Source organism: Pecten maximus, chromosome 5, assembly GCF_902652985.1.
Source record: "Pecten maximus chromosome 5, xPecMax1.1, whole genome shotgun sequence".
In the NCBI taxonomy this organism is placed as follows: Eukaryota; Metazoa; Mollusca; class Bivalvia; order Pectinida; family Pectinidae; genus Pecten; species Pecten maximus.
The window spans coordinates 721,339-865,517 of record NC_047019.1 but is presented as its reverse complement, the minus strand read 5'-3'; the positions used below and the strand labels follow the sequence as shown (position 1 = coordinate 865,517).

At 35.9% G+C, this 144,179-nt stretch overlaps 5 protein-coding genes across 9 annotated transcripts in view; 3 read left to right on the top strand and 2 right to left on the bottom strand.

Moving 5' to 3' along the window:
* LOC117326789 (RNA-binding protein 28-like) overlaps positions 1–35,878 on the bottom strand; it is a 37,310-nt gene extending 1,432 nt beyond the window's left edge. Inside the window, exons 1-19 of one of the 2 annotated variants that reach the window (XM_033883513.1) lie at positions 35,723–35,878; positions 35,244–35,289; positions 32,724–32,929; positions 29,573–29,690; positions 26,650–26,783; positions 26,003–26,103; positions 24,283–24,358; positions 20,537–20,629; positions 18,744–18,992; positions 17,553–17,708; positions 17,194–17,251; positions 15,176–15,285; positions 6,128–6,201; positions 4,946–5,081; positions 3,851–3,915; positions 1,642–1,797; positions 1,094–1,243; positions 623–697; positions 1–313 (exon numbers count right to left, since the gene is read on the bottom strand). The exon at positions 1–313 is cut by the window's left edge and continues 53 nt beyond it. In XM_033883513.1, the coding sequence (XP_033739404.1) occupies positions 1–313; positions 623–697; positions 1,094–1,243; positions 1,642–1,797; positions 3,851–3,915; positions 4,946–5,081; positions 6,128–6,201; positions 15,176–15,285; positions 17,194–17,251; positions 17,553–17,708; positions 18,744–18,992; positions 20,537–20,629; positions 24,283–24,358; positions 26,003–26,103; positions 26,650–26,783; positions 29,573–29,690; positions 32,724–32,929; positions 35,244–35,289; positions 35,723–35,864 (2,458 nt within the window). In that variant the 5' untranslated portion in view covers positions 35,865–35,878. The remainder of the gene's footprint in view (positions 314–622; positions 698–1,093; positions 1,244–1,641; positions 1,798–3,850; positions 3,916–4,945; positions 5,082–6,127; positions 6,202–15,175; positions 15,286–17,193; positions 17,252–17,552; positions 17,709–18,743; positions 18,993–20,536; positions 20,630–24,282; positions 24,359–26,002; positions 26,104–26,649; positions 26,784–29,572; positions 29,691–32,723; positions 32,930–35,243; positions 35,290–35,722) is intronic. The other variant, XM_033883514.1, reaches the window with a different exon arrangement.
* A 6,847-nt stretch (positions 35,879–42,725) lies between these two features.
* LOC117326692 lies at positions 42,726–49,310 on the top strand. The gene is made up of 10 exons (XM_033883414.1): positions 42,726–42,839; positions 43,370–43,410; positions 43,559–43,625; positions 43,974–44,011; positions 44,760–44,832; positions 45,145–45,176; positions 46,788–46,866; positions 48,611–48,642; positions 48,933–48,975; positions 49,195–49,310. The coding sequence occupies exons 1-10, from the start codon at positions 42,803–42,805 to the stop codon at positions 49,308–49,310; spliced, it is 558 nt and encodes a 185-aa protein (XP_033739305.1). The 5' UTR covers positions 42,726–42,802.
* LOC117326788 lies at positions 49,207–52,997 on the top strand. The gene is made up of 4 exons (XM_033883512.1): positions 49,207–50,040; positions 50,355–50,507; positions 50,717–50,759; positions 51,282–52,997. The coding sequence occupies exons 1-4, from the start codon at positions 49,545–49,547 to the stop codon at positions 51,349–51,351; spliced, it is 762 nt and encodes a 253-aa protein (XP_033739403.1). The 5' UTR covers positions 49,207–49,544; the 3' UTR covers positions 51,352–52,997.
* A 26,443-nt stretch (positions 52,998–79,440) lies between these two features.
* On the bottom strand, positions 79,441–92,510 carry LOC117326786 (importin subunit alpha-1-like). The gene is made up of 11 exons (XM_033883509.1): positions 92,405–92,510; positions 91,941–92,200; positions 90,968–91,099; positions 90,076–90,263; positions 88,233–88,405; positions 87,064–87,147; positions 86,315–86,524; positions 84,449–84,735; positions 83,294–83,476; positions 82,883–83,032; positions 79,441–80,809 (listed from the first exon to the last, which is right to left on the bottom strand). The coding sequence occupies exons 2-11, from the start codon at positions 92,004–92,006 to the stop codon at positions 80,714–80,716; spliced, it is 1,569 nt and encodes a 522-aa protein (XP_033739400.1). The 5' UTR covers positions 92,007–92,200; positions 92,405–92,510; the 3' UTR covers positions 79,441–80,713.
* A 311-nt stretch (positions 92,511–92,821) lies between these two features.
* On the top strand, positions 92,822–142,104 carry LOC117326784 (FGFR1 oncogene partner-like). 4 transcript variants are annotated; one of them, XM_033883506.1, is made up of 17 exons: positions 92,822–92,906; positions 98,227–98,280; positions 98,635–98,689; positions 98,995–99,083; positions 99,257–99,409; positions 99,863–99,901; positions 110,201–110,257; positions 110,656–110,726; positions 113,466–113,527; positions 125,668–125,789; positions 126,259–126,437; positions 130,902–130,982; positions 135,235–135,365; positions 136,042–136,110; positions 137,765–137,807; positions 138,071–138,221; positions 140,588–142,104. In XM_033883506.1, exons 1-17 carry the CDS (start codon positions 92,826–92,828, stop codon positions 140,663–140,665), a joined length of 1,515 nt encoding a protein of 504 aa, XP_033739397.1. In that variant the 5' UTR covers positions 92,822–92,825; the 3' UTR covers positions 140,666–142,104. The 4 variants fall into 4 exon arrangements, with proteins under 4 accessions (XP_033739397.1, XP_033739396.1, XP_033739398.1 ...); XM_033883505.1 differs by lacking the exon at positions 92,822–92,906 and adding an exon at positions 95,461–95,550; XM_033883507.1 differs by lacking the exons at positions 92,822–92,906; positions 99,863–99,901 and adding an exon at positions 95,461–95,550.
* The last annotated feature ends 2,075 nt before the right edge of the window (positions 142,105–144,179 follow it).

Below are 144,179 nucleotides of genomic sequence, written 5' to 3'. Positions count from 1 at the left end.
TCACTGCCTCCCCACGTTGTTGTTTCTGTCTTTGTTTCTTTGCTTTCTTTTTCTCCTTTTTCTCCATCTCTAACTTGGCTGGTCGAGGTTTGTGCCGTACTTTTGGTCCCCAATGTGATGGTAGACCTTTAGGTAATTTTTTATCATCATCACCTCTTTCCTCGTTCTGAACTTTACCGATAAATTTGTTTGTTAAATTGTCTTTAGATTTAGATTTTCTGTTTTCCTTGGCTTGTGCCTTCTTTTTATTTTCTTCTTCTTCTGTCTTTGCAGCAGTACTTTCTCGTTTCTGTTGTAGTTGTAACTGTCTAGCCTGCCAAACAAAGTTAGTAACAATCGTTTAGTGACATCACGGTTTATTTTTGTGACATCACCAGGAAGCAGAAAGTGAAAACACTGCCATTTCAGATGTGTATCTGTATCATTAAACGTCATGTTTTATTTCAATGATAAACAGACTTTTGCATTAGTTTCTATTTCAAATAAAATTATGAATCCATATGTTTGTGAACAAAATCCTTCAACTAACCAAACTCATTAGTAAAAAAAATCCATGAATTAACGAAATATCAGTCATCAAAATCCCCAAATTAAGAAGCCTGTCAGTCGACAGAATCCCTACCTTGTGTCTCTCCATTTTCTTCTCCTTGGCTTGTAGAGCTGTTTTGTTTTCCAGGGAGAATTCAACGATGAGACGCTGTGGAATGACAAGATTCACTTTTTACCTTAACAACATTTATATGTAGGTCAAGCAACGGTCCACCAAGAAATCATCTTGTTGTCAAACAACTCTTTCTGATAATTATATAATGGAAACAAAAACAATGTAAAATTTTATTTCTAAGTATCCTATTTCTTGTCCATATTTTCTAGAAATAGATTTTCTGCTTGTAGCCAGTAGTCAGTGATGTTTTAGCAAAAATTCATTAAAGAAGTTCTCTTTGTAATTTGATTACAATTGGGGATAATAATATTCAGCTGAGCATTTGTGACTTTTTAGATTCTTGGTCTTAGATTTATTCAGTGCATAGGACCAAAGATAAGATTCCAAACTTTCTCCCAGTTACTAAAACTGAATGGTAATACAACTCACCCGTTTATCCTCGAAGAGGTCCGGGTTATTGTTGGCCGCCCTGAGCGCCTGTAAAGCATGTTTGTGTTCGGTAAAGTTCACAAATCCGTAACCTCTGGACTTTGCCTTCCCTTGTCCGTTCACTCTCTCCAAGTCAAGCATGATCCGGCACTGTCAACCAATCAAAACATACCATTTATCTAGGCTGTGATCGGCAAATATCTCACAAAAAATACTCACGAAAAAAATATCAATGATACAATACTAACAATTCTGAAGTTGTCTTGAAAATGTTGATCACAATTTACATTTATAGAAACAGGACCGTTTCTGATTAATTTGACTGTTATCATACGAAACATACGATTTTAGTTTGAAATTACCCTTTTCGTTTGACAGTAAACCTCCTCATGACTGATGCAGTTCAGAGAGAAAAGCAAACAAAACTAGCAAATTATCCCGCAATAAGCCCCTAATTTTGAGGTAAAGTTGTGTTGGCGTATTACTGGATGAATATGGTAAAGTGTTGCATTGTGTAATTAATTTCACGTTAAATAACCTTGACCTACCTCATTGATGACAGCCTTTTTATCACCGACAACCTTGAGGAAGACTTGTTTGAACTCCTTATCTGTGAACTGTATGGGGAGGTTCCGAACACACAGACGAGTTGCCGAGATAAATATATTTGGTTTTTTTAACTTTTCCCTTTTTATGTTTTCTACCTGAAAGTAGTAATGACCAGGTACAAAGATAATATTTGTTAATAACCCGGTACAAAGATTAATATTTGTCAATTACAAGGTACAAAGATAAATACTTGTCAATTACCAGGTCAAAGATAAATATTTGTTAATTACCAGGTACAAAGATAAATCTTTGTCAATTACCAGGTACAAAGATTTATATTTGTCAATTACCAGGTCAAAGACACATCTATGACACATTATAATACAAATTTAATACAACTTGGTCCAAGGGAAGATAAATACTTGCAAATAAATTTACAAATTCACATTCAAGGAAAACGTATCCTATCTTAACCAGATTGAGTTACATGTAATTACATATATGTCTTGCAAACTTAAGCAAACTCCAAAATTCACTAAAATATCAGTATTTTTTCCGACTACAAAACCTCCACATCATAGAATGGAACCACTTAGCCCTTTCACCTACTGACCATATTGGACTTCAACTTATGAAAGAATGGCAGAGTCCACTAAAGTTTCTCAGGGTTGAAAAGACATGTGTAAATATTGATGTATTGCAAACCAAGTATAAAATTTCATAAAAGCTCTCTTCCGAAATCTCTCTTTCTGAAAGAGGAAAATACATCTGATATATGATGGAATTCATACTAAATTGGCTATAAACTCATTTGTAAACCAATTAGAGAAAGTTTTTAATCCAAATATAAAGCAGAAAATTAAAATTCATGTAATCTGTAGGTGTGTTGAGATGTCCATACTAAAATACAACTACAATTCCAGGATTTGTTTTAAATAACATTGAGAAACTTAGCTTAAAAAAAAAAAAAAATTATTCCCAAAATCCTCAAAGTCCAGACCCACTGGACCGTAAATGAAGGTTGTGTTGAGATGTCCACTGTGTGATCTATATACCAAATTATCTATCTATATACCAAATTATCTATCTATATACCAAATTATCTATCTATATAATACCAAATTATCTATCTATATACCAAATTATCTATCTATATATACCAAATTATCTATCTATATACCAAATTATCTATCTATATAATACCAAATTATCTATCTATATACCAAATTATCTATCTATATACCAAATTATCTATCTATATACCAAATTATCGATCTATATACCAAATTATCTATCTATATACCAAATTATCTATCTATATACCAAATTATCTATCTATATACCAAATTATCGATCTATATACCAAATTATCGATCTATATACCAAATTATCTATCTATATACCAAATTATCTATCTATATACCAAATTATCGATCTATATACCAAATTATCTATCTATATACCAAATTATCGATCTATATACCAAATTATCTATCTATATACCAAATTATCTATCTATATACCAAATTATCGATCTATATACCAAATTATCTATCTATATACCAAATTATCTATCTATATACCAAATTATCTATCTATATACCAAATTATCGATCTATATACCAAATTATCGATCTATATACCAAATTATCGATCTATATACCAAATTATCTATCTATATACCAAATTATCGATCTATATACCAAATTATCTATCTATATACCAAATTATCGATCTATATACCAAATTATCTATCTATATACCAAATTATCGATCTATATACCAAATTATCTATCTATATACCAAATTATCGATCTATATACCAAATTATCGATCTATATACCAAATTATCTATCTATATACCAAATTATCTATCTATATACCAAATTATCTATCTATATACCAAATTATCGATCTATATACCAAATTATCTATCTATATACCAAATTATCGATCTATATACCAAATTTGGTTAAAGTTGGAGTTATACTTTTTGAGAAACAGATCTAAAAACAAAATTTTCAAGTGAAATGTTGGCAATGTAACAGTGAAATGCAGAAAAGTAACACCAAAGTCCCGTTCCACAACTTTGTCACAAGGGAGACAAAACAGGCAAATAACAAACCTGTAACTACTGCTGTTTAATCAAAATATCGAGGATTAATGTCACAATCATGTGAGATTTTTAACGATTTGATAATGCCATACCTTCATGCGTTTCTGTAGATCGTCCTTAGACAAGCCTTCAGCTGCCTGTGTCCCCGGCCGAATCACTAGGAAATACACAGATATTAATATGAAAATGAAAACTCAGATTAACATTAAATTGAACAAGAAGAATGTAATAATTGTCATTGTTTCACGCCATGTAATATCTGTCATTGTTTTACACCATCTAATAACAGTTATTGTTTCACGCCATGTAATATCTGTCATTGTTTCATGCCATGTAATATCTGTCATTGTTTCATGCCATGTAATATCTGTCATTGTTTCATGCCATGTAATATCTGTCATTGTTTCACACCATGTAATAACAGTCATTGTTTCACACCATGTAATATCTGTCATTGTTTCACACCATGTAATATCTGTCATTGTTTCACACCATGTAATATCTGTCATTGTTTCACACCATGTAATAACAGTCATTGTTTCACGCCATGTAATATCTGTCATTGTTTCACGCCATGTAATATCTGTCATTGTTTCACGCCATGTAATATCTGTCATTGTTTCACGCCATGTAATATCTGTCATTGTTTCACGCCATGTAATATCTGTCATTGTTTCACACCATGTAATATCTGTCATTGTTTCACACCATGTAATATCTGTCATTGTTTCACGGCATGTTATATCTGTCATTGTTTCACGCCATGTAATATCTGTCATTGTTTCACGCCATGTAATATCTGTCATTGTTTCACACCATTTAATAAATGTCATTGTTTCACGCCATGTAATAACAGTCATTGTTTCACGCCAGGTAATAACAGTCATTGTTTCACGCCATGTAATAACAGTTATTGTTTCATGCCATGTAATATCTGTCATTGTTTCACACCATTTAATAACAGTTATTGTTTCACGCCATGTAATATCTGTCATTGTTTCATGCCATGTAATATCTGTCATTGTTTCACACCATGTAATATCTGTCATTGTTTCACGCCATGTAATATCTTGTCATTGTTTCACACCATTTAATAACAGTTATTGTTTCACGTTGAAAACACAACAGCTGTATGATATGACATAGAATATCGTGAACTAATAATCTAGATGTATAAAATAACTTACTGCCTTCTCTTGCCAAGTGCAAGTTACGTTTGTCCTCCTGTTTTTTCTTCTCCACCTCTTTGAAGTCTTTTGCCTTGTCACGACTCACCGCTACAGCAATACACAGCTTCCTATTATCCACAGTAATTCCTCCATCCTACAACCAGTCAGTTACAGTAATAAACAGTCAACGGTTCACAGTCAGTTACAGTAATAAACAGTCAACGGTTCACAGTCAGTTACAGTAATAAACAGTCAACGGTTCACAGTCAGTTACAGTAATAAACAGTCAACGGTTCACAGTCAGTTACAGTAATAAACAGTCAACGGTTCACAGTCAGTTACAGTAATAAACAGTCAACGGTTCACAGTCAGTTATAGTAATAAACAGTCAACGGTTCACAGTCAGTTACAGAAATAAACAGTCAACAGTTCACAGTCAGTTACAGTAATAAACAGCCAACGGTTCACAGTCAGTTACAGTAATAAACAGTCAACGGTTCACAGTCAGTTACAGTAAAAACAGCCAACGGTTCACAGTCAGTTACGGTAATAAACAGCCAACGGTTCACAGTCAGTTACGGTACTAAACAGTCAACGGTTCACAGTCAGTTACGGTAATAAACAGTCAACGGTTCACAGTCAGTTACGGTAATAAACAGTCAACGGTTCACAGTCAGTTACAGTAATAAACAGTCAACGGTTCACAGTCAGTTACAGTAATAAACAGTCAACGGTTCACAGTCAGTTACAGTAATAAACAGTCAACGGTTCACAGTCAGTTACAGTAATAAACAGTCAACGGTTCACAGTCAGTTACAGTAATAAACAGTCAACGGTTCACAGTCAGTTACAGAAATAAACAGTCAACGGTTCACAGTCAGTTACAGTAATAAACAGTCAACGGTTCACAGTCAGTTACAGTAATAAACAGCCAACGGTTCACAGTCAGTTACAGTAATAACAATACTGAATTCACCTGTGGTCCAATAATAACATCACCAAGTTATTGTAGAAAATTTACCTCATCTGATAGAATTACAAAATAGAGCAGAAATCAGAAAAAAATGATATCCCAATCAATTACAAAAATGTACGTATCTTCAATTCAACAGCATTGAATTTTACTGGCCGAAGTATACCCCAAGTAAACAAGCAATTCCTTGATCTCATATTAGCCTGTCTCTTACAAAGAAAACTTACCCGGGATTCATCGTTAGCTTTCTCCAGACAAGATTTGGCTCCTTCAACAGTCCTAAACTGCACAAATGCCATGCCTGATGAAAAGTCAGAAATGAACAAATGTTAATTTGTAATAGAAATGATATATTTCCCTGAGAAATGTCAGGGTTTGACATTGTGAATTGGATGTTATGGACAAACATCTATCAGCCATACATAATGTACATATACTGTATATATAATGTCTAACAGCCATACATAATCTATATATACTGTATATATAATGTCTATTAGCCATACATAATGTATATATAATGTATATATAATGTCTAACAGCCATACATAATGTATATATACTGTATATATAATGTCTAACAGCCATACATAATGTATATATACTGTCTAACAGCCATACATAATGTATATATACTGTATATATAATGTCTAACAGCCATACATAATGTATATATAATGTCTAACAGCCATACATAATGTATATATACTGTATATATAATGTCTAACAGCCATACATAATGTATATATAATGTCTAACAGCCATACATAATGTATATATAATGTCTAACAGCCATACATAATGTATATATAATGTCTAACAGCCATACATAATGTATATATAATGTCTAACAGCCATACATAATGTACATATACTGTATATATAATGTCTAACAGCCATACATAATGTATATATAATGTCTAACAGCCATACATAATGTATATATACTGTCTAACAGCCATACATAATGTATATATACTGTATATATAATGTCTAACAGCCATACATAATGTATATATAATGTCTAACAGCCATACATAATGTATATATAATGTCTAACAGCCATACATAATGTATATATACTGTCTAACAGCCATACATAATGTATATATAATGTCTAACAGCCATACATAATGTATATATACTGTCTAACAGCCATACATAATGTATATATACTGTCTAACAGCCATACATAATGTATATATACTGTATATATAATGTCTAACAGCCATACATAATGTATATATAATGTCTAACAGCCATACATAATGTATATATAATGTCTAACAGCCATACATAATGTATATATACTGTATATATAATGTCTAACAGCCATACATAATGTATATATAATGTCTAACAGCCATACATAATGTATATATACTGTCTAACAGCCATACATAATGTATATATACTGTATATATAATATCTAACAGCCATACATAATGTATATATAATGTCTAACAGCCATACATAATGTATATATACTGTATATATAATGTCTAACAGCCATACATAATGTATATATACTGTATATATAATGTCTAACAGCCATACATAATGTATATATACTGTATATATAATGTCTAACAGCCATACATAATGTATATATAATGTCTAACAGCCATACATAATGTATATATAATGTCTAACAGCCATACATAATGTATATATACTGTATATATAATGTCTAACAGCCATACATAATGTATATATACTGTATATATAATGTCTAACAGCCATACATAATGTATATATAATGTCTAACAGCCATACATAATGTATATATAATGTCTAACAGCCATACATAATGTATATATACTGTATATATAATGTCTAACAGCCATACATAATGTATATATAATGTCTAACAGCCATACATAATGTATATATACTGTATATATAATGTCTAACAGCCATACATAATGTATATATACTGTATATATAATGTCTAACAGCCATACATAATGTATATATACTGTATATATAATGTCTAACAGCCAAACATAATGTATATATAATGTATATATAATGTCTATTAGCCATACATAATGTATATATACTGTCTAACAGCCATACATAATGTATATATAATGTCTAACAGCCATACATAATGTATATATACTGTATATATAATGTCTAACAGCCATACATAATGTATATATACTGTATATATAATGTCTAACAGCCATACATAATGTATATATACTGTATATATAATGTCTAACAGCCATACATTATGTATATATACTGTATATATAATGTCTAACAGCCATACATAATGTATATATACTGTATATATAATGTCTAACAGCCATACATAATGTATATATACTGTATATATAATGTCTAACAGCCAAACATAATGTATATATAATGTATATATAATGTCTATTAGCCATACATAATGTATATATACTGTCTAACAGCCATACATAATGTATATATAATGTCTAACAGCCATACATAATGTATATATAATGTCTAACAGCCATACATAATGTATATATACTGTCTAACAGCCATACATAATGTATATATAATGTCTAACAGCCATACATAATGTATATATAATGTCTAACAGCCATACATAATGTATATATAATGTCTAACAGCCATACATAATGTATATATACTGTCTAACAGCCATACATAATGTATATATACTGTCTAACAGCCATACATAATGTATATATAATGTCTAACAGCCATACATAATGTATATATACTGTCTAACAGCCATACATAATGTATATATAATGTCTAACAGCCATACATAATGTATATATACTGTCTAACAGCCATACATAATGTATATATACTGTATATATAATGTCTAACAGCCATACATAATGTATATATACTGTATATATAATGTCTAACAGCCATACATAATGTATATATAATGTCTAACAGCCATACATAATGTATATATAATGTCTAACAGCCATACATAATGTATATATACTGTCTAACAGCCATACATAATGTATATATACTGTATATATAATGTCTAACAGCCATACATAATGTATATATACTGTATATATAATGTCTAACAGCCATACATAATGTATATATAATGTCTAACAGCCATACATAATGTATATATAATGTCTAACAGCCATACATAATGTATATATAATGTCTAACAGCCATACATAATGTATATATAATGTCTAACAGCCATACATAATGTACATATACTGTATATATAATGTCTAACAGCCATACATAATGTATATATACTGTCTAACAGCCATACATAATGTATATATACTGTATATATAATGTCTAACAGCCATACATAATGTATATATACTGTATATATAATGTCTAACAGCCATACATAATGTATATATAATGTCTAACAGCCATACATAATGTATATATAATGTCTAACAGCCATACATAATGTATATATAATGTCTAACAGCCATACATAATGTATATATAATGTATATATAATGTCTAACAGCCATACATAATGTATATATACTGTATATATAATGTCTAACAGCCATACATAATGTACATATACTGTATATATAATGTCTAACAGCCATACATAATGTATATATACTGTATATATAATGTCTAACAGCCATACATAATGTATATATACTGTATATATAATGTATAACAGCCATACATAATGTATATATACTGTATATATAATGTCTAACAGCCATACATAATGTATATATAATGTCTAACAGCCATACATAATGTATATATACTGTCTAACAGCCATACATAATGTATATATACTGTATATATACTGTCTAACAGCCATACATAATGTATATATACTGTCTAACAGCCATACATAATGTATATATAATGTCTAACAGCCATACATAATGTATATATAATGTCTAACAGCCATACATAATGTATATATACTGTCTAACAGCCATACATAATGTATATATAATGTCTAACAGCCATACATAATGTATATATAATGTCTAACAGCCATACATAATGTATATATACTGTCTAACAGCCATACATAATGTATATATAATGTCTAACAGCCATACATAATGTATATATAATGTCTAACAGCCATACATAATGTATATATACTGTCTAACAGCCATACATAATGTATATATAATGTCTAACAGCCATACATAATGTATATATACTGTCTAACAGCCATACATAATGTATATATAATGTCTAACAGCCATACATAATGTATATATACTGTCTAACAGCCATACATAATGTATATATAATGTCTAACAGCCATACATAATGTATATATAATGTCTAACAGCCATACATAATGTATATATACTGTCTAACAGCCATACATAATGTATATATAATGTCTAACAGCCATACATAATGTATATATAATGTCTAACAGCCATACATAATGTATTAAAAATGTTAACCCCCATACATAATGTTAAAATAATGTCCCAACGCCATACATAAGGATATATAATGTCTAAAAGCCATTTCATAATGTATAATAAAGTTAAACCAAACCCCTAAAAAAATGGAAATCTTTTAAAATTTTGTTTTAACAGCCATACATAATGTATATATTTTTTTTTCTAAAAGCCTCATAATGTTATATAAAACGTAAAAGAGAATTTGGGCTAACAGCCAACATAATGTAATTTTATAATGTCTAACAGCCATACATAAATGTATATTAATGTCTAACAGCCAAAAATTTAAATATATAATGTCTAACCCATACCTAATGTATATTAATGTCTAACAGCCATAAATAAGTATATTACTGAAAATTTTGTCTAACGCCATACATAATGTTTTATTTAAAAACTTTTATTATAAGTCTAAACAGCCATACAAATGTATATATAAAAGTTAACAGCCCTACCCTAAGGGATATAAAATGCTATAATTTATAATGTCTAACAGCCATACATAATGTATATATACTGTATATATAATGTCTAACAGCCATACATAATGTATATATACTGTATATATAATGTCTAACAGCCATACATAATGTATATATAATGTCTAACAGCCATACATAATGTATATATAATGTCTAACAGCCATACATAATGTACATATACTGTATATATAATGTCTAACAGCCATACATAATGTATATATACTGTATATATAATGTCTAACAGCCATACATAATGTATATATAATGTCTAACAGCCATACATAATGTACATATACTGTATATATAATGTCTAACAGCCATACATAATGTATATATACTGTATATATAATGTCTAACAGCCAAACATAATGTATATACAGTCAAACCTGTCTATAACGACCGCCCAAGGGGAGGCAGAAAAATAGTCACTATAGACAGGCTGCCTTTATAGACAGGTCAAAATTATCGCACCAACCAGTTTACGTGAAACTGCCATAAATAAATTGTCATTGAACAGGGCATTCAGAAGACCAGTCAGAAGTTAAATAAATGTATAAACTGTATAAATCTGAAGGGATTAATCTTCAATGATTTTGTAGACCCAAAGACAAAATATAACTCAAAATGGTCTTATGGATACTTTTTTAAAAATACTTTGTTCTCAAATAATGCTAAATGCATTTATCAAATTATCCCCCTTTCTTTCTTAAATAAAGAAAAAGAATACACAATAATTAATTAAATAATTATATTTGTGTTACTACTAATTATTTTGTGATATAGTCTAACTTCTCAAAACCAAAATATTTTTTTTTTCTGACCCAAATTGAAATCCGGATATTTGTGGCAGTTTACGACTTTTTATTAGTATTGACTAATTAAAGATGGCGGCAGTATAAATGCTAGTACGATTAAGAAAGGCATTATTGGCTTTCATGTGAGTAAATCTTGTTGACAGATATGACCAGTGTTTGTTATTGAAGTGACATATCCTAGTTGTAATCACAAAATTAACTGACGGTGTCAAATGAATCCACCAATGCACAGTTGTAATGTAATACCCCAGGCCAGGGCAGCTACAGTAATTATAGGCTAACAGGTGGTAGGGGTCTTTTGTTTATATACTCAGGCCAGGGTTGTGGTGGTCCTTTGTTTGTATAATCAGGCCAGGGTCGATGTGTCTGAATTTTCCGGGGATGTTATGAAGGATGACTGCCAAAGCAGAAGATGGCTGACAGAAATCGGTCGCTATAGAAAACAAATTAGCGACCGCCGTTCCAAAATCACTGGTCATTAGTCACATTAGACAGGTAGTCGCTATACAGACGGTCGTTATATAGTAAAATATCACGGGGAATCTTAAAACCGGTCACTATAGACAGGCAGTCGTTATATACAGGGGGTCGTTAGAGCAGGTTTGACTGTATACTGTATATATATAATGTCTAAAATTGGGTCACGAATTCAGACCGACCTTATATTCCTCACACATCAGACCGACCTTATATTCCTCACACGACTTCAGACCGACCTTATATTCCTCACACGACTTCAGACCGACCTTATATTCCTCACACATCAGACCGACCTTATATTCCTCATACGACTTCAGACCGACCTTATATTCCTCACACATCAGACCGACCTTATATTCATCACACATCAGACCTACCTTATATTCCTCACACGACTTCAGACTGACCTTACATTCCTCACATGACTTCAGACCGACCTCATATTCCTCACACAACTTCAGACCGACCTTATATTCCTTACACGACTTTAGACCGACCTTATATTCATCACACATCAGACCGACCTTATATTCATCACACATCAGACCTACCTTATATTCATCACACATCAGACCGACCTTATATTCCTCACACGACTTCAGACCAACCTGACATTCCTCATAGGACTTCAGACCGACCTTATATTCCTCACACAACTTCAGACCGACCTTATATTCCTCACACGACTTCAGACCGACCTTATATTCCTCACACGACTTCAGACTGACATTATATTCCTCACGTGACTTCAGACCGACCTTATTTTCATCACACATCAGACCGACCTTATATTCATCACACGATTTCAGACCGACCTTATATTCCTCACACGACTTCAGACCGACCTTATATTCCTCACACATCAGACCGACCTTATATTCCTCACACGACTTCAGACCGACCTTATATTCCTCACATGACTTCAGACCGACCTTATATTCCTCACACGACTTCAGACCGACCTTATATTCCTCACATGACTTCAGACCGACCTTATATTCCTCACACATCAGACCGACCTTATATTCCTCACACGACTTCAGACCGACCTGACATTCCTAACATGACTTCAGACTGATCTTACATTCCTCACATGACTTCAGACCGACCTTATATTCCTCACACGACTTCAGACCGACCTTATATTCCTCACACGACTTCAGACCGACCTTATATACCTCACACAACTTCAGACCGACCTTATATTCCTCACACGACTTCAGACCGACCTTATATTCCTCACACAACTTCAGATTGACCTTATATTCCTCACACAACTTCAGACCGACCTTATATTCCTCACACGACTTCAGACCGACCTTATATTCCTCACACGACTTCAGACCAACCTGACATTCCTCACACGACTTCAGACCGACCTTATATTCCTCACACGACTTCAGACTGATCTTACATTCCTCACACGACTTCAGACCGATCTTACATTCCTCACACGACTTCAGACCGACCTTATATTCCTCACACGACTTCAGACCAACCTGACATTCCTCACACGACTTCAGACCGACCTTATATTCCTCACACGACTTCAGACCGACCTGACATTCCTAACAATGACTTCAGACTGATCTTACATTCCTCACATGACTTCAGACCGACCTTATATTCCTCACACGACTTCAGACCGACCTTATATTCCTCACACGACTTCAGACCAACCTGACATTCCTAACATGACTTCAGACCGACCTTATATTCTTCACACGACTTCAGACTGACCTTACATTCCTCATACGACTTCAGACCTACCTTATCTTCATCACACATCAGACCGACCTTATATTCATCACACATCAGACCTACCTTATATTCATCACACATCAGACCGACCTTATATTCCTCACACGACTTCAGACCGACCTTATATTCCTCACACGACTTCAGACCGACCTTATATTCCTCACACGACTTCAGACCAACCTTATATTATCACACATCAGACCGACCCTATATTCCTCACACAACTTCAGACCGACCTTATATTCCTCACACGACTTCAGACCGACCTTATATTCCTCACACGACTTCAGACCGACCTTATATTCCTCACATGATTTCAGACCGACCTTATATTCCTCACACATCAGACCGACCTTATATTCCTCACACGACTTCAGACCGACCTTATATTCCTCATACGACTTCAGACCGACCCTATATTCATCACATATCAGACCGACCTTATATTCCTCATACGACTTCAGACCGACCTTATATTCCTCACACGACTTCAGACCGACCTTATATTCCTCATACGACTTCAGACCGACCTTATATTCCTCACACGACTTCAGACCGACCTTATATTCCTCACACATCAGACCGACCTTATATTCCTCACACGACTTCAGACCGACCTTATATTCCTCACACGACTTCAGACCGACCTTATATTCCTCACACGACTTCAGACTGACCTTACATTCCTCACACGACTTCAGACCGACCTTATATTCCTCACACGACTTCAGACCGACCTTATATTCATCACACATCAGACTGACCTTATATTCCTCACACATCAGACCGACCTTATATTCATCACATATCAGACAGACCTTATATTCATCACATATCAGACCGACCTTATATTCATCACACATCAGACTGACCTTATATTCCTCACACATCAGACCGACCCTATATTCATCACATATCAGACCGACCTTATATTCCTCACACGACTTCAGACCGACCTTATATTCCTCATACGACTTCAGACCGACCTTATATTCCTCACATGACTTCAGACCGACCTTATATTCATCACACATCAGACCGATCTTATATTCATCACACATCAGACCGACCTTATATTCCTCACACGACTTCAGACTGACCTTATATTCCTCACATGACTTCAGACCGACCTTATATTCCTCACACGACTTCAGACCGACCTTATATTCCTCACACATCAGACCGACCTTATATTCCTCACACATCAGACCAACCTTATATTCATCACACTTCAGACCGACCTTATATTCCTCACACGACTTCAGACCGACCTTATATTCCTCACACGACTTCAGACCAACCTTATATTCCTCCCACAGACCTACCTTTAGAGTGCTCTGTTTGAGAGTCCATCACAAGTCGACAATAATTAATTTCTCCAAATTCCTCCAGCTCTTCCTCTAACGTTTCCTCAAATGTTTCGAATGCTACGTTTCTGTTGGTGGAAAATATACAATGTTAATCGCGTTGTAATGGAAAATATACAATGTTAATATTATTGTAATCGAAAATATACAATGGAAATATTGTTGTAGTGGAAAATATACAATGTTAATATTATTGTAAAACACAAGTAAAATGGAATAGTCAGTGGATAATGCCTTGAGGGCTCTGAAACCACACTAAATAGTACACGTGTTGTTTACAGTGAGTAGAAAAGGTCATATTTACAGTAAGTAGAAAAGGTCACAATCTTATAGAATCTTGATGATTAACAAAAACTAAAAATATCTATTGACGATGACAAGAAATTGTGATCCTCACCATTCAGATCTAGATTTGTATAGGGTATAAAACAGTATCCTTCCTCTATAAAAGCTAATTATAGAAGGTAATTACCTGATAAATAGTGTCCTTCCTTCCTCTACAGAGGTTAATTACCAGATAAATAGTGTCCTTCCTTCCTCTACAGAGGTTAATTACCAGATAAATAGTGTCCTTCCTTCCTCTACAGAGGTTAATTACCTGATAAATAGTGTCCTTCCTTCCTCTACACAAGTTAATTACCTGATAAATAGTGTCCTTCCTTCCTCTACACAAGGTAATTACCTGATAAATAGTGTCCTTCCTTCCTCTACAGAGGTTAATTACCAGATAAATAGTGTCCTTCCTTCCTCTACAGAGGTTAATTACCAGATAAATAGTGTCCTTCCTTCCTCTACACAAGTTAATTACCTGATAAATAGTGTCCTTCCTTCCTCTACACAAGTTAATTACCTGATAAATAGTGTCCTTCCTTCCTCTACACAAGTTAATTACCTGATAAATAGTGTCCTTCCTTCCTCTACAGAGGTTAATTACCTGATAAATAGTGTCCTTCCTTCCTCTACAGAGGTTAATTACCAGATAAATAGTGTCCTTCCTTCTTCTACACAAGTTAATTACCAGATAAATAGTGTCCTTCCTCTACATAAGTTAATTACCTGATAAATAGTGTCCTTCCTTCCTCTACACAAGTTAATTACCTGATAAATAGTGTCCTTCCTTCCTCTACAGAGGTTAATTACCAGATGAATAGTGTCCTTCCTTCCTCTACAGAAGTTAATTACCTGATAAATAGTGTCCTTCCTTCTTCTACACAAGTTAATTACCTGATAAATAGTGTCCTTCCTTCCTCTACAGAAGTTAATTACCAGATAAATAGTGTCCTTCCTTCCTCTACAGAGGTTAATTACCAGATAAATAGTGTCCTTCCTTCCTCTACAGAAGTTAATTACCTGATAAATAGTGTCCTTCCTTCCTCTACAGAAGTTAATTACCTGATAAATAGTGTCCTTCCTTCTTCTACACAAGTTAATTACCTGATAAATAGTGTCCTTCCTTCCTCTACAGAGGTTAATTACCAGATAAATAGTGTCCTTCCTTCCTCTACACAAGGCAATTACCTGATAAATAGTGTCCTTCCTTCCTCTACAGAAGTTAATTACCTGATAAATAGTGTCCTTCCTTCCTCTACAGAAGTTAATTACCTGATAAATAGTGTCCTTCCTTCTTCTACACAAGTTAATTACCTGATAAATAGTGTCCTTCCTTCCTCTACAGAGGTTAATTACCAGATAAATAGTGTCCTTCCTTCCTCTACACAAGGCAATTACCTGATAAATAGTGTCCTTCCTTCCTCTACACAAGGCAATTACCTGATAAATAGTGTCCTTCCTTCCTCTACAGAAGTTAATTACCTGATAAATAGTGTCCTTCCTTCTTCTACACAAGTTAATTACCTGATAAATAGTGTCCTTCCTTCCTCTACAGAAGTTAATTACCAGATAAATAGTGTCCTTCCTCTACAGAAGTTAATTACCTGATAAATAGTGTCTTTCCTTCCTCTACACAAGGTAATTACCTGATAAATAGTGTCCTTCCTTCCTCCACATCACTTTTCCGTTTATTCACATTTTTGTCTTCAAGAAAACAAGAAAATTACATACATATTACCATACATTGAAAGCATCTAAATTTAAAGTTCCAATTTCATCACTTCATAAAAGTGTCAGTCAGAAACTGATGAATTGCACACTGCTCCTGTAATAAGCCCAGGGGAATTCTGACGCAGTCAGACTGTTAGTAACTTTTACCCTTACGCAGTACTGTGTATGGAGACATTGATAAGCTTAGTGTCGCATAAATACATCAAAAAAGAATGCAGACATCTGTTCAAGTGAATTCTAACTTCTAATAATAAACACTTAAACAAAACTTTACTTTGTTTCTTTTTCTTTCTTTGATTGTTTGAATCATCAGCCGCATCTTCCTCATCACTTGTTTCTTCTTCTTCGTTCTTTTCATCTGCTTCAGCAAACCCTTCATCATCTGAATTAGATTCAGACTCGTCTTCTTCCTCATTGTCTTCTGAATCTACTACAAATTTATGCACAAGTAAGTTTCATCAAACCACCGCGTGCACTAGATTAATTGCAGTGTTACAATCTACGTTCCATTTTGATCGACAGTGATCTGGACACACCACACCTGACCAAGTTCAACATTTATCAAAGCAAATACAGCCCCTAGACTGACACAAATACAGCACTGACAACGGGAGTTAGAGACAAAGAAAGGGACAGGCAGATATATTCAATACAAGAGGCCCAGAGGGCCTGTATATTTAACCTGGATATTTCAGTAATTATGATTAAACAATTAAGTTATATTACAGATACTTTCTCAGTCTGGGATCAACCACTCAGTATCATGCATTACAATCAACACTTTCCTTAAAATTACATTTAGCTTTCTGGTTCCAAATGATTGACATTTCGATTTCAAAAACAAAGCAAGGAAGCTTTTTATACCCATTATACATGTACTATGATATGACTCTGGTTTCCCTCTACCTCCTTATTTGCTGTGGAAATGTGTTAGATTTGATTTGATGTGATTAATTTAATCCTAAATGACCTTCCCCACTAACAGCAAGCTGTCTGAGATTCACATTGTCCTTGACCTTTGGATCCAAATGACCTTGACCTTTGACCCAGTAACTTTGTTTAAATCTGTCAGTGACCAACTTTGTCATAATGTCATAACAAAATATTCATGAAGGTGAAAACTCTGACATTGACCTACTGACCAAGTGACTTTGTCCATGATTACTGATATACTAAATACTAAAGTTAACAGTAGAGAAGACTTTTTATCCTATTTGCTCCCACCCCTAAGACCCCTAGGGACACAGCCCTTTAATTTCATACATTCAGATCCCTATGTTCTAGTGATGTTCCTTGTCAAGTTTGGTCTAAATTGGCCTAGTAGTTTTGAAGAAGAAGATTAAAACATAAAAAGTTGAAGGACATTAGACGACAGACGATGGCGCTATGGTATAAGCATTTGGCCCCTCGGTGAGCTAAAATCTACACTTCCTTGACTGCATAGCAAGGAAGAAATCTTTATTACCTGATCCCTCTTCCATGCTTTCGCTCTCATCGTTTTCTGTACTAAACGACCCCTCATCAGATGCTGTGTCATCGTCATCGCTGACGGGTTCAATTTTTATTTCCTTTTTTATGTGAGGTTTACTAGTTTCTCTTCTCTCTGCTGCCTGGGACTTGTTAGCCTCCCCTCTGGGCGCTGGCTCCACTTTCCTGGTCTGAGCTGCGATGTATTGGTTCTTTGGCAATGTCCAGTCTACAGCAACAGGACGTCCTAAAACAAATAAATCTACAGGATATAACATGGATCAGGAAAAGAAGAGTGAAAAACAAAATAGGTCACCATCACCTAGTCATGGCTTTAACAGAAGAATAGTAAACAGAACAAGTTTTTATGATCCGCATGGACATATTTTATTGTGTGAGAGTCAGAACTTGTTGATATTTCTACCGCCTTGAGCTCCATTATCCTAGTTCTCATATGTAATCATGGGTCTTGATGTTGTCATGTTAACATACAAGGGTTTGGTTAATTTTGACAAAACATACAAAAAATGAAGGTCCCAGGGGAACACATTCTGAGCTGACTGGATTAAACACAGATTCTATTTTGACCTTGAAATACAAATGGCGGCTGTGAATAGTATCACACAAATATGGTTTAAAAGGAGGCACTTCAAAATGCTTTAATCAGACACTATTAAGAACTCTGAACAAGGCAAGAAGACTGTTTTTTATCAACAAACGCTGTTGTAGAACAGCATAGCTTGTCAATTTGTATGACAGGTGTCGTGGATTTGATGTAGATTTGTATGGCAGGTGTCGTGGATTTGACCTAGATTTGTATGACAGGTGTCGTGGATTTGACCTAGATTTGTATGGCAGGTGTCTTGGATTTGACCTAGATTTGTATGGCGGGTGTCTTGGATTTGACCTAGATTTGTATGGCGGGTGTCGAGGATTTGACCTAGATTTGTATGGCGGGTGTCATGGATTTGACCTAGATTTGTATGGCAGGTGTCATGGATTTGACCTAGATTTGTATGGCAGGTGTCACGGATTTGACCTAGATTTGTATTGCAGGTGTCGTGGATTTGACCTAGATTTGTATGGCAGGTGTCGTGGATTTGACCTAGATTTGTATGGCAGGTGTCGAGGATTTGACCTAGATTTGTATGGCAGGTGTTGAGGATTTGACCTAGATTTGTATGGCGGATGTCGTGGATTTGACCTAGATTTGTATGGTGGGTGTCGCGGATGAAGCAGAGAACACTCACTCTACAGGAACACCTGGTCTTATTCTGTATTTTTCTACGATCTCCATATATATTTTGTTTACTGTTGTTTTACAGTTTACAGTTTACAGTTTACCTAGAATAGGTTTCATGTTATAGTTTACTTACCTAATATAGGTTTCATGTTATAGTTTACTTACCTAATATAGGTTTCATGTTATAGTTTACTTACCTAATATAGGTTTCATGTTATAGTTTACTTACCTAATATAGGCTTCATGTTATAGCTTACTTACCTAATATAGGTTTCATGTTATAGTTTACTACCTAATATAGGCTTCATGTTATAGTTTACTTACCTAATATAGGCTTCATGTTATAGTTTACTTACCTAATATAGGTTTCATGTTATAGTTTACTTACCTAATATAGGCTTCATGTTATAGTTTACTTACCTAATATAGGTTTCATGTTATAGTTTACTTACCTAATATAGGCTTCATGTTATAGTTTACTTACCTAATATAGGCTTCATGTTATAGTTTACTTACCTAATATAGGCTTCATGTTATAGTTTACTTACCTAATATAGGTTTCATGTTCATTCCTTTGATTGCTTGGTCAGCCTCATCTTGTTTCTCAAACTGTACAAACCCAAAACCAAACATCCTGCCATCTGTAACGATAAGTTTGTATCATCACAAACAGTGTATAAATATACGTATCTACAGGTATATCATCATCACAAACATTGTGTAAATATACATACCTACAGGTATATCATCATCACAAACAGTGTATAAATATACATACCTACAGGTATATCATCATCACAAACAGTGTATAAATATACATACCTACAGGTATATCATCATCACAAACAGTGTATAAATATACATACCTACAGGTATATCATCATCACAAACAGTGTATAAATATACATACCTACAGGTATATCATCATCACAAACAGTGTATAAATATACATATCTACAGGTATATCATCATCACAAACATTGTATAAATATACATACCTACAGGTATATCATCATCACAAACAGTGTATAAATATACGTATCTACAGGTATATCATCATCACAAACATTGTATATATATACATACCTACAGGTATATCATCATCACAAACATTGTATATATATACATACCTACAGGTATATCATCATCACAAACAGTGTATAAATATACATACCTACAGGTATATCATCATCACAAACAGTGTATAAATATACATACCTACAGGTATATCATCATCACAAACAGTGTATAAATATACGTATCTACAGGTATATCATCATCACAAACAGTGTATATATATACATACCTACAGGTATACCATCATCACAAACAGTGTATAAATATACATACCTACAGGTATATCATCATCACAAACAGTGTATAAATATACATATCTACAGGTATACCATCATCACAAACAGTGTATAAATATACATATCTACAGGTATACCATCATCACAAACAGTGTATAAATATACATATCTACAGGTATATCATCATCACAAACATTGTATATATATACATACCTACAGGTATATCATCATCACAAACATTGTATATATATACATACCTACAGGTATATCATCATCACAAACAGTGTATAAATATACATACCTACAGGTATATCATCATCACAAACAGTGTATAAATATACATACCTACAGGTATATCATCATCACAAACAGTGTATAAATATACATACCTACAGGTATATCATCATCACAAACAGTGTATAAATATACGTATCTACAGGTATATCATCATCACAAACAGTGTATAAATATACATACCTACAGGTATATCATCATCACAAACATTGTATATATATACATACCTACAGGTATATCATCATCACAAACAGTGTATAAATATACGTATCTACAGGTATATCATCATCACAAACATTGTATAAATATACATACCTACAGGTATATCATCATCACAAACAGTGTATAAATATACGTATCTACAGGTATATCATCATCACAAACAGTGTATAAATATACATACCTACAGGTATATCATCATCACAAACAGTGTATAAATATACATACCTACAGGTATATCATCATCACAAACAGTGTATAAATATACATACCTACAGGTATATCATCATCACAAACAGTGTATAAATATACATACCTACAGGTATATCATCATCACAAACAGTGTATAAATATACATACCTACAGGTATATCATCATCACAAACAGTGTATAAATATACATACCTACAGGTATATCATCATCACAAACAGTGTATAAATATACATACCTACAGGTATATCATCATCACAAACAGTGTATAAATATACATACCTACAGGTATATCATCATCACAAACAGTGTATAAATATACATACCTACAGGTATATCATCATCACAAACAGTGTATAAATATACATACCTACAGGTATATCATCATCACAAACAGTGTATAAATATACATACCTACAGGTATATCATCATCACAAACAGTGTATAAATATACATACCTACAGGTATATCATCATCACAAACAGTGTATAAATATACATACCTACAGGTATATCATCATCACAAACAGTGTATATATATACATACCTACAGGTATATCATCATCACAAACAGTGTATAAATATACATACCTACAGGTATATCATCATCACAAACAGTGTATAAATATACATACCTACAGGTATATCATCATCACAAACAGTGTATAAATATACGTATCTACAGGTATATCATCATCACAAACATTGTATAAATATACATACCTACAGGTATATCATCATCACAAACAGTGTATATATATACATACCTACAGGTATATCATCATCACAAACAGTGTATAAATATACATACCTACAGGTATATCATCATCACAAACAGTGTATAAATATACATACCTACAGGTATATCATCATCACAAACAGTGTATATATATACATACCTACAGGTATATCATCATCACAAACAGTGTATAAATATACATACCTACAGGTATATCATCATCACAAACAGTGTATAAATATACATACCTACAGGTATATCATCATCACAAACAGTGTATAAATATACATACCTACAGGTATATCATCATCACAAATAGTGTATAAATATACATACCTACAGGTATATCATCATCACAAACATTGTATAAATATACGTATCTACAGGTATATCATCATCACAAACAGTGTATAAATATACATACCTACAGGTATATCATCATCACAAACAGTGTATAAATATACATACCTACAGGTATATCATCATCACAAACAGTGTATAAATATACATACCTACAGGTATATCATCATCACAAACAGTGTATAAATATACATACCTACAGGTATATCATCATCACAAACAGTGTATAAATATACATATCTACAGGTATATCATCGATCTTACTTCAACTGGGAAATCACAGCATAATTATACTAAATCAAAGGGCATAATTATACCAAATCACAGGGCATATTTATACTAAATCAGAGGGCATAATTATACCAAATCACAGAGCATAATTATACCAAATCAAAGGGCATATTTATACCAAATCACAGAGCATAATTATACCAAATCACAGGGCATATTTATACTAAATCAGAGGGCATATTTATACCAAATCACAGAGCATAATTATACCAAATCACAAGGCATATTTATACTAAATCAGAGGGCTTAATTATACCAACTTACGGAGCATATTTAAACCAAATCACAGGGCATGTTTATACCAAATCACAGAGCATATTTAAACCAAATCAGAGCATAATTATACCAAATAACGAAGCATATTTAAACAAAATCACAGAGCATAATTATACCAAATTACGGAGCATAGTTATACGAAATCACAGGACATATTTATACCAAATTACGGAGCATAGTTATACGAAATCACAGGACCTATCTATACCAAATTACGGAGCATAGTTATACGAAATCTCAGGGCATATCTTTACCAAATAAAGGAGCATATTTAAACCAAATTACGAAGCATAATTATACCCTAACAAGCAGCACACACTATTTGTGATGGGGAGTTAGATATAGTACATGAAAAATTAAGAATTTAAGCTGTTTCCTCTAAACATGCAAAAGAGATTGTTTAAAGTGGGACATCTCACACCCAGGGCATGAGAGGTGGAATCCTGTTTTAACCCAAAACATTTTAACAAATCATTTATTAAGTTTCTTTCTTAAAACAAAGAAATATCAATTGGTAAGCCAATACTAACTCCTACCAATTTACACTACAGCTATCAATGCTATATTGTTATGTTCTAACATTAAACTTTTACCTGGCTTTAAAGGAATCTTGACTTCTGTGATGTCGCCAAACTTTTCAAAATATTCACGCAATTTATCCTCTGTACACTGAAAGAAATGTCAATATATCAAATCAATTTCATTGTAAAATTAAAAATAGTCAAATTTATTAACAATTTATGGTTCATTCAGACATTGAAAAGTGCTCAAATTTCAGAGCTGCATTATGAAATGTCCTGGAAATTTGAAATTTTGCTACTAAATGTGCTGGCAATATTGTGACATTAGTCCTCTAAAGTGAGTCATTGATGTGTATACATACAGTACCAATACTGACATATAGTCCTCTATAGTGATTGATGTGTGTACATACAGTACCAATACTGACATATAGTCCTCTATAGTGAGTGTACATACAGTACCAATACTGACATATAGTCCTCTATAGTGAGTGATGAGTATACATACAGTACCAATACTGACATATAGTCCTCTATAGTGAGTGTACATACAGTACCAATACTGACATATAGTCCTCTATAGTGAGTGATGAGTGTACATACAGTACCAATACTGACATATAGTCCTCTATAGTGAGTGATGTGTATACATACAGTACCAATACTGACATATAGTGCTCTATAGTGAGTGTACATACAGTACCAATACTGACATATAGTCCTCTATAGTGAGTGTACATACAGTACCAATACTGACATATAGTCCTCTATAGTGAGTGATGAGTATACATACAGTACCAATACAGATATATAGTCCTCTATAGTGAGTGTACATACAGTACCAATACTGACATATAGTCCTCTATAGTGAGTGATGTGTGTACATACAGTACCAATACTGACATATAGTCCTCTATAGTGAGTGTACATACAGTACCAATACTGACATATAGTCCTCTATAGTGAGTGTACATACAGTACCAATACTGACATATAGTCCTCTATAGTGATTGATGAGTGTACATACAGTACCAATACTGACATATAGTCCTCTATAGTGAGTGATGTGTGTACATACAGTACCAATACTGACATATAGTCCTCTATAGTGAGTGATGTGTGTACATACAGTACCAATACTGACATATAGTCCTCTATAGTGAGTGTACATACAGTACCAATACTGACATATAGTCCTCTATAGTGAGTGTACATACAGTACCAATACTGACATATAGTCCTCTATAGTGAGTGATGAGTGTACATACAGTACCAATACTGACATATAGTCCTCTATAGTGAGTGTACATACAGTACCAATACTGACATATAGTCCTCTATAGTGATTGATGTGTGTACATACAGTACCAATACTGACATATAGTCCTCTATAGTGAGTGTACATACAGTACCAATACTGACATATAGTCCTCTACTAGTGATTGATGAGTACATACAGTACCAATACTGACATATAGTCCTCTATAGTGAGTGATGTGTACATACAGTACCAATACTGACATATAGTCCTCTATAGTGAGTGATGAGTATACATACAGTACCAATACTGACATATAGTCCTCTATAGTGAGTGTACATACAGTACCAATACTGACATATAGTCCTCTATAGTGAGTGTACATACAGTACCAATACTGACATATAGTCCTCTATAGTGAGTGTACATACAGTACCAATACTGACATATAGTCCTCTATAGTGAGTGTACATACAGTACCAATACTGACATATAGTCCTCTATAGTGAGTGTACATACAGTACCAATACTTACTTTAAAAGATAGGTTTCTAACAATGATTCGACATTGTTTTAATTCTTTCTGGGAAACAACTTTGAAGTCGTCCTTCTGACATCTGGCAGACAATGTGTAACCTGTTGTAACAAATTTAAAACCATTTCAAATCTACCATGTACTGTGTTTAATTTCAGCATATGAAATGTCTCTCCAAGTTTACCTTTACTATAATATATCAAGATTTTAAATCCAACAAAATAAAGTACGCCCCCAAAGTAGTACTATATTGATTAAAGAAATGTCTATACACCAAACAAGATGAAATCCCTGTGACCAAACCATTCACATTTTTGAGTATTATTTCGTTATTTGAATGACCAAACCATTGAGAATTTTGAGTATTATTTCGTTATTTGAGTTAATGTACATGTTTTAAATCCCACCCAAAAGTGATTTACTGTTTACAAATTTATGTGGTTTTAAAATTGAATGCTTTTACTTCATTGTTAAATCTGGGTGATTTTCATATTTTCCTTTTCTGAACTGTTTTAACTTGTTAACAACAAGCTTGATTCATTAAAGAAAACAAAAATATAATTTGTTGAAACTTTTTGATTTGATAAAATTCTTCATTGCACTCACATAAACTAGACAATGAATAATTTAATGTAACCAACAAATACCTTCTTTGCCAGAACTTGACTCTAGTTTCCTCTGTCCAGCTTTCGTGTCTCGGATAGATTTGAACCTCATCAGCGCTGTAGGCTGTTCACAGTTTCTCAAAGGAAACTCCAACTTGCTGACGTTTTTGACGTTTCTAATAACAACACACGATAATTAATGATTAAATAAAATCATATCTAAATATAGAAATTCTGGACAAAAACTCCAGTGACTTTAGTAGGCCATTACTAATTTGTGTGTTTGTTTTAATCTTGGAAAATATAGCTTTACAAATATACGTAGTCACAATAATCAAACATTTCACCAATATGACATTTTATTTATGTGAGGATTGAATCTTGCCCTAGTCAATTTCATAGGGTGATGAACCCAGTCTAAATACAAATTTATCTATATTTTGCTCACTGCCATGTGAATCTGCAGGAAGATAATTTTTCTATTTCCTTAAATGAAATAGAAAAGATATGATAAAGGTATACATATAAGATATATGAAAGGAGGTGGTGCATAGGAGGGCTAAATCGGCCCATGGCGATTTTTTTCCCGGAAACATATTTTTGTCAAAAGCATAATATCCCCGATTATGTGGGAGGAATTAATTTCCATTCCTCAATGTATATATTCTTTTTTTGGTGATTTCATTATTTCCCCATCTAACTGCATAAGAAGCTAATGTTTTGACCACTAATTATTATAAAACACATTTTTATTTCCTATTTGTGAAACAAATTCACCCCATTTGTTTAAGGTTTAATTTTGTATATGAATCATCATGCTCCGTGACACTAAAATTAAATTTCAGCCTAATTTGATGTCTTCTTTGTGAAAATCATTGTTTTTAACTTTTCATTTAAAGTCTAATACCACAAAGTTATTAATGGAGTACTATCAAAATTTCCGGTTAGAAATAATCTATGGATATTCATAAACATTAAATGAAACAAATTTATTTGGTGAATTACTGGATATGCCAAGATTTTATTATGTTAAATGCATACACCCCCAATTTTGGACAACATATCAAAGTACCGAAAGTACTGAAAAATAGAGGCAAATGCTAAAAATCCAACAAAAATAACAATGCAACCAGACTTTACTGCTTGTGTCAGACAGGGTGCTCCTTTTTAACCCTTGGGTTTTTAATACAATTTACTTCATGACCTTTCTTTGTAAGCAAAAATCTTTTGTTATCCAGTAATTTTTGATGATTTTTTTTGGTAGTGTATCAAGATTAATATGCAAATATGTTTTTTAAAAGCAAAATTTGATAGTACTCCAACGATTATTACATTTTATCTACTTAACAAATAAAAGAAAATTTCAAGAAGGTAATTTTTTTACTGATAATTTTGTTAAAAAAGCTGTAATTACACTTTCTATTATACAAATTCATACTAAACACACATGTTTTTATAAAATATAACATCACATGAGACTATCAATGCAATATGAAATTTATCAAGTACTTTTGTACGAGAAATATACTGAATTTAAAAGGGAGGGTACACATTTTTTACAGAAATCATGTTAGGTGGCGCTGCGTATACAGCATTTGCCAATTTTCGTTTTAGTGTCTAAAATGACATGTATTTGGTAAAAGTCTATCATAATATCATGCATAAAATAATATTCGGCCGTGGGCCGCCATGCACCACCTCCGTTTTATGTCAATCAAACATCTATCTGTAAATTTTCAAATTCTTAGGTCAACAGTCACTAATTGAAAAAAAAATACCTGTACTTAATAGAGTTTTGAATTTTCAACTGCAGACCTTGTTTTTCTTTTTAGATATTCCAGAACTTTTCCAACTGGATTTCAGTTTTCAGGTGAGGGAATTCTAAACCTAATAGGGTTATTTTTAATGCTGTTTTGTCATATTATGTTGAACCATGCCTGACGCCAATTATATTGCATTTTACACTTTGGTTTGTTTTGTTTAATGTCCTATTAAGAGCCAGGGTCATGTAAGGATTTTGGAGGTGGAGGAAAGCCGGAGTACCCGGAGAAAAACCACCGGCCTACGGTCAGTACCTGGCAACTGCCCCACGTAGGTTTCGAACTCGCAACCTAGAGGTGGAGGGCTAGTGATAAAGTGTCGGGACACCTTAACCACTCGGCCACTGCGACACCTGCATTTTAAACATGTGTACCTGTTATACCTGTGTACCTATGTCCAGTCTACCTGTGTGACGTCATTTCCAGTCTACCTGTGTGACATCATGTCCAGACTACCTGTGTGACATCATGTCCAGTCTACCTGTGTGACGTCATCAATGTATCTGTCCATGTATTGTCTCATTATTGTGGTGGTCATTGTCCAGTATTTGGCGGGGGTGTATAACAGGGCCAGCCATTGCCTACTGACACAGATCTTGTGACTGGTTTTAAATATTGTCCTGGGTAAATGAAAGTTAAGACCCTTGGCCCATTGTCAGGGAAGTCTGAATAAATATCGGAAAGAAGAAATGTGTTTCCCCCTCATTTTCTACATAAAGAAAGCTAATTTTGGCCTGATGAGATCTATAAACTCACATTTAAGTTATTTTGGCCTGATGAGATCTATAAACTCACATTTTAGTTATCTTGGCCTGATGAGATCTATAAACTCACATTTTAGTTATTTTGGCCTGATGAGATCTATAAACTCACATTTTAGTTATTTTGGCCTGATGAGATCTATAAACTCACATTTTAGTTATCTTGGCCTGATGAGATCTATAAACTCACATTTTAGTTATCTTGGCCTGATGAGATCTATAAACTCACATTTTAGTTATCTTGGCCTGATGAGATCTATAAACTCACATTTTAGTTATCTTGGCCTGATGAGATCTATAAACTCACATTTTAGTTATCTTGGCCTGATGAGATCTATAAACTCACATTTTAGTTACTTTGGCCTATGAGATCTATAAACTCACATTTTAGTTATGTACTTGTGAATATCCTCCTGTGAGAAATGGTCCTTCCAGCCAGAAACTTGTAAAGTTTTAGACCACTGGTATTTTATCTGCTGTTTATCCTTCCCATCAAGTTTCCCTGCACAACAACACAATGAAAAATATGTTCAGGTTTCAACAGGAATTTCGTAAGACTTCAATCTTTTGTACCTGTTATATGTACCACATTAATATTAGCATGGGTAAGAGATGAGGATATCCCTGTCCGGGGTAAGAGATAAGGATATCCCTGTCCGGGGTAAGAGATAAGGATATCCCTGTCCGGGGTAAGAGATAAGGATATCCCGTCCGGGGTAAGAGATAAGGATATCCCTGTCCGGGGTAAGAGATAAGGATATCCCTGTCCGGGGTAAGATAAGGATATCCCTGTCCAGGGTAAGAGATAAGGATATCCCTGTCCAGGGTAAGAGATAAGGATATCCCGTCCGGGGTAAGAGATAAGGATATCCCTGTCCAGGGTAAGAGATAAGGATATCCCTGTCTGGGGTAAGATAAGGATATCCCTGTCCGGGGTAAGAGATAAAGATATCCCTGTCCGGGGTAAGATATAAGGATATCCCTGTCCAGGGTAAGATATAAGGATATCCCTGTCCGGGGTAAGAGATAAGGATATCCCTGTCTGGGGTAAGAGATAAGGATATTCCTGTCCGGGGTAAGACATAACGATATCCCTGTCCGGGGTAAGAGATAAGGATATCCCTGTCTGGGGTAAGAGATAAGGATATCCCTGTCCGGGGTAAGATATAAGGATATCCCTGTCCGGAGTAAGATAAGGATATCCCTGTCTGGGGTAAGATAAGGATATCCCTGTCTGGGGTAAGATAAGGATATCCCTGTCTGGGGTAAGAAAAGGATATCCCTGTCCGGGGTAAGAGATAAGGATATCCCTGTCCAGGGTAAGAGATAAGGATATCCCTGTCCAGGGTAAGAGATAAGGATATCCCTGTCCGGGGTAAGATATAAGGATATCCCTGTCCAGGGTAAGAGATAAGGATATCCCTGTCCGGGGTAAGATATAAGGATATCGCTGTCCAGGGTAAGAGATAAGGATATCCCTGTCTTGGGTAAGAGATAAAGATATCCCTGTCTGGGGTAAGATATAAGGATATCCCTGTCCAGGGTAAGATAAGGATATCGCTGTCCAGGGTAAGAGATAAGGATATCCCTGTCTGTGGTAAGAGATAAGGATATCCCTGTCTGGGGTAAGATATAAGGATATCCCTGTCTGGGGTAAGATATAAGGATATCCCTGTCTGGGGTAAGATAAGGATATCCCTGTCCAGGGTAAGATAAGGATATCCCTGTCCAGGGTAAGAGATAAGGATATCCCTTTGATTTCTTTGCCACATTTATTCTTTAATAATCCCAGGAGAACAACACAGAGTAAGACTAGCAAAGACGACGGGATGACTGCAGGAAAATGGAAAAGCACTCTTAGCATTTTACTGAACTGCAATAAAATGGGCTTATTACCAAGTACCAAGGCTTATTACTAAGTATGGGCTTATTACCAAGTATGGACTTATTACCAAGTACCAAGGCTTATTACCAAGTACCAAGGCTTATTACCAAGTACCAAGGCTTATTACCAAGTACCAAGACTTATTACCAAGTACCAAGGCTTATTACAAAGTATGGGCTTATTACCAAGTATGGACTTATTACCAAGTATGAGCTTATTAAAAAGTATGAGCTTATTACCAAGTATGGGCTTATTAACAAGTATGGGCTTATTTCTAGCTAAAAAAAACAAGAGGCCCAGAGGGCCTGTATCGCTAACCTGGTTTCATGAGATATGAAATAAGAATGATGCTTAAGTATATTTGTCGCTGGTATTGCTATGTCAATATATATCATAAGCATTTTATATGGGTACATGTACATTGGTTTTATTTTAATGCTAAAAATGCCATAAAGTGCATTAATCCATGAAATGAAATTGACTTTTGGCGCGACCCCATAGGGATGCTACCACACAAATGTGAGTGATATCCATTGCTTAGTTTCAGAGAAGATCTTGTTTAGATTAATTGACCCCTTTTTATCCTGCCCTCTGCCCCCTGGGGGGTCAGCTCCTTCCTTTATACAATTTTGAATCCCTACCGCTATAGGATGCTACCAGTCAAACCATTGCTAAGTTTCAGAGAATAATTTGTTTAAATCAATTTAGCCAAATAGACCCCTTTTGGCCCCGCCCCTCAGGCCCCTGGGGGAACAGCCCCATCATTTGTACAATTTTGAATCCCCTATCCATAGTGATGATACCAGGCAAATATGAGCGATATCCATTGCTTGGTTTCAGAGAAGAAGTCGTTTATATCAATATAGCCAAATTGACCACATTTGGCCCCGCCCCTCAGGCCCCTGGGGGGGCCAGCCCCATCATTTGTACACTTTTGAATCCTCACCCCATAGTGATGCTACCAGGCAAATATGAGCGATATCCATTGCTCGGTTTCAGAAAAGAAGTCGTTTATATCAATATAGACCAATTTACCCGTTTTGGCCCCGCCCCTCAGGCCCCTGGGGGGCCAGCCCCATCATTTGTACAATTTTAAATCCTCACCCCATAGTGATGCTACCAGGCAAATATGAGCGATATCCATTGCTCAGTTTCAGAAAAGAAGTCGTTTATATCAATATAGCCAAATTGACCCCTTTTGGCCCCGCCCCTCAGGCCCCTGGGGGGCCAGCCCCATCATTTGTACAATTTTGAATCCTCACCCCATAGTGATGCTACCAGGCAAATATGAGCGATATCCATTGCTCGGTTTCAGAGAAGAAGTCGTTCATATCAATATAGCAAAATTGACCCCTTTTGGCCCCGCCCCTCAGGCCCCTGGGGGGCCAGCCCCATCATTTGTACAATTTTGAGTCCCCTACCCATAGGGATGCTTCTGACCAAATTTGATCAAATTCTGATCAGCGGTTATGAAGAAGAAGTCAATTGTTGACGGACGGACGGACGGACGACGGACGCCACGGTATGGCATAAGCTCACCTTGGTCCTTCGGACCAGGTGAGCTAATAAAATTATCAGTCTGATGTATGGTCATGATATGTACAGCTAACGAGGAATTAAAATGGTCTTTTTTTTTCTGATTCTGGTCACCTTTTTTGCCATCTTCCTCTTCCCTCTCTTCATTATCAGAGCTTTGTTCCTCCTTATCTTCCTCTTTCACTTCCTCTTTGACAGGTGGAACTGTTCTGTTTGTACCCATTCTCATTCTGTTGTCCCGTTTTCTCTCTGCAAACGTTATCATGATCTTCCTTCCATCTATTGCTTTGACAGAATTTTTGGCCTTTTCTGCATCCTCCCTAACCATCAAAAAACAAAATGTTATTTACAAATATTTCAATATATATATGGATATATATGATAATATATATAGTAATTTTAACATGACAATTTAAATGTACAGTTAACAAGTATTACATAATACTGAAGTATCCAAAAAGGGCACTGAAATTTTTGTGTTTCTGAAATAAACCCTTGATATATGATCAAATATAGCTGGTTTCCTTCACAGAAGTTTGAGACACAAGAATAGAGAGGATTCTGGTGGGGAACATGGAGCGAGGAACCCTTACACAACCCAGTCATGATTTCCAGCTTCTTCAAAACTTGTATGGGATGCATGACCTTCACCGTTTTGGAGCCCCTCGGCTGATATGACTGCAGCTATGAGAAGCTTGCAGTACGTATCTTATAATAACAGTTCCAGAGTTAATGTTTTATTTTTAAATATCAACAATAAAGAGTTAATTCAGGAAATGGGTGGAGATGATTTTTCTGTCGCATGGTAAATGAGCATGATTAGTGTTTTTAATACATTGGTATTTCATTACATAAATTTCATATATTTCTACGGCACTTTAAAGGTGATTATTTTCAGAGGGGTTCATTTCCCGATTTCGATATGTAAACCATATGTGTGGAGGTAATTTTTGCGGTTGATCCACCACAAATTGAACAAGGGCCTGTTGGAGGGCCACAACATACGCCCGCCGCAATATTTGACACTTGGAAGGGGGTAGTTTCACAGGTTGTAATGCTTTAAAATGAAGTATCATTGTTGGAAAGTTGGAAGGAGATATTGATACACATAATGGTGTGTAGTCGAAACCGAAGGGCAACTTTAAACGATGAGATGTATATATGTTGCAAATATAGGAAACCTTGGTTTAGACACAACAACACAAAAATTAGTTCACATGTTTATATACAGAATATATACATTAAAAGAACCTCTTTGTGTTAAGTATGGAGAGCTCAACACCATATGTGCCCGAAGTAAAATCATCAAAGGGGAATAACTCCACAAATACGGGGGTAAGGGGCATGATTTTGGTATGCGACACTCCGGCTCATCAAGATGTATATTTGTGTCAAGTATGGAGAGCCTGGGTCGAGTAGTATTGGAGTTATGGTCCGGACACCATATGTGCCCGCCCGCCAACATAACATAATGTACGTCCCGTCTTTCGTCGGGCGTATAAAAAGGACTCTGCATAATTACCCATAAATTCACACGTTTACAGTATAATGATGTAACGTTTACCGTCTATCGACCTGGTTGATTCTGGGATAAGGCTATGCTTCATTGTTGGTGCATTATTTTCCGCACGTTAGTGTGTACCCTAGTAATCGCCACCACAGTTCTACGCATGAGCAGGTCGTACTAACTGCCCTGGAGACCACTGTATAACCGCGCACTGCGTCCTGTATACGCGGGTGTAAACCAGCCAAGACCCCTACTGTTGGGTATACACACGTGTATAGCCTACTACATGTAGTCCTGTATATGTTCATGTGCCACTCGCCAAACCCTGCACAGATCGAAAAGAGTGACACACGAGCCAAGACTATGATACTAGCACCTATCACTGGAAGCCTCCTCTGTTAGTATACGTAGTGCCAACTGATCGTATCAACACACCCATGAATAGTTCTTTTCTCTGCCTTTTATACCCTGTCAGAAAAGGAAGTCTTGCTCTGAACGAGAAGCCTCTTTCTAATTTATCCAAATCCTGGCACACACAGCGTTTGTAACAGTATGTAGGGTACGGACAAAATCATTCCAACTCTGAATTGACATTGACAAACAGGGAAGTATTTACAGTCGTAACACTACAGGCTAGCTGATGAGCCTTCTAACTTGTAGAACTTTGATTCGCTACAATCAATGACACATTTATAAAAAGTGTATGAAAGATTAAAGTCTTCGGAGGTGATCGGCTGTAAAATTATGTATATGTATGTGAAAATTTTGTATGGAAAAAAACACCAGAAGTTGGAAAAAAATAGGTCAGAATTTCCATGGCGATCGATTGTGCCCTTGTCTATAAAGGTATTTGTGGCTATTTTTATTTAATATAAGACCAGACAAGCCCCTGGGCTTATACCTTCATACTGTAATACCTGTATACTTCAACAATATAAATGAGTGTAAATTTTATAAATATGACATGTACATCCAATGGTGACTATTTTGTATTTTGAAATATCTAGACTAGACTGTCAATTTGAGGGTGATTTTTTCAATAACATTAATTAATGTTGTTCTTTATATTGTGAAAACTATTTTTATTCAGACTCTATTGAATTGATATGAAAGTCGAGTTAACTTACAACATAGAATATGCCACATAACCAAACCCTCTGCTTTTTTCTGCACCTGAAAAAGATAAGAGACAAATAATAACCCGACAAAAGATTAACATTACTGTTGTATTAACATCGGAAACGGGTACTACAACGTACTAGTATATAGATTAATTGACCATTGATCGTTGCTTTTATCTACGGAACTAGACTTAGGAAAGTAACTTGGGATTGTTTTTGTTCTGTTTTTGTACTTTTTAAATGTATCATCAACAACAGTATGCATACTCTCATTACTCTGTGTATGAAAGTTTAAGTGATTTCAAGTTTCCTATTGATAAGTATCGCCTTTTAAACCCTCGACCATGTGATAATATAACTAGTATGTCGACAGACGAGGCAAATCTGTGACAACTTTTCACGTGCACGTGGCTTAGACCACTACAGTAGCCCAGCTGATCGTAACGAGATCAACAGAGCGAACTAACATGCTTGCATAACAATACCTTTTGGTTTAACGACAAAACACGTCTTTAGAGGTCCAATATCACCGAAAATCTCCTCAAGTTTTTCATTTGTAGTTGAAAATGGCAGATTTCTCAAAAACAACGTTTTGCTCTTCCAAGCATGTGTTGTTGCGGCCGCCATTTTGGAAGGCACCGGAAATACAAGTTGTAAAGATAATATCTGGAGAGATAGACGGATCTAAATCCGTGATGTTAGTGCTTTGTATACGTCTCTTGATGACTGTTTGAAGATTTTTTTTCTCAAGTACACTGTATAGGTATATACATATGTTTTAATTTTCATTATTTTACCAGACAAAAATCTTTTTAAATTCAATGTATTGTTACTTCACTAATATCTGTTAATTCAACCATGAAATCATTTCATAGTACATAATCAAGAATCACGAGTTTCGTATATTCTCATTTATGTTCTGCAAGAGACAAAATCTACACAACAAGTTATGTACATGTACCTGTATGTATAATTGGTACTCTCAGGACATGCCTGTCATCATGGCCACCTGGGCCCCAAGGTCCAAACCCCACCTCACCACCACCTTATGGACCTCCATAACACCTAACCTATATATAACGCCTGGCTAAAGTTTTGTCAAGTCCCCAATTACCCCTAGGGGTCCATTTATAGCATGCTGTGCCAGGCTCCTCTGCCTTACCTACCTGTAATTAGCATCTAACACTACCCATATATAATATCTACCTGTGGATGTTTTTAAAAAAAACTATAGTTTTTTTGGCGAATAATAAAAAATATTTCATTTTTATATTCATTTTTCTTCACAATAAAGTTAGTTTATATGCTGATTTTCTTAAATTACAAGAAGAGGTAAAATCCCCATCAGTTCTACATTTTAAGGTAAAGAACAATTAATCATTTTCATTATGCAATAGGGAAACACTTAAATGCTGATCAAAACGTACCCCAAAATTTTGTTTTTAAACAATATTGCAAAAAAAATGTTAGCGTGAACTGTAAAAAAAACTTTGGCTTAAGGTCCACATGATCCACATGTGTATATGATATATTGATATATGTCTCTGATACTGATTAGCAGGTAACTTTATAGAAGAAAATTATGAAATTACAAATACAAGTGTTAATGTTAAAGTGTACCCTGAACGAAATTATTTAGTTAAATATATTATTCGGTTTAGTCAAAAAACACGAATGCCGAAAACCGCATCAAAATCGGCCGACCCATTACCGAGTAATTGCGATTTTTCTCGAAAACACACCTGAAGTTACCTCGTTTTGGTGACCTCTGACCTGTGACGTCACAGATTGAACACGATCGGAGCCGCCATATAGGAAATATATAGAAACAAACGTGAACACGTGCCTGCAATTAATGCGAATTAGACAACAAAAATGAAAGTGCTGAATAAACTCTCTGAGTTATATTTGTGAATTAGTTAATAACAAGTGCTACCGAAACCATTTCTTTTATAACGGGCCATATATAACATGTGTCAATGCCTCCGCTGACTATTACGACATGGACACATTCATTACAGACGGAGACCCCGACCAAACTGTTATTGGAGGTATCCCACAGTCACAATTGTTTAGAAACCCAAAGGTGTCCATCGATAACAACCAATAGGATACCAGTTTTAACCAAAATGACAGCAATTTACAAAAGAACCTCCTCGTATTTTATTCAAATGTTGATACTCTGACCACTGTAAAGAAAGAAGAATTAAAAGTACTGATACAGGAAAAGTCACCCGATATACTAATTTTAACTGAAATACACCAGAAATTTAGGACTGTCCCCGCTAACAGTGCCTTCTACGACATGGCGGGATACAGGACCTTCCTAGGAAAGGATAAGGGGTGAGGCGTTGCTATTTACATTTCGGAAAACTTGGACATAACCATTGACGAAATTCAACTCAAATCATCCTTTGAAGAATACATCGTTTATAACCTAAAATTCAAAAACGGAGATAACATGTTGATTCTTAATATCTACCGTAGCCCCAACGCGTCTAACGACAACTCTCAAAAACTACTAAACCTCATGTCAGAATTTTCCTCAATAAAAGCGAGTCATGTCTTGGTAGCGGGAGATTTCAACTTGTGCGAAATAAATTGGTCAAATTGGACAACAACCACATCAGAGACACACATATCAACTAGATTTTTGGAATGTATCAGGGATACCTTCCTGTATCAACACGTACTACAACCTACGAGATATAGACAAAATCAACAACCGTCTTTACTAGATCTCATTTTTACAAACGAGGAAGGAATGGTCGAAGATATCAATTACCTACCAGGAATTGGGAAGAGCGACCACATTGTAATTAATTTTAACTTTATCATTGCACGTCAAATACCAACAACACATTGTGAAAAAAGAAACTACTTTAAGGGACAATACGACTCTTTACGTGAAGAATTAGACAAAATAAACTGGCCTATAATATTTGAAGACAAGTCACCGGATCAGACTTGGAATGTCTTTCTTGAAACCATGAAGAAGACATCTCCGAACAAATCCAGACGGAAGTCCCATTTAAATACAGAGGCCCAAAAATCCATCCGATTAAAAATACAAAAATGGAAAAAATATCTCCACTGTAAGAAGAATGAGAATTTCAATTCCTACAAACTAGCTAGGAACGTCGCAACCAACAAGATCCGGAATTCTCACTATCAGCACGAAAACACATTAGCAGAAAACATTAATAACAACAGCAAGCTATTCTGGAAGTACGTAAAAGAAACAACTCGAACAGGTATGTCTGTAACCAACGTGGCAAAAACTGACGGTAATATCACCAATTCCCACCAAGAAACTGCTGAAGAACTAAACAACTATTTCGGTACTGTATTTAACAAACCAGATGACGATGATTCACCGTACTTCCCAGTGAGACCACACCAGACCACAGGCGCTTGCATAGAAAATATGATTTTCAATTTTTTTTTATATGACAGTGGTATGTGTAATCTGTTAAGCTCACAGATTACACATACCACTGTCATATAAAAAAAATAAATAAAAATTGAAAATCATATTTTCTATGCAAGCGCCTGTGCACCAGACTGCACTATCCAATATTTTTTTTTTTTACATTTCAAATTTTTTATTGATTTTCTTATACATACATACAAATACACAACACATACATTACAATATCTATATTATTCAGACTATTTAAGATTATGATGCTATTATATAGATATTGTATACAAATAACAAGTAGACAAACATGTAATCTACAAGACCAATTTCAACCATACAGGTCTGAAAAATTGTAAGGAATAGTATAAGGAGTCTAGAATTTATTTAAATTACATTCTATTTTTCCTTTTCAAATAAAGCATGCCATCCTCCCCATCTTGTAAGGAATTTAACATATTCATTTCTTGATTTATACATAATATTTTCAATCTCATAGTACTGACATACATGAGATTTAAACACTTCAAAGCACACATAAATTTTCTTAATTCTACAATGATATACATATTGTTTGAACAGTAATGACATCAAATTACTTATAGTGTTGTGGCGACCATTCAGACCAAGCAGTATTGGTACTGGTGATAAACTAAAGCTGAAAAAGGTTTTCTCCAGAATCCATTTCTCAAACTCCTTACGAAGTTTGACTATCCTTGAACATTCATAAAACAAATGTACATATGTTTCATTTTCTTCCCTGCAAAATGTACAAAGGGGAGAATCCAATACTTTAATTCTAAATAGAAAAATATTCGTTGGCAAAATTCGATGGATCAGACGATATTGTAGCCACCTTAATTTTGTATCATATGTTTGTTTAAAGATATTTCTGTGAGTTTTTTCCCACCAGTACTCATCGTCCTCTTCAAGTCCCAAATCCTGGGCCCACTTTACCTTGTAAGAGTTATTAATTGATGAATCATATCTTTGAATTAATGTTTTGTATATTATTCTTTTTCCAGGTACGTCTGAGACGATGCTTTCTAAGAAAAATGGAAATGTGGGGTAATTGTTCATATTGATTTTTTCTTTTAACCTTGGAAAAGATTTAATTAATGCCTTTTTTAGACCTTCAAATGATGTGAAAGGGGGCTGAAATTGATAAAATTGACAAAATTTGGGATAGGAATATATTTCTCCATCTTTGTCTATCATATCTTGAACTGTTATTATTCCTTTCTCATACCATTCTTTCCAGTAAACAGTTCTTTTATCAATGGTAAACAGAGAGTTGAACCATAGCGGTTCGGTTAATATATATTTGTCTTGAGGTGGAAATTTTTTTTTTATCTCCGAAAGCACAAGGAAAATTTCCTTCCAAAATAAATTACTTGTTCTTTTTACATCAGCTTATAAAACTCATCACCTGCATTAGAAAAATGGAGTTCGACTTCATGCTCATGATCCTCCAAAAGGACATGTGCCCATGTACTTGCCGGACTTTTGATAAATCTTCTTATCCAACCGAGTTTTAAAGATTTAAGAAATGACTCTAAATGGAGCATTTCCAATCCCCCCTTCTCTTTACTCTGTATAACTTGTTTTCTTGAAATTCTATCGGTTGAATTACCCCAAAGGTATGAAAAAATTATTTTGTTAAGTCTCGACAGATATTGATTACTTGGAGAAGGTAAGCTCATGAATAAATGGACAAGCTTGGAAATAGCCAATGACTTAATAACTGTTATTCCACCCAATACAGTCAGATATCGTTTAGACCAATTATTGAGGAAAGCTTCTATTTCGTCAATTTTTCGGAGATAATTAAGTTCCATCATATCCTCAAGTTCTGGACTGAAGACAATTCCAAGAACCTTTATTGGACCCTTCGTCCAGTTAAACTTCATTTCGCTGCAAATTGTATCGTCTGATCCTTTCTTTCTACCAATCCACATTGCATTAGTCTTTTCAATATTTGGCCTAAGGCCAGAAAATTTGGCATATTGATTTAGTATCGAAAGAGCTGCCCTAAGCGAGCTGTCATCACCATTTAAAAACAATGTTGTATCATCAGCGAATTGACTTATTTTAAATTGCACTATCCAATATTGACATCAACAAAGAAAAAATTAAAAAGGCCGTAAAAAAACTGAATCCAAACAAATCACCAGGGCCTGACATCTTTCATCCTAAGTTGCTATTAGAAACCACTAACCAAATATTAGAACCATTGGAATACATATTCAAAAATTCTATGGAAGAAGGAGTGATCCCTTACAGCTGGCGAATAGCAAACGTAACACCAATCTTCAAAAATGGTAACCATCATAAAGTAGAAAACTACCGGCCCATTAGCCTAACATCTATCCCAGGTAAACTACTTCAACGAATTGTACGTGGTGAAATAGTAAAACATATGGACAGTAACAACTTGTTCACAGATCACCAACACGGTTTCAGAACTGGCAAATCATGTACTACAAACCTACTTGAGGTACTGGAACACTGGGCTGATGCAGTGGATAAAGGAGAAAACGTCGATACTATATATCTGGATTTCAGCAAAGTATTCGACAAAGTCCCACACAAACGTCTGCTGAAAAAAAACTACAAGGCTATGGGATCACTGGGAATGTACTAATGTGGCTACAGGACTTCCTCACAGGACTAAAACAACGTGTAATCATTCAAGGGGAAATGTCCAGTCTGGTAGATGTAACTAGTGGTGTGCCCCAAGGTAGTGTACTGGGCCCTGTTCTGTTTTTAATATACATTAATGACCTCCCAGATGTAGTCCATCATAGTGTAATGAATTTAGAAACAACAAAAATACAACAGCATCACCAGAACTCCAATCAGACATTAACAACATAGTACAATGGACCATAGACTGGAAAATGTCCTTAAATAAAAAAAAAATGTACGCACCTAAACATTGGACACCAAGCCCAGTACCCCACATACCACTTTCCTCCTAGCAATAAAATTGAGAAAGTAGCAAAAGAAAAAGACCTAGGGGTGACCTTTGACAACCAATTGAAATTTAGTCAACACATTAACCAAACAGTCAGTAAATCAAATAGCATTCTGGGTCTAATTTTTAGAACTTTTCTGTACATGAACACAACCATGTTTCTATCGCTGTATAAAAGCCTGATTCGACCAAATTTAGAATATGCAACACAAGTCTGGTCACCATCACTAAGGAAAGACCAAATATCCATTGAAAATGTCCAACGACGAGCCACAAAAAGAGTACACTCCATAAAAGATCTGCCATATCACCAAAGGCTAAACAAAACTTGGGCTATACCAACACTAGAGTCCCTACAGACGTAAACCGCAATGATGTCATTGAAGTTTACAAAATACTAAACAATAAAGACATATTGGATAAAAACATGCTTTTTCACGATGGCACAAACTAATACCAGAGGACATTAAAAAAAACTATATAAAAAACAGAGCAGAACGACAGTCACACAGGGAATTTTTAGTCGACGAGTGGTGGATTCGTGGAATTTACTCCCCAGTACAGTAGTAGAAGCCCCCACTCTAAATGTTTTAAAAAAATCGTCTAAATAGACATTGGCACAAAGTACTTTTTTAAGTTTTACCCAAGTTTTTATGATGCGCAACCGGATAACAGTTAGTTATTCCTACAAGATGCGTCAGAATTAGCTGATATCAGCTAACCAGTGACGTCGAACAAGAGGTATCAGGTATATGTAGCATCTCACTAATTTGCTCTCATAACGAGCCATATAACTGTTACAACATGTAACATCTTACTAATTTTCTATTATAACCGGCCAAATACAACGTGTATCATCTTACTTATTTTCTATTATAACAGGTCGTATATAACATGTATATTTATTTTTTTTTATTTTAACGGGTCGTTGTAACATGTATGACATAGAAAAACATAGCCCCTACTTCCATTGACACATCTCTCAATCTTACAAGATGCAGACGTCTGAGCCCGAATCGAACGGGACCTGAAGCGAACTCGCCCGTTAGTCATGTGACTATATTGTTCATGATCACGTGAGTTTTTGCGGCGCTTAGTTACGAAGTTGGTTCCCGTAACATGTCTAAGATGGTGCGATAATTGCTCACGATATGTGTAGACTGTGATATGCTTGAAGCTCCGAGCATCTTGTCCTTTACGGACGGTAAGTCCCTTGCATTGTATAACATCTACAATCGGACATGATACAGAAATATAATTCAAATATTGTTATTCCAAGATTCACATGGTGGCACTTGACGTTTGGATATCAACCTTATGTTGCAGAATGTGTTGCGTACTTATACACATCCTATATCCTGTATTGTATCCTTGTTTCAGACTAAAATTAAGTGTAAACTCCTTTGTTTTGGTTAGGCCTACATATATGTATCTGAATCGAAATCTTTTAGTGTATTCCAAGAATGTAGACTAGCCCTTATTGAACATATGATTAAACTCTCCTCCCAATCTCATCATCTTCTGAATAATCCGAAGGGTTATGGTGTTAATGTCGCATTTCGAGCTGTCTTGTGGCGATCTAACTGCAAAACAAAATCGTTAGGGAATTCGGACTATCTCGTGTAATTGTATCACAGGGGCTTGTCACAATCTATTTGTCATATGAGTTGGTTGCTATAATTCTGGAACACAATTTGTTGTTACTTTTATCCATTTGCGCTATTTTAATTCCAGATCCAGGGAAGGTTACGAGGAGAGAAAATAATTATACCAGGGTAAATATTCAGATTTTCATTTTGTCATTGCCACTGACAGAAATTATTTATTGAAAATATATCATACATTTGCTACACAACTTATACATTGAATCTGTGTGTATGAAGTTGATTTATTGACTAAACTAATGTCCTATTTATAATGTAGGCATATGTCCCTTCTCAAGAAATCGAAGCAGATCTGAAAAGGATTTCAGGAAAACTAAACGAGTGTTGTAAGTACAATATGCCCTGATTTATTCTACAAACTGGCCTACTTCTAAAAAGTTCTGACCTCCTTCAACATTATTAAGATTACATAGATATATTGAAATCAATTTTAATTAAAATAGTTGTAAAACCTTACACAATAATGAATTGTACTAACGTCTGTAATTCAAATGATATTTAATATTTAGAAAGCAATTCAAATCATGTTTATAAGATACTGTTATTATTAAAAAGGAATTTCATCATGTAATATAATCTAACTGATCAGTTTACGATCAATGTCAATCACTGATGTATTTTCGATATTTCAGTTTCGGTATGATATGTTAATTATCTGCTTTCTTTCTGTGTAGTGTATGATAGTTACAGAAGAGATATTGACACTCTCAAGGTAAGATAATTGTTTTTTGTAAATTGTTTTAAACTTAAATTCAATGTTAAATGATCATTGAGATTTAGGAAGTTAATTTAACGGATACTGAATGTTATCAATGAAAAGACATTTTAGATATGACCTCATTAGTTTTTACTGCCATCTGATCATATTCTTTCTTTCATGCTTTTAAATCCTCCCCACTAAACCACCTGTATACCTATAATTATGATACAGTAACACATACTTCCCCCATCCTCCCCACTAAACCACCTGTATACCTATGATTATGATACAGTAACACATACTTCCCCCATCCTCCCCACTAAACCACTTGTATACCTATGATTATGATACAGTAACACATACTTCCCCCATCCTCCCCGCTAAACCACCGGTATACCTATAATTATGATACAGTAACACATACTTCCCCCATCCTCCCCACTAAACCACCGGTATACCTATAATTATGATACAGTAACACATACTTCCCCCATCCTCCCCACTAAACCACCTGTATACCTATAATTATGATACAGTAACACATACTTCCCCCATCCTCCCCACTAAACCACCTGTATACCTATGATTATGATACAGTAACACATACTTCCCCCATCCTCCCCACTAAACCACCTGTATACCTATAATTATGATACAGTAACACATACTTCCCCCATCCTCCCCACTAAACCACCTGTATACCTATAATTATGATACAGTAACACATACATGTAATAACCCCAGTTTCATTCCATTCCAGCCAAATGTCGACATTGACAATGAAATGGCATTATTGATAGCAGCCGAGGAGGATGTACAACAGTCCAGGCGAAGTAAGTTAAAACTGTACAGGTTAAACTGAAACAGTTGATCTCAACTAGTATACATACTGTAATTAATTTGTATATTGAGATTAAAATCATATTTGACTCTATATTAATCCTACATTTAAGTTGTTTACAGGAAAGCAAACGTGTTTATTCTAATTAATAACAGGATGAATTCAACACAAATAATAATTAATAAGTAATAAAGACAAGTTATTGGCCCTTATGGACTTCTCGTGGTACACTGTATATTAATAAGTAATAAAGACAAGTTATTGGCCGTTATGGACTTGATATATCGTTTCTGTTATTTTGTAGGCCTCAGAAGAAGAGCACGAAAGATTTGCCCAGTAAGTATAAAATCAATTTAGCTCTCCTCATTTCTCCCATCCTCTCTCATCCCCATTCCTATCATTAGACCACACCCCTACTAATCTCCCACTCCTGTCATTCTCCCCTTTCCCTCTCATCTCCCTATTCCCATCATTAGCCCACACCCCTATTAATCTCCCCACTCCAGTCATTCTCCCCTTTCCCTCTCATTCCCATCATTAGACCACACCCTACCCTCTCTGAGAAGTACATGTGTACTGTCGAGTATTACATCAAACAAGTTATAACAGATAGTGGTACAATGTTGTAGCTTTATAGAAAAGATTTGAATGTACAATGTTAACAGTATAGGAATGATGATTAATTAATTACATCTAATGACCCAAAGTTTTACATCCAATGACCCAGAGTTTTACATCTTATGACCCAGAGTTTTACATCCAATGACCCAGAGTTTTACACCCAATGACCCAGAGTTTTACACCCAATGACCCAGAGTTTTACACCCAATGACCCAGAGTTTTACACCCTATGACCAAGAGTTTTACACCCAACGACCCAGAGTTTTACATCTAATGACCCAGAGTTTTACACCCAATGACCCAGAGTTTTACACCCAATGACCAAGAGTTTTACATCCAATGACCCAGAGTTTTACATCTAATGACCCAAAGTTTTACATCCAATGACCCAAAGTTTTACATCCAATGACCCAGAGTTTTACACCCAATGACCCAGAGTTTTACATCCAATGACCAGAGTTTTACATATAATGACTCAGTTTTACATCCAATAACCCAGAGTTTAACATCCAATGACCCAGAGTTTTACATCCAATGACCCAGAGTTTTACACCCAATGACCCAGAGTTTTACACTCAATGACCCAAAGTTTTACATCCAATGACCCAGAGTTTTACATCCAATGACCCAGAGTTTTACACCCAATGACCCAAAGTTTAACATCCAATGACCCAAAGTTTTACATCCAATGACCAGAGTTTTACATATAATGACTCAGTTTTACATCCAATAACCCAGAGTTTTACACCCAATGACCAGAGTTTTACATATAATGACTCAGTTTTACATCCAATAACCCAGAGTTTTACACCCAATGACTCAGAGTTTACACCCAATGACTCAGAGTTTTACACCCAATGACATAGTGTTTTACATGTAATGAACCAGAGTTTTACATCCAATGACCCAGAGTTTTACATCCAATGACCAGAGTTTTACATATAATGACTCAGTTTTACATCCAATAACCCAGAGTTTTACACCCAATGACCCAGAGTTTTACATCCAATGACCCAAAGTTTTACACCCAATGACCCAAAGTTTTACACCCAATGACCCAAAGTTTTACACCCAATGACCAGAGTTTTACACCCTATGACCCAGAGTTTTACACCCAATGACCCAAAGTTTTACACCCAATGACCCAGAGTTTTACATATAATGACTCAGTTTTACATCCAATAACCCAGAGTTTTACATCCAATAACCAGAGTTTTACACCCAATGACCAGAGTTTTACACCCAATGACCCTCACAAAGAAACTCACAACAATTACAAAGGTACTCTGGTTTGAATTATTTGATTTACTTTATTTTAATTTCTAGTCAAATGGCCCTACTCAAGAAGAAGATCAGGAATTAAAAACATTGAACAAAAGCTCTGTCAAAGATTCGCATTTCGAAAGTATGAAGGGATCTTCTCAAATTTCATATGTAGGTTCCCCTTGGTGCCTAGTTATGCATATTGCATTTTGGGACCGATCAGAAAACAACATGGCCGACAGGCAGCCATCTTGGATTTTGACCATTGAAGTTTGTTATCGCTGTTTCTGAGAAAGTACTAAAGGGATCTTTCTCAAATTTCATATGTAGGTTCCCCTTGGTGCCTAGTTATGCATATTGCATTATGAGACCAATTGTAAAACAACATGGCCGACAGGCAGCCATCTTGGATTTTGACAATTGAAGTTTGTTATCACTATTTCTCATAAAGTACTGAAGGGATCTTTCTCAAATTTCATATGTAGGTTCCCCTTGGTCCCTCATATTGCATTTTGGGACCAGTCTGTCCTGAAAACAACCTGACAAACAGCCATCCATTATCGCTAAATCTCAAATTTCTTACATAGCTAGGATTCCCTTGTTTGAAAAGTACTGGAGGGATGTTTCTCAATTTGCACAGATTAGTAAAATGAAGGGAAAAGTAGAGAGAAGATCAATCTGACATAGAACATATAAAGATCATTCAATGGTGGGCGCCAAGATCCCTCTGGGATCTCTTGTTATTCTTACGATTATCATACTCATGACACTTAGTTTTTTTACTTAAACATCTTCCAGAATTCAATCAAGTCTATTATTAATGTGTATTCTGGGCGAGTCAATTTTGGATGAGTCAACTAAAATTTCTGACATTTGATAGACAACATGACTTTTTGGAGATCATTTTGTTGATATCAGGAATGCATCGCTGTCAATAAAAAAAGAATGGATCTAATAAAAGCAATAACCTGGCTGTAGAGGTTACATGTACCGGTACACTCATAGCAGTTCTGTAATCATTACAAATACGGTTGGATAATAAAGACAAAAGTAAAATGAAAAACATGTCAATACTATTTATATAACGCTTACTCTTTACATATACAGCAAAATACTTCAAAACTGCATGGAATAGACTGGGCGAAGCCATGTTGTTTACCCTATCGACAACTATAGTTCGCAGTAATTTGGTCATCATCCGGCAAATCACCTGGACCCATCATTTTCATGTGTATTCATACACTTACCTCCGAGCCTATATTCGCAGACGGAGGCAAGGTGTTCTGATTGTGTCGACCTTAGATCCTGGTTATCTCCCCTGATCACTGTTGGACTTAGATCCCTGGTTATCTCCCCTGATCAGTGTCAGACTTAGATCCTGGTTATCTCCCCTGATCATTGTCAGACTTAGATCCTGGTTATCTCCCCTGATCAGTGTCAGAGTTAGATCCTGGTTATCTCCCCTGATCAGTGTCAGAGTTAGATCCTGGTTATCTCCCCTGATCAGTGTCTGACTTAGATCCTGGTTATCTCCCCTGATCAGTGTCAGACTTAGACCCTGGTTATCTCCCCTGATCAGTGTCTGACTTAGATCCTGGTTATCTCCCCTGATCAGTGTCAGACTTAGACCCTGGTTATCTCCCCTTTATCAGTGTTGGAGAGACATTTCTGGCTTACCTCCCTTATCATTAGTATTAGTGAGATGAACATTTTAAAGCTAAAATTGAAGCATTCATTTATCCCATTTTGTTTTTATTAAAGCTGAAAGCAGAAACAGAAATTTGGCCCAAGTAGTCTTGCTTCAAATTTGACTCTTCTGAACTATTGATAGTACCTTGCTAACGTCATGTACCATATATTTCAAAGGAGTTTTCTATCATTTATAGGTCTCCAGAATCTCCGCAGGGAAATCTATGAGGCAAGTATAATTTCAGAAGTAACAGTGTTTTATGAAGTGAAGATTGATGTTATATTTAATATTTTACAAGAAAAAACACTGACACATAATATTACATGTATAAAGTGAACTTTTTCTTGAAATAAATTAAATTTATATCTATAATTAAAAAAAAACATCATTGAACCAGTTAGTACAGGTATAGATGGATTATTATCAGCCGGATTTGTTGTTTTATAAAACTTCAATATCAGAATATAAACATAATTCTATTAATTATGACATGTGATCATGTTTTTATTTTGTCGTAGGATTCTGTACTCAGAGTGGCAGGGTACTACAAGAAGGCCACAGGTATTATTATTAATTTTTTTGTAATAATATTGGTGTGATTTATACATGGACTCAACATGCCTTAAATTCAGTATCTAAGCAGTTTAAATATTGTTGAAATATAAAATAAATTAAAATTAGTCAGATCTTCAAAAGAGATCTACATTAGGCTTAGCCTGTTGATCCTATCTAATTTGTTGGAATGAAATTGATGAAATAAATTGTTATGTTTCATTTTAGATCAAAAGAACGCTGATGTAGCAACAGAAGTAGTTAAATCATCCCTGACTGCCAAATCTAAGCGAGCATCTAATACTGCTGTGGAAAAGTCCAATAATCAACCAAAGATTACCTAAGTGAAGTCTACACTTCCATCAGAGACGACCACGGGAAAGTCGAGTCCTGTGTCACAGACTGTCACTGTGGGAAAGTCCCATCATACACCCAGCAGCACAAGTGAAAGTGATACTGAAGTGGACGAGTCTTATGCTGCAGTTCAAGAGCGTTATCGGGCAGAAAAACTCAGACTAGAAAAGAACTTAGAAATATTCAACAAACAGCTACAAGAGTTCATTGACTCTCGTTCTAGAATGAGTGAGGTTCGCGAAGTTGCTGTCAAGTCTAAGAAGAAACGTCACACTGGTGCCAAAAAGTCTGAAACAAAAACAGCCAAAGCCAAAGTCAAAACTGTCAAAGTGGCCAAATTAGACGTGAAAATAGCTAAAGCCAAAGTTGTAAAAGCAGCCGAATCTGATACAAAAATTATCAAGTCTGAGGCAAAAGTAGATAAAACCAGAGTCAAAAGTGTCAAAGGGGCCAAATCAGATGCCAACATGGCCAAAGTTGATGTCAAAGCTGCGAAACTGGTCAAAAGAGGCAAACCAGATTTGATTACTTTAAAAACTTTAAAAACTGCAGAACCAGATTTGATTGCTGTGAAAACTGCAGATCTAGATGTGAAGGATGATGAGGAGGAGAGAGAATCTAAGGCTGTGGATGGAGGCTTGACAAAAAGGAAACCCTTCCGACTCTCCATGGCAGACATTCAAGCTTACGTTGATTCCTGCGATCCTGAGCGGGCAGGAAGTAAGTTATAGGAGACGTTATAATACATTGATGTTTCATTAGATTTGTATGTTCGCCACAATTATGATTGATAGACAGAGTTTTCTGTGAAGATTATCTCCCCTATCACTGGGAGAATTTTATTTAATCTAGCCTTTAATTATTTGTCAGAAGGACCTATTGAAATACTAAAAACTTTTATGGAAATTCAAATTACATGGCATTTTAAGGGGAACAACTCTCACACATCATTCATGTCTTATGATCTGTCAACCAAGTTTTAACTACACCAGTATAAAAATCATTGGTAGTCTAATTAATATTTTCCTTCATAGAACGAAGACGAAAGAAAAGGAAGAAGGGGGGCAATAGAAACAGCATTACAGAACTTCCACTGAGAGAGGAGGACAGTGACATCATCATCATGGACAAAGTCCAGGGACTTGGGGTGCTGCCAAAACTCAACCCAATGCCTGTATACACCGACAGTAAGTTTGGGAGTTTATGACTATTTGTAAGGTGACACTTCTAACAAATGTTGAATATTCATGAGCATTATTTGTGCATTATCCTTGGTACAACACATAATTAGATTGAACATTGAATATTGTCAGTGGACTTCTACACTAAAATATCATATGTTTGAAAATACCTACCAAGTAACTTAATTATCAATATCTTATTTATTCATTTTCAGATTTTCAAGCAAGTTGTGTGTTAACCCATCTATTTTCAAGCAGGTATGTAACTTTGGACAGAACATACTGGGGCCTAACTTGTTATCATTAACGACCAGTAACCATGAATGATGTGTTTAAGATACCAGTACAGATCAACAAGACTGACCACAATGTCTAGCATGTAGTCTTGATGTTTGTGTCAGGTTCACGGTTTCCTCATCAAGGATGACAGACATCCCATGAAATTAATTTAAATTTATCTGTGTGGACACTGGTCTTTCATGGTTGTGATTGGACCCCGCTACAAATGTTTTTATTATATATCATAGCTACTTACATGAATTTTGTATCACACAACAATTACCACTATATTTCTAACATTATCTTGTGGAATAACAAGTATTTGTTGACAACTATCTCTAGTATTTGAATAAAATGATTTTTAAAGAATGAAAATTATTTTGGAGGGTAAATAGCTCAGAAAACACTCCATCATTTACAACCAACAAGTCTCCCCTCAAACAGAATGTTTGATTGCTTGCTGAAATATAAATGACAATTTTATGTCTGTTTTTATTACAGGGACAACTTTGATGAAGATTTTGAGGAAGACTACATTATACCAACATATGAAAGCGAGCAAAAGTTTTAGATTCTATATAATTTTAATTTTAAAAAGTCATACTTGGCAACTCTCATTTTTTTCGATTATTTTTTTCGGCATTAACTGTTACTGTTCTCATTTAAAAAAACATTTAATTGATTTGCAAGAAAAAGCAGTTTTAATAAGTGAAGTTTTTATGTTAGTGAGTTTGTCAAAAAGAATAATTATAAATGTACTTTTTGAGGCATGAGAATTGGAAGAAACTTTGATGAACATTTCTAAAAAGGTGGCAATTATAAAATTATCAAAATACAGAATATTAATATTTTTATGAGATTATACTATGTCTACATCATTCATGATATTTAAGATTCAAAACATTTTGTTAAAATCTAATTTTTATTTACTTTCCACTGAGCTATGAGTATCCATTGAACCATCAATATCTATTGGTTTATAAACCTTTTTTGTACAATGTACCTCATTGTAAGTCAATAATTGACATGATGCCTTGTCGGTCCATTATTGAGTGTACTAAGTGGAGTATTGTTGTATAGATCTATCTTTGTTATTGTATAATTTTTTTTTTTATTTATTTATGTATATCTCTTAGATTTTTTTATAAAGTTTATACATCTATAGCAGAATTTTCTAGGAAACAGGTAGTACCTGGTTTGTACTTACATTGATTTAATATGTATATCTCTTAGATTTTTTACAGAGTTTATACATTTATAGCAGAATTTTCTAGGAAACAGGAAGTACCTGGATTGTACAGTTTGTTTACCTGTGTTTCCGACATATTTATATATACAATCTACACGTATTTTACATTTCTTGACTCAGTGTTAACAAAATGATTTAATATAAAGTTGATTTTAATATTGTTTATTTGAGCTATACAATTGATGCTAATGGCTGGTTAATAACACATAATTTATTTATTACTAATCAGTAATGTTTATAAAAGTACCCAGCAGATAATTTAACCTGACCAGTAGTAGCGGGTCTGAAATTGACAATCTTTTGTTTATGTCATATAAGTTGTTGTGGATTATGTAGAATTGTTGGTCTAAATTTTGTACTTATATTGATCTATTACTTTTTGGTCTGTATTTCATGAAGAGACAGATCTGATTGGAATGCAGGCTAAATTTAAAGTTCATGACTTTAAATATCATAAAATTATTGCCTTGAAGACAGATTCTATGGGACGGATTTCGGAGCTGACATTTTAAGACTGACCATCTATTAAATGAGAAGAAGGACTCTTTAAGATTAAAATTAAATGTAATAAAATAAATTCTAAAACAAGAGTCCGGTTATTTGGTAATTATTATGTCTAGATTACTTCTTTGATTTTAGCAATTTTGCATAATTCCAACACCACACTACATGGTATCAAGTTTAACCATGTACGTTAATATGTACCATGTCATCATCGGCCAGGTTTACAGTATATATTGTGTATACTTATTAGATCTATATAAACACTACAATAAAACTGTGATGAACTTTATATAGCAACATTACTTTGGAATCACAATTAATTTACATTAAAAATTGTGCATTATTCAAATAATGTGAGATTTATATGGAAAGCATTGATTTGTTGTATGTGGACACAAAATTATGATAGGCGTTAGGTAAGAATATATTCTGTAAACAAATATCTACTACAATAATAAAGTTGTCAATTTGATTTGATTGTTTGTCTTTTATTCCTGCTCAGTAGGTTTTCAGGATCATGAAAGACGACTTTTTGTGATTTTCTCTTCTTTTTTGTTGTTGATTCCATTGATATTCTTCCTGTCTCCTTGGACCATACCTCACTTTTTAGTCATAGCTTTAAGTGTTGGCCCTGTGAGGGTCAATAAGTGACCAAGGGGGCAGACATAATAAGTGATCTAGGGGTGGGACATTATAGGTGATCTAGGGGTGGGACATTATAGGTGATCTAGGGGCCGGACATTATAGGTGATCTAGGGGTGGGACATTATAGGTGATCTAGGGGTGGGACATTATAGGTGATCTAGGGGTGGGACATTGTAGGTAGTCTAGGGGTGGAACATTATAGGTGATCTAGGGGTGGGATAGGTGATCTAGGGTTGGACATTATAGGTGATCTAGGGGTGAAACATAGGTGATCTAGGAGTAGGACATTATAGGTGATCTAGGGTTTGGACATTATAGGTGATCTAGGGGTGGGACATTATAGGTGATCTAGGGGTGGGACATTGTAGGTAGTCTAGGGGTGGAACATTATAGGTGATCTAGGGGTGGGACATTATAGGTGATCTAGGGGTGGGATAGGTGATCTAGGGTTGGACATTATAGGTGATCTAGGGGCCGGACATTATAGGTGATCTAGGGGTGGGACATTATAGGTGATCTAGGGGTGGGACATTATAGGTGATCTAGGGGTGGGACATTGTAGGTAGTCTAGGGGTGGAACATTATAGGTGATCTAGGGGTGGGATAGGTGATCTAGGGTTGGACATTATAGGTGATCTAGGGTTTGGACATTATAGGTAGTCTAGGGGTGGAACATTATAGGTGATCTAGGGGTGGGATAGGTGATCTAGGGTTGGACATTATAGGTGATCTAGGGTTTGGACATTATAGGTAGTCTAGGGGTGGAACATTATAGGTGATCTAGGGTTTGGACATTATAGGTGATCTAGGGGTGGGACATTATAGGTGATCTAGGGGTGGGACATTATAGGTGATCTAGGGGTGGGACATTATAGGTGATATAGGGTTGGACATTATAGGTGATCTAGGGTTGGACATTATAGGTGATCTAGGGGTGGGACATTATAGGTGATCTAGGGGTGGGACATTATAGGTGATCTAGGGGTGGGACATTATAGGTGATCTAGGGTTGGACATTATAGGTGATCTAGGGTTGGGACATTATAGGTGATCTAGGGGTGGGACATTATAGGTGATCTAGGGATGGTACATTATAGGTGATCTAGGGGTGGGACATTATAGGTGATCTAGGGGTCAGACATAATAAGTGATCTAGGGGTGGGACATTATAGGTGATCTAGGGGTGGGACATTATAGGTGATCTAGGGGTGGGACATTATAGGTGATCTAGGGTTGGACATTATAGGTGATCTAGGGTTGGACATTATAGGTGATCTAGGGTTGGACATTATAGGTGATCTAGGGGTGGGACATTATAGGTGATCTAGGGGTGGGACATTGTAGGTAGTCTAGGGGTGGAACATTATAGGTGATCTAGGGGTGGGACATTATAGGTGATCTAGGGGTGGGATAGGTGATCTAGGGTTGGACATTATAGGTGATCTAGGGGCCGGACATTATAGGTGATCTAGGGGTGGGACATTATAGGTGATCTAGGGGTGGGACATTATAGGTGATCTAGGGGTGGGACATTGTAGGTAGTCTAGGGGTGGAACATTATAGGTGATCTAGGGGTGGGATAGGTGATCTAGGGTTGGACATTATAGGTGATCTAGGGTTTGGACATTATAGGTAGTCTAGGGGTGGAACATTATAGGTGATCTAGGGGTGGGATAGGTGATCTAGGGTTGGACATTATAGGTGATCTAGGGTTTGGACAGTATAGGTAGTCTAGGGGTGGAACATTATAGGTGATCTAGGGTTTGGACATTATAGGTGATCTAGGGGTGGGACATTATAGGTGATCTAGGGGTGGGACATTATAGGTGATCTAGGGGTGGGACATTATAGGTGATATAGGGTTGGACATTATAGGTGATCTAGGGTTGGACATTATAGGTGATCTAGGGGTGGGACATTATAGGTGATCTAGGGGTGGGACATTATAGGTGATCTAGGGGTGGGACATTATAGGTGATCTAGGGTTGGACATTATAGGTGATCTAGGGTTGGGACATTATAGGTGATCTAGGGGTGGGACATTATAGGTGATCTAGGGATGGTACATTATAGGTGATCTAGGGGTGGGACATTATAGGTGATCTAGGGGTCAGACATAATAAGTGATCTAGGGGTGGGACATTATAGGTGATCTAGGGGTGGGACATTATAGGTGATCTAGGGGTGGGACATTATAGGTGATCTAGGGTTGGACATTATAGGTGATCTAGGGTTGGACATTATAGGTGATCTAGGGTTGGACATTATAGGTGATCTAGGGGTGGGACATTATAGGTGATCTAGGGTTGGACATTATAGGTGATCTAGGGGTGGGACATTATAGGTGATCTAGGGGTGGGACATTATAGGTGATCTAGGCATCGAACATTATAGACGATCTAGGGTTGGGATGTTATAGGTGATCGTCCGGAGTATGATTGCTGGGACTATCTTTATCGCCCAGATTTTTGATAACCTTTCTTTCAAAATCAATGGTCAGAGAAAAAGGATTAACCTGTGTTGTTTTAGTTGTGTCCTTGGTCAAGACACTTTACCGCAATTTTCTGAATCTGAGTATGTTGCTCAGTGAAGTAGCCACCAACTACTCTGAGCCTCACAATGATCTTGGCTGTGATTGGACGAAAAATCTTCCAACAGATAACACAACATGCATTGAGACTTAACATGCAGAATTTCAAAACGTCGAAATATACTTCCTCATATAGCTCATACAGGTTTTGATTAAATTGAAGGTGAAGATACCAAAACCGTGACAGCTCTTACCCAAAATGATACTTTATTTTCCATAATACAATCATTTATGTGTACCTACAAAGTATACCTATATAGTATGGCTTTCAACTTCAAAATATCTTTTCCTTGCCTTTATGAGGTAATGAGGTATACCACACTTTATTTTTAGGTCACCTGAGACAAAGTCTCTTGTGACCTATTCTAATCGCCTTTTGCCCTTCATTGTCTGTCTTCAGCAGTTAACAAGCTACATTTTACACTTCTCCAAAACTGCCAATCCAAATTCAATGAAATTTGGCAGGAAGCTTTCATGATCAAAGGTCAACCAAAATTGTGAATTATAGGTGGGGGCTAGATCCTATACCGTTGAGCCAGATTTCCGGGGAGTAATTATAAATCTACTATTTAAATGTTTTCATGAGATTATTAATGATGGCATTTTGCATTTTGCTGCTTGATTCTTTTTTTTTTTTTTAATGCACCGACACTCACAGCAAAGCTTTCCCAAAAGGTACCATAGTACTACATATATTATGTCACTTAATTCTTACTCATATAACTTTTATGTTATGTTTTCACCATTCACATTAACTTGCTATATATATTTTCCATTTCCATCTTTATAGGGCTGCTGTGTTGTTACCCTGCATAAACAGTTTTGATAAAGGTACATATTTCTTAGCTGAGGCGGTATAAAGGTACATATTTCTTAGCTGAGGCGGTATAAAGGTACATATTTCTTAGCTGAACGCGATTTGATGCTGCATACCATAAATGCCAGTGTAGACATGCAGGCAGGCAGATGTTTAGTAATGGCTAGTAAAATGCTTTATCAATTAAATTTTAAGCTATAGATCCAATTACTAGTAAAATGCTTTATCATTTAAATTTTAAACTATATATCCAATTAAAAACACCAATGTTGATGTTCTCTGATAGCAAAGACGAGTACTACCTGTGTGTACTGTGGAAAAAACATATAAATGTATAGATAAAAAGGTTGATTGGATGCCTATATGTAAAATCTTCCATTTTGCACTTTCATTTCCAGTGTAAATGTAAATTAACCATTTTTGTGATACGTTTAGATAATTATTCTGTACAAAAAACAAAGACGTTAATTTGTGGAAAAAATAACCATAAAGCTTTTTAATCTTTCTTCATCAGTATTTCTTGAAAACTGTACAAATGAAAATCTTATTATACAATTGATTTGGCACCTTTGACACACAAACATATAATGGTAGTTAAGATATATATGTAACATTATTTTGAAATGTATTAAAATCTTTATACAATTACGCTTTTGGTAAACAAAATAGAAAGAAGAAAAGATAATTCTTCAAAACTACATTCATACTTAAAACAAGCTTAATGTGATAATATCATGGTTGTGCAACTCTTTAATTAAAATCGACTTTGTGTCATTTACCGATAATAAAAGCTTCATCTTTCACTTTGATAATTCTGGTTCATAATATTGAAACAAAACGAATTCCAGTAAATTTGTTCAACATTTTTGAACTTTGATTAAGTGACTCCTCTTATAAATAATTTGGTAGCAACTGTAGAATATTTGCAAGAAACCGAGCTAAACACAAAAATTTATAAGGTTTAGATTCCCAGCATCGCAAATTTCCACAGTCACTGGACCATAAACTCCAGATGATGTTCTTTAAATGAATATACATGTATCTATGATTTTATTCCAAATTTGGCTAAAATGGGAAGATTTTATTAAAGAATCTGAACCCAAAACTTGAACAAGAGCTGTTGGAGAACAACATAGCTCGTCTTGCAAATGTTTGTCAACAAATAATTAAAACATACTAATTGGAATGGTTTCGCAAATTGCATTAATAATATTTATATTGTTTACTTTATCAGACTATGTTTTGTGAATTCATGCAATTTTCAAAACCATACCAATTTATATATATATAAATCATTTGTTGACAAAAATTTGGGAGACAAGCTATGCTGTTGTTAAATGAATATATTAAATACAAATGTAATTGCTTTTGGACATATTTCTTCAATTTTTTTACAAAATATTATCCTAATGAGAGTTGTCTCCCTTGAAAAATATGGACCAGTATAAATTGTCTATTGTGAGCATTTCCACATTGTTTTATTTTCAGTTTCACCCCAAGAAGGGATAGTGTAACTCCATAAGGACTCTTTTACCAAATAGCAGCACCCTAGTACAATCATAAAGTGATGTGTTAATAGCTTTCAACATTTAAACAGAAATTTAAAAAAATGTGTTTTTTCCCCCAAAAAATCTTTCAGTTTAACTCTGGCAAGGGATAGTTTAATCCCCACAGGGAACCTAATACCATGTATTACTATGCCATTCAACACTCACAACATAAACTTAACACAAAGTCTAAAGATTCAAAAACAAAAACAAAAAAACACAGATTTAAAAAGATTTTTTTTTTTTTTTTTTTAAGTTAAAAAAGTCCAAAAGTGGTTTTCTGCGTTAAGTTTTTGGTGCAAGTGTTGAAAGGTATTAATACATCACTTTATAATTGTACTAGGGTGCTGATATTTGGCAATAGAGTCCCTATGGAGTAAGACAATCCAGCTACAGGCCGACAGTCCATATGTATATAACATAGTAGCCATCCACTGATGGGGATCAAAACCCAAATTCACCAAATAGGGATATATAGTTTGTGAGCAGTAAAGCTTACAAATTATATTTTCAGTCTAAAATTGCTGCTGTAGAAGTTACCTCGTTTTAACATGTATATTATATAAACTATATTACAACAATGCCAATTTCCATCCAGTCCATTCTCCACCATTTGTGCATTAATAGGGTGTTAGAGGTGTACTGTATATGCTACATAACTAAATAAGTTTCAATGAAGAATAAAAATAAGAAATAGAAAATAAAAATTAAAAATTAAAAATTGAGGATGATGTATGTCAAATATCAAATCTTTCAGTTTCAGGTATGTACTGTTGGTAACTTCATTCAGATGAGGTTCAAGATATTGTCAAATCCCCTTAGTCACTGGAATTTATTTTTAAAATGAAGTTTGAAAATTACTTTACAACTGAGGGCTTAAGTACAGAATGTCAGTCAAAGCATGAAAGTAATGACAATAAAGGTGGAGTTGGAATCAGTTAAAACACTGAGGTCAAGTTTTGTTGGTCTCTGACGTGTTCACAGTTGGTGACATCTCAGATAGTTTAATCACATTGACCTGCATCCCAACTAGTCCCAAAAGGAATGTCAAAGAATGATGTACGGTATATATCTATTGACTGTAATGTCATAAAAACGTATCATTATTTCAGTATTCACTATTGATCGTCTTTGACGAATAATAACTTTGAAATTTGAGGTAGCTAGGACCCACTGAATTTGAGGTAGCTAGGACCCAATGAATTTGAGGTAGCTTGAACCCACTTTAATGCAATATCATTTGACTGGTATCAATGAATCCCACATGCCATTCTGAATATGTATCATGTTATATTAAATGAAAATTTGAACTTACCCCCAAATCTGACCACTAAGACCTTGAAAATCGGTCAAAGTCAAATATACGAGGACACTTAACCGCACATAATCCCCGGCACCTGCTGGCCAACGCTTTTTGACAATTACAATCCAAGTTAACCTTAGACTATAGCCATTGTGTCAGGTTAATTTCATAATAATATACAAGGAAGTTTGGCAGACAAAACATTTAAGAATATGTAGCATGTATAAACAATCTTCAAATTCATAACCAATAGCCCTCAACTAGGATCAAAGTAATTAAGACAATTAGCTTATATATGGCATAGGAAGCACCCTGTAAAATAGCATGTAGGACTGGTCCATATAGGACTGGTCCATGTAGGACTGCAGATGTTCACTTCAGTAAATGATACTTTCCTGATCTGTTAAAAAAAGAAGAAAATATTATTAATTTTCATTGTTAAAACAATTCTTGCTGTAAACATGTTTTTCAAACATATACACACAATATATATTCAAGGATTTCTGTTGTGACAGGAAAGGGACGCCCCAGTGCAAAATTAAAGACAATTACGAACTAACAAAACATGACGAGAAATTCCACCCACTGCAATGTATAACAAGGAAGTGTCATGAGTGTGATATCTCCAATGTATAACAAGGAAGTGTCATGAGTGTGATATCTCCAATGTATAACAGGGAAGTGTCATGAGTGTGATATCTCCAATGTGTAACAAGGAAGTGTCATGAGTGTGATATCTTGTGAATCATCTTGAGGACCTGATCACAAAGACTGGAGATGAGGTTATCCAATGGAGCGTCTGGACAAGCAGGAAGATTGACAGACCTGGAAAGGCCCAATCAACAAGAAAGGTGATGGAAACAAAGTCCGGAACGATCATGAATCTAGTCGAAGACTTGGAGAATGAGGTTAAAGACCTTCCAAACCACTTATTTGTTGCAAATTGGCAAAAAACACATTTCAACAACCTGTCCAAAAGACCACCTCCAGATTCCGTTGTAATGCACATGGATTTTTCTGAGAATTATTCTACATTTTACCAACAAGAGGTTAGCAGTGCACATTGGATGAAAAACCTTGTTACAGTTCACCTATCAGTGGCATTTTACAACTGTCCTAATTGCGCAACTGAGGGATCTACCTCCCCTGTCATGGATGTCCTTGTTTTTCTTAGTGACGACAACAAGCATGACCACCATGCTGTACAGCCATTTATGGTGAAGACAGTGGCATTTCTCAAATATGAAAGGAAAGTGAAGTTTTCTAAAATCTATGAATTCACAGACGGCTGCTCTAGCCAATACAAGTCTCGAGGACCTCTGGTCGACCTGAGTTATGGCGAAGAGGACTTTGATGTTGTCCGGGAAAGGAGCTTTTTTGGGTCCTGCCATGGAAAGGGTCCATCGGATGGAGCGGGTGCAGTTACCAAAACGGCAGCCAGAAGATCGGTCATAAGAGACAAAGCTGTTATTACAGATGCCAGATCTATGTTCTCATATCTAGAGGATAAATTCACCCGAAACGATAAAATCAACAACGAGTGCAACCACAGCAGACGGAAATATGTTCTAATAGACAACATCAACAGAAATCGGAATAGAAATTGTCCTGCTATGCTCAAAGGAACTCGCCTGATACACAATTCAAAAGGAATATCACCAGGATTGATATCCACCCGAAATCTTGCGTGTTCTTGCAAAAGTTGTGTAGAAGAGTCTAGATTATGCGAGAATGTCGCATACGTGTCTCAATGGGAAGTTCGACAGTTACAACTTCAGCCTCCAGACAGTGACGATCTGGTTGAGGATATTGATGCCCAGACGGTTATGGAAACCTCCATTGCTGCTGACTATACCAGGTAAGACTAACAGTACATAATATCTAGACCAAAGGGGCAAGATTTTCTTATCCATAAGGAGGCTTTGCCAAGTTTGGGATAACACCCCCCCCCCCCCCCCCCCCCCAAAAAAAAGAAAAAAAAACATCATAGAGAAATCATGTGACCAGATAGCAATCTATAGTCTCGATTGTGAAGTACAATCTGGTTAACATAGAACTTAATGGGAGACAGCAGAAAATGTAAATATGAATAAATTTATATAGATCTATAAACATTATACAGTTATGCATACATCTATTTCCAGCGGTTCCCCAGATTTGGTCCACCCTACAAGAAGTCAAGGAACCAATTTACGTGGAGGTAGGCGAGGCAGGAAACGCCTTTATCCCGATTATATGGAGTAAGTAGTCAGTAGTGTATATTTGTTGATTTCAAAACGCCTTTATCCCCATTATATGGAATGACTAGTCAGATCTGGACTGGACAGTCAACATTCATCAAGAAATATTGAGTCAACTTTATCATTAATCACTCTTTGCAGGTCAGATTCAGATTCAGATTCCTCCGATTATGTTGGTACCAGGACCACACGGCAAAAAGATGGTGGGCGTGGTGACCGGACCAGGGGTGGACAAGTCGGTGGGTGTGGTGCTCTGACCAGGGGTGGACAAGTCGGTGGGGGTGGTGCCCGGACCAGGGATGGACAAGTCTGTGGGCGTGGTGCCCGGACAAGGGGTGGACAAGTCTGTGGGCGTGGTGCCCGGACCAGGGGTGGACAAGTCGGTGGGCGTGGTGCCCGGACCAGGGGTGGACAAGTCGGTGGGGGTGGTGCCCGGACCAGGGGTGGACAAGTCGGTGGGCGTGGTGCCCGGACCATGGGTAGGCAAGTCGGTGGGCGTGGTGCCCGGACCAGGGGTGGACAAGTCGGTGGGCGTGGTGCCCGGACCAGGGGTGGACAAGTCGGTGGGCGTGGTGCCCGTACCAGGGGTGGACAGGTCGGTGGGCGTGGCGCCCAGACCAGGGGTGGACGAGAGGTAATTAGCCCATCTGAAAGTGAGGAAGACATCTGAGCTTGAGGTTGGTGGCATATATTTTAGTTATTTGCTATGACGTGTGGAAATTTAAATCAGGCTTCCTTTGTAAATAGCCTTTGCTATATATTGATTAATAATAAGCATATAATCTGTATCATCAATAACACTTAAAATAACTTGCACATTATGTGTGCATGAACATAAATATTTCAGAAGGAAGAGAATCAGGAGATGTCTCCCATCTTCCCCGCATTATTTGGGACTGATGATCTGACTTATGTGACTTTGGATGCGAGTGGATTCATAAATGAGATTTTATATTTACTGAACTTGCGGTGCTCTTGTTTTTTATAAGTAGAAGGGAGGGTTCATCAGCCACTCAAAATGAAATTATGTGTGTGCAAGTGTCGTCAATTTTAACATTCTAGAGCAATATCAAGCACCACAAAATAAGATATGTACACATACAAGTGGATGATTTATATGATCAGCTGCAACCCTATTTAACTAGGTCCCATCATTGTACCCGCATGACCAGCCCTCATCTACCAAGGAGGACCAGTCCCCATCTACCCCAGAGAGCCAGTTTCCATCTACTCCGGAGAGCCAGTTCCCAACACAGGAGGACCAGCCTCCATCTTTCCTGGAGAACCAGCCTCCATCTTTCCCGGAGGACCAGTCTCCATCTACCCCGGAGGACCAGCCTCCATCTTTCCTGGAGAACCAGTCACAAGCAAGGTACATTTGAGGGAGATCAATAGTTGTATAGTATGATAAAAAGTTTGTTCCGTTTTCAAGTAAAAATGCTCTCAAGTTTAGTCTTGGATCAATGTTAAAACCTTATAATGCATCGGTGCAACATTTTTATGTCCATGTTCAACATTGCAGGTTTCAAGCAGGGTCTTTTGAGGAGGACCAGCCTCCATCTACCCCGGAGAGCCAGTTCCCAACTACCCAGGAGGACCAGCCTCCATCTACCCCGGAGAGCCAGTTCCCAACTACCCAGGAGGACCAGCCTCCATCTACCCCGGAGAACCAGTTCCCAACTACCCAGGAGGACCAGCCTCCATCTACCCCGGAGAACCAGTTCCCAACTACTCAGGAGGACCAGTCTCCAAATACCCAGGAGGACCAGTCTCCATCTACCCCGGAGAGCCAGTTCCCAACTACCCAGGAGGACCAGTCTCCATCTACCCCGGAGAACCAGTTCCCAACTACTCAGGAGGACCAGTCTCCAAATACCCAGGAGGACCAGTCTCTATCTACCCCGGAGAGCCAGTTCCCAACTACTCAGGAGGACCAGTCTTCAAATACCCAGGAGGACCAGTCTCCATCTACCCCGGAGAGCCAGTTCCCAACTACCCAGGAGGAGCAGCCTCCATATACCCCGGAGGGCCAGTTCCCAACTACCCAGGAGGACCTGCCTCCATCTACCCCGGAGAACCAGTTCCCAACTACTCAGGAGGACCAGTTCCCAACTACCCAGGAGGACCAGCCTCCATCTACCCCGGAGAGCCAGTTCCCAACTACTCAGGAGGACCAGTCTTCAAATACCCAGGAGGAGCAGTCTCCATCTACCCCGGAGAGCCAGTTCCCAACTACCCAGGAGGACCTGCCTCCATCTACCCCGGAGAACCAGTTCCCAACTACTCAGGAGGACCAGTCTCCAAATACCCAGGAGGACCAGCCTCCATCTACCCCGGAGAGCCAGTTCCCAACTACCCAGGAGGACCAGTCTCCAAATACCAAGGAGGACCAGTCCCCATCTACCCCGGAGAGCCAGTTCCCAACTACCCAGGAGGACCAGTTCCCATCTACCCAGGAGGACCAGTCTCTATCTACCCCGGAGAGCCAATTCCCAACTACTCAGGAGGACCAGTCTCCAACTACCCCGGAGGATCAGCCTCCATCTACCCCGGAGAGCCAGTTCCCAACTACTCAGGAGGACCAGCCTCCATCAACCCAGGAGGACCAATTCCCATCTACCCAGGAGGACCAGTCTCCATCAACCCAGGAGGACCAATTCCCATCTACCCAGGAGGACCAGTCTCCATCAACCCAGGAGGACCAGTCTCTATCTATCCAGAAGAACCAACCTCCTTCTTCGCAGGAGAAACAGTCACAAGCAAGGTACATTTATACTGTTTATACTTACATAGCCTGTATCATTTTAGGGAAATCAATTATTGTATAGAATGAAAATATTAGTGTGCGTCAGTTTCAAGTATAAATGCTCAGAATCTTAAGTTTAGTTTCAGATCAAATCATCAATTTTAAACCTTTATGATTCACCCATCCTACATTTGAACATCCATGTTCAACATTGCAGGTTTCAAACAGGGTCTTATCTAGCTATCAAGCATGGAGATATGACTTTACCAGCGGTTGTAAGTTGGCAGTTAATTCCAAATTGATTTTGATTACTTGTTATATAATTGTTAAAATGTTATTGTAATGAAACATCTACTCAACCCCACGAATCTAGATTCAAACGTTTTCAAACCAATGGTGAAGCATTATCATCAGTTACTCTCTATTGAATAATACATTTAATTGCATTTTATGAATTAACCCTTGAAGAAACCTGGGGTGGGTAGATGTTTAACTAGAATAACCATAATCCAAATTTGTCAATGGTACATGTATGTAGTGTCCCAATAGATGTATTGGGCCACTTCTGGCATGCATACATCATCTGCTACAATCCATTGTTATTTTTCTGTGAAGTTTTGTGTTTATCAATGATTTCTAACATGTTGCTTTCATATTTCTGCAGGTAATATAATACGGGACTATTTATAAATAATAATTATCAAGTAGTATTAAATTTTAGCCCATTACATTGTACCACTTCTCGTTAATAGGAGCAACAATGAATTATCAGCTCTCAACATAGTCCTTTCAATGTTAAGATTGCCAAAATAAGATTACCACTAAAGATATATTTCTCCTTTTATGGAAGCAAGAAAGATGGAATTGTGTTCTTGGAAAAAGTCATTGAAATAAATAAAACATCTTTTTTTTTAACAGAGCTGTTCTGATCAATTAATGTGACATATGTTGTAAAAGTCAAAGTTTAAAAATAAGCTTTATCTATACCAGGATATTGGTAATTTATTCATATTTAATGATTGACTAATTTGCAAAACGCTTTACTTAATGTAGATTTAGAAGTTGATCGAGACTTGGAAATGAATGTTAAACTTGAAAATATACATGTAATTACATCTGAAGCTATCTTCTCTTTAGGTCCACAAATGGCCCTTTGTGCATTTCTTCAAGAAAGTGTCGTCAAAGAAGACGTCCACTGTATGCCAGTGGGTAGGAAGTGACCTACTACATACCATCCTCCTAGAGGATGTTAAGTGGCCTCCGAGTCTGCCATCTGTCATCATGTCTGGATCCAGGATATATTACATATTCTCACGTATCAAATAGGCCTATATGCTTTGATTTTATTGAAATTATTTCTATTGAGCCTGAAACTTCTCTTAAATCTGTTAAATAAATAGACATTTGCATTAAACTGATAAAAGTGAACACAATCACACTTTGTTGAATTAAGCATGGTACTGCAAGTCAATTCCATGACGCACATCACTGCATTTGTTATTTGATCAAACATGGAATTTGAACGACATAACAATAGGACAGAAATTACCTAGATCAATGATTAATGAAGGTAATTTTTGTCAAGAATGTGATTAATTATTTGGTTTCTTTTATTTTTCAGACATTGATAATCCAGACAACATCTTGATGACATCATCTCCCTGAAAGATCTCTAAATTCTAATAAAGCATTCCAAATGATATAAAAACTGTTTTTGGTTTTGTTTTGCAAAGCTGTTTATTACACAATGTACTATATGTCCTGGTAAACTTATGAAACCCATACATGAAAAACTTGTTAACGTCATTGATCACAAAAAAAACCAATTCATTCTTTGTAATTTTAAGAGATAAGTTTTTTGGAAGATCAGTGTTAAGGGAGTAATCCACAGCCTATGACAGTCTCAAGCATTGCAATTTTGATGACTTATCAAGCATATTTTAATTATTGATGATGTTTCTTGTATGCTTGAGCGCATTTTCATCTTCTTGATATCAAATTCTGGATCATGTATGAAATTATACATATCACATACAGAGAAGGCTGTAATAAATTTAATTGAAATTAATATGAAGATCGCTCATTCCTCAAAACTAATATTTTCCGTCTCTTATAACACGTGCACAAGCACTTATATTATCTGTCTCTTTGTAACACTAGCATTAAATTTCTGTCCTAGTGAAACATTAGCAAAAATGGAATAGAAAAAGTAGATTTTAGTCATTCTAAAAGTTTTTTATTGATGAATGTTTACAAATTATACATTATCTGTATGTGTATTGATAAAAAAATGTCCACTTGTAATGTCCATCATACCAATTCCGTCTTGCATAATGTCCATCGCATTAACTGTTCATTTGATTATAAAATTCTAACCAGGGCATTAAACATGAAAGATTTTTAGCTTTTTTCATGTTATGTATGTGTAAGTTTATATCCTTCGACAAAATTAATAAAAAGTAATACGAAAAAAGGGAGAAATAAAAAAATTAAAAAAAAAAATAAAAATCTGCTTGTGTAGTGGGTTTGTATATTAAACAATATTAACAAGGGAGTCAAACCCACTTGCTTTTAAACATTATCAAAGCCAACTGGATATGTTTTCCTTTAATTTTGCTGCCAAATATACCATATTAGTTTGAATTTCTAACTTTTGGAAGGAGAATACTAAATATTTTCCGTCTCTGTCGCGTCCATCATGTTGATGTGTAAAATGCGTTGCCATGACAACATTTTGCATTTTGTTTTATCTTCTTATTAACATATATTTAATTTCAAGTGTTTAGCTACCAAATAAAACCACTTTCACCACTGAATTTTAAATTTTAAATTTCTGTGGTTTCGTAACCAAAAAGTGGCCCATTACCTGAGAGTAATCCATTTGAATAACGGGCCGTTTAAAACGACTTGCATCATATAGCCTTTATTATGAGGGCATGACCGGTTTGTTACATACAAATGTACCAGTAATGATTTCGGTTATAATACTTCTAGTAATACAAGTTTAAAATGCAATTCATACAAGATGTGAAATAAATGCTAAACATTTTGAATATTTATTAGCCAAAACAGCAATGATACCGTTATTTGTGATTTTTGGATAATTGTCCGAAATTGATAAAACGTGTCCATGAAAGATCAGTAACTCCCAGACAAGATTCATAGAGTAAATTTTCAACATCATGGGTATATATATGAATGAGGTGACTTAGGTTAATTATTCTATAGACAAACCTTTGAGATACGAATTTTTTCGTTCGTAAGGAAAACGAAACTCACTGAATTCCAAAAATAATGTGTTTGATTTCAACAACTTGAAAATGTATTCCCTATAGTGTAAAAAGAAATTTTTAATAAAATTCAAGCTCAATTTACGTACAACCTGTAAAAGCATATCTTCGGAACTTTTTTGAAGTGCACAGAAACCAAACGCGTGAACTCACGAGCAATTATCGGCGTGTGCCGATTAGAACACCAGAAATCACAGACACCTGTGGTGCAGTGACAGGTGTGACGAGCTTGTGGACCGTAATTTCACACCTGGGAATTGTTTAGCGGTATACCAACCCACTCAAACTTGAGAATTCGTTATTCTCCGAACATGTTTATACATCTTTTAAAAGTCCCTTTTTAAGTGAAGATCTCGATCACTTAACGATAATGACACAATCAAAAAAAATAATAACAAAAAATACATAAAATTTGAAAAAAATCATACACGAAAATCATTGCGAGTTTATAAGTTTTAGCAGAGACATATATCTGTATATATGTCTCTGGTTTTAGTATTAATTATGATTAGTCACGATGAAATAAATTGTATGTTTTTTATCATAAAAAACGGAGCTAAAATGATGGTTTTAATAAGTACCTATGCTTTATACCTGTACAGAAAGTATCAATTATGTTATAATTGTTGCGAATCACTTTTATATAATTTCACTGACAACGATCGTATATAAATTATATCTTTCTCAAGCATTTAATCGTCCGTAATGCCTGAGACCATATATGGCATGTAAAATAAGGGATAAAATCTGTATATGTAGAAGTTTGTTGTAGACTTCAACACTGGTATTCATACGGGAGAGATTTAGTCTATTGCAGATCATGATGATTATAATATATTACTTTCTGAATTAAGTGTCCTTCATGACTAGAAGCGGGTTTTGTATAGAACATAACGCATAAATTCACTGTACGTGTGTATCGTCTTTTCTTACAAACCAGAGTATCGAGAACTGTTGTATTGTTGGTATGTTTATTTGAATATTAATTTGCGAATAAAATGGCACATTATTCTATTTTAAAATGTTGATGCTGTCTTCCTTTCTTTAGTAATGAGTAAGAAATGGTAAACACATAACTAATATACATTTTTATTGGTGATTGACCGATTATTACACCAGTCTGTGTTAACAAAGCGGTCATTTTCAGAGTCAATTTCACTATTTTTTTTTTATTTTTTTTAAGCTCAAACTTATATTGTTGGATTCCGACTTCTTGTCGGCAATATTCGCCAAATTCAACAACCTCAAATCTCATGTCCAGATCGTATTGAGTAGCTACTGTTCACACTGTCCTCTATGCTACTGGCCACCATAACAGTTACTCCGTTCAACCTGTGACGTCATAGACTGAAGAGTTCCAAATCAGCGTGCCTGACCGATACGCTGATTAGCAGTCGACCGACAGGTGCAAATCGCGTACGTCGATGTGCGATATCTCGGCACTCGGCCAACCGATTTTGATGCGGTTTGCGACATTCTTCTTTGGTGGTTACAAAGAATAACATATTTGAATATCGTTTTTCGGTCAGGGTACACTTTAATTCAAGTGTTGTATGACAAGCACAGCTCCAGATACATGAACATGTATGTGTGTTATATAAGCTTAAAACTGTTGCCCCCCCCCCCCCCCCCCCCCCCCCCCCCCCAAGTTTGCCAGTATATAATAAATTATATTTCATAATAAAAATGACATTAATTGTTCCCTCAGGCCATTATCTCATTCTGTGTTACCTGTAACTGATACATGTACCTGGAATCAGATCCGATATGTTAGATCTTCAAAGTATTAGATACCTGCACACAGGTACATGTACATAAATTTCAAATATTTCAGTAAAGGAAGATAGGTGTTTTACAAGTAACATATACCTTTTATAAACTTAAAATTTATAAATGTAGAACTGTTATGATCACTTAATTACCAGTACATTCAAAGAATCTCTTTCTTTACATGTTAAATCAATGTTTAATTAATTTCTTTATGTGTTTAGGTTTCTGACTCCTTGTCTTGGACTTGACTTTGATGTTTCACTCTCTTAAAATGGTAGCTTTGTTACTTTAAAAATCTCTCTCTCAATCCTGAAATTAATTATGAATGAAGATTCATTGGTGAATGAAAATGTATGAAAGGTAAATTGTTTATATATGACATATTTGCATTGTTATAAACTTGAGAAAAAAAAAATAACAAAAATAACAAAAAAAAAATGATTGTCTAGCCTCTGTGCCCATATGGTCATCGACCTTTTTTAAAACACCGCAACCCAGAGGTGGAGGGCTAGTGATAAAGTGTCGGGACACCTTAACCACTCGGCCACCGCGGCCCCTACAGGGGAATAACGACGGGCCTAGGAGAGAAATGACTTTATTGGGGGCCATACTTATGGACCTATCCAAGGCATTTGACTGCCTTCCTCCGCTGTAACATCCGCGAAAAGCCGAGAGCGTATGGTCTTTCTGAACATGCGTTGAATCTCATAACGAGCTATCTATCTAACAGGAAATGATACGTGTTATAGAAAGGGAAAGCTCAAATTTAATTAAATGGTTTGATGTAGATCAGATGCGGGCAAATCCAGAGAAATTTCAAACCCTTGCTATAGGTAAACGAACTTCTGAACAGAAGCCAATTTTAGCGCTAAAACCAATAAGCTATTGTCACCAATTTTGGGAGATGAGCACGCAACGCGCTTTAAAAAAAATATATCCATATCTTTTAGAAGATATTTCTCTCGGTACAACTACGACAGGAAAGTCTAAGCTATATCTTCGGATCACCAACACATAGTGTATTTATCAAACTGATGTAGAATATATCTATTCATAAAGTAAAATTTCAGACATATCACAAAGCCGGGGGAGGGGGCGGGGTTATTAGTTTGGGTTCGTCTATCTTTCACACTTCACTTCCGTGCAACAAATGTTGAACCTTTTTTTCTGGTGACCTGGTTAAATGCCATATGGGTTTCCAAATTTCATTGTCAGCTTTCTCGAAATTAACTTTTCGGAGATATTTCCATCAAACTTAGTAAAAAGTTGAAATGCTTTAATAGCTCCGCCATTTTCGATTGCCACTTTTACCATCGGTGGACTTACGGCCCGTTTATTGACAAGATATACCATTTACATTTTCCTTGCAATAACTGAATCAGAATATGGCGGGTTTCCTTCAAACTTATCACTAAAACAATCTCAATACAATGACCCAGGTTAAACGCTTCAAAATGTTGCAGTGTCCGTCTGACATTTATTTCTTAAGTTGAAACTACTTCACAAAATCAAAAGGCCCTAAATTTGTTACATTTGACAGGTGTCGTTCCTGTAATGGAACTCAACAAAGTTTGCTGGAACAAGTTAACATCAACCATATTCAATGTTGCAACTGTGTAAAAACTCTTTCAAACGGCTTGGTCAGGTCTAAATATGTTATCTGTAAAAGTACGGTAATGAACCAATGGGAGAACTGAACATTGACTTACTCAAAAATAAGGGAAATCCTGCTTGTGATAAAATTCCAACAGAAAAAAAATTGTAAAACATTATCATTTGACAAAATTGCACAAGAGTTTTAGCGCAACAGCACTTTCAGTACTTTGATTTACATTGGTCATAAATTAATCTTATTTTATAAGAGGAGGCTGTAAAACTTCTAGGAGTCGAAATTGACTACCTTATCATTTATATCACAATTATTTGTAATAAGACACCTAGACAGATCAATGTTTTGTAACGGATAGGACAACACATAACATTTAAATGGCGGATAGAACAACACATAACATTTAAATGGCGGAAGGGACAACACATAACATTTAAATGGCGGAAGGGACAACACATAACATTTAAATGGCGGAAGGGACAACACATAACATTTAAATGGCGGAAGGGACAACACATAACATTTAAATGGCGGATAGAACAACACATAACATTTAAATGGCGGATAGGACAACACATAACATTAAATGGCGGATAGAACAACACATAACATTTAAATGGCGGAAGGGACAACACATAACTTTTAAATGGCGGATAGAACAACACATAACATTTAAATGGCGGAAGGGACAACACATAACATTTAAATGGCGGAAGGGACAACACATAACATTTAAATGGCGGAAGGGACAACACATAACATTTAAATGGCGGATAGGACAACACATAACTTTTAAATGGCGGATAAGACAACACATAACATTTAAATGGCGGAAGGGACAACACATAACATTTAAATGGCGGATAGAACAACACATAACATTTAAATGGCGGAAGGGAATTTTAACTACTGTCCCTTGGTTTGGCACTTCTGCAGTCAAAGCAGTACTGACAAAATTGAGAAAATAAACTATGGGCCATGAAATTTATCTTTCAGGATTTTGACTCAAATTATGAGATATTATTAAGGAAATCACAGACAAATATGCTACATGTGGAGAGATTGAGGAAAATAGTAATTGAAACTTTCTGGCGCAAATTGATAATAATGAACATTATTCGTACCGGTGGTAAGAACGGAAGGTTATGGCCGAAACAGCTTCTCGTACCTTGCAGTGAAATTATGGCATGATTTTCCAGCTGATACAAGAAATGCTTTGGATGTTTCAAGGCATGTATTGAAGATGGAACAGCTAAACTTGTAGGTGTGCTAAGTGTAAAACTGTGATGTCGTAATCTTCTTCTCGATTATGCTTTGCATGCATTTTCTGCTGACTATTGTTATATACTAGTATATGACAAATGTGTGTTTATCACATATATATATATAATATCAACCATCAAGTGTGTATCCGGAATTAATCAATATCATCTTTTTATGTTAGTATATATATATTGTTCCGTAATTTGTGTCCGTCCATCACCGGAAGTTGTTTTGATGTTTAGTGGAGAAGAATAAAAAAATATAAGTTCGAGGCAGCACGTGTTCGACATTTCTATATTGAAACAAACAGCCAAGCGACCCCCAATTTGTGCTAAAATTAAGTGCTTATGTGTCCCTTCTAAATATATGGAAAAGACGTAGATTAACTCCAATTTGTAAAATTAATATAATTAAATCATTACTTATTTCTCAGCTCAATTGCCTTTTCATCACCTTACCAAACCCATCTATTTGATTTTCTTTGGGATAGTAAATATTCAGAATTATAATGACGATGGTCTGAAAATGATTGATGTACCGACATTTATTGATTCTTTAAAACTAGGCTGGATTAGGAGAATACTGAACTCACCAGGAAAATGGAAATCAATATTACAACTGATTATGAATATAGATAAAATGTGGAAATGTGGAAATGAATATATTAAATGTTGCCAGTCAAATTGTCCAAATATATTTCGGAAAGATGTTTTCAAAGGTCTAAAGATACAAGTGAAAATCCATATAAAGACTCCATTATGGTACAATAAAGATACCCAAATAGGTAATAATTTCATTTTGTATCCAAACTGGTACAATGCAGGCGCCAATACACTAAACGACCTTATAAAGAATTCTGACAACTTCACCTTTTTCACATTTAATGAGTTTTCAAATATATACCATATCAATACAAATTTTCTCCAGTTTCAAGGTATTGTGTCAGTGGCCAAGCATGTTCTGCTAAGATTTTATTCTCAGTTGGAGACACTCTGTCTGCTTTTCATACCCCTTGGATTTGAAATATTTTTTAAGAATAAAAAAGGCTTTAAAGATTTTTATAACTGCATGATAACTCCTGCAATCACACCAACAGGTACAAGAAAATGGAATGAGGAATTTGAGTATGACAGGGAGAAATGGGAAACAATCTTTAAAATTCCTTTTACTGCGACAAAAAGCTCAAAACTTCAATGGTTTCAAGTAAGAATTATACACCATATTTTAGTAACCAATACCAATTTGCTCACTATGTAATATATAGGGAAAGGGAAACAAGACTTTTTTAGTACACTGCCTATGGGAATGTATATATTGAAGTTCAGACTCTTTATGAAAGATTTGATACTCTGCTTGATATTTTGTTTATCCCATTTCTAATGAATATGAGGACTCTACTTTTTGGAGTAACTTCTCAAGTTAATATGGTTGATAATGAAATAAAATACTAATAATTATTAAGCATTATATTTATAAAACAAGATGTCTTCATAAAACTCTTAATATAAACGCACTAATTAATGTTATTAAAGATCATTATAATGTACAAAAGTATATCATTTCAAGTAAAAGTGATAACATTCAAAAGAAGTTTGAAAGTAATTGGAGAAATTGGACGCCTTTGTTAGAAATATGACCTAACATGGTACTTGTACATGTAGTTTTTCTTTATATATACCAGTTATGTATTGAATGTATATACATGTACAGTTGGGAGCAAACTAAACTTGGTACCAAGTGCACTTCGTAGTGCACATGTAGTGAACAACGTAGTGCACTAGACTAAACATCGTAGTGCACTAGAGTTCACTACGATGTTAACTCCAGTGCACTACAATGTTAACCCAAGTGCACTATGATGTGCACTTCAGTTCTTGGGTAAATGTTGTTATGAGCTAGGCCTATATGATTTGATGTGTTGTATATTATGTGTGCAAGTCAAGTTTTGAAGGTATAGCTACCCATGTTCGTGTATGTAACACAATTAAACCTTCTGACTCAGTAATAATTTAGACTTACTGACAGAGAATTCTTATTTAGACTTAAATATAATACATGTATATTCTGTCAAAATGTCAGTCTTAACGTATAAAGGCCAGATGAATTCGATCCATGCTAGATGCAGGAAATGTGTATTTTTAATACTATGCTAAAACAATATGAAATATTAAATTCCATCTTCAGACATTCTAGTGGTTTGATTCCATCTTCAGACATTCTAGTGGTTTGGTTTTATATTTATTTCATGTTTGTAAATGATGTATTAAGGAAACCTGACTACAGGTACATTCATCTTGTCAATTATTAACTTACATATTATGAGAGGATACCTATAGTTAGATAAGGTATCAGTATGATGCCTGCTATAAATGGACCCCCTTGGAGTTAATTGGGGAAACCAGCCTGATCAGGTGTGACCCACACCACACATGGTAATTAATATGTAACAGGTATGAATGGCAGTGGTCTAGGGGCCCCAAGGGCACTGGACTGGTATCAGTCTCTTGCAGTTAAGATTTTATTAGGATTTAGTGGCACTATATAATTCATTGTGTGTAAAAGTATGTAGCTTCCCCTCAACTTATGTTAATTATTTGTTTTATATTGAATAAGCAAACAAATTTATTTATTTTCCTGAAAGCTTCACATACAATGTTATAATTATTATTCATGATATATAAATGATTAATTGATTAGGGAGTATACCTATAATTATGTATACATATTAAGTAATCTCCATTAAAAGCCATTAATTACTTGTTTGATATTAGATAAACAAACAAATTAATTTTTTAATCATTTTAGATTTCATCCATATACTAATTAGCAATACTGCATTTTGATTGTCATTTAAATATTGAAACTGAAAATTCAGTGAAAACAAAAACAATTTTGTTTACTGCAGATACAAAATATTAAACAATTGACCATGCAAGCACTGTTTACTGATGTATACTGTTCAAAGAACTGTATTAAATTGAGTCGCGTTATATAATTATGAAAACAGTTCAAACTGAGGAACAAGTTAATTTCCCTGTGGCTTCTCGGTTGTATCTTGTGCCCATCGATCTCCCCCACCAAAAAAGAGAGTCAAAGTGAACTTTAAATGTAAGCATTAATAAATTTGCATTCTTATTGATCAATATACGACACCCAGCGTTTACCAGGTAAGACATTCTGAACTATGATACAGGTAAAGTATTTGCTTGGTCAGGTGAGACTACAGGTGTGAGAGTAGAACAATAGGGGATAATTACAGGTAAGGTCTAACCAACAGATCAATTTTCGCACCTTGGTCTTGTATGGTCATACCTGAGTGACCACCAGGTAAATTCCATGTAAAAGTGGTCAGTCAAATGCATCATTTTGTAATCAATCATTTCAGCAAAATAATAATGATAAGTAATTAACCTCCCTATAGACATTTGAAAAAAAAATAATTCGTTTATAATCTTATAAATATAATAATGTAATAAGTAATGAAAAAAGTAATCAAATTATAAACATATTTTTTTTACCTATTATTTTTAAGATAAGTAGTCGATGCAGACATTTGATCTAGCATGACTGTAACTATAATTTTTGACACTTGGATTTGACTCATACTCTAATACACACAGCTTAGTGACACTTATCAAAACGACAGGTAAACTCACAAGTTTTTGTTTGGATTTTAAAAACCTTTATAATATCATCTCGAAAGCTTGCAAATCAGTACTTTTTATTTCCCAATAAAAATCAATAATTTTAACGGGGAAACTAATTTATACACTTATTAGGTACATACCATAAAAATTAGATAGAGGACTGATTATATATAATTACATGAGAGTTTAGGGGAGGGGTAGCCATGCATGACTAGGACAGTACCTGTACAGGTAAACCCTTAATTAAGCTTAATGCCCTTCGGCCATGCCCAGAACAGCTGGACTCCTTGTGCCAGATTCCTTGGCTGTGTTTTCACACCTTTCAACAAAATTACAATCATAATCCCATTTTGAGTGATTTACCTGGTCTGGAAAGACTATATACCTGACGGTATACAAACTATAACATTTATGTTGCATGTACAATATCTGTTTCAATGAAGGCAGAATCAATATTGCTTGATGCTGATCGATTTAATTTTAATTTCAAAACTGGTATTTTCCATGCTTCCTTATAATTATAACTAATCTTAATTTAGTGTAAATGCATGGATGTAATGGGTGGAATTAATGTAATATGATACCTGTATTTTGTCAGTTTTTGTGTATATTCTATTTACCAATACGTGACATGAATGTATATACATGTAATAAACATATCTGAAATAAAAGTAAAATGTACACACCATCATGAACACACACAATATACATGGACTAGTCCCTATCTTTATCTTTTAATGGCACATGCCCTGACAATACACCATACTTAAAAACTATAGCTTGTATTTATATCTTCTAAACATCAGTGAGTAGTACCTTATCAGTAAATAAAAGTGTATGGGGACCTCTCTACCTGTCTGTCTCGTCTCTCTTTACATGTCCCTCTATGTTTCTCGTCTTATTGTATCTGTATTAAAAACTTTGAAAAGTAGAACAATTATAAAGTGCTTACGTGTGTCATAGCTTGTTAGATTAGTACATTCTTATTATGTTATTTAATTAATTAAAATTCAATGTATGTATGTATGTGTGTGTGTGCGCGTGCGTGCCAGAGTTATGACCCTCAATTATCTTAAAATGTTGATTTTTGCTGTTTCCATGCAATAACTCCAACTAATATTATTGAATTGTCATCAAACTTGGCATCAGAGTAATTGTGCCTTGATTTATGAAAAACATTATTACTTGTTTTTAATAACTCTCCTAGATATTTTCCGAAAGTCAAAATTAATGTATTAAGGACTCGGCTAAATTCCTGTTTGGTAATAGACGACAAGAAAGTCTTGCAAAATGACAATATCTTGGGAAAGCGAGGGGATATAAATCCAATGAATTTGTCCGTTGCAAGCTTAATCACGCCATCCATGGAACTGCAACCAGCCAAATGGCTTGTATTTTGGACTCTTTAGTTAAAAACAAGTTGTTTTACCTGCAACATTGGATATTGGCCGAAATACTTTTTTCACAAACTTCATCCCCGCCAAATATCGTCACTTACATCTAATTGAAGATGTTTCAAGTATTTAACAATTTTGACCTGTGACCTTGAAATATGGACAAAGTTAATTTCTTTGTAAACTTTGTCAGACTCCATCCCAGCCAAATACGGATACAAATACAATGTATTTGGTTTCCGGGCATTTTATTAACGAGAAAGGTAAAAAAGTTCACAGCAGGTCAGCTGAAAATGACGAAATCTAAATGTTGCAAATGAAAATAAAACTTGATAAGGAAAGTTATACGAAGTTTTGATGATATCTGAAAACCAGAGAGGGGATATTTTCATTACTCTTGATATCTGTACTATTTCTCATCAATTTAAAGCATAAAACATATTAAAATAGTTTTGACATTTTTATCTCTTAACTGCATAGGTACATGGTCAGGACTTTGATACAGCAATTATAGATATAACGGCTGTTAAAAAAAAAAAATAAAAAAATAAAAAAGTTTGGCTACATTTTAAAATGTTTACCGAGATCAAAGTGAAGACTTGATAATTACTGGTATAAACAAGAGCTGTTGGAGAACAGCATTGTTCGTCCTGCAAATGTTTGTCAATATATAATTAAAATATATTAATTGGTATGGTTTCGCAAATTTGCAGTAATAATATCTACATATATTGTTTACTTGATCAGATTGTGTATTCATGCAAATTTCAAAACCATACAAATTACTTGTCTGTACTGTCGTTATTACTACTTGACATATCTATTTCTAGTAATACGCATCCAACATTTGTTCGTTAGGATCCAGTACCTATATTGGTTTATGCCGTCGTTATTACTTACTAGACCCTATCTATCACACGAAGTAATACGCATCATAATCTAGGCTACCAATATTGTGATCCGGTGTATCCAATCCGTTACTTTTGTTTATGTATAATTTGTTGTCTGTCTGTGTACCCGTATTGTCCCAATATCACCGTAATTTGTCCAGTTTACACTTGTTTACATAAAGCCACCGTTATTTATTTATTCATTTACTTTTACCATCTGTACACCACCCAAGATGTTCCCCAATTAATCATAATAGGCCCTCAGCGAATTAAGTATCGGCCGAGGGAATCGTTTTTACATTACGATATTTTTTGTTGTTTATACCTACTATATTTGTGTAACTGTTCCATGTTCTATGTCTATATGTGATCGTTTGTAATTTACCCGTGTCTTGATAAAGGGGCAGATTGCCTCCAAAATTCGACAATTTACTTGTCTGTACTGTCATTATTACTACTTGACATATATATATGTAAATTATTTATTGACAAACATTCGGGAGACAATCTTTTTTAGACCCATTTCTTTTAATTTTTGATAAAAACTTATCCTAATTAGAGTTGTCTCCCTTGAAAAATGTGGAACAGTATCAATTGTCTAATGTGAGCATTTTCACATTTTTTTTCAGTTTCACTCCCGAGAAGGAGTGTAACTCTAGAGGGACTCTTTTACCAAATACCAACACTTAGTACAATATTATAAAATGATGCGTTAAATTTGAAAAATCAGATTTAAAAAATAAAATAATTTTTTTAGTTTTAAACCCCCCCAAGAGGGACTCTTTTGCCAAATATCAGCACCCTAGTACAATTATAAAATGATGTGTTAAATTTAAAAAATCAGGTTAAAAAAAAAAAAAATTCTTATAGTTTAAAAGAGCGATTCTTTTACCAATTATAAAGTGATGTATTAATACCTTTCAACTCTAGCACAAAAAACTAAACGCAGAAATATGTCCAAAAAATCCGTTTTCTTCCCCAAGACCTCTTTTAGTTTGAGTATGGCAAGGGATAGTTTACCATAAATCACTATATATGCCTTTCAACACTTGCACCAAAAACTTAACACTTGAAAACCCAACGCCGACGCCGGAGTGACAACAGAAGCCTTCCCTCTTCTTCAAAGAGACCAGCTAAAAATCAACAGACACAATGAACGAGTTTGAGTGTTTATTTTAGAACACTACGGCCAGTGACCCGTGTACAGGTACCGACTTATGACATGGTGTAAAATGTAAACAGTTCTCTGTAAACACAGTAAAATACAGATGGGAAAGAGAGAGAGAGAGAGAAGTAGAAAGTTAGAAAGACTACAATAAAAACTGTCATCAAAAATATTTCAAAAAGACATGAAATGATCGTATAATAGCATTACAAATAAATGTTACCAGCCATACAGACGAAGTAACTCGAGTAAGGCCACATCAAGCTAATCTGATGATGCCTCTGTAACAATGGTATTATCATAAATAGTTTGTGGGGAAAGTTAACCATGTTCCACTAGAATGGTGACCACACGACATACACTCTTACAAACATTTTCCTTAACCTAAAGGTTGAATTTAAAAATAAGAAAATATTGAAATTTTCAGTGTTTACAAAGGATATTTCCTGGAAAGTTTGCCTCCTTTTAAAGAATATATACATATATATATATATACACACAAAGATATTCTATTAAAGCACTTGAGTGTTTATAATAATTTTGTTATTATGCATTTGTAAAATAGTGGTATTGGAGCACTAACAGATTTCAACAAACTTCACATTTACGAAATTTTGATTGGGAAAATGGGAACAAACATTGAAGTTTTTCACCTAAAACAGTAAATAGTTGAAAAATTATACATGACTTTCACAAAAATCTGTCTAGATACAATTTGACAATACATGTAGTTCCATTTTCATCACAGACATAACAAGGGACATATTGATGTTATTGGCAGCCTGGGGGTTCAACACTAACTGACCAATGTAATCAAACATAACATGGTCAAACTGACCAGTGTACGGTAATCAAACATTACATGGTCAAACTGACCAGTGTAATAATCAAATATTACATGGTCAAACTGACCAGTGTAATCAAACATTACATGGTCAATTAAAATTGCTGTCACAATCAAAATCCACCAAGGGTCAAGGAGGTCAACATCACGGTAAAAATTTACACATTGATATATCTGTTTTAGCACATCACAGATGGACACTTAATTACAAACGTCACATTTCTCACTGTCAACTCATAAATGAGCAGGTTATTGTCTAAGAAAAGTACTTCATATAAATTATCACATGATTGCTGTTCGCTGTCTGTCACCAATAGGGGCCAAATTTACCGCTCTTGCAGAGCCTCGTCCTGGAATGAAGATGTCTTCCAGCCCCCAGTACTGTTGTTCCAACATGGGCGTGCCCTCCAGAGATAGAAGTCAGAAAGAGAAACCCTGTTGTGGGATGGCTGTGGCCGCGTTGAACTGGTAGGCATTGCCGTCTGTGCTGGCCGGGGCCAAACTCTGGTCCTCTCCCTGATTCAGACATAAAAAAGTTATTTATTGACGGTACTAGTGTTGACAACAATGTTACTTATTGACGGTACGAGTGTTGACAGCAAGTTACTTATTGACGGTACTAGTGTTGTCAGCAAGTTACTTATTGACAGTACTAGTGTTGACAGCAAGTTACTTATTGACGGTACTAGTGTTGATAAAGTTACTTATTGACAGTACGAGTGTTGATAAAGTTACTTATTGACGGTACTAGTGTTGACAGCAAGTTACTTATTGACGGTACTAGTGTTGATAAAGTTACTTATTGACAGTACGAGTGTTGATAAAGTTACTTATTGACAGTACTAGTGTTGATAAAGTTACTTATTGACAGTACTAGTGTTGATAGCAAGTTATTTATTGACAGTACTAGTGTTGATAGCAAGTTACTTATTGACAGTACTAGTGTTGACAGCAAGTTACTTATTGACGGTACGAGTGTTGATAGCAAGTTACTTATTGACGGTACTAGTGTTGATAGCAAGTTACTTATTGACAGTACTAGTGTTGACAGCAAGTTACTTATTGACAGTACTAGTGTTGATAACAAAGTTACTTATTGACAGTACGAGTGTTGACAGCAAGTTACTTATTGACGGTACTAGTGTTGACAGCAAGTTACTTATTGACGGTACTAGTGTTGACAGCAAGTTACTTATTGACAGTACTAGTGTTGACAGCAAGTTACTTATTGACAGTACGAGTGTTGACAGCAAGTTACTTATTGACGGTACTAGTGTTGACAGCAAGTTACTTATTGACAGTACTAGTGTTGACAGCAAGTTACTTATTGACGGTACTAGTGTTGACAGCAAGTTACTTATTGACAGTACTAGTGTTGATAGCAAGTTACTAATTGACAGTACTAGTGTTGACAGCAAGTTACTAATTGACAGTACTAGTGTTGACAGCAAGTTACTCATTGACAGTACTAGTGTTGACAGCTCTATACAGTACTCCGACAATGAATAGCATGAAACTTGTTTTTCCATTGTTTGTACGTAGAATGCGGTTTTCTGATTGGTTTTTTTTATTTACAAACTTCAGAATCCGCGTAGCAGATTCATACAGTATGCAGACAAATTTTTTTTCATACCCTGATGAAACTAAAACAAGAGGCCCATGGGGCCTGCATCGCTCACCTGGTTGGATTAGGCCAAATGTCAAAATAATGTTCATATTCAATTTGTTTTATTTGTAAATCTCTAACAATGCTATATATGGTTATAGTGTGGTAATCCGAACTGCTTTAAAGATTAATGAAGTCCAGACTCTCTAAGGTCTGAAAGACCTCAAAAATTGCTTTTAGAACATGCATTCATCACTTTATGACTAGTAGCGATTCAATGGAATTACATCTATTTCACCTATTGGGCCCCGCCCCTTTGGCCCCTCGGGGGTCAGAGTCACCATTTATGCAAAATCTGTTCCCCGTCCCCCAAGGATGTTTCTGACCAAATTGGGTTCAAATCCATTCATAACTTTATGACTAGTAGCGATTCAAAGGAATTACCTCTATTTCCCCTATTGGGCCCCGCCCCTTTGGCCCCTCCGGGGTCAGAGCTACCATTTATGCAAAATCTGTTCCCCTTCCCCCAAGGATGTTTCTGACCAAATTGGGTTCAAATCCATTCATAACTTTATGACTAGTAGCGATTTAAAGGAATTACCTCTATTTCCCCTATTGGGTCCCGCCCCTTTGGCCCCTTGAGGGTCAGAGTCACCATTTATGCAAAATCTGTTCCCCTTCTGCCAAGGATGTTTCTGGCCAAATGTGGTCAAAATCCAATAAGAACTTTTTGACTAGTAGCGATTTGAAGGAAATGTTGACGGACGACGGACGCTGCGCCATGACATAAGCTCACCGGACCTTCGGTCCAGGTGAGCTAAAAAATTGACTTAAATGCTTAAACATTTATTTGAAATAATAAAACTATCAGTAATATCCAAATAAAGTTTTTCAAACTTATAACAGTTTTTACTTTTTTTTAAGCTAAATTACCAACTACTCAACACTAATGAGGTTTGGTGTTCAAAGATGTTAATGCTAACCTCGTCAGCGAAGTATTTCTCTATGAGTTCCAGCGCTGCCTTGTAAACCTGCTCGTTTTCATGGTTCTGGAGATTTTCGATCTTGTCTAGGCCACCAGACTCTTCAATCATAACACACACAACTTCCTGCTGGCCGATCTTCTCCGCAGCCTGAAGCAGAGAGGTCAAAGTTGTCACACGAATGTCTTCATGACTAGAATTCATCCATCACACAAAAAAATGCATTCAATTTGTAAGATTGTAGATTATCTTACGAGTTGCTCTTTATTCTGATGTAATATGAAATATTTAATTGCATATTCCAGGACTTTCAAAGAACATAAGCCAGGATTCAAGGCCACATACCTAATGATGTTAAAGGCGATGTATACCCTGAAATAACGTCTTATACTAGAAAAAACACTATCTTACCATTAGAATGTTGCCAATAGCATCGAGAATAACCAGGATGACCTTGGCTTCTTTCACCGTCAAAAGGTCACAGAGAGGTTTAATGGCTCCGAGCTGTACCAAGTACGCTATCTGTTCCACCGTGCCTCCCGACGTCAAATTGGTGATTGCCCACACAGCCTCTTTCTGGCTCTTGTAGTCACCCTGAAAAACAGCAACAAATAAGATTAGAGTTAAGTTGACATTACCTCGGTAATGGGTCCCATAGTGTTTTACTTGTCGGAACATTTTATCAGTTTATTTTTCTTCTTCTTTTCTCCAATTCTGACAACCAAGATGAACTGTGCACCGTTATTCAGGAGGAGACAATAGGGTTATTGGACGCATTTTGCAACATTTATTACAGGGTTGTATTTCACAATACAGAGGTTTATCTAGACCATTTCACTACCGAGAGGTTTATCTAGACCATTTCACTACCGAGAGGTTTATCTAGACCATTTCACTACCGAGAGGTTTATCTAGACCATTTCACTACCGAGAGGTTAACCTTTCACTATGAGGGGTTTATCTAGACCATTTCACTACCGAGAGGTTTACCTAGACCATTTCACTACCGAGGGGTTTATCTAGACCATTTCACTACTGAGGGGTTTATCTAGACCATTTCACTACCGATTGGTTTATCTAGACCATTTCACTACAGAGAGGTTTATCTAGACCATTTCACTACTGAAATGAAGTAGTATTCCCCACTGATGGCGTTTTCCCCTTTGAATAAAAACGAATTCCCCATCAAGAAAAAATGCCATAAAACGGGAAAATTCTTCAAAACAGGGGAAATCCCCCAAATGTTGATGAAATATGCAAAAATTATGGCAAATAATAGAGCTCTGTCAAATGTTAAAAATTAATAAATTATTCAAGACACTGCAGCCCCTTCATTTCCCCTAAATTTCATAATGGGTAGTACTCCCTAAATCCTAGATTAGCCCCTGCAATAGAACAGGCTAATTCATTCATCAATGTTTAACCCCCTTCTAGGTAAACATACCTTAATTAGTATTTCCATTAATTCATTCATCAATGTTTAACCCCCTTCTAAGTATACATACCTTAATTAGTATTTCCATTAATTCATTCATCAATGTTTAACCCCCTTCTAGGCAAACATACCTTAATTAGTATTTCCAGAGTGTAAGGTAGGAGCTCCTCGTTGATGACACACTGGATTTGCTGTGTGTTACCGGCTGTGATGTTGGATATTGTCCAAGCAGCCTCTTTTTGGATGTTGACCTTGTTATGGGTAAGAAGACCTTTAAAAGCCTTCAGAGCCCCTTGGTCGATCACATTCTGTGTTTGGGAGTCATCGCCAGTCACAATGTTACCTACGGCTCGGAGCGCGGGGGTTATCACCGATACTTCAGAGCTTCCCAGCAACTCTACAAGTCTTGGTACTACACCTGGAATAAAACAACAACATGAATTACCTTGGAAAAATAATGGTCAATTCTAGAAAGAATTTTTCTTCTACTTACTTGTGGAAAATCGAGAGGTTCTGTGTTTGAACCATGATAGTCAAACTACATTAATACAACGTTACCATTTTACTTTTAGCTCCGATACATCAACATTTTTGCCTGAATTGCATTTATTTTTTAAATCATTCTGAAAGTTAAATGTTCCAAGTACATTTGATTTTGACTCGATAGATACATCTATCTATCAGATCCCATATCTATGTGCATCCATTTAAACAACAAGATGACTAGCGATGGAGAATCAACAATCTGGCATTGTGATACATCCTAGGGCCGGGACGATACACCGGTGCACCGATGGATCGCGATCACTCTCACTACAAATACCAATATCGATCCAAATCAGGGCCCAGGAAAAACTTTCAAAAGCACTCGTCCATCGGACGAGTTGCCTGAATAAAAGTACTCGTCCAAACAAAGAATTCACTTGTCCAGAAAATTTCAGAATTATCTGCTATACAACATTCTCATTTTTCACATGGCTGTTGTACCAATTGTATTAAATACATTTACGCTCGATCTTATAATGTTCATTACGTTAGTAAAGTTTTAATCCATCGATAGAAAGACCGAGGATTCAATTAATACAGGAATGTAGCGAATGTAAACATAGGGAAATAGGTCACATTACGCGAGAAATTGTGAGAAAGTTTTCGATGAACCAGTATAAAATATAGCTGTGACTTAATCAGTTATTTGTCAGAAATCAGAAAGGGTTACCGTTTTCATTTGAATCAGTCGTGTCAACACATTAAACTGCCATCCTGTTTTTCAGGTTGACTGACAATAAAAATAACCATCCAATTTTCGTTAAGCCATTTTTATGCAGACATCCTCGGACAACACCCATTATACTAACATGTCACCCGGAACACTAGGAGGTTATCGGTCATCGTACATGACTTCCGATTTACAGACGTAGATAGTCCTACTTACCTGCTATCATGCAGAAATTTTACTATTTTTCGTAATAATGGCACAAAAAAGAATACATAACTAACAATGCATCAAATTTTAAGCAATTTTATTAACGAATACTGAAATAACAGAAATTCTACTCGTCCGACAGACTGGTTGATAATTAAAACCACTCGTCCGTCGGGGAAATCTACTCGTCAGGACAAGCGGACGAGTGCTTTTCCCGGGCCCTGCAAATGCAATTTTACGGTACCTGTATCGATACTGTGTCATGCTCTTGTTGTTAATTTGTTTAATACATAAATGCATTTTCTTCGGAAAGACTTTAATTCAAATTAAAAGACATTTGTCAAAAACGAAAGTGTTATCGATTTCCGGGAAACCGGAGCGCTACTCTGAAAGTGAAAGCAGTAAATGATTGGTTGAGGCCGGTTGCAGTAGGCCAATCAAAGCGTTTGACAAAGACTTGTTCACAACAAACCAAACATCATGGCGAACAACTGGGTAGCTTTGAAATCGCATCTCGGATCAAAATCTGATGTATGGAAAATGTTTGGCCTTCCAGTGTTTGAAAATTACTTACCACTATCTACAACCTCCTGGATTTTATCGTTGGTTCCGTCCGTGAGGTACGACAGTGCCCAGCACGTGTCGGTCAGAACCTCTCTGTCATTGTGTTGTAGAAGTCTGGCCAATGTGGGCAGGAATTGACGCACAACCTTGAACTTGGGAGGTGGGTTCTTGTTTCTACAGAGGTTGGACAATGTCCATGTGACGTTCCTCAGGAATCCCCGCCTGTAGGCCATGAAAGGTTATAAGTTAACTAGACGGTAGAAACAAACTATTGAAATTTTTTTCGCATCACAGCAAACATCTAGTATAGATTCATATCAAACTTCAGGACTTTTTTTTCACTACTTTGGGAAAAAATGTGCAGCAACAGGTAAATTGGGGAAAATTGATATAATGGTAAAAATAACAAGTAGACACAAATATGGATCTATGCTATATTTATTTAGACTCTAGAGCATTATCTCCCTTTATCAGGCCAGAATAACCAATAAAACGAAGACGGGACAGGACGGCACCATCAGGATTTTTAAAGACATAATTTTTATAGATCATTCAATTGGGAATTTTAACTGGTGGGATTGGGAAAAATATCCTATTTTGCTGTGGGGAATGGGGCCAAAATTCGGCCCCAAAAAAGTCCTGAACTTATCTATAATTAGAAATACAACGGTAAAGACACCCCTAGTAAATAAACTGTTATACATTTCAATGTTACCAAGTTGAATATCATCTTAAATTCCTTTGTTTGTATAACACTCACGGGCGTTTCTGGTTTGATGAGCCGGAGTAAAGGTTCAATGATGCCAGACTCTGTCACATAGTCTCTCAAGTCAGGGCCATCACCTAAAATTAAAACAAACTATTAAAGCATCTTTTTTCCTAGCAAATATGACAGCCATGCTATGACAGGGCTCAAAGTTGCCATGGTGCCTTAAATTCACCATTGGCGACCAGTTATTGACCTATAAAGTGCCTGAACAGTCATTAAAAAATTTGTGTAAATTTGCGATTTGGTTAATCTTTCAAAGGTTGCAGTCAATGCTATTTTTTCTCCTTCAAATTTATGACAACTAGGCCGGCGACTAACTTTTAGATTTTATGACTAGGTTGTCAAATAGGCCACCTGGTAAAAATATCTATTTTGAGCCCTGTATGATATTTAAACAGATATAATTTCCTTTTTAGGCGAACACCTGTACAATTGTGTATTAAATATACTACATAGATTCTCTTAAACAAGAGGCCCATGGGCCTAATTGTCACCTGGGTACAGAGTTCTAATATACTCAGTCAATTTGACCCTGCCCATTGGCCCCTGAGGCCCAATGTGTGCATACTATCAAATGGTCATCCCATGCTGATAATTTTACCAATCAGAATTAGTGAACAAATGCTAGTCAAACATGTGATTTCCTTATAAACTACAGTAAATTGGACCCCCTGTCGAGGGGGAAACACGACACCCCAGGGTCACCAAATTACATTTTTTTTAAAGCGCCTTTAAAAAAAAAAAAAAAAAAAGAAGACCTTCCACCTATGAAGTTTACAATGATTTTTGAAATTTGGGTCAATTTGACAGCTTTTTGCCCTGGGGGATGGGGATGGGAACCATATTCACAATTTTGGTTGACCTTTTGCTCAAGGAAAGTTTCTGCAAAATTTCATAGAAATTGGTACAGGGGTTTATGAAAAACACAAAATGTATCTTGTTTACGGAGGGACAACAGACTTAAGGCGATAGGTCACATCTATACATGCTGCACTGCTAAGGTTATTTGTATTTTTAACAAGTTTTGGACACCGGTTTGGATGTACGTTGAATTCTTTAGTAAGTCAGCAACATATTCCAATCAATTTTTGTTCTGTTTCTTTATCCGATTGTAACATTTGCGACTTGGGAAAGTTCTGGTCACACTGATTAGAATTACCTGCAATATTTCCGAGAGCCCACACAGCCTGCTCACAAACATTGTGATGTGGCGAGGACAGCAGTTTGACAAATGGAGGCACAGCGCCCGCCTTCACCACGGCCTTGGTTTGATCACTGGTACCCGATGCGATGTTTGTAAGTGCCCAAGCAGCCTCAAATTGCAGGTCTGGTCTATAAAATCGAGATGATAATGTTTTGTTAATATGTAGCTTTTGTAGAACTGGGTATCATTTCACAAAGCTTCGTAACTTGCGAACGTTCGTAAATATTTAATATTTAAGTTACAAAGTTCGTAAGTGCTTTTAACAAAGGTGTTTGCAACATTTTCGTATCTTGCGTTAAAATCGTACATTTTCCCGGTAAAAAATTCCACTCTCTAAATTGAAGGTAAAAAAAGACGACACTTTTGAAGTGAAAATTGTATATCGCTCCTTACGAACATTCGTAAGTTACGAAACTTTTGTGAAACGCTTAGTAATTCATAAATCTGACTTACGCAAAATTCGTAAGTTGCGAAGCTTTGTGAAACAATACCCTGATTGACAACGGAAAACATACCCTCTCTTAACATGTCCTGGTTAACCGAACAGGGCCCAGTTGTTCAAATGGTGATTAGCTTAACCCTTTGCCACATGCAGGTTATAAGTGCAAAGATACATTGTTGCAATGCAACATTATTGCGCTGACTGAAATGTACATACACCATCTCAATGGCAGTTTTTGAGAAATTAAGCTTCGTTTTGATTAATTTTTCTAAACCTAATTTTGAAAGTGAAATAGTTGTTTTAGACATTTTTAGTAAGTTACAATTATGTTCATAATTTCTTAAATTTTAATTCTGTGCTATTTTCTTTATAAAATCAACAACACATAACCACGAAATCAGCTGTATACAAACAGAACAGACAAATTTTCAAAATATTTTGACAATGTAATTTATAATTCATTGAATTCCTGTACATGAAATGGTTCAACATTAACTCCCAAATGAAACAAACTGAATTTTCAAAGTTTTCACAAGAATATTTCAACAGTTCAGGCTGAAGCCTATATCCGATGTCGCGACGAAGGAATGTGTATCCGACAATTTTGGGTCAAATCTACCTTCGTTTTTCAAATGCCAGCGAGCGTAGTTATTAGTGTGTTGAGCTATGGCGGAAAACTGATTCTCATTGAAGAAAAGGTAGAAATAATCAATGGGACTTGCAGTATCAACATCAAAATTTTCTGGAAGTACTGGCCCCGTTTTCCTAACAAAATCATTTACGGTGATCGGCGAAAAATCTGTCAACATTACCTAATGATTGCAGTACAACTAGTTGGCATCTGTTGACAGTTCATTTAGAACATCGTTAAGATCAATATCTGACTCAATGTCTTCAGGTCCAAAGCCATCAAACTCTAAATTATCATCATCGTCGTCAAAAATGTCGCGCAAAATCGTAGCCAGACGCCATCACGCCTCGTTGTTGTCACTTTTCTACACTCATGACTCACACTTTCTAGGTTAATTTATTCAAAAACTTTCGTATGAATGACGTGTACAAATCTGATTGGTCGATGCATTGATATCTTATTAGTGAATATCTAATTTCTCCTTTACTTGAAAACCTGTGTGTGTATATTTCTTAAAACAGCCAGGTAGGAAGACTGAAGAGTGCTAGAGTTTTCGTAAAACTTGGTCAAGTTAGTTTTACCAGAAAAGATTTTATCAGGATTTTAAAATTGTTGTTTAACTGTGATTAGCCTAATCATTGTTTGAACAACTGGGCCCAAGTATTGATTGAAAAAGATGAAAACTGGAAAAAGTTTTTTTGATATGATCTATTTCCATCGTGTACCTGTCACTATGGGAAAGATATTCCACCATTCTGGGAATCACACCAGTTTTGATGATGTCATCAATAGGCGGGTTCCTCTCTTTGGACAGCAGTTTTCGAGCAGCCTGCGTACACTGCATCTGTTGAAGTGGTTCGTTTCCGTTGATACCACTGACAATTTCAACCAATGTCAGGCTTACTGCATTAGTCTGAAAAAAAAAGAAGTTTCTTTTAATCAAGGCCTTTCATTTGATAATTTAAGACTTTAAAAGGTGTCTGCTATAAATTAGATTAAATTAACATGACAAAATAAATTACCAAGATTACCGCCCTTCAAACGCCAAAGATTTGCATCTCTTTACACTGTTTAGGTAGTATGCTATATGAAGAACACATTTCATTACTGTTTAATTTTCTAAATATTTGAGGAACATAAATGATGTTCAACTCATTCCTCCCAAGTTTAAAATTCCAAGAAATGGGTAGAAAACTAGATCTTTGTGACAAGATTAAAGTCTAGAAATAAACAATGGTCAGAGGGTGGTAACCTTTCTAAAAAATAGTTTCAGACGACAGAGTGGTTTCCTAGCATTCAACAACACCATATTATATAACTTTTTTTATTTCGCATAGTAAACTGGGAAATTTCTAAATTTTGGTACTTTCCAAAATTCAAATCTATTTTTTTGCATTTGTATGATGTTTCATGACTAAATAAATGCGACTTGGACGAACATATTTTAAAGTAAATTAAAGTGATTTGGCTATTTTCAGTAACAAAGCTATACCAATTTGCATATAATAGTTAAGTTTGCGTATTATACACAAGTTGGTAATATATAGGCACTTTTGTTGCCGTTTGACGAAGCATGGTGTCAGATTATAGATTGGTTACATTGAACTGTTGTGATACCTTGTTACTTGCGTCCTGAAGGGGACTGGTTGGTTCGTCATCAACAGCAACATTTCTTCTCTTCAGCAACTGGTCATCTTTCTTGGCTTTTCTCAACTCGACAGACACTTCATTCCTCCTCCTCCTCATTTCCTGTCAAGTGAAAATCAAGCATGCTATAGACTCCACTCTTTTGTATTTGTGCACGAGTCGTGAAGGCGTGACTACCACAATATCACTACTAATATACCAGCAGACATTAGGTAAAATTGGATATATAAATTTATCAGGTCTACTATTTGATGCAAAATTAAGTTAAACTTTTAAAAAATTGTTTGATATTAAACTTGAGCAATGTACATGTATTAGCTTTTAACCGATTCATTAAATTAATGAAAAAAATAGGATTAATACTTTTGGTGAAAACTTAAAACATTAGATTCAAAATTCTAATATCTTCAGCTTTTTACAGATTCAAATATTGAAACGATTTGATGAGATTTTTTGGAGAAATGTGGTTCACAATAAGGTAGCATAGTAACTCGTTAATATCCCTTTGTCGTTACTAACAGATAGAGACAGTTTCCAATCCCTGTACGCCCTATGTATGTCCCTGGCTCTAATCATTTATCTAAAAACTTGTTGGCTAGCTCTAACCTGTTTTTGAAACCATATGGACATACACACTGTGTGTGGCATGTAGAACTGTACGTCCCCTTTGAAACCGATAACCACATGTAAATGATAAAATGCGTTCATTGGAAACCCCAACAAAGAAATGGCTTTTTATTTTACCTAAGTTTATTTGAATGAAAAAAGTTTTTTGTTTAGGCCTAAAGGATGTTCTTTTAGGTGGGAGGGAGTATAACTAACAAATTGTACAAAGATGATAGCAAGACATTACAGGGTTAACTATGGTATAGCACAAATTATTGATTGTAAAATTCCACGCGACTATTAACGAGACAAAACAATATGATAAAGCCATATTTACATCAACATCTCGCCCTTTGTTCTTGTATGTCTTCAGACGAGAACTGCTGTTTTCGTTAGATGGCATCTTCGCCTTGACTGGGATGATTTTCAAATCGCTGATTTTAGAACGTGGTCAGTTTTTGTAGAAGTGGAGCGAGTGCTTGCCGATCGTGTAGGCCTACCAGTAGTTTTTTTTCTCCTTGGGTATTTCAAATTAAATTGGGTTCCTTTTGTCCTTTGATGTACCCCAAGCGTTGTACCCAGTGCCAACAAAAGAATCTGCAAGTAAAGATAAAAGTCTAATTAGGCAATTTACATTTCAATCTATTGTGCATGCAATATTGAACAGTTGAAAACATGAAAAAAATCTGAAAAAAATCACCATATCACAAGATCGTGTACAATAATGGAAAGTAGGCTTGTTTTGAGTAGAAAGCATTAATATAATATCACGAATTCGCTTAATTTTCAATTTCTACTCACGTTTTCAAATATCACAGCTGCTTGATCAAGAGACGACGGCAAGAAGACTTCGAATTTTCCGCTGTTTTGAAAGGGAACCTGCTCAGTCACAATTAATTGGTTGATATTTTTAGACGTGAACGTTGATTGGCTGTCACTATAGTAACAACACAATATATCGGGTCGTACTTGTGTATTCCGAAAATCTTTACGAGGGCTTGAATGAACAAATCCAATACACTACGAGTAGCATAGTCTCTAAACAAATATAAATAAGTTATTGCAATATTTTCAAAGTGATATCGATTTTGAAGTTATGTACATTATAATTGTACCATAATTCAATGATATATTCAAATAAGATCTCTTTTATTAAAAGGTTAATAAGAATATTCATTATTTCTAACAAGGGTTAGAGGGCAAATGTTTTCAAACAACCAAGATGTCTGCAGACGAAGACACTGAGCTTCGAGACCTCGTTGCTCAAACGTTGGAAACAAATGGTGTTCTGGGTAAAATAAGGGTAAGTGCCCAATAGGGAGCATGTTGAAAACTTATTTATTTATTGGCACTCGACACCAGCATACATATTTTGAAAGATTTGCCATCATCGTCACTGACAAGTGCTTTACGATAATAAGACGCCTGCAAGTTGCATGCACTGACAGGCTTCCACGCGGTTTGCTGGCAGCTCTTGACCCATATCTGCTCACATTTCACTCACTGCTTGAGGAAGATTGCCATATATCCTCAAATGTGTTATGCATGCATGAAAAAAGAATGACGAGATTGATTAAAGAATGTTTAATACAAAAGAATAAAACAAAGCCTTAAAGCTTTCATCATTCCTCGTAATGGCATTTGCCAAGAATGTGTAAAGAATTCAGATATAGAGGAGGGAATGTAGATCTATATGTTCATCAGGTGTCCCGAGCTACACGAGATCCAAATGTCACATTTACGCTTCATCGACTGCAAAATGTGTTGATATATGTCCCACATGAATTTATATGTAATGTACGGTTCTACTGTCCATTCTAGTCCTTCTAGTAAAATAACAATGTGAACAAGATGCTTCTTTCTAACAAACTTGAGGCACGTCGCATTTCACCAGAAAAATGAAAAAAACGAGAAAATGTATAATTCATTCAGAGGACTCTCATATTCAGCCATCAGTGATAAGACGGTTTGTCTAATCAGGATGTCGCAAAATTATGAAGATTTTTTATGCGACTAAGTCTTTAGCGCCCATCGTCAAACGGAAACCACTGAAAAGTAAAAAGGTGACTCAAGATGTTATGGAATTCATCGAATTCAAAAAGAAATGTAAGCCAAGTATTTAAGATGCTCTGGATTTCCCTGCTTCGTTCATGTCTGGATTTTTCCGACAGTGTGGATATGTATAATCACGGAAGGTATCATATAAGTTGTTCATAACAACATGGCATATATATGTGTGTAACAACCCATGTGTTCAACGAGTACCAGATCTTTATTAAATGCTTAAAACTTAACGTAAAAGTTGTCGTTGTTTTGCATAGTCATGTAATTATATATAATCGCACACGTGTGTATACACAGCCACGGTCCTGGTACAGTACATACTCCGTGTTCGCCCCGCCCCTTTCGGCACAGAACCAATCAGGAAGGTCGATACATTGTTTCAAGCTTATCGGTTGGCGATTCAATACAATCAACAGTTGCTGTACTACTATTGAAAAAGTACCGTACACACTTCAGCGCGCAGCGCTGTAATATCCCTTTGTCGTTACTAACAGATAGAGACAGTTTCCAATCCCTGTACGCCCTATGTATGTCCCTGGCTCTAATCATTTATCTAAAAACTTGTTGGCTAGCTCTAACCTGTTTTTGAAACCATATGGACATACACACTGTGTGTGGCATGTAGAACTGTACGTCCCCTTTGAAACCGATAACCACATGTAAATGATAAAATGCGTTCATTGGAAACCCCAACAAAGAAATGGCTTTTTATTTTACCTAAGTTTATTTGAATGAAAAAAGTTTTTTGTTTAGGCCTAAAGGATGTTCTTTTAGGTGGGAGGGAGTATAACTAACAAATTGTACAAAGATGATAGCAAGACATTACAGGGTTAACTATGGTATAGCACAAATTATTGATTGTAAAATTCCACGCGACTATTAACGAGACAAAACAATATGATAAAGCCATATTTACATCAACATCTCGCCCTTTGTTCTTGTATGTCTTCAGACGAGAACTGCTGTTTTCGTTAGATGGCATCTTCGCCTTGACTGGGATGATTTTCAAATCGCTGATTTTAGAACGTGGTCAGTTTTTGTAGAAGTGGAGCGAGTGCTTGCCGATCGTGTAGGCCTACCAGTAGTTTTTTTTCTCCTTGGGTATTTCAAATTAAATTGGGTTCCTTTTGTCTTTTGATGTACCCCAAGCGTTGTACCCAGTGCCAACAAAAGAATCTGCAAGTAAAGATAAAAGTCTAATTAGGCAATTTACATTTCAATCTATTGTGCATGCAATATTGAACAGTTGAAAACATGAAAAAAATCTGAAAAAAATCACCATATCACAAGATCGTGTACAATAATGGAAAGTAGGCTTGTTTTGAGTAGAAAGCATTAATATAATATCACGAATTCGCTTAATTTTCAATTTCTACTCACGTTTTCAAATATCACAGCTGCTTGATCAAGAGACGACGGCAAGAAGACTTCGAATTTTCCGCTGTTTTGAAAGGGAACCTGCTCAGTCACAATTAATTGGTTGATATTTTTAGACGTGAACGTTGATTGGCTGTCACTATAGTAACAACACAATATATCGGGTCGTACTTGTGTATTCCGAAAATCTTTACGAGGGCTTGAATGAACAAATCCAATACACTACGAGTAGCATAGTCTCTAAACAAATATAAATAAGTTATTGCAATATTTTCAAAGTGATATCGATTTTGAAGTTATGTACATTATAATTGTACCATAATTCAATGATATATTCAAATAAGATCTCTTTTATTAAAAGGTTAAATAAGAATATTCATTATTTCTAACAAGGGTTAGAGGGCAAATGTTTTCAAACAACCAAGATGTCTGCAGACGAAGACACTGAGCTTCGAGACCTCGTTGCTCAAACGTTGGAAACAAATGGTGTTCTGGGTAAAATAAGGGTAAGTGCCCAATAGGGAGCATGTTGAAAACTTATTTATTTATTGGCACTCGACACCAGCATACATATTTTGAAAGATTTGCCATCATCGTCACTGACAAGTGCTTTACGATAATAAGACGCCTGCAAGTTGCATGCACTGACAGGCTTCCACGCGGTTTGCTGGCAGCTCTTGACCCATATCTGCTCACATTTCACTCACTGCTTGAGGAAGATTGCCATATATCCTCAAATGTGTTATGCATGCATGAAAAAAGAATGACAGATTGATTAAAGATGTTAATTACAAAGAATAAACAAAAGCTTAAAAGCTTTCATTCATCCTCGTAATGGCATGTTGCCAAGAATGTGTAAAGAATTCAGATATAATGTAGATCTATATGTTCATCATTGTCCGAGCTACACGAGATCCAAATGTCACATTTACGCTTCATGTCACTGCAAAATGTGTTGATATGTCACATGAATGTATATGTAATGTGACGTGTTACTGTCATTCTTAGTCTTCTAGTAAAATAACAAATGTTGAACAAGGCTTCTTTCTAACAATACATGCATTGGTAAGTGTTAAAAATGTATTCTATATATATACACAATCTTGTCAATATTGTTAAAGCACACACACAGCATATATTTATTTATTTTTATGTTGTTTGTATTTCATAAATAGGTCATTTTGATATAGACTATTTAGAAATATGAAAAGACGCTATTAAATTGGCTTATTATAGAGCAGCCCAATTGAAAATATACAGATACAGACATACATGTATGTAGAAATTCTGGATTTCTTGTGTGCTCCCCCCCCCTAATAATTACCAGTTCATGTATGTTTAAATTTGTTTTAGTTTAGACTCTGATATAATCAGTAAATGGTTTGGCTATTGTAACACCATAGTAATACATATGTATTGGCTGCTGGTTGGCTGATTATGTTGTCTGATGTTATTGGACCAACTGCATCCTCTTATTTCCTAATCACAGAGCCTTATGTATGTAATATTACCTGCAGGGTACTTAGCCCGAGTTTTCTCTGGCCCTGTCACCATGTCTGGTGTAGGGCCAGAGCGCACTACTATATGAAAACGTGGAATTATCCGACACCGTTTGGTGTCGCTAAGAATTTGATGCAAAAACAATAAAATCGGGTGTGACATAACACCTACCTTACATATATGGATAAATGAGATATTTATGTACCCCAAAACACCCATTTAGTCTCATATAGGTGTTTTATTCCGTCCGTATAGACCCTCGCTTTACGCTAGTCAAAATTTCATACTTGACTCGACGCCATATTGCTAACTATGTAGGTCGCGGTCCGCCTAATTACCCTAATCTGTGCGCGATGGAGCGAAAAGAAAAAAAAATACAACATTTACTTTTATATATTTTACCGCTTATAATTTATAAATAATGATTTTTTTAATGGAATATAACATCTTTTGGGAAATAATCAACTTAGTTTTCATAATTTAAACTTTGTAAGAAGAAAAACACAATAAATGATATGTGGTCTTTTCGGTCCATTGCGTTCCGATTTGGGTGGTTAGTCGTACTGTCACTTACAAAATGGCGGGTCAACAGTATGAAATTTTGACTAGCGTAAAGCGAGGGCCTGTACGGACGAAATAAAACACCTAGATGAGACTAAATGGGTGTTTTGGGGTACATAAATATCTCATTTATCCATATATGTAAGGTAGGTGTTATGTCACACTCGATTTTATTGTTTTTGCATCAAATTCTTAGCGACACCAAACGGTGTCGGATAATTCCACGTTTTCATATAGTAGTGCGCTCTGGCCCTACACCAGACATGGTGACAGGGCCAGAGAAAACTCGGGCTACAGGGTACTCTGAATTAGTACCTTATATAATATGTAATATTACCTGGGTACTCTGAATTAGTACCTTATGTATGTAATATTACCTGGGTACTCTGAATTAGTACCTTATTATGTAATATTACCTGGGGACTCTGCGTTAGTACCTTATGTATGTAATATTACCTGGGTGTGATGAATTAGTACCCTATATATGTAATATTACCTGGTTACTCTGAATTAGTACCTTATGTATGTAATATTACCTGGGTTCACTGAATTAGTACCTTATGTATGTAATATTACCTGGATACTCTGAATTAGTACCTTTTGTATGTACTATTACCTGGGTACTCTGAATTAGTACCTTATGTATGTAATATTACCTGGGTACTCTGCGTTAGTACCTTATATATGTAATATTACCTGGGTACTCTGAATTAGTACCTTATGTATGTAATATTACCTGGATACTCTGAATTAGTACCTTATGTATGTAATATTACCTGGGTACTTTGAATTAGTACCCTATATATGTAATATTACCTGGGGACTCTGAATTACTACCTTATGTATGTAATATTACCTGGGTACTCTGAATTAGTACCTTATATATGTAATATTACCTGGGGACTCTGAATTAGTAACTTATATATGTAATATTACCTGGGGACTCTGAGTAAGTACCCAAACTCAAAATTCTTTTTAGTACACAGCAATGTTTTTATTTATAAAATAAATTTACAAATACTCTATAACATTAAAAAATTAAACTAGTTGAAGTTACCATACTGTTTCCGCTTTTTAAATGTTGATGATCTTAAGATTTATTTGAACTGTTCTTTTTCCAGGCCCAACTGAGAGCCAGTGTATTTTTGGCGTTGGAAGACCAGGAATCTGTACAGGTAATATATACAAACCAGTTCAGTATTGGCCCAAATCGCCACATGAGTTTATGCCATGGTCAACTTTTCCATTTAAATGACATTTCTCACTATCCAAGTCTCCCAGAATTATGATACAATAATGATGTTAATAATAAAATGCCAACACGGGAAGGAGAGTCAAATAATGTTCTTGGAAAATATGTCATTATTATAAATTATAAAAAGACAGTTTTCATAGTACCTTTCCTGAAAAAAACCAACACATTTATAAAAAGACAGTTTTCAAGCCAGGTACGTATACCTTTCCCTATAGAAGTGTATACTCCAGATCCATATTTATGGTGTGATTTAGAATATAGTTTTCTTTTCCAGAATAAAACACCTTTTTCTAATCCTGATCTGAAGAAGTACCTAAATACTAAGGAAGGTGAGTTTCCTGTTTCTATATCATTGGTTTTGTTGTGACCTCATTTTACAGTTTTCAGTTGATTTTCATTTTTCATAAACCCTCTGCTGTCGTAGAAAATTCAGTTAAATGTGATATTTCTGTCGAGGAAAAAATACAGAGATTTCTTTGTTGGACAATGTAAAATCTTTAGGAATTCTTCAAAATATTAATACGATCATTGTTTATAAACACTGTCAAACATGAAAAAATGATGCATTCAAATCAATTTAAAATTGGTTTTGACAGGAACATGATTTCTTATCATGGCAATTACAATTTTTTAGGAAGAACAGCAGCTGCCCTTGTGAGAGAATTTTTGGAGTTTTTCAACTTAGAATTCACGTTGGCAGTTTTTGATCCAGAGGCTGGAATAGTAAGTACACACGCACTTAACTGTGTGAAAAATGATTTTCATACGAGGTGTGTAACTATGAGAAAAATAAAAGGATTGATACTGTTCTCAGTTGTCTTTGGATTAATGTCTTAACATTTTTGCATTTAGCAAAGATTTATTATAGTAATTTTGTACTTCCTTTTGTGGTTTAGGGACAAGCTAATGAGAGTCGGGCCAGTTTAGCAAGGGAACTAAATCTGGTGGACAGTGATGGTCCTCCGCGAGCACCATTGTTTACGGAGGTTGTGAGGCAGGCTCAAGGGGGAACAGGTGGTCAGAAAAGTCGGACAAAGTCGGCCACGGATGTAAGTTGGGATTTCCAAGGATGGGATACATAAGATTCCATTCCAATAAACATCTGTAGGCTATTAGCCAATGTTGTTATTGGCTGAAACTTATCTTTACATTTCTTGAGATCTATGGTGAAATGAAATCTAGACAAATGAAGAGACAAATTATTTCATTGAGGAAGTCTGAATCTACATCTATTATTTAATAGAAACAAATTGTGTTGCAAAGGATAAGTTTACAAAATTATTAAAAAGTTTAGTAGATTAAAACGAATTATTGCCATACATTTTGCATAACATTTATTGTCTTAATTACTAATACTAATAATTTTTTATTTCGATACAATATCATGGCAGATTTCAGAATTTGTTCATTTGTAGTAAGTCATTAATATAGATTTACAAGGCATGAACAATATGAGATATTGAAAGTGTTGGCTAACCTGAGTTTTATTTGATGGTACACAGGAGGTTGAATCGGGGGACGGCGATATAAACATACCTAAGGTATACAGATCCTCTCTATATCTACAGTATACTGCCTAGCATGCTAATGTAGTCATGTAAAGGTATACAGATCCTCTCTATATCTACAGTATACTGCCTAGCATGCTAATGTAGCCATGTACACCTGTATATTTATTTTTAAATCATTGGGTTGCTTTTGCATGAAGGCTGGTATCCAAAACGAATTTTCTAATGAAAATTTTAAATCCTGTTTTTTATTTTTTTTTGTGGAACAGCTTTAGTGCATTTCTTCATTTGATTTGTTTCATGATAAAATAGTTTTATAAGTTGTTTTTGTTCTAGTTTCAGTTTAGAATTATAACCACTGCTATGCAAATTGCATGATCCAAAAGTATTGTCTTACTGTGTGTGTTGAAGGAACTAGTTCTGTTAGAATAGTTTAAGTTGTACTTTTTGTTCAATAGAACTTCTAACTTAAGCTTTATGCTTGTGCCTTGTGATCAAATTATGTAAATGTAGATTCTGTGTAGTGATCCAGTTGTCTCCCTTATAGATATGTAAATGTAGATTTAGTATAGTAATCTATTGTCTCCCTTATAGATATAATGTTAATGTAGATTCAGTATAGTGATCCAGTTGTCCCCCTTGTAGATATAATGTTAATGTAGATTCAGTATAGTGATCCAGTTGTCTCCCTTATAGATATAATGTTAATGTAGATTCAGTATAGTGATCCAGTTGTCTCCCTTGTAGATATAATGTTAATGTAGATTAAGTATAGTGATCCAGTTGTCTCCCTTATAGATATAATGTTAATGTAGATTCAGTATAGTGATCCAGTTGTCTCCCTTATAGATATAATGTTAATGTAGATTCAGTATAGTGATCCAGTTGTCTCCCTTGTAGATATAATGTTAATGTAGATTCAGTATAGTGATCCAGTTATCTCCCTTGTAGATATGTTAATGTAGATTCAGTATAGTGATCCAGTTGTCTCCCTTATAGATATAATGTTAATGTAGATTCAGTATAGTGATCCAGTTGTCTCCCTTGTAGATATAATGTTAATGTAGATTCAGTATAGTGATCCAGTTATCTCCCTTGTAGATATGTTAATGTAGATTCAGTATAGTGATCCAGTTGTCTCCCTTATAGATATAATGTTAATGTAGATTCAGTATAGTGATCCAGTTGTCTCCCTTGTAGATATAATGTTAATGTAGATTCAGTATAGTGATCCAGTTATCTCCCTTGTAGATATGTTAATGTAGATTCAGTATAGTGATCCAGTTGTCTCCCTTGATTGTAGATATAATGTAAATGTAGATTCAGTATAATTGTAGAACCTAAAAAACTCCATAGCAGATCTAACACACTTTCCTTTTAATTCTTCTCTTGATAATGAAGTAACTTGTTCCATATATCTTCAACATAGATTCAGTATATAACTTCAATATAGTTTCAGTACCAATTAAGTTTAAATTCAGTGAAACCCTGTTATTTTTACTTGCATTACAACTTAAGTAAAAATCAGTATAAGTTCAGCATAGATTCAGTATACATGTGAAGCAGTGTTTACTACTATCCACATTGTGACTAGAGTGTAAAATAAGCTATGTTACAGCTTGTCTTGTTAGTAGAACATATTGTTGAAATATATCTTTGTGACTTTGTCTGTGACTTTGTGACTTTGTCTGTGTGACTTTGTGTCTGTGACTTTGTCTGTGACTTTGTCTGTGTGACTTTGTCTGTGACTACTTTGTCTGTGACTCTGTGACTTTGTCTGTGACTACTTTGTCTGTGACTTTGTGACTTTGTCTGTGTGACTTTGTCTGTGACTGTGACTTTGTCTGTGTGACTTAGTCTGTGACTACTTTGTCTGTGACTTTGTGACTTTGTCTGTGTGACTTTGTCTGTGACTACTTTGTCTGTGACTTTGTCTGTGACTACTTTGTCTGTGACTCTGTGACTTTGTCTGTGTGACTTTGTCTGTGACTACTTTGTCTGTGACTTTGTCTGTGATTACTTTGTCTTTAACTTTGTCTATGACTTTGTCTGTGACTTTGTGACTTTGTCTGTGACTTTGTGACTTTGTCTGTGACTACTTTGTCTGTGACTACTTTGTCTGTGACTACTTTGTCTGTGACTTTGTGACCTTGTGTGACTTTGTCTGTGACTTTGTCTGTGACTTTGTCTGTGACTTTGTGACTTTGTCTGTGACTTTGTGACTTTGTCTGTGACTTTGTCTATGACTTTGTCTGTGACTTTGTGACTTTATCTGTGACTTTGTGACTTTGTCTGTGACTACTTTTTCTGTGACTTTGTGACCTTGTGTGACTTTTTCTGTGACTTTGTGACTTTGTCTGTGACTTTGTGACTTTGTCTGTGACTACTTTGTCTGACTTTTTCTAAGACTTTGTCTGTGACTTCTTTGTCTGTGACTTTTTCTGTGACTTTGTCTATGACTTTGTCTGACTTTGTGACTTTGTCTGTGACTTTGTGTGACTTTGTGACTTTGTCTGTGACTTTGTGACTTTGTGATTTTGTCTGTGACTACCTTGTCTGACTTTGTCTTTGACTTTGTCTGTGTCTACTTTGTCTGACTTTGTCTATGACTTTGTGACTTTGTCTGTGACTTTGTCTGTGACTACTTTGTCTGTGACTTTGTCTGTGACTACTTTGTCTGTGACTTTGTCTGTGACTACTGTGACTTTGTGACTTTGTCTGTGTGACTTTGTCTGTGTGACTTTGTCTTTGTGACTTTGTCTGTGACTTTGTAACTTTGTCTGTGACTTTGTGACTGTCTGTGACATTGTGACTTTCTTTGTGACTTTGTGACATTGTCTGTGTGACTTTGTGACTTTGTCTGTGTGACTTTGTGATTTTGTCTATGACTTTGTGTGTGACTTTGTCTAACTACTTTTGTGTGTGACTTTGTGTGTGAATACTTTGTGTGTGACTTTGTGACTTTGTTGACTACTTTGTCTGTGACTCTGTGACTTTGTCTGTGACTTTGACTTTGTCTGTGACTTTGTCTGTGACTACTGTGACTTTGTGACTTTGTCTGTGTGACTTTGTGTGACTTTGTCTGTGACTTTGTCTTTGTGAATTTGTCTGTGACTTTGTAACTTTGTCTGTGACTTTGTGACTTTCTTTGTGACTTTGTGACTTTGTCTGTGTGACTTTGTGATTTGTCTATGACTTTGTCTGTGACTTTGTGACTTTGTGACTTTGTCTGTGACTTTGTGACTTTTTTTCTGTGACTTTATGACTTTGTCTGTGACTACTTTGTCTGACTTTTTCTAAGACTTTGTCTGTGACTTTGTCTGTGACTACTTTGTCTGACTTTGTCTGTGACTTTGTCTGTGTGACTTTGTGACTTTGTCTGTGACTTTGTGACTTTGTCTGTGACTGTGACTTTGTCTGTGACTTTGTGATTTTGTCTGTGACTACCTTGTCTGACTTTGTCTGTGTCTACTTTGTCTGACTTTGTCTATGACTTTGTGACTTTGTCTGTGTCTTTGTGACTTTGTCTGTGACTTTGTCTGTGACTACTTTGTCTGTGACTTTGTGACTTTGTCTGTGTGACTTTGTCTGTGTGACTTTGTCTGTGTGACTTTTCTGTTGTCTTGTGTCTTTGAACTTTTCTGTGACTTTGCTTGTGACTTTGGCATCTTGCTTCGCTAAGACATTTGTACTTGTTGACTGCTGTCATTAGTTGACTTACTGTGTCTGACTTTGGTTTGTGACTTTGTCTGTGTTACCTTGTGACTATTTGTCGTACTGACTTGGTGTCGATTTGTCTTGGACTTGTTGCAATACTTGTCTGGACTTCTGTTGACTTTGTTGTGATTTTGTTGTGACTTTTATTGTGATTTGTGGTAAACTTGTCTGTGACTTGTACTATGTCTGTGACTTGAACTTTTACTGATATTGACTTTGTCTGTGGATTTGGTCTAATTTGGATTTTGTGACTTTGGCTGACTTTGTCTGTGTACTTTGTACTGACTGTCTAGCTTGTGACTTTGTATGCGGACTTGTGACTTTGTCTGGATGCTTACTGACTTTGTTTGATTTGATTTTGCTGTGACTTGTCTGTGACTTTGTAACTTTGTCTGTGACTTTGTGACTTTCTTTGTGACTTTGTCTGTGTGACTTTGTGACTTTGTCTGTGTGACTTTGTGATTTGTCTATGACTTTGTCTGTGACTTTGTCTGTAACTACTTTTGTCTGTGACTTTGTGTGTGACTTTGTGTGTGAATACTTTGTCTGTGACTTTGTGACTTTGTTGACTACTTTGTCTGTGACTTTGACTTTGTCTGTGACGACTTTGTGTGTGACTTTGTCTGACTACTTTGTCTGTGACTCTGTGACTTTGTCTGTGACTTTGACTTTGTCTGTGACGACTTTGTCTGTGACTCTGTGACTTTGTGTGTGACTACTTTGTCTGTGACTTTTGTATAATTAGTGTTGTCCGGTGCTTATTTTTCTATATATGGGACTTTGTGTCCAATCATTGGTCTTTGTCCTCAGCCTACACAATTAGTTTTTAGCTCTCCTGTCTGAAGGGCAGTGTGATGCATCGATGCATTGTCTATCCTTGATTTGTATCGCGATACTTGAAAATGTGTAGTTATCTTCCTTGACCAAAGTTTGCTTACGTGTTGCTGTAAACAATATGGCTGACAAGGCTGTTCAAGCGGCCTATATAAAGCTGCCTGTTGGAGTTCTTTAAAATCAAAATTATCTAAATTCAAGAATGTTTTGTGGGAAACGGACACAAAGTATGTTTTTTGTAACAAATGTAGACAAAGACTCTAATATTCCGAAAATACCACAAGCAAAACATGACTTCTGTACGATGAAATGCCAGATATCTGATAGGTCATCAGCTTCCCATATATCGCGATACGTATCGATCGTGACCCCTGTATCGCGATACGAATCATATCGCTACCCACCTTCCGATACACAGCTCTGTCATTAACGCTTCAAAGATACCAGTGATTTTCTTACCCTAATTATACAAGGGCATGTACCTTTTCCACTGGGAAAATATATTTTTTCAATTTCGGGGAAAATGTACTTTCTTCCAAGCTGAAAAATAACTATTAAAGCAATGGTTTAATATCATTTTGAATATGCATGATATAGCTATGATCAATCAATTATAGCATTGGCTTGTGAAATGTATTATGATCAACACTTTTTCATACAAGGAAACTTACAATTTCTGATTGGGAAAATATGCACTAAAAATTGGGAAAATACAGCAAAGTTTCTTTAGGGGAAGGGGCCTGTATTGGCCCCAAATCCATGAAAAAAACACGTCATCAGATCAACAATCAACAGTGAATCCTATTGTATCCTGACTGGTCAAAATGGATCACTTCTCCAAACCAAACCCTCTCGAAAATGTACTGTGTCTGATTGGTTTAGAGAAGTTTCACTGTACATTGTTGAGAAAATCAATACCAAGTGCTACACACAGTAGATAAATTAGTGCCGAGATCTCCACCACACATTGAGGGGCGCCGAATGCTACATGCTTATATCGCTGCTTGTTTATAGCTTCATACTAAAGCTACTGTCTGGGTTCTGTATATATCTTGTATGATAATTTTTGGGTTATGTTATGTTCAAATGTAATGTGGGCATAATAACATTAGTACATGTATTAAGTACACAAAAACAGGCTTTATCTAATTCATATACTTATTATATGATAAAGAGGATTTACAATTCAGAGTCAGAATCTATGCTGGACATTTCTTTATTGAGTGTCAGGACAGTCCACTCAATGGGCCTCATTTCTTTATTGAGTGTTAGGACAGTCCACTCAATGGGCTTCATTTCTTTATTGTGCGTCAGGACAGTCCACTCAATGGGCCTCATTTCTTTATTGAGTGTCAGGACAGTCCACTCAATGGGCCTCATTTCTTTATTGAGTGTCAGGACAGTCCACTCAATGGGCCTCATTTCTTTATTGAGTGTTAGGACAGTCCACTCAATGGGCCTCATTTCTTTATTGAGTGTTAGGACAGTCCACTCAATGGGCTTCATTTCTTTATTGTGCGTCAGGACAGTCCACTCAATGGGCCTCATTTCTTTATTGAGTGTCAGGACAGTCCACTCAATGGGCTTCATTTCTTTATTGAGTGTTAGGACAGTCCACTCAATGGGCCTCATTTCTTTATTGAGTGTCAGGACAGTCCACTCAATGGGCCTCATTTCTTTATTGAGTGTTAGGACAGTCCACTCAATGGGCCTCATTTCTTTATTGAGTGTCAGGACAGTCCACTCAATGGGCCTCATTTCTTTATTGAGTGTTAGGACAGTCCACTCAATGGGCCTCATTTCTTTATTGAGTGTCAGGACAGTCCACTCAATGGGCCTCATTTCTTTATTGAGTGTTAGGACAGTCCACTCAATGGGGCCATTTCTTTATTGAGTGTTAGGACAGTCCACTCAATGGGCTTCATTTCTTTATTGAGTGTTAGGACAGTCCACTCAATGGGCTTCATTTCTTTATTGAGTGTCAGGACAGTCCACTCAATGGGCCTCATTTCTTTATTGAGTGTTAGGACAGTCCACTCAATGGGCCTCATTTCTTTATTGAGTGTTAGGACAGTCCACTCAATGGGCTTCATTTCTTTATTGAGTGTCAGGACAGTCCACTCAATGGGCCTCATTTCTTTATTGAGTGTCAGGACAGTCCACTCAATGGGCTTCATTTCTTTATTGAGTGTCAGGACAGTCCACTCAATGGGCTTCATTTCTTTATTGAGTGTCAGGGCAGTCCACTCAATGGGCTTCATTTCTTTATTGAGTGTCAGGACAGTCCACTCAATGGGCCTCATTTCTTTATTGAGTGTTAGGACAGTCCACTCAGTGGGCTTCATTTCTTTATTGAGTGTCAGGACAGTCCACTCAGTGGGCTTCATTTCTTTATTGAGTGTCAGGACAGTCCACTCAATGGGCCTCATTTCTTTATTGAGTGTTAGGACAGTCCACTCAGTGGGCCTCATTTCTTTATTGAGTGTCAGGACAGTCCACTCAGTGGGCTTCATTTCTTTATTGAGTGTTAGGACAGTCCACTCAATGGGCCTCATTTCTTTATTGAGTGTTAGGACAGTCCACTCAATGGGCTTCATTTCTTTATTGAGTGTTAGGACAGTCCACTCAATGGGCCTCATTTCTTTATTGAGTGTTGTTCTTGCTGTTCTTATTGTTTGATTTAAAAGTAAAAACAAATACATGATCAATGACTTTATGCAGTTTTTAAACGAACATTAATGTTCGGTTATTGTGATCAAGAACTGGACTGAGAAATATAACCATATATGGTAGCCACATTCACCAATACGCCATCTACTGTCAGTTTCAATGAAATATGGCTGCCCCCATTGCCTTACGCTTCAAATAATTTACTTGCAAAAACATCTTCGTTTTATATAGTAGTTTTACCGAAAAGGTTGAAATGTATTCAGTAGGTGTTTTCAAGATGCATACGATTTGAGAAATGCATAACGCTAGCGAAATGAGAAGACTAAATGAACCTGAACTTTGCGAATAACTCCAGGTCAATATGTTTATATAAACAACTATTGCGCAGGCGCATTCGTCTCCGGATGTTTAGAAAGTTTTGCTCTTCTGTGTTCTTTCCAAAACGGCTGACATTATAACATAGGTCTGCAAATTTGTCCGCGATTTACTTAAATGTGTAATATATATATTCTAGAATGTTACATCATTATCAACTAGGTGTGTATTTCTATAATTTAGAGAAAGAAATATATCAATGACGGCATACGAGACGATACATTGGATCATACTATACTGTAGTTACTGTACGTGTTTGCGAGAAAGAACTGTACATATGTATAGGCTTACAATTAGGTGGCATTTGTGGTCAGGGCGACTGGTCATAGCGTTAAAATTGTCATCGATTTCCATATACCATTTTCCTTTGACGAAAATGACCCAATAAATCAAATGCAAATGATAATATCTTGCTATGTGCACGGGATTGCTTGTTGTAGGCGATACTTGGAACGTATTTACTGTTGTAAGGGAGGTAACTGCAAGATTTACGGAAATCAAAAATAAACCAATTTGATTGGTCGATTCTTCCTTCACTTTGGCATGGGGTTTACAATCGAAGTGACAGATAACTACGGCAATATTCAGATGATATCAACAATAACATTTTTGGTTACGTGTGGTTGGCAGTTGTTGTCATGTTTAAAATGAACAATTATATAGCTTGTTTTTATTTCGGCAAAGACGAGAATATTTACTGAAACGGACCACACGTGAAGCAGACTTGGAAATACCGAAACGAAGAAAAATCGGGCTTAATTATAATATAAATTGGCATTATTTTCAGAGGATTGACCAAAATATATGTTCTGCAATGCCTGATTGTATCATATATAAAATATTAGAGGTTTATTTGACCGAATTTTAAATTAACCATTCATTTGCGAATCGCGGCCCGATTGTCGTTAGAGTTGAATTACCGAAATGGCCGATAGTCGACCCAAAATCGATATTTTTACGAGAATTTTTTTTTTCTTTTACCTGAAAGTATTTTGAAATAATTTGCAAAATACCGAATTCACGACCAAATTTTCGATTGCGACGAACTTCTGTGACGGTGTTAAGTTCATGTTGAGTTATGTCTGATTAAAAGCAGCTGTTACATGGCTACGTTTACTATGCACTACGTCTACTAGGTATTTTTTTTTTAAAGACGGAAATCCGGATTATCTAAAAACAAATGCAAAAATACTTGTGATATTCACTTAATTTGATATTCATTCGTTAATTGTTATCTGTAGTTTGATAACTTCTGATATATTGTGATTGATACTCTATATAATATTGCTGTGGAACTTGTGTTATTTTTCAAACAAATTCATTTTAATAATTTGTTAATTTAGAATTTTCATCAAGTCATAATCAAGACTTGAAATTCTCACTACACCATACTTCAAACACAGAGTAATCGATGAATTGATAAACTGAAAATTTAAGTCAAGCAAATGAGTTAATATTTACAATGTACCTTAAATATTTTTTCAATATTTGTGCCATGCTGTTACAAGATTTCAGTTACAATTCTAAAATTGAATTAGTATGTAAATATATGTTATCCTGTCAATATCCACAAAGCGAGTGGTCTACTGTACTCAAAGTCATGCCAGTAGATAGCGGTACATATACTTACTGCTTACATCTAGTGCTTACTTGTGTGAACTATTAATCAATAACAAAATGGTTCATATATTTCTATATATGACTTCACAAATTATGTGGTGTCTGAAGATCTGAATGAAGTGAATAAACGATGTATTAAATTATTTTTATGAAATATTCAAGTCACAGATCATTCTCTTTTTTAAAATATTGATTTCAGGTCCATTTTGGTAATTCAAATATGACGGCAATCAGGCCTCGAATGGCGAATGATTACAAAAAATTTAAATACGTCTCGGTCAAATAAACCCCTAATATTTTACATATGATTAATTTTGACATTGGAGAACATATAATTGTGTCCATTCTCTAATATAAGCACTGGTAGAAAGTACAGAATAGAGCTTGATAAATATATAATCAAAATTACTAATTACCCCGGTAAATATAACATTTTACGTAAACCTCCCATGACTGATGGTGAACTTAAACTTGCAAATCTCCTGTGTCATTCCAATTTTGATATGTGTAAATATATACACGAACGGTATATATATAGATATAGATATGGAATGATTCACAAATTTGCATACAGTTATGGAATCTTATAACACCCCGAAAACTGTTCTCTCCACATAAAGGATGTGATTTGTGCAATTACATTTCTGAACTGTGTGGTTCACTATGATTGGATGGTCAACATTGGAAAGGGACAATAAATAGGGAATGTGTCATCCCATCGAATGGACTGTAACCTTTATCAGTTTGAAGTTGAAAATGAAGCTTGAAGTTTTCTTTTCCTGTTTGCTGAATTATTTGATGAAGATAGTCTTTATATGGTTGTTATTCTTTATCACATTGTGTACAATGCTGTAATTATACCAGAAGTATATCTTCTCATATAAAGATTTATTAACATCAAATGATTCCTGAACAAAAGGAGTCAAGTTTTTTGTTTTGAAGTACCATACATGCTTGAGTACAGTTTCAATAGGATACATTCCTAATCCGGGCCTTGATTAGCAGCTCTGGTTTTGGTTTTCAGTAGTTCTTTATGTGTGTTTCATTCTTTGAATGTAATTAGGACTTACATGTTTTTGGACATAGTGATTTCAGAAGTTTTTTGTTTATTTTCAGGAATTAACAAAGAAACAGTTATTAGATGCACAGAGTAAATTTGATTACTATGACAAGGTAAGTCACAATTACATGACAAGTTAGGTCACAATTACATGACAAGGTAAGTCACAATTATGTGACAAGGTAGGTCACAACTATGTGACAAGGTAGGTCATAATTATGTGACAAGGTAAGTCACAATTACATGACAAGGTAAGTCACAATTACTATGACAAGGTAGGTCACAAATACGTGACAAGGTAGGTTACAACTATGTGACAAGGTAGGTCACAATTATATTGCAAGGTAGGTCACAATTATATTACAAGGTAGGTCACAATTATGTACTGAAAATCTAAATTGAAACTCACAGAAGCAAGAATGTGTGTATGTTTAATTTGTGTGCACTTCAAAGTTTTCAATAACAAAAATCTAAATATATTGTTCATAGCATGCTTCTTATTTATTTTCAGGATAGAAATGGAGAAATTGATAAAGACGAATTAAGGGAATTATTCATGGACATGTTTCCAAATTTTAATAGGTATGTATACAAAAACACTTCATTACTGTGCCACTACCATACTGTCTTGATTTATAATTAATCTCCTTAATTAGGAGTAGGATCACAACACCTGTAACACTACCATACTGATGTGATTTATAATTAATCTCCTTAATTAGGAGTAGGATCACAACACCTGTAACACTACCATACTGATGTGATTTATAATTAATCTCCTTAATTAGGAGTAGGATCACAACACCTGTAACACTACCATACTGATGTGATTTATAATTAATCTCCTTAATAATGAGTAGGATCCCTCATACAGATACCCTAATACAATACATGTATCATGGGTCCCTACACTTTATCAATAGCCCTCCACCTCTGCGTTGCGAGTTCGAAACCTATGTGGGGCAGTTGCCAGGTACTGACTATAGGCCGGTGTTTTTTCTCCGGGTACTCCGACGTTCCTCCTATCCAAAACCTGGCACGTCCTTAAATGACCCTGGCTATTAATAGGACGTTAAACAAAAACAAACAAACAAAATGTCATACATGTCCATAACTGTTTTCTCCAGAGATATAATCCAGAACATAGAATATAAGGTATGCTTTCAGAGATATAATTATACCCCCCGCAACGAAGTTAGGGGGGGTATACTGGAATCAGGTTGTCCGTCCGTCCTTCTGTAGACACAACGATGTACCGGCTACTCCTCCTAAACTACTGATCCGATTTCAACGAAACTTCATGACAATAACCCTTATACATTGTAGATGTGCGTAATTTATATAACATCGTAATTTTTTGGTTACCATGGTAACCAGGGCACAAAACTTAGTTTTTTGGTCTACTCCTCTTATGGTTACCATGGTAACCAGGGCACAGAACTTAGTTTTTTCATGACAATAATCCTTATACATTGTAGGTGTGCGTAATCTATATCACGTCGTAATTTTTTTGTTACAATGGTAACCAGGGCACAAAACTTAGTTTTTTGGGCGAGTTTGATGCAACGATGTACCGGCTACTTCTCCTAAACTACTTATCTGATTTCAACGAAACTTCAAGACAATAATCCTTATACATTGTAGATGTGCGTAATCTATATCACGTTGTAATTTTTTGAATAAATCCCATTCACACTTTACCTTTCTCATAACCTTTTAAATTTTTTTCTTTGTTATAAATTGATCAATTGAAAAGATTTTCTCATGTGAAATCATTTCATGTCATGTACAACAATTTATTCATAATATAGATAAAAAAGAATTAGGGTAACCAAGAAAACTGAATACGACTAAGTGAAATTTAATTGTATATCTCGTTTATTGTATAAATGAACACATAGTAACGATGGAGGTTGCAGGAGCGGGGGGGTATGAGTTGGCCCTCTGGACGACAGTTCTAGTTTTGTCATGGTCATACAAAGGTAGTTTCTAAAAATAGATCATGGTTACAGTGTCTGAATTACAGAAAATATATAGTTCCCTGCAGGTAGGGTGTATTAAGACCTACTGCTCACATTGCATGATTGTAAGAGGCGACTAAATTTGGGATCTTAACATTTCTCTTCTTTTTAAACAATTTTCTTCTTCCTAATATAACCCTTGACACTAATAATTGGCCTTTAGTCAAGTGTTCGCCCCTGTGAAGAAGACTTTGGACCCTGTGCCCTGGCCTTTAGTTGAGTGTTCGCCCCTGTGAGGAAGGCTTTAGTCCCTGTTCCCTGTGAGGAAGGCTTTGGACCCTGTGCCATGGCCTTTAGTCGGAAGTGTTCGCCCCTGTGAGGAAGGCTTTGGACCCTGTGCCCTGGCCTTTAGTCGGAAGTGTTTGCCCCTGTGAGGAAGGCTTTGAACCCTGTGGCCTGACCTTTAAGTTGAGTGTTCGCCCCTGTGAGGAAGGCTTTGTCCTCTGTCCCCTGGCCTTTAGTTGAGTGTTCACCCCTGTGAGGAAGTATTTGGGTTCTGTCCCCTGGCCTTTAGTTGAGTGTTCATCCCTGTGAGGAAGGCTTTGGACTCTGTTCCCTGGCCTTTAGTCGGAAGTGTTCGCCCCTATGAGGAAGGCTTTGAACCCTGTCCCCTGGCCTTTAGTCGAGTGTTCGCCCCTGTGAGGAAGGCTTTGGACCCTGTGCCCTGGCCTTTAGTCAAATGTTCACCCCTATGAGGAAGGCTTTGGACCCTATGCCCTAGCCTTTAGTCGAGTGTTCGCCCCTGAGAGGAAGGCTTTGGGTTCTGTGCCCTGGCCTTTAGTCAAGTGTTCGCCTCTGTGAGGAAGGCTTTGAACCCTGTCCCCTGGCCTTTAGTCGAGTGTTCGCCCCTGTGAGGAAGGCTTTGAACCCTGTCCCCTGGCCTTTAGTCGAGTGTTCGCCCCTGTGAGGAAGGCTTTGGACCCTGTGCTCTGGCCTTTAGTTGAGTGTTCGCCCCTGTGAGGAAGGCTTTGGGTAGACTGGTTCGCTTCTTGTCAGTATACTGTGACCGGATGAGGTGACCTTTTGGGTGTCTCTGTCAGTACCCTACAGTCGACATAAGTTCTGCACTGTCAAGAGACAAACACGAACATCTGTAACCTCTAAAATACATTCACTACATAAATGGAACTAGCAGACAGGGGAGGTCGTCCTTAAATGACCTTAGCTGTTGACAGGACATATTAAACAGTATAAAGTCGTTGCCAACCTTTAAGTTTTCTAGGTTTGGTATACCCATAGGTACATGTATGATGTTCAGCAGTGTTTTGTTATTGTCACTGAGTTTGTTTTGTCTCTTCAGAAATATGCTGGATCGGTACGTCAACGATGAGTTCCGTGCGGCAGATCGTGACTTCAGCAGTAGTAAGTGTAGCGTATAATTCCTTTATCAATATCCAGTTTGTCGAAAGAGTAATCGCTCATTAAAAATAAGATAAGGAAATCAGTGTAAAGAATGAAAAAAACCTTAATTTTCTTCTTCTTGGTGAAATTTTTATTCAGACAAAAACAAGAAGAAAAACAACATGACTAAAGTTGTTTGAATATGCCGAATTATAGAAGTAGTTTTTTTTCAAGGTTTTAATTTTTCTGTGCCTTATCAGTATATAACTATAGAGAAAAATAAGTCCTACCCAATCTGTTGTAAGTTGTTTTTCTGTGTGTCCCAGTCTGTGGTCCAAGTCTGTGGTCCAAGTCTGTGGTCCAAGTCTGTGGTCCAAGTCTGTGGTCCCAGTCTCTGGTCCGAGTCTGTGGTCCAAGTCTGTGGTCCCAGTCTGTGGTCCAAGTCTGTGGTCCCAGTCTGTGGTCCAAGTCTGTGGTCCAAGTCTGTGGTCCAAGTCTGTGATCCAAGTCTGTGGTCCAAGTCTGTGGTCCCAGTCTGTGGTCCAAGTCTGTGGTCCAAGTCTGTGGACCCAGTCTCTGGTCCAAGTCTGTGGTCCCAGTCTGTGGTCCAAGTCTGTGGTCCAAGTCTGTGGTCCAAGTCTGTGGTCCCAGTCTGTGGTCCCAGTCTGTGGTCCAAGTCTGTGGTCCCAGTCTGTGGTCCAAGTCTCTGGTTCAACTTAGGTGTAATAAACAGAGTTATAGCTCTTTGTTCAACAAAAGTAGTTTGATTTCTTGTATATCTTGTCACTGACAGTTAATATATTAATATACCAACTTGAATTGATAGAGGGATATGTGGTCTTGTGCCCCAAGGCTTTGTTGATGTAGAGATATACATTATAGAGTATTACAGAGATGTCCTTGTTGTTTGTAGATGATAGAGTATTACAGAGATGTCCTTGTTGTTTGTAGATGTACATTATAGAGTATTACAGAGGTGTCCTTGTTGTTTGTAGATGATAGAGTATTACAGAGATGTCCTTGTTGTTTGTAGATGATAGAGTATTACAGAGATGTCCTTGTTGTTTGTAGATGTACATGATAGAGTATTACAGAGGTGTCCTTGTTGTTTGTAGATGATAGAGTATTACAGAGATGTCCTTGTTGTTTGTAGATGATAGAGTATTACAGAGATGTCCTTGTTGTTTGTAGATGATAGAGTATTACAGAGGTGTCCTTGTTGTTTGTAGATGATAGAGTATTACAGAGATGTCCTTGTTGTTTGTAGATGATAGAGTATTACAGAGATGTCCTTGTTGTTTGTAGATGTACATGATAGAGTATTACAGATATGTCCTTGTTTGTAGATGTACATAATAGAGTATTACAGAGATGTCCTTGTTGTTTGTAGATGTACATGATAGAGTATTACAGAGATGTCCTTGTTGTTTATAGATGTACATGATAGAGTATTACAGAGATGTCCTTGTTGTTTGTACATTATAGAGTATTACAGAGATGTCCTTGTTGTTTGTAGATGTACATGATAGAGTATTACAGAGATGTCCTTGTTGTTTGTAGATGATAGAGTATTACAGAGATGTCCTTGTTGTTTGTAGATGATAGAGTATTACAGAGATGTCCTTGTTGTTTGTAGATGATAGAGTATTACAGAGATGTCCTTGTTGTTTATAGATGATAGAGTATTACAGAGATGTCCTTGTTGTTTGTAGATGTACATTATAGAGTATTACAGAGATGTCCTTGTTGTTTGTAGATGATAGAGTATTACAGAGATGTCCTTGTTTGTAGATGTACATGATAGAGTATTACAGAGATGTCCTTGTTGTTTGTAGATGATAGAGTATTACAGAGGTGTCCTTGTTGTTTGTAGATGTACATGATAAAGTATTACAGAGATGTCCTTGTTGTTTATAGATGATAGAGTATTACAGCGATGTCCTTGTTGTTTGTAGATGTACATGATAGAGTATTACAGAGATGTCCTTGTTTGTAGATGTACATGATAGAGTATTACAGAGATGTCCTTGTTGTTTGTAGATGATAGAGTATTACAGAGATGTCCTTGTTGTTTGTAGATGTACATTATAGAGTATTACAGATATGTCCTTGTTGTTTATAGATGATAGAGTATTACAGAGATGTCCTTGTTGTTTGTAGATGTACATGATAGAGTATTACAGATATGTCCTTGTTTGTAGATGTACATGATAGAGTATTACAGATATGTCCTTGTTTGTAGATGTACATGATAGAGTATTACAGAGATGTCCTTGTTTGTAGATGTACATTATAGAGTATTACAGAGATGTCCTTGTTGTTTGTAGATGATAGAGTATTACAGAGATGTCCTTGTTGTTTATAGATGTACATGATAGAGTATTACAGAGATGTCCTTGTTTGTAGATGTACATTATAGAGTATTACAGAGATGTCCTTGTTGTTTGTAGATGATAGAGTATTACAGAGATGTCCTTGTTGTTTATAGATGTACATGATAGAGTATTACAGAGATGTCCTTGTTGTTTGTAGATGATAGAGTATTACAGAGATGTCCTTGTTGTTTGTACATGATAGAGTATTACAGAGATGTCCTTGTTGTTTGTACATGATAGAGTATTACAGAGATGTCCTTGTTGTTTATAGATGTACATTATAGAGTATTACAGAGATGTCCTTGTTGTTTGTAGATGTACATGATAGAGTATTACAGAGATGTCCTTGTTGTTTATAGATGTACATGATAGAGTATTACAGAGATGTCCTTGTTGTTTGTAGATGATAGAGTATTACAGAGATGTCCTTGTTGTTTGTAGATGATAGAGTATTACAGAGATGTCCTTGTTGTTTGTAGATGTACATGATAGAGTATTACAGAGATGTCCTTGTTGTTTGTAGATGATAGAGTATTACAGAGGTGTCCTTGTTGTTCATAGATGTACATGATAGAGTATTACAGAGATGTCCTTGTTGTTTGTAGATGTACATGATAGAGTATTACAGAGATGTCCTTGTTGTTTGTAGATGATAGAGTATTACAGAGATGTCCTTGTTGTTTGTAGATGATAGAGTATTACAGAGATGTCCTTGTTGTTTGTAGATGATAGAGTATTACAGAGATGTCCTTGTTGTTTGTAGATGTACATGATAGAGTATTACAGATATGTCCTTGTTTGTAGATGATAGAGTATTACAGAGATGTCCTTGTTGTTTGTAGATGATAGAGTATTACAGAGATGTCCTTGTTGTTTGTAGATGATAGAGTATTACAGAGATGTCCTTGTTGTTTGTAGATGTACATTATAGAGTATTACAGAGATGTCCTTGTTGTTTGTAGATGATAGAGTATTACAGAGATGTCCTTGTTGTTTATTGATGTACATGATAGAGTATTACAGAGATGTCCTTGTTGTTTGTAGATGTACATGATAGAGTATTACAGAGATGTCCTTGTTGTTTGTACATGATAGAGTATTACAGAGATGTCCTTGTTGTTTGTACATGATAGAGTATTACAGAGATGTCCTTGTTGTTTGTACATGATAGAGTATTACAGAGATGTCCTTGTTGTTTGTAGATGTACATGATAGAGTATTACAGAGATGTCCTTGTTGTTTATAGATGTACATGATAGAGTATTACAGAGATGTCCTTGTTGTTTGTAGATGATAGAGTATTACAGAGATGTCCTTGTTGTTTGTAGATGATAGAGTATTACAGAGATGTCCTTGTTGTTTGTAGATGTACATGATAGAGTATTACAGAGATGACCTTGTTGTTTGTACATAATAGAGTATTACAGAGATGTCCTTGTTGTTTGTAGATGTACATGATAGAGTATTACAGAGGTGTCCTTGTTGTTTGTACATGATAGAATATTACAGAGATGTCCTTGTTGTTTATCTAGGTTACCTGTCACTCATGCCAAAAGGTAAAATTTGGATTTTGGTATGATCATTGGCATGAAAACATACATTTAAGTTGCATTGTGAATGAAACTACTATATCTGTAAGAATTTGATTCAATGATATAATTGCATGCATTATGACTATTTTGGGAATTTTTTTTGTGAATTATATGAAATTGAAAGTGTTATCAGTGTATTTGATTGGTATGCAGAACATCCATAATTAAACATTGTTAGATAGTGTCAGGGAGCATGAACATAACACATGATAGGAATCATTTCTATTTTCATAATCGAAAAAATCAACTGAATTTTTAGCCCACCATCATCAGATGGTGGGCTATTCAAATCGCCCTGCGTCCGTGGTCCGTGGTCCGTGGTCCGTGGTCCGTGGTCCGTCCGTCCGTCCGTCCCTCCCTCCCTCCGTCCGTCCGTCCGTCCGTAAACAATTCTTGTTATCGCTAATCCTCAGAAAGTACTGAAGGGATCTTTCTCAAATTTCATATGTAGGTTCCCCTTGGTGCCTTGTTATGCATATTGCATTTTGGGACCGATCGGAAAACAACATGGCCGACAGGCAGCCATCTTGGATTTTGACCATTGAAGTTTGTTATCGCTATTTCTGAGAAAGTACTGAAGGGATCTTTCTCAAATTTTATATGTAGGTTCCCCTTGGTGCCTAGTTATGCATATTGCATTTTGAGACCAATCGGAAAACAACATGGCCGACAGGCAGCCATCTTGGATTTTGACAATTGAAGATTGTTATCGCTATTTCTCAAAAAGCACAGAAGGGATCTTTCTCAAATTTCATATGTAGGTTCCCCTTAGTGCCTAGTTATGCATATTGCATTTTGAGACCGATCTGAAAACAACATGGCCGACAGGCAGCCATCTTGGATTTTGACAATTGAAGTTTGTTATCGCTATTTCTGTGAAAGTACTAAAGGGATCTTTTTCATATTTGTTATGTAGGTTCCCCTTGGTGCTTAGTTATGCATATAGCATTTTGAGACCAATCGGAAAACAACATGGCCGACAGGCAGCCATCTTGGATTTTGACCATTAAAGTTTGTTATTGCCATTTCTGAGAAAGTACTGGAGGGATCTTTCTCAAATTTCATATGTAGGTTCCCCTTGGTGCTTAGTAATGCATATCACATTTTGGGACTGATCGGAAAACAACATGGCCGACAGGCAGCCATCTTGGATTTTGACCATAGAAGTTTGTTATCGCTATTTCTGAGAAAGTTTTGATTGGATCTTTCTCCAATTTCATATGTAGGTTCCCCTTGGTGCCTAGTTATGCATATTGCATTTTGAGACCAATCAGAAAACAACATGGCCGACAGGCAGCCATCTTGGATTTCGAAAATTGAAACTGGTTATCACTATTACTAAGAAACTAATGAAGGGATCTTCCTGAAATTTCATATGTAGGTTCCCCCAGGTGCCTAGTTATGCATATTGCATTTTGAGACCAATCGGAAAACAACATGGCCGACAAGCAGCCATCTTGGATTTTTACAATTGAAGTTTGTTATCACTATTTCTCAGAAAGCACTGAAGGAATCTTTCTCAAATTCCATATATATAGGTTCCCCTTGGTGCCTAAATCTTAAATTTTATATATAGGTTTCCCTTGTTTGAAAAGTACTAGAGGTTTCTTCTGAGTTTACACAGATTAGTAAGACTTAGAAGAAGAGAAAAGTAGAGAAAAGATCAATCTGACATGGAACCTATGAAGAACATTCAATGGTGGGCGCCAAGATCCCTCTGGGATCTCTTGTTTTTATCCATTTTTCTGTCGCCTGTGAAAAGCATACATTTGCAATGATAGGAATCGTTTCTATCTTCATAATCGAAAAAAATCAAGTGTAAATTTCTCATTCCATTTTTCTGTCGCCTGTGAAAAGCAGTGGACATATAGGGTATCACTATACATGTCAGTGTCAGCGTCGGCGGTGTCCGCACAGAGGTTTTTGGGCCATATTTCGAGTTTCCCTCGGCCGATCAAACTCAAACTTAATGCAAATCTTCCTTACCTAAAGAGCTTCCTTGGGATTGCTTTCCAGGTCCGAAGGTTAAAGGTCAAGGTCACTGTTACTAAAAATAGAAAATTTGTTCACTTGTGATAACTCTTGTAATCACCTAATTTTTTGTGCAGGCGACACATCCACTCCTGTGGAATTATTGTCTATCATACTGGTAATTGTGAGGAATTATTGTCTATCATACTGGTAATTGTGAGGAATTATTGTCTATCATACTGGTAATTGTGAGGAATTATTGTCTATCATACTGGTAATTGTGAGGAATTATTGTCTATCATACTGGTAATTGTGAGGAATTATTGTCCATCATACTGGTAATTGTGAGGAATTATTGTCCATCATACTGGTAATTGTGGGGAATTATTGTCTATCATACTGGTAATTGTGGGGAATTATTGTCTATCATACTGGTAATTGTGGGGAATTATTGTCTATCATACTGGTAATTGTGAGGAATTATTGTCTATCATACTGGTAATTGTGAGGAATTATTGTCTATCATACTGGTAATTGTGGGGAATTATTGTCTATCATACTGGTAATTGTGGGGAATTATTGTCTATCATACTGGTAATTGTGGGGAATTATTGTCTATCATGCTGGTAATTGTGGGGAATTATTGTCTATCATGCTGGTAATTGTGGGGAATTATTGTCTATCATACTGGTAATTGTGAGGAATTATTGTCTATCATGCTGGTAATTGTGGGGAATTATTGTCTATCATACTGGTAATTGTGAGGAATTATTGTCTATCATACTGGTAATTGTGGGGAATTATTGTCTATCATACTGGTAATTGTGGGGAATTATTGTCTATCATACTGGTAATTGTGTGGAATTATTGTCTATCATACTGGTAATTGTGAGGAATTATTGTCTATCATACTGGTAATTGTGTGGAATTATTGTCTATCATGCTGGTAATTGTGTGGAATTATTGTCTATCATGCTGGTAATTGTGTGGAATTATTGTCTATCATACTGGTAATTGTGGGGAATTATTGTCTATCATACTGGTAATTGTGGGGAATTATTGTCTATCTTACTGGTAATTGTGAGGAATTATTGTCTATCATACTGGTAATTGTGAGGAATTATTGTCTATCATACTGGTAATTGTGAGGAATTATTGTCTATCATACTGGTAATTGTGAGGAATTATTGTCTATCATACTGGTAATTGTGGGGAATTATTGTCTATCATACTGGTAATTGTGAGGAATTATTGTCTATCATACTGGTAATAGGTTCATGTTGAGTCTGGCTGCTGGCATGATACAGAAATTATCTAAAATTTAAATAAGATGTCTAGAAATGTCCATTGATAGCTATAAGCATGTTGATCAATAAGCAAGATGTTGAAAAAAATGTTGCATGCTGGGTTACATCATCAAATGTAATGAAATGTATAGAAATATTTTACTGATCAGTGTAATCTGAGATGTAACATACTTACTAACTTTCCACTTCAGACTTCCTGCCCTATCTACAGGGTAATTAATCTCCCTATTTAGGGGGCCGAAGGTGTCCCGACACTTTATCACTAGCCCTCCACTTCTGGGTTGCGATTTCGTAACCTACGTGGGGCAGTTGCCAGGTACTGACCGTAGGCCGATGGTTTTTCTCTGGGTACTCCGACTTTCCTCCACCGCCAAACCTGGCACGTCCTTAAATGACCCTGGATGTTAATAGGACGTTAAACATAATAAACCAATCTCCCTATTTTGGGGAGACCTCTCTTGATAGCTCTGTATGGAGCCATTCATCTTCTTTCACTTAGGCCTATAACAGGTTTCCAAGTTCAATCATGAATTGTTGAATGCTTATGTACATTGTTCATAGCTGCATATACTGCCTTTGTTTGATGTCAACTGCAAAAACGGTCTCTACTTGACAGTAGCCAGACATTGGAATCTGGGATAGAGAAAGTGAACTGAGAATCTAACATGATGGATTACTATAACAAGTTATCTCCCCTTAGATTTTGTTAAATTGCATCGCATGCGAAGTAATGTTGCTCAGTTGAAAATGTTGCCCCCACACTGTCTCCCCTGTGAGATGTCTAAGTAAGTATGATGGTAACAGCTAAAGTAGTTTTGACATTTGATTTCCAAGTTTCACATTTTTTACCCAGAGTTCCTTATTATCCCCTCGCGACGAAAGTCGGGGAGGGGATATAGCGTTTCCTTCGTACGTAAGTACGTACGTATGTTCACTTTTTGTCAGCGCTCTTGCGACTTCATTTTTGAACGGATTCTGACAAAACTTCATATATTGGTCCAGCATGGGAATACCTCTAACGAGTTCGTGTTTCAGGGTGCCAAGGTCAAGGTCAAGGTCACCGTTACTATTTATAGAAAATCTTTGTCAGCATTCTTGCAACTTCATTTCTAAACAGATCCTGACCAAACTTCATATATGGGTCCAGCATGGGAATACCTCGAACGAGTTCGTGTTTCAGGGTGCCAAGGTCAAGGTCAAGGTCAGCGTTACTATTTATAGCAAATCTTTGTCAGCGCTCTTGCGACTTCATTTTTGAACGGATCCTGACCAAACTTCATATATGGGTCCAGCATGGGAATACCTCGAACAAGTTCGTGTTTTAGGGCGCCAAGGTCAAGGCCAATGTCACCGTTACTATTTATAGAAAATCTTTGTCAGTGCTGTAATGCGACTTCATTTTTGAACGGATCCTGACCAAACTTCATATATGGGTCAAGCATGGCAATACCTCAAACAAGTTCGTGTTTCAGGGCGCCAAGGTTAAGGTCAAGGTCACCGTTACTATTTATAGAAAATCTTTGTCATCGTTGTTGCGACTTCATTTTTGAATGGATCCTGACCAAACTTCATATATTAGTCCAGCATGGCAATACTTCGATAGCCCATGCCTGATAATAAGCCCATCCATGTCTATTGCAGTTCAGTGCAAATGACAACTGATGTTATTTCAATGTCCTGCAATAACCCCACCCCCCCCATTTTGCGCCAGAGTTCATGTGTTAGCACGCGAGGGGATTTGTATCATTTGCGATGCCTTGTACTTATTCTAACCTGTCAAAGGCTAAAAGTAATCTGTGGTCATGTGACATTTGGTCATGTGATAGCATCATTAGTAAACATTGGCAAGTAGGAAAGTCATGCATACATGCCATACCTCCCGGCGTGAGACAAAATCTCCCTTATTTTCAAGTCATTTATTTCCTCCCGGGAGGAGAGCCCAAATTCCCGTATTTTGTAATTCCCTCCGGTATTTGTGCCGACGCCATTTTTGTTTACAATTCAGTAGTTTTTCTCGCGAGATTTGGCTAAATTTAGCAATCACGTGATCCATCTAGTTCACGTGATCACTCAATCAAAATGGCGCATGTTGGACACGGCTTTCACACGAAGCTCTGGCTAGTGTAATGTTTGTGCTAGAATATCTATCACCATGAAATAAAGGCAAGTCGCTTACAAGCAACTTAAACCCCCTTTGCTAACAGACTTAAATTATTGTTTGTTTTCTTTGATGATGGTAAATTATACAGAGTCTGGTCAGACGCAAAATCACACATGTTTTTCATTTAACATGTGTATCGTTGATCAGTGATAGCAAGATGAAATCCGATATTTTCTTTTAGAAAACTATCAAAATTAGCACATCTGTTGGTCGTAGTGGTCAATCATGATGTTTAAAATGACTGTACCGTCCATGACAGAGACAATATACAAAATCTAGAATGATCGTGATAAGATTTACTGCAGTCTCCTAACATGAACATCTTCAGTTCTAATGACTTCGTGTATACACTTGCACACTTGGAATATTTTTATATCTAAATGGTCCAACATAAGGGATCCCACAGGACATTTCATGGTGATTTTTACAACTGATGTGTTCCCTCAGAGTGGATCAAGCTTTCTAATTTTAAGAAAATCCAAACTGATTAATGATTAACTTGCTTGTCTTAATCTTTAGCTACATGTAATTATAATATACCCTTTTATAATGCTGTTATGTAATATGAATAAAGCTGTGAAACTTTTTGTGTTACATAAAAAAAATCAAAAATAATTTCATATCATCAGAATCTGAATGTATACTTATTGCATTTTTAGCCCACCATCATCAGATGGTGGGCTATTCAAATCGCCCTGCGTCCGTGGTCCGTGGTCCGTGGTCCGTCCGTCCGTCCTTCCGTCCCTCCGTCCGTAAACAATTCTTGTTATTGCTATTTCTCAGAAAGCACTGAAGGGATCTTTCTCAAATTTCATATGTAGGTTTCCCTTGGTGCCTAGTTATGCATATTGCGTTTTGAGACCAATCGGAAAACAACATGGCCGACAGTCAGCCATCTTGGATTTTGACAATTGAAGTTTGTTATCCCTATTTCTGAGAAAGTGCTGAAGGGATCTTTCTCAAATTTCATATGTAGGTTCCCCTTGGTGCTTAGTTATGCATATTGCGTTTTGAGACCAATCGGAAAACAACATGGCCAACAGGCAGCCATCTTGGATTTTGACAATTGAAGTTTGTTATCGCTATTTCTGAGAATGTACTGAAGGGATCTTTCTCAAATTTCATATGTAGGTTCCCCTTGGTGCCTAGTTATGCATATTGCGTTTTGAGACCAATCGGAAAACAACATGGCCGACAGGCAGCCATCTTGGATTTTGACAATTGAAGTTTGTTATCGCTATTTCTGAGAATGTACTGAATGGATCTTTCTGAAATTTCATATGTAAGTTTCCCTTGGTGCCTCGTTATGCATATTGCATTTTGAGGCCAATCTGAAAATAATATGGCCGACAGGCAGCCATCTTGGATTTCGACAATTGAAGTTTGTTATCGCTATTTCTGAGAAAGTACTGAAGGGATCTTTCTCAAATTTCATATGGAGGTTCCCCTTGGTGCCTCGTTATGCTTATTGCATTTTGAGATCAATTGGAAAACAATATGGCCGACAGACCGCCATCTTGGATTTTGACAATTGAAGTTTGTTATCTCTCTTTCTGAAAGTACTGAATGGATCTTTCTCAAATTTCATAAGTAGGTTCCCCTTGGTCCCTTGTATTGCATTTTTGGACCAGTCTGTCCTGAAAACAACCTTGCAAACAAACAGCCATTATCGTTAAATCTCAAATTTCTTATATAGCTAGGATTCCCTTGTTTGAAAAGTACTGGAGGGATGTCTCAATTTGCACAGATTAGTAAAATGAAGGGAAAAGTAGAGAAAAGATCAATCTGACATGGAACCTATGAAGATCATTCAATGGTGGGCGCCAAGATCCCTCTGGGATCTCTTGTTTACCTTATACAACTTTTTGTTGTTTGCATATACAGTATGATTAATATCTAAAATAAATATAAATATTCTTTATCACTTTCAAAATTAGTTTATTGCTTTAAAATTGAGTAAAAATGTTGATATTCATGTCGCGCACAAATCTCCCTTATTTTAGGCAAAACTCCCTTAAAATAATCATCAATCTCCCTTATTGGTCTCCCAAAAATATGGCATGTATGGTCATGTAAGTGGTTAATTACCAGTAAGCTAACTTACAAGATGGGCCTGTTCATCACTGACCTCAAGTAATCAGTCTGGTGTAATGGCCACGCCTCAAAACATGTTGGTTTTCAAAGAAAAAAAAATGTGATAGTTGCAACAATCACTTGCATTCATCTAGATCTCAGTGTGTTTAACAACATGGTTTGTTTTAGTGATGTATGTCAATATTTAGCATCACCATAAGTTTCTTGAATAAGGTTTGTGTGCAAAAAGGACAACTCTGGATTGGAATTTCCTCAAGCAATTTCTGCATTACAACAAATTTTCAACGATAAACTTTCGTGAAACAGACTATACATATAGCATGCATGTAATGTTTTATCTCTTTTTGAAACACGACTAAATATACCTGTACATAGGAATGACCTACATAGGAGGCCGCGGTGGCCGAGTGGTTAAGGTGTCCCGACACTTTTTCACTAGCCCTCCACCTCTGGGCTCGAAACCTACGTGGGGCAGTTGCCAGGTACTGACCGTAGGCCGGTGGTTTTTCTCCAGGTATTCTGGCTTTACTCCACCTCCAAAACCGGGCACGTCCTTAAATGATCCTGGCTGTTAATAGGACGTTAAACAAAAACAAACCAAACCAAAACCCTACATAGGAATGACCTACATAGATGCTAGAGTTGTAATTTTTATTTTCAGGTATCACTTTTGACGAGTTCGTGGATATGTACAAACGCCTGTTCATCTTGTGTAGAACGGTTGTGGCTGGTGATATAAGCGATATTGTTCCACAGCCACGGTCGCGATCTCCACACAGTAGGGTAAGACCTATACAAATCATGATAGCGGCAATAGTATTGTGGAAATATTTATTGAAATGTTATGATAGCAGGAATAGTATTGTGGAAATATTTATTGAAATGTTATGATAGCGGGAATAGTATTGTGGAAATATTTATTGAAATGTTATGATAGCGGGAATAGTATTGTGGAAATATTTATTGAAATGTCATGAAAATTCCAAAATTTGTCTCCTTCACAACAAATCTGTGCTTAATATCTTTATCCATTTTGCTCAGTGATTGATTAAATCTAGTGTTGATATTTACATTCTTATATGATATCAGTATACTGACTTTAATAACTAAACAATTTTTTTCGTCATGTCTCCTTTTCTGTCCCAAAACTCCTTTACCATTGATACATGTATATATAAAACTATATCGATCATTTATTACCTACCATGATAACTTAATTTTAAAAAAAAAATTCTTTTCCTTTTTTTTTTAGTCTGAAAGTAAAAGTTTTGTGGATTCCAAAAACCAAAAGAATCTGCGAAGTGATGACTTACGAAATGGGCCAAGCAAGCACTCGGTCGAGGCGGACTTGATGGGAGGTAGTGATATCGATGAGGATCCATTTTTCGATGATCCAATGCAGGGTTCTGATGGTCTAAAAATGTATGGCAGGTATGTGTTTATACAAGAATTAAAATTTGGTTTTGGAGGTTTTCTTTATTATTTTTTTTTGCTTCTGCGTAGGGAAGGATGTGTGACATAAAGTTTGTTTAACGTACTAGGCAACACGTTTGGCTTGTGCTCTACATGGATGAACTTTTTCTAACAAAGACAACTTTAGAAGAAAAAAAGTGAATATTTTTTGCAAGTTTTCCAGTATATACATAACTGTAGGATCCATTTGAAGGATAACTTATCCTGAAAATTAGTGATTTGATACTTTTTAGAAAAATTTCTACCATAATTGTGTCAAGGATTTTAGCATGCACATAAATATATATTCCACAGAAACGGAATTTTATCTGAAAAGAAGAGTGACAAATTATTTAAGTAAAAGCCTGCATCATGAGATGGTACTCTTGTTTGGGTTAAAGGAGTTTGCTGGACAGAAAGAGAGTCATTTCAATTCCATCATGTATAAGAATCCATGTACTTGTAGCAACTTGCTTGAATGAAAATATAACTGTAATAAATCAAGAAAGATCTAAATCTGACTTCTGAGTCAGCAATTTAGTAAACGTTTTTATTTATCTAGAAAAAATTATCAAATTGATATGTAGTCCAAAAAGAGGTTTCCATTGCCTTACTTCATATGTAACTGCCACTCTTATCTATAGTTTTATTTGAGGTAACATTTCAGTAGCATATTGATGAATATGTTTTTCGTTTTCTTTAATTTTAGTTTTTATTCTTTTCTTATCTCTTATTTTTGAATAAATGTTTCCATATATAGTAACATTTTCTGAATAATTTCATTGATTTATGTTTTTTCAGCCAAAGAATTGTTGTTTGTTAGTTTGCATGACACATATTGTTTAGTTCACCTGATTAATATTCACTCTACAATGATTTCTGTCTTGTTCTCGTTCTTATTGTTGATCAATTGTAATGAATCATTATCAATGATATGTAAATGTTTTATACATAAATATCATCGAAACAGAGGAAATCTGCAGATAAATTACAACTTCAGAAAAGCATGTGCTAGTTTTATCTGCTTGTAATGCTCAGCTTTTTAACTTACAACTGGAAGATTGTCTACTGATGCTTCAATTAACCTCAATGTGATTTTAATTGTATAAAGTAATGTGAAAAATGTCTTTTAAAGGTATGTTTTACATGTTCGATTGTCTCCCTTGTCTCTCTTGATTATCTCCCTTTGTTCCCCGCCACCCCCTAAATTTTACTCTTAGAGATCTACTTAGGGACTCTCGGAGATCTACTTAGGGACCCTCGGAGATCTACCTAAGGACTCGGAGATCTACCTAGGGACTCTCTGAGATCTACCTAGGGACTGTCGGAGATCTACCTAGGGACTGTTGGAGATCTACCTAGGGACTGTCGGAGATCTACCTAGGGACTGTCGGAGATCTACCTAGGGACTCTCGGAGATCTACTTAGGGACTCTCGGAGATCTACCTAGGGACTGTCGGAGATCTACCTAGGGACTCTCGGAGATCTACTTAGGGACTCGGAGATCTTCTTAGGGACTCTCGGTGATCGACTCTCGGAGATCTACCTAGGGACTCTCGGAGATCTACTTAGGGACTCTCGGAGATCTACCTAGGGACTGTCGGAGATCTACCTAGGGACTGTCGGAGATCTACCTAGGGACTCTTGGAGATCTACCTAGGGACTCTTGGAGATCTACCTAGGGACTCTCGGAGATCTACCTTGGGACTCTCGGAGATCTGCTTAGGGACTCTCGGAGATCTACCTAGGGACTGTCGGAGATCTACCTAGGGACTCTTGGAGATCTACCTAGGGACTCTCGCAGATCTACTTAGGGACTCGGAGATCTTCTTAGGGACTCTCAGAGATCGACTCTCAGAGATCTACCTAGGGACTCTCGGAGATCTACATAGGGACTCTTTGAGGTCGACTCTCGGAGATCTACTTAGGGACTCTCGGATATCTACTTAGGGTCTCTCGGAGATCTACTTAGGGACTCTCGGATATCTACTTAGGGTCTCTCGGAGATCTACTTAGGGACTCTCGGATATCTACTTAGGGTTTCTCGGAGATCTACTTAGGGACTCTCGGAGATCTACCTAGGGAGTCTCCGAGATCTACTTAGGGACTCTCTGACATCTACCTAGGGTGTCTCCGAGATCTACTTAGGGTATCTGTAGTTGAAATAACTTCTCTTTCCATAGGTATTATTTTTCTACCAGTTCCAGTAGTCTTTTCTAATTTTTTTTCTAGTGTCATTAAATTTAAAATCAGACCTTCTAGATCATTCCCGATCTGACTGATTTTTTGGTTTTATTAAATTACATTATAATTCACCAAGACCAAATTTACACAAAATCTTATACATATTTTTTTAAGAAGCATTTTTATTCAAGGATCAGCACCTCCTTAATCCAGTAACGCATATACCCATATATAAAATGATAAAATTTGCATGTTGCATGTTTACAGAATTCCTATTATAATCATTATAATTCTATCTATGACACACCCCTGGTTGATATCTCCAAATGTGCCGGAGATATAACACCATATATACAGACCCTGGTACAGAAATCCAATTCAATATTTCACCTCGAGTAGCCTCCTTGCTTACATTAGTAGATCTAGTACATCTATACTGTGGAATGTCAGCACCCTGTATAAGTAACTCGATTGTTTAGAGGAACAGGGACGTATCTCCAACATGGCGTGCTTATAAGTAAAGGGCCGTATCTCAAATTTATCAATTTTTTGATTTGATAAATTACAATTCCGACTGAGCATTTCTTATAGAATATGTACTTTATATCAATGGAAATTGTCTGATTCTTTTAACCCTTTGCCACATGTAAGCGCCTCTGGATGCCTTTACCCCTTGCCACATGTAAGCGCTTCCTGACGCCTTTGCATTATCTCCATGTAAGCGCTTCTCGACGCCTCTACATTATCTCAATGTAAGCGCCTCTCGACGCCATGCCGGTTCGGTAAACTTAGACATGGAAAATCCCGTGATTGAGAGCGACACCGATCTGGAAATCCCTGATACTATTTTAAGAAGATATTATTGCATCGACCAATCAGATTTGTACACGTCATTCATACAAAAGTTTTTGAATAAATTAACCTAGAAAGTGTGAGTCATGAGTGTAGAAAAGTGTGACAACAACGAGGCGTGATGGCGTCTGGCTACGATTTTGCGCGTCATTTTTGATGACGATGATGATAATTTAGAGTTCGATGGCTTTGGACCTGAAGACATTGAGTCAGATATTGATCTTAACGATGTTCTAAATGAACTGTCAATAGATAACGAGTCCGAGAATGAGGACGAACAGCGACTAGTTGTACTGCCGCCATTACGGCATTAGGTAATGTTGACCGAGATTTTTCGCCGATCACAGTAAATGATTTTGTTAGGGAAACGGGGCCAGTACTTCCAGAAAATTTTGATGTTGATACTGCAAGTCCCATTGATTATTTCTACCTTTTCTTCAATGAGAATCAGTTTTCCGCCATAGCTCGACACACTAATAACTACGCTCGCTGGCATTTGAAAAACGAAGGTAGATTTGACCCAAAATGGTCGGATACACATTCCTTCGTCGCGACATCGGATATAAAATATTCTAGGCTTCAGCCTGAAGTGTTGAAATATTCTTGTGAAAACTTTGAAAACTCAGTTTGTTTCATTTGGGAGTTAATGTTGAATCACTTCATGTACAGGAATTCAATGAATTATAAATTACATTGTCAAAATATTTTGAAATTTGTCTGTTCTGTTTGTATACAGCTGATTTCGTGGTTATGTGTTTTTGGTTTTATAAAGAAAATAGCACAGAGTTAAAATTTAAGAAATTCTGAACATAATTGTAACTTACTAAAAATGTCTAAAACAACTATTTCACTTTCAAAATTGGGTTTAGAAAAATTAATCAAAACAAAGCTTAATTTCTCAAAAACTGCCATTGAGATGGTGTATGTACATTTCAGTCAGCGCAATAATGTTGCATTGCAACAATGTATCTTTGCACTATTGGCACAGAGTGCTGAAGTGTTATAACCTGCATGTGGCAAAGGGCTATATCATGTAGTATTTTAACAGAATTAGACCATTTCAATTGATATAATGTACAAATTCTATAAGAAACTCTCACTCGTAGTTGAAATTTATTAAAATCTAAAAATGGATAAATTTGAGATCCGGCCCTTTACTTCTAAGCACGCCATGTTGGAGATACGTCCTTGTTCCTCTAAACAATCGATTACTGTCTTGCAGATTAGCACCATAATTGAGAGAATAATTTTAGTCAGAATCCCCATTAATTAAATCACCAATATTTCTAATAGAGCTTTATATATAGAAAGTACCCTGCTGTATAAACCTGCCCCATCACACTGTATCATAGCTTCACCGTAATGTTCAACACTGGTGATCTAAGTTTATTTGGGTTCGCCCATCAGTATTACGGAACAACCACAGCATCCGAGACAGGACTCCAAGCCACGGCCGTCCCAAATCCCTGTGTTCTCGTCACTCCGGAGGTGGGCTATTGTTTGTGTGTGGGACACTTATTTGTCCTAAACTGACCTTTGAGTGTCTTGGATTTGGCGTGATTTTGTACTAAACAATGTTGGTTTTTGATTGTGGTGTAACATATGTGATGAATGTGTTTCAGGATTTTCGTTTTAATTCACCGATCTTTGTAGCAATCACTCCTCGTTTTGCAGACATCCCGGCACAATGTTACTTTCTAATGGACTAAACCATTACACTTTCATTTCTGAAAGTTAAATTTTACTGAACAAACTTAAATGATATTTTACTAACTATGCACATGGTAATTTCATTGCCTGGTGTTGACAGGAATCAAAAATACTTATTATTTTTATTAAACAAAAAGTTTGATTAGGATAAAATGCACTGCTGCTGGTATAAGATTTTTATTAGTTTTAATCATTTAACTGATAATTTGTTGATTTGTTGTCATTGAATTCAGAATTCAGTGAAAAGCACTTTTCACAATAAAAAACAAGTTGAAAATCAAGAAAGCATACTTAAAAGCTTATCAATATGTTATTCAGGTAGATAATTTAACTCAAAGCTTTGTCTTCATGAGTTCAGCAGTTATACAAAATAAAAGTTTGAGTGATGATTTCAATGGCAATGAAATAGGAAATATTTGATGCACTTTTTATCTCAACTTTTATCAAAATTAGACTGTCCCATCAGTCTTCTATCGTCTGCGCTCTGTCGCCATCGGTCCGTCGTCTGCGCTCTCCGCTCTGTCGCCATTGGTCCATCGTCTGTGCTCTCCGCTCTGTCGCCATCAGCCTGTCGTCTGCATTTTTGTACCCCAGCAACGAAGTTAGGGGGGTATACTGGAAACAGGTTGTCTGTCCGTCTGTCCGTCCGTCCGTCTGTCTGTAGACACATTTTGTCCGGACAACTCCTTCCTAAACCGATGGGCCGATTTCAATGAAACTTCACACACATATTAATAATCATGTGTAGATGTGCATGCCTTTTTCTTTTTTTCAAAATTATGGTTGTTATGGCAACTGGTCACTATATTACTTGGTTATCTTAGTTAGCCTCTAATTAACAGTTCCAATTCACCATTAATTGACTCGTGCAGATTGCGGGGGTATTAGTCGGCCATCCTGGCGACAGTTCTAGTCTGTTGTTTTCTCTGGCCTTGATATTTTGCCAATATTTTCAATATTTCACATTTACCATGATACAAGTACATTATGATGATTTACGTACAGGTCCTTGGGGTACGTCTCTTACTCATAGGAGTGTAACGGTACAATGAGTTAGGATTCAATACATTTTGCGATACATCACTCAATATATGATACATCTTCAACTTTATATTATGATATTATAACAATGAATTATTGAGTACTTATAAGTGATTTATGCTGATTTTTGTTTCACCACAAAATTAAAATCAACTTGTATGCTTATTGTTGGTCATTTTATGATGACGAAAGTGAACCATAACAAATACTTAAGTACAGCAATGTCTTGTTTTGTTGGTTTATTTAGCAATGTCTTGTTTTGTTGGTTTATTTTTTCACCGTTAAGGGTCATGGTATCCAAAGTAATGGGTAACATTAAACTTTTCAACTTATGTAAACAATTAAACTTTTAAACAAAAAAATCCAACAAACACAATCAAACGAGTCACGCTGATTTCATATTCACTGAATGAATAAAAAAGACTTAATAGGAATGTTAGAAATAATGTTAGTTCACCTGTAATTAATTTTCATGTTTTTCTTCAAAAATAGCAGTGTATTGACAATGTCTAGATGGAGAGAGGCACAGTACAAATCCCCCCCCCCCCCTCCCCCCCCCCCCTCCCCCCCATTTCATTTGATACATTACATTTGTCATTTTCTTCTTTTGGGTATATATATCCGTGATTAAATACGTTTATCGTGACTCATTGTATCGTGGTGTATCGTAAACAACTGATACATATATCCACCATTAAATACGTGTATCGTGACTCATTGTATCGTGGTGTATCGTAAACAACTGATACATATATCACCATTAAATATGTGTATCGTGACTCATTGTATCGTGACTCATTGTATCGTGGTGTATCTTTAACTTATACATATATCAGTGATTAAATACGTGTATCGTGACTCATTGTATCGTGGTGTATCGTAAACAACTGATACATATATCACCATTAAATATGTGTATCGTGACTCATTGTATCGTGGTGTATCGTAAACAACTGATACATATATCAGTGATTAAATACGTTTATCGTGACTCATTGTATCTCGGTGTATCGTAAACAACTGATACATATATCAGTGATTAAATACGTGTATCGTGACTCATTGTATCGTGGTGTATCGTAAACAACTGATACATATATCCACCATTAAATACGTGTATCGTGACTCATTGTATCGTGGTGTATCGTTATACAACTGATACATATATCACCATTAAATACGTGTATCTTGACTCATTGTATCGTGACTCATTGTATCGTGGTGTATCTTTAACTTATACATATATCACCATTAAATACGTGTATCGTGACTCATTGTATCGTGGTGTATCGTAAACAACTGATACATATATCACCATTAAATACGTGTATCGTGACTCATTGTATCTCGGTGTATCGTAAACAACTGATACATATATCCACCATTAAATACGTGTATCGTGACTCATTGTATCGTGATGTATCATAAACAACTGATACATATATCCACCATTAAATACGTGTATCGTGACTCATTGTATCTCGGTGTATCGTAAACAACTGATACATATATCACCATTAAATACGTGTATCGTGACTCATTGTATCGTGGTGTATCATAAACAACTGATACATATATCCACCATTAAATACGTGTATCGTGACTCATTGTATCTCGGTGTATCGTAAACAACTGATACATATATCCACCATTAAATACGTGTATCGTGACTCATTGTATCGTGGTGTATCATAAACAACTGATACATATATCACCATTAAATACGTGTATCGTGACTCATTGTATCTCGGTGTATCGTAAACAACTGATACATATATCCACCATTAAATACGTGTATCATGACTCATTGTATCTCGGTGTATCGTAAACAACTGATACATATATCCACCATTAAATACGTGTATCGTGACTCATTGTATCTCGGTGTATCGTAAACAACTGATACATATATCCACCATTAAATACGTGTATCGTGACTCATTGTATCGTGATGTATCATAAACAACTGATACATATATCCACCATTAAATACGTGTATCGTGACTCATTGTATCGTGGTGTATCGTTATACAACTGATACATATATCCACCATTAAATACGTGTATCGTGACTCATTGTATCGTGGTGTATCGTAAACAACTGATACATATATCCACCATTAAATACGTGTATCGTGACTCATTGTATCGTGGTGTATCGTAAACAACTGATACATATATCCACCATTAAATACGTGTATCGTGACTCATTGTATCGTGGTGAATCGTATACAACTGATACATATATCACCATTAAATACGTGTATCGTGACTCATTGTATCGTAGTGCACCGATGTATCGTTACAGCCCTATTCACTAATTTAATCAAAGATGCATGCATGAATTCCAAACTTTGTTTAAACATGTATTCTACAATTACATTGGTGATATTGTTTAGACAAAGTTTAACCCAGTTTTAATATAATAAATTTTGAATGTATAAGTTTGAGCGACAATGATCAATTATATTAAAGTTTGAATCAATTTTGGTTTGTGTGTTAAATTGTAAACATTACCATTATTATTGGATCATTTGAGTGAAAATGACAGATTCTCCATGTGAGTGGTTAGGCCGTGTAATCCATGTTTTGTTGATTACACTTTACATATTTTATTTTGCTCCATTTTGCTTGATGTACAGTATCCTTCCTGATTTTGCTTATTGATTCCTTATAATTATTGTAAAACCAAAAATATTAATTAATCCTAGGCTGATAATATATATTAAGATCCAACAACTAACGATTTAACAGTAAATAATAACCTGTAATTATACAATATTTTCTTAGGTTATTTCAGTTTTATTTTACTTCACTGTTTAATTAACACACTTTTACACTATTTTTGAAAATCTCAAGTTCAGTACTAAAAGCATGGTCCTATTACACTGGTTTGGCCATACGTATAAAAAAGCATATTGATTGACTGAATATTTCAGCAATAATTTTTTTATCTTTAAAATTATCAAAGCTTTTTGAATGTCTGCAGTGATGAACGAGGAAAATCTCTGAATGGCGGCTCCCTGAAGTCTCCCCCTCCAACACAAAAGAGCTCCGGAGGTGGTCTTTCCTCGCTACAGGGCCTTCCCATGCTGAATCAACAGAAATCACGCAAACCGCGTAAGTAGGGTTCTATCTACCAGAGAGGTGAAATCTACTCACAAAACATGATGGTTCTGAAATCTAAATCTAATTCGGAATTCCCTGTGTCACCTATATGTGTTAACATTGTATTTCCTCAAATAAAAGCTGTATGTTTTGTACATGGTGTTTTACCAAGATTCATTTCGTTATTGATTAGTTTTGAAGACTTTCATTTGATTAGCTTTGAGAACATACTTTTTGAAAACACTTAAATCACATTATTAGATGGTATTATTCGGATCATTGTATATAATATAATATATACTTTTTGTTATACTATTAAATTCTAGTAATTGTTGAAAATATTTTGATATACTACCCTATTGTCTACACAAGGATGTTTATGGTGGTGAAAAATTATAATTGTATTTTATAGAATGAAGAAAAACAGATATATTTATTATACACATCTTCTTTTATTAAGTTTTAAGAGAAATTAATTCAAAATGAAATTTATTCCTATTTTGTTGGTTTTAAACATAGACTGGATAATGAAATTGAACAGTTACAAAAATGTGAATTAGTTTTAAATTAAATGATCTTGAGAAGTTTTTTCTTCAGTTTGAGGAAATACAAGGTTTGAGAGTTTGAGACATTCTTAATTCACACAGTTTGTAAAGTGAGCACCTCATCTACCTCATCTTCTTTACAGAACAACTTGATGGTGACGACAGCTTGAGGAATATGGATCGAGACTTAGCTGGTCTGGGTATTGATGGTGGTGTGTGTCCCTGTTTACTCTGATTATACTATTAAATCAGTGTATTCCTAAATAGTGTATAATGATAGCTATAGTATAACATTGTATCCCTAGATAGTGTATAATGATAGCTATAGTTAACTAGTATAACATTGTATCTCTAGATAGTGTATAATGATAGCTATAGTATAACATCGTATCCCTAGATAGTGTATAATGATAGCTATAGTTAACTAGTACAACATTGTATCCCTAGATAGTGTATAATGATAGCTATAGTATAACATTGTATCTCTAGATAGTGTATAATGATAGCTATAGTTAACTAGTATAATATTTGTATCTCTAGATAGTGTATAATGATAGCTATAGTATAACATTGTATCTCTAGATAGTGTATAATGATAGCTATAGTATAACATTGTATCTCTAGATAATGTATAATGATAGCTATAGTATAACATGGTATCTCTAGATAGTGTATAATGATAGATATAGTATAACATTGTATCTCTAGATAGTGTATAATGATAACTATAGTTAACTAGTATAGCCCTGCCCTTGTGAGAGAGGCATTGGGTTATCTCCCCTGGCCGAGAAATACCAGAGTTGATAAAACTGGTAGTTTCTGCGCCTACTTATCGCTCAGCATTTTATGTGTGGGACGACTGGTTAACCTGCTGTCAGTATATTGTGACCAGGACGACTGGTTGACCTGCTGTCAGTATATTGTGACCAGGACGACTGGTTGACCTGCTGTCAGTATATTGTGACCAGGACGACTGGTTGACCTGCTGTCAGTATATTGTGACCAGGACGACTGGTTGACCTGCTGTCAGTATATTGTGACCAGGACGACTGGTTGACCTGCTGTCAGTATATTGTGACCAGGACGACTGGTTGACCTGCTGTCAGTATATTGTGACCAGGACGACTGGTTGACCTGCTGTCAGTATATTGTGACCAGGACGACTGGTTGACCTGCTGTCAGTATATTGTGACCAGGACGACTGGTTGACCTGCTGTCAGTATATTGTGACCAGGACGACTGGTTGACCTGCTGTCAGTATATTGTGACCAGGACGACTGGTTGACCTGCTGTCAGTATATTGTGACAAGGACGACTGGTTGACCTGCTGTCAGTATATTGTGACCAGGACGACTGGTTGACCTGCTGTCAGTATATTGTGACCAGGTTGATAGGAAGTTAAACAATAGAAAATCAAACCACCGTCCCAGCACTACATAGCATTGTGATACAGTACATACATAGTATGTTATAAATAGCATCAGGGGTCGCAATGTTTGGGGACATAATCCATTTGAATCTATGTTTTGAAAAATTTTAAACTCATCACATTTATTCTTCTTTTACTCCTTAAAAACTGATTTTTCCAACATATTCACAAAATTATATAAATGTGGTGGAAAAATGTTTATCCATGCACATGAATTTTAATGTATTCCATGTAGTTTGTTTTTCTTTATCAATAATACAACTTGGTGGATTAAGGTTTGTGGCAGGACATGAAATTTTTATCTGCAAGGTAGGATAATGAAAATAAACAAATTTGAAGTTTACTTTTGTTCAAAGGGATAATGTATTCGTATTTACTATCAATAATTAAAAAACATTTGATTAGGAATTAATTGTTGGTATTATTCTGTACTGTAGATGGTGACTTTGACTATGACGACGATGATTTTGTGAGTGAAGGGTAAGTTAATCTTTAGTTCCATGCCTAGTGATAAGCTGGATATAGATTTGGCATTAGGTGTACAAAAGGATAAATGTAATCTCAAGTACCATTTAAAATGATAAAAATTGATTATTAAGTTATTTAATAACACAAAGAAATGCTCAGAGAAAAATTACTCTTCGAATGTTTTTGATTTGTGTCAGTTGTAAGAAAATAAATGAAATGTTTCTTATTATTAATAAATGTTGCAGAGACGTTATATTCCATGACTTATGTTGTAGACATAGTGTGAGTACGAAGAGTCCACGGACAGTCAGCAAATCCGAACACAAATCAGCAAATGAAAATGGCAGCATTGCAGAGGAGATCGAAGAGGATATCGATGAAAACTCCATTGACGGTGACGACTTACTTCGCAGTGAAAGGAGTGGGGTATGTGTCCAGAACGATTGTTCTCTCCGCACCAGTCATCCTGTCCCCCACTCTAATTGGGGATGAGGGGCAACTCATGGCCGTACCTCAAACAGTCAAAACTACAAGTTGATAGTGATAATTGTCGTGAGGTTAGATCTACATTGATCTGAAAGATTTTCATCCTCTTACCAAAATTTCATCATTTTTATATCTTTCATACTGAAATACTTAACTGTTTTACATTAGTATGTCCAATCACAAATATAACCCTTAATTTGTCTGTCCATCTGTTTGAACTGTCCATCTGTTTGAACTGTCCGTCCGTTTGAACTGTCCATCTGTTTAAACTGTCCATCTGTGTGAACTGTCCATCTGTGTGAACTGTCCATCTGTTTGAACCGTCCATCTGTTTGAACTGTCCATCTGTGTGAATATTTTTTGTCTAGCTCCATTTCCCTCAAAGTGGGATCTGCAGGCTATTTTTAGCTCACCTGAAGGGCAAATGAGCTTATGCCGTGGTGCGGCGTCCATCCGGCAGGCGTAAACTTTTTCATTTAAACAACTTCTTCTCAATAACCAAGAGGTCCAGGGACTTGATATTGGGCCTGTAGCATGCTGGAGTGAAGGGCTACCAAGTTTGTTAAAATAAATGACCTTGACTATCATTCAAGGTCACATGGGTGAAATAGGCTATAATCTTCAAACGACTTCTTCTCAATAACCAAGAGGCCCAGGGACTTGATATTGGGCCTGTAGCATGCTGGGGTGAAGGGCTACCAAGTTTGTTAAAATAAATGACCTTGACTATCATTCAAGGTCACATGGGTGAAATAGGCTATAATCTTCAAACGACTTCTTCTCAATAACCAAGAGGCCCAGGGACTTGATATTGGGCCTGTAGCATGCTGGGGTGAAGGGCTACCAAGTTTGTTAAAATAAATGACCTTGACTATCATTCAAGGTCACATGGGTGAAATAGGCTATAATCTTCAAACGACTTCTTCTCAATAACCAAGAGGCCCAGGGACTTGATATTGGGCCTGTAGCATGCTGGGGTGAAGGGCTACCAAGATTGTTAAAATAAATGACCTTGACCTTCATTCAAGGTCACATGGGTCAATATGCTATAATCTTCAAACAACTTCTTCTCAATAACCAAGAGGTCCAGGGACTTGATATTTGGCCTGTAGCATGCTGAGGCGAAGGGCTACCAAGTTTGTTAAAATAAATGACCTTGACCTTCATTCAAGGTCACATGGGTCAAATAGACTATAATCTTCAAACGACTTCTTCTCAATAACCAAGAGGCCCAGGGACTTGATATTGGGCCTGTAGCATGCTGGGGTGAAGCGCTACCAAGTTTGTTAAAATAAATGACCTTGACCTTCATTCAAGGTCACATGGGTCAAATAGGTTACAATCTTCAAACGACTTCTTCTCAATAACCAAGAGGCCCAGGGACTTGATATTAGGCCTGTAGCATGCTGGGGTGAAGGGCTACCAAGTTTGTTAAAATAAATGACCTTGACTATCATTCAAGGTCACATGGGTCAAATAGGCTATAATCTTCAAATGACTTCTCAATAACCAAGAGGCCCAGGGACTTGATAGCATGCTGGGGTGAAGGGCTACCAAGTTTGTTAAAATAAATGACCTTGACCTTCATTCAAGGTCACATGGGTCAAATAGGTTATAATCTTCAAACGACTTCTTTTCAATAACCAAGAGGCCAAGGGACTTGATATTGGGCCTGTAGCATGCTGGGGTGAAGGGCTACAAAGTTTGTTCAAATAAATGACCTTGACCTTCATTCAAGGTCACATGGGTCAAATAGGTTATAATATTCAAACGACTTCTTCTCAATAACCAAGAGGCCCAGGGACTTGATATTGGGCCTGTAGCATGCTGGGGTGAAGAGCTACCAAGTTTGTTCAAATAGATGACCTTGACCTTCATTCAAGGTCACATGGGTCAAATAGGTTAAAATCTTTAAAAGACTTCTTCTCAATAACCAAGAGGCCCAAATAGGTTAAAATCTTTAAAAGACTTCTTCTCAATAAGCAAGAGGCCCAGGGACTTGATATTGGGCCTGTCTGTAGCATGCTTAGAGCCAAGAGCCAAGACCCGATCTTAGGCCAATAGTATGCTGGAATGAAGGACTAAAAAATATATTGACATGAATAAACCTAGCTTACTCTGATATTTGAATAAAGTTGTTATCAGCATAGTATCTGTAGAAATGACCTCACTCAACTGCAAATTTGCTGTAGAGCCAGGTGAGCGATACAGGCCCATTGGGCCCCTTGTTTATCTGATGAAGTGTTGAATGTATGTTTCACAAATATATTTCTATTTACCATGGCATTTCAATCTTTCTGTTTCAGTTTGATGACCTCACGACAGACAGAACAATATCACAACATGACGGCTACGATTACATAGAGGATGTCCAGTCACCCTGAATTCTGGACAGGCGCTGGACAGAAAGGCTGGACAGATAGGCTGCAGAATAGTCCATGACCCACATCTCGCAAACATTGCCAAAGTAGAGATGATTGTAATGCTCTCTTCAGAATAGACTAGACTGTAATAAAATATATATATTATGCAATATACTTGTTCTAGTCTTGTAGAAGAGACTAGATTTATATGTGTGCACCGTCCTGGAGGAAAAGTCGGATGTAAAGTACTGATATTATACTGTGTTGATCCTGTAATAAGCCAAGAGAGATTAGAACTTTGATAAAGATTGGGGTGGGCTTGTTACAGGACAATGAATTTACTGTATAGACATTGGCGGGCTTATTATTAGATAAATACAGATCTATTTATTAAGATATATTACCTTTATAAAGATCTATGAGGTGCTGCATTTGTTACTGTCACTGGCCAGCTCTTAAGTTCATATTTTATTTGTTGAAATCCTTAATTGTTGGTTGATAAGGAGTAAATAATTGTTATACTGACACCATGCTGTTAAAAGCAAGAGTTTGTATACCTTTTGAATTAAAATTGAGTTTTTATCTAATTATTCAGATACAAAGCCTAAAGATAAAACAGTATCAAAATATAGCAATAAATGTCTTTTGAAACGAAGCATAATTTTCTGTTAATTTTATTTTCAAGATAACTGTTCTTTGCAAATTGATTTTATCCTTAAAATATAGCGGAGAAAAAAAATCTCCAAAATAGCAACATGTACAATATTATTTAAGACAAATCCTTCAGTACTACAGATTGGGAAAAAGTAAATCAATGTGCACAGAGAAATACAGCATAGGAATTGTTTTATCTACGTTATGTATATAATATAAATATCAACTCATGAATACAATATTATCCATTCATATCTGTGTCCCATGTACCACTAACATTCATACAAATGTCGACTGTACAACCAAGAATTCATACTTCGTGACTTTATCATTATCATCAACTGAAGGCCAGCTCTATCTTGTTAAGCTGTTTAGAATTGGTTTTACATTTTCTGTTCGTTTGGGGAAAGTTTAAATGTAATGTGACTATTATGATAAATAGCTTTCAAAATTCATTTAAAGTCTTTAAATACAATATCAAATTTATCTTGTGGTTTAAATGACCAATCATCCTATCTAAAACAAAGGAAAACATTTCTGACTTTTCTAATTACGGGTATATTTATATCATTTTTAATTCCAATCATGAATGTCTAGGATGGCAGTTTCTCATTATGTATTACCATATTCATCCTTAAACGCCCCCTCCTCTAGTGATAAAGTTCTGTAACATATTTATCCCCAAACGCCCCCTCCTCTAGTGATAAAGTTCTGTAACATATTTATCCTTAAACGCCCCCTCCCCTAGTGATAAAGTTCTGTAACATATTTATCCCCAAACGCCCCCTCCCCTAGTGATAAAGTTCTGTAACATATTTATCCTCAAACGCCCCCTCCCCTAGTGATAAAGTTCTGTAACATATTTATCCTTAAAGGCCCCCTCCTCTAGTGATAAAGTTCTGTAACATATTTATCCTCAAACGCCCCCTCCCCTAGTGATAAAGTTCTGTAACATATTTATCCTCAAACGCCCCCTCCTCTAGTGATAAAGTTCTGTAACATATTTATCCTCAAACACCCCCTCCTCTAGTGATAAAGTTCTGTAACATATTTATCCTCAAACGCCCCCTCCTCTAGTGATAAAGTTCTGTAACATATTTATCCTCAAACCCCCCCTCCTCTAGTGATAAAGTTCTGTAACATATTTATCCTCAAACGCCCCCTCCTCTAGTGATAAAGTTCTGTAACATATTTATCCTCAAACGCCCCCTCCTCTAGTGATAAAGTTCTGTAACATATTTATCCTCAAACGCCCCCTCCTCTAGTGATAAAGTTCTGAAACATATTTATCCTTAAAGGCCCCCTCCTCTAGTGATAAAGTTCTGTAACATATTTATCCTCAAACGCCCCCTCCTCTAGTGATAAAGTTCTGTAACATATTTATCCTCAAACGCCCCCTCCCCTAGTGATAAAGTTCTGTAACATATTTATCCTCAAACGCCCCCCTCCCCTAGTGATAAAGTTCTGTAACATATTTATCCTCAAACGCCCCCTCCCCTAGTGATAAAGTTCTGTAACATATTTATCCTCAAATGCCCCCTCCCCTAGTGATAAAGTTCTGTAACATATTTATCCTCAAACGCCCCCTCCCCTAGTGATAAAGTTCTGTAGCATATTTATCCTCAAACGCCCCCTCCCGTAGTGTTAAGTACTAGTATTTTCCCAGTTTTTGCTTAACTAATTATTTTAAAATTGATGAGTCTGCAAAATAAAGGGGTTATTTGTGGGCATAAGATTATTTGCATAATTATAAATATAGTATGGCTTATTTGTACATATAAGTATGGTACTCGGACAGAGACAGGGCTTATTTACATAAAATACAGTAATGGTAATTTAAAACATCCTTTCAGCTTCACCACAAGTAGGTAACAGAGAGTTACTCTTTATTTTGGACTGCTAAGACAATATTTTAAAGAAATGAAATAAACTGCCACACAATTTAATCTCCTTCCAAGTGGATTCAGTAGATAGTGCATGTATGTGTCATCTGTCAAGTGTTCAAAAATCTATAGAGTCACCTGACTAACTATAGGGTCACCTGACTAACTATAGGGTCACCTGACTAACTACAGGGTCACCTGACTAACTACAGGGTCACCTGACTAACTATAGGGTCACCTGACTAACTATGGGGCGTTTATAAAGCTATATGGTCACCTAACTATGATTTTTCGGAGGAATCTGTGGTTTCTTTCCACATAAAGACACCTCCATGGTGCTTCCATCTGAGCCAACAAAAGTAATTTTTAAATGAAGTCCATTGTTTACCTAGTATTGTAGTCACTGTAGAAATATAAATACTTTAGGCAGCAGATACATTTTGATGGTCCTCGCTGTAGAAATATAAATACTTTAGGCAGCAGATACATTTTGATGGTCCTCGCTGTAGAAATATAAATACTTTAGACAACAGATACATTTTGATGGTCCTCGCTGTAGAAATATAAATACTTTAGGCAGCAGATACATTTTGATGGTCCTCGCTGTAGAAATATAAATACTTTAGGCAGCAGATACATTTTGATGGTCCTCGCTGTAGAAATATCAATACTTTAGGCACCAGATACATTTTGATGGCCCTACTGTCCAAGTCAGAATCACAATTTACTTTGAAATAATTTCTCATTTCTCGTTTGACACCTTCATTTGTGGGAAAATGTACACAATCATTTTGTTCATTTTAGACTCCTTACTTCAGAATATTATCATTTACATAAGTACATAGCATATCATTTTAATTTTTGATCTCGGTTTGTTTCCATATTTACTAACAGAATGGACTTTTAGGTCTCTCATGCTTATCATAATGGCCGCCTTACTGCATCACTGTTATATATTATCTAAAGATGGCCGCTGTTCTTCTCCACAATGAACATGT

Excerpts from the sequence above, each read along its gene's own strand:
- LOC117326692 (XM_033883414.1), top strand. The coding sequence starts at position 42,803 with ATGCTTGAAGCTCCGAGCATCTTGTCCTTTACGGACG. Across the intron at positions 43,411-43,558 it reads GAGAAAATAATTATACCAGG|GCATATGTCCCTTCTCAAGA; the intron begins GTAAATATTCAG and ends TTTATAATGTAG. Across the intron at positions 48,643-48,932 it reads TCCGCAGGGAAATCTATGAG|GATTCTGTACTCAGAGTGGC; the intron begins GCAAGTATAATT and ends ATTTTGTCGTAG.
- LOC117326788 (XM_033883512.1), top strand. The coding sequence starts at position 49,545 with ATGAGTGAGGTTCGCGAAGTTGCTGTCAAGTCTAAGAAGAAACGTCAC. Across the intron at positions 50,041-50,354 it reads CGATCCTGAGCGGGCAGGAA|AACGAAGACGAAAGAAAAGG; the intron begins GTAAGTTATAGG and ends TTTCCTTCATAG. Across the intron at positions 50,508-50,716 it reads AATGCCTGTATACACCGACA|ATTTTCAAGCAAGTTGTGTG; the intron begins GTAAGTTTGGGA and ends ATTCATTTTCAG.
- LOC117326786 (XM_033883509.1), bottom strand. The coding sequence starts at position 92,006 with ATGCCATCTAACGAAAACAGCAGTTCTCGTCTGAAGACATACAAGAAC. Across the intron at positions 83,033-83,293 it reads CTATTGGCAACATTCTAATG|GCTGCGGAGAAGATCGGCCA; the intron begins GTAAGATAGTGT and ends TCTCTGCTTCAG. Across the intron at positions 80,810-82,882 it reads AGAAATACTTCGCTGACGAG|GGAGAGGACCAGAGTTTGGC; the intron begins GTTAGCATTAAC and ends TGTCTGAATCAG.
- LOC117326784 (XM_033883506.1), top strand. The coding sequence starts at position 92,826 with ATGTCTGCAGACGAAGACACTGAGCTTCGAGACCTCGTTGCTCAAACG. Across the intron at positions 92,907-98,226 it reads GTGTTCTGGGTAAAATAAGG|GCCCAACTGAGAGCCAGTGT; the intron begins GTAAGTGCCCAA and ends TTCTTTTTCCAG. Across the intron at positions 98,690-98,994 it reads GTACCTAAATACTAAGGAAG|GAAGAACAGCAGCTGCCCTT; the intron begins GTGAGTTTCCTG and ends ACAATTTTTTAG.